The sequence below is a fragment of the Carassius carassius genome, chromosome 18, assembly GCF_963082965.1.
Source record: "Carassius carassius chromosome 18, fCarCar2.1, whole genome shotgun sequence".
In the NCBI taxonomy this organism is placed as follows: domain Eukaryota; kingdom Metazoa; phylum Chordata; class Actinopteri; order Cypriniformes; family Cyprinidae; genus Carassius; species Carassius carassius.
In genome coordinates, this window is record NC_081772.1 from 15,885,993 (window position 1) to 16,030,171 (window position 144,179).

The window sequence follows — 144,179 nt, forward strand, 5'->3', positions numbered from 1 at the left end:
CTGATTTTGCATGTCGTAAACAGATGCACACATAGTTAGCATAGTTCACATGCCAGAGTTAAGACTGGACCCTCTCTGTGTGCATGTGTATGTCAACTCGGCATGTATTCCAGGAAGAGAAGGGGTCCGCTTGGAATGTTTTGTAGGGGCAACATGGTTCCAATTGACCCCAAAACCCTCCCCCTTCTTTACTCCACTCTTCTCCTGCAGTGTTCCCCAGGCTCGATGTCCGGACAAGGGGGTTCAGTGAGTTTGTATATGAGTGTTTGTGCTGCATTAATACTCTAACCTATGGAGGGCACTGTTGGTCTGCAAAGACTTCTTTACCCATTCCCACCAAAACCTCTTTCTGCTGTCCAGTGTGTATGTGGTAGGGGAAGTTCAGGGTTCCTGAAAATACATGACTGAGCACTTAAGAATGGACTTCACCTGGCAAGTGTGCCAGAACGCATTAAAATAGGTCTTTATGCACGCACAGACACTAAATTGCATCCAAGATGGTTCCAAAATGTGATTAGCAATAATTAGATGCTGTTTTTCAATAATGTTTTGGGTGTTTTGTAATGTAACACGCACTTTAAATAAAATCCCAAAACAATATGGAGCCAAAGTTTCACCCGCAATTTTACACAGATGTGCTGTTATGATGTCATAATCGTTGAGATGGGCTGATTGATTTAGTAGACATTGATTAAGTCTGTGTTTATCAACAACAGGAAACAATCAACCCCCACTCGATAGCAGCATTCAATCCAGGTCAGTTATTCTTCAATTACGCCCACTTCCAAGACTAATGACACTATGCACACATATGCTTGCGCACACAAGGAGACCTGGCAGACGCTTCACTGGAGAGGTGTGTGTATTTTCCATGCTCATTACAATCTGTAACAGGACTCTGCGAGAAAAACTAAACTAAAATAAGAAACAAAAACAAGCAGAATCCTTGGTTCATCATCAGAGAAACAACAAGCGCACACGCATAGTCCAGGTTTTTTTTTTTCCTGTCAGGATTTGATAAAGGAATGAGCAAAGGAAATTGGAGTGCAAAAAGTTTCTTAATCTGAAGAGTATCTCCAAAGCGAGCCTGCCATTTCACTTCAAAGACAAATGTCATCTGTATCTTAAAGAGATTGGAGAATGACTGATATGTAAGTATCATTTGGAGAAGTACAGGAGATGGCAAACAAAGAGACTTAATAAATTGTGTTGTTTCTAGCCTTTAGATCCATAGAGAATGGGATTATTTTATTGGCGATTTTAGTTGGTAACTGCAGCTAAATATTTTATCTTTTGACTTGGTTTTATGTATGGTTTTAACAGGTATTTTGTGATATAATGGTTTTATCTAACTCTCTCTCTCTCTCTCTCTCTGTCTCTCTATGTATATATATATATATATATATATATATATATATATATGTATAAGAATATAAAATAAGCAGTTTTATATATTGTGCACACTACCGGTTAAAAGTTTGGGGTCAGAAAGATTTTAGGCTGCATTTACTTCATCAAAAATGTAACGAGGCGATAGGGATGAGAGACGTGCATAATCCAAAGGGCTTGAGAAGAGGGGTAATTAATTCAATACAATAAGAAATAGTCTAGGCGAGGTGCAAATGCAGTCTGAAACAGCAAGGCAAATGGTTATCCAAGATACACAGGCAGAAGATCAACAGGCAAGACTTGACTTGACTAGACTAAAGAAACTAGAACTAGAAACGTACACGAGGACAGGGAACTGGCTCCGTAAAGTAGCTAAACACACAGCATAAATGCTTAAACAATACTCGGCAGTTCAAACAGGATTTGAGTGGGTGTTATATAGTGTGTGTGAATGGTTTCAAGTGTGATTAGTGAAATGGATGCTGGGAAATGTAGTCCAGGGTGACATGTGAAAGTCTTTAGATTTTAGAGAGAGTCATTACAATGAAAGAGTGACCTGTGGTGGTAATTGGACGGAATACAATGAACCAGATTTGTGACAAAAATGTGTCAAAAAATAGTAAAGAACAGTAGTTTAATTACAATTAATTAAACAAATAATTAATTTGTAACAATTACAATCTTTCTTTTTTTTTGCTACTGTTATATATTTTAAAATGCCATTTATTTCTGGGACTGCAAAGCTGAATTTTCGGCAGCCATTACTCCAGCCTCCAGTGGCACATGATCCTTCAGAAATTATTCTAATTGGCTGATTTACTGCTCAAGAAACATTTTTTTTATTATTATTATTATTATCAATGTTGAAAAAAGTCATGCTCCTTTTTTTGGTACTGTGGTATATTTGTTTAGGATTGATCAGCATTTATTTTTAAAGAGAGATCTTTTGTAAAATTATAAAATGTCTTTACTGTCACTTTTGAACAATTTAATGCATCCTGAAAAAAAGGGTACATTTCTTACAAACTTATTTTAACTTCCTAAGCCTTTTTAATTTGTACATTAACAAAAATATAAATGTAACTAGTAACTATATTTACTGTTTGACTGGTATGTTGAATGGTCCAGTTAAATTTATACAAATTTACTGGCTATCATCTCCCTCCCAAGATAAGCATAATTCTGCTAAAATCTTTAAGATAAAAATACAACACACATAAAAGCAACATCCTGTTACATTAATCTAAAAAAGACTGGGACACACAAACTCACAAAAACACATCACAAATCTCTCTCATCTGTGCCTCATTTTGTTTCATGTGAGACTCCTTGAGCGGAAGATAAATCCCAGAGAGCAGACCTTTAACACACATTGAATGGAAGCACAGTCACAGGTTCAGGAGCAGCTGCTGGCGCACTCACAGCTCGCTGGGGGTTTAGAGTTTCTGCATGTATCAATCTAGCATGTCTTCATCTCATTTAAATCTACTTATTCCTCAAGATCCATTTCAAATAGATTGACTTGACAATCAATACAACCAGATGAGGCGACGAGACGAGACAAACCAAGATGAGAGGAAATGAGAAGAGGAGACACAAGATGAGAAGACGAACTGAGATGAGAAGGAGATGAGCTGCAGGTTAGATAAGGAGGATAAGAGTGGAGAAACAATATGAGGAGACACAAACTGAGATGAGAGCTAGTTGAGATGGAGGTGTGGTGAGAAGAAGATGAGGTGGGATATGAAGTGAGACAAGCAGAGGTGAGATGAGACGAGATCAAATTAAAGTACATGAGAAGAGACAGGTTAAGATAAGATAAAGAAAAAAGCTCTACATTTTTAAACATGTTGCAAAAGCTATTTACAGAAATTTCAAAAGGTTAGAGTTGTTTGTGTGACTGAAGTATGCCTGTCACCATATTCTTCTTATTTAACAATCCACCTGTCAATCAGAGACAGGAAACTAGTGGGAGGGATATAGCAGGGGCTAAAGTGAGATTAAACAATATGATCTGTCAACAAAGCCTCAAGTATTCAATGCTTAGCATGACAGATGTGACAAATGACAATGACATGAAAGTCAGTCTTTTTAGCCGTAGTGAAATAGTGATATATGTGTTGTGAGGGACCAAGCAGTCAAGGGCAAAGAATGCAGGATCTCCAAATGAAGAAAATCATTTATTAAATGCCAAACAAAGTTACAAAGTAAATAACTTAAAACTGAATGAAAATAAAGTCAGGTCTAGGCCTCAAACACATAAGGTCAACTGAACAGAACCGAACTTAACAAACAAAACCTCTCCCCAAACGACACACCTGGGGAACTTATATACACAAAGGACTAGTCCACTACACATACACAGGGGAAGACACATACATCACCTAACACCAGTAAAATAAATAAAGTAATTAATTTACAGAAATATGAAGCACTGGGTCATAAACAAAGTAATATACCCAAAGTAATATAAACAACAAAATATACATAGAATTATAATAAACAGACCGACATGCAATTAATCTTGGACAACCCCCCGCCCCCAGCTAAATGGCAGCATGGATCAATCCAACAGAACAAAATGGTGGCAACTAACAGCAGCCAGTCGTTTATTTGGAACGAACCTCCACTGATGTGCAGCATCCCAGCCAGCGCCAACCTCCACTCTGTTCATGTAAGCAACTTAAAATCAAAAGACATAAACATTAACAATATAACAATAACCACTAGAAAGTGTGCACCCAAACTAGTAAGTTATGGAAGAAACATATTGAAAATAAAACAAATGAAAATGACCAAATCTGTGTCCGTCATTATTATGCAATATGAGTATAATATGATCTGTAACCAAGGTACCTACAAAAAATATTGAAATATTGAAATACTCAAAATAATGTGTAAACCACTCAGAAAGAAGACTACATGTATGCATATGTGTTCTCAGTTACCATCCTTGGGTTTGGCCACGTCTTTGAGTTTCTGCATGTGACGACCATCACATGTGTCGTCTCTCTACTGTTGTTTTCTCACAGTGTAGTGTGGTCCATTTCTCCACCCTCCACACACACAAACTACCACTTTCATGGCGATATCGTGGCCTAATGGTTAGAGAGTCGGACTCCCAATCGAAAGGTTGTGAGTTTGAGTCCTGGGCCGGCAGGAATTTGTCGGTGGGGGGAGTGCATGTACAATTCTCTCTCCACCTTCAATACCACGACTTAGGTGCCCTTGAGCAAGGCACCGAACCCCCAACTGCTCCCCGGGCGCCGCAGCATAAATGGCTGCCCACTGCTCTGGGTGTGTGCTCACAGTGTGTGTGTGTGTTCACTGCTCTGTGTGTGTGCATTTCGGATGGGTTAAATGCAGAGCACAAATTCTGAGTATGGGTCACCATACTTGGCTGAATGTCACTTCACTTCACTTCATATCCTGAGCAGCTCTAGTATAGTGCTCATACAGGTTTAATGCTGGCTAGACAAGGCACACAGTTGGGTAGAAGCTAGTAAAAAATAGGGTAGAAGTATGTAAGTTGTGTCAAATACCTTTACATAAACAAGGGCATAGTTGAAGTGTCCCACACCTCTAAATCAACGCAACCCCACTCTACTGCAGAGCCAAGAACAACCTTTTACACCAGCCTGACTGGAACACACCTGACCACACACATACGTGTACACACAATCATCCAGTTCAAAAACAGATTCTTGGCCAATTGTAAATGTCTATTTGTATTACTGGAGCGGGGAATAAAGACAGGTTGGTTGATGTTGCAGTAGAGCAGAGCGTGAAAAACAGCCCTCATTTAGCTAACCAAATGTGAAGTCCTGAAATCTGATTTAACCAAAATTTCACACACAGCACAATCCATTGCATACTGCATATGTTACGATTTCGAAGAACATAAATTCATCTCCTTAGTGAAGTATTTCAGACCCAACCTACCAAAACATCAGACATAGCTTTTTTTTTCAAAGACACTCAGATTTCTCCCACAACCACACTAAAAACACAGAGAGATCTGGACGTTTCCCCAGTCAGACCTGAATAGGCACAGTGTACAACCAGACTGTTGTGGTTCACACAGGCAAGGAAGAGGAGGTCTCCTATCAGCAGCCCGGGCCTGTCACGCTCAAGACGGCTGCCTGAAATGACCACCCATAACAACACTAAATCCAGCGACCCTGAAACAGAGCATACAATTACAAAGGAAAACACCATACAATAAAGAGGGCAAAATTAGCCAGACAGCCCACAAGTAGGATATTAAAATAAAACCTTTGATAAATATTTTTCACAGCCTATAGATATAGCTGGGCAAGAATAACACTACCTGAGCTGACAAGAATAATACCAATATCAGCACTGCAGGGATGGGACACAAAAACCCAGTCAGAACTATTATTATTAGTGGTGTTTGATGAGACAAACATCTCTATTAGTATTACTTACTAGAGTTACAGGCTGAACAGTAACAGTCACTTATAGACAGACTCCTGTTCAAAATAATGTGTTCTACATAAGAAAAAAGCTTATGTTTCACGGAATGTATACCAGAGTGCTGCATATTACAAGCGCATTGCTGCACCAGGTGAGTTACCAAGCAAGTTTACTAAATCAGAAAAGTCATACATACAGTATGTAACATACATGTCAAAATGTATTTTGAGGTCATAGTATTGTGCAAAGATCTACACAATTTGCCCCATAATCAAAATCTGTGTGAAAACGAATGAAGGTTGCTACTGTTTTACTGACACTTGTGTTAATTTCAAATGGAATATCTCTGCATACACTAAAATGTACACATAGATGTGCTTTCGGGGTTATATCCTTTGAAAGTTTAGCATGTAACTCACCCTGTACCATTTGTGCTACAGACATGAAAGCTATCTCAAATATAGTGCAGGGTTTTGTGGTATGCTATTTTCTATTTTTAAGGATTAGACTTACAAATTTAAACCTGGTGGGTGATAAAACAGGCAGAAAAACAAAACAAAAACAAATGACTTAATTTAAGGCATGATTATCAGAGACTTGTACGCAACCATTATGCTCTATTGATTTTGGCCCCAAACACCCCAAACATCCTAGCAAAGAGCTAAAAAAAAAACTTTAAAAACACTTTACAGACATACAAATTATGGCTACTATTAAAACTTAAAGCCAAAAGAACCTATTCAAACATTTTATCCTGCAGTTCTTTAGAGAACCAGTCATAACGTAGTCTAGGAGTAAATATGTTTACATGCCCAGTTTTGATCAAGCTACTTTGTACTCAAACTACAGTCTTCATCTGTCTTCCCACGTATACATTAGACAATGCCAAACTGAGTATTTACAGGTTTAAATACCTTTAAATACTCTTCTTCTTCAATGGTTGTCTTCAATGAGCTAAAAGCAGCTCACGTTACTCCTCTCCTCATCAGGTTACACTGGCTACCAGTAGCCGCTCGCATTAAATTCAAGGAACTGATGCTTGCCTACAAGACGACCACTGGCACGGCACCAACATACCTAAACTCACTAGTTCAATCTTATGTGTCCTCCAGAAGTTTGCGCTCTGCAAGTGAACGATGCCTTGTGGTGCCATCCCAAAGAGATTCAAAATCACTCTCACTGACTTTTTATTGGACTGTGCCTAGCTGGTGGAATGACCTCCTAATCTCAATTCGTACAGCAGAGTCTACTCATTTTCAAAAAACATCTAAAGACTCATCTTTTTCGCCAGCACTTAACTAGCTAATACTAGTACTTGCCTTTTCTTTTCTATCATATTCATATATATAATATATATATATATATATATATATATATATATATATATATATATATATATGAAAAAAAAACACCTGGCTATGTGTTCTGTACTAGACTAACTGAGACTTGTCATGGCACGTGTATACTGTTGTTGTTCTCTTGTTGGTCTGATTGCTTCTATTGTTCTCATTTGTAAGTCACTTTGGATAAAAGCGTCTGCTAAATGACTAAATGTAAATACACTTTTTGTGCCATCTCTGTCTTTTGAATTCTGGTGCACAAAGCAGGGACCACCTCTAGACTGATTAAAATATATACATGCTGGACGAAGCTGAGCTATAATTACATTATTCAGAACTGTCAGTCCAACATCACAAAAAACAGAATGGTAAAATTTCAGTCTGACTCAAAAATAAAAAAATAAAACAATCAGATTATTTCAGTTCTGACTGTTCAGTTCAGACTGAAAAATTTACTTTTAAAGTACATGTTAATCCATTCATTGTGGCAGCGAGTTTTGCACAGACAAAAACCACTCTTAGGTATAGAGGAATGAAACTAGAGCATTAATCTATTTGTGTTTGGATGATCTGTCTGATATGTCCATATTATTTGACCCAGAACACTGGACTGGCAAAACTCAGTCAGAAATGAATGACTTTGTTGGCATTATACAACAGTCTCGAGAGATGCTTAAGGACATTAAGAGTCCAGGGAGTAGATTTGCTCTCTTGAGGATCTGCTGGGCCCTATCAGAATGCATCAAAAGCTTTGATATATGCCTGGAGCCTGTCTAGACTCTGCTAAACAAACACTAGGCTTGTGCCTCGCTTCCCTGCTGAGTTAAAGCAAGAAATCCCCATGCTCACATTGAACAGATTTGACTGTATGGAACTGGACTAGTTCTCCTCCACAGAGTTCTGGAGCTCCAGCCGAGAATAAGCTGGCCTGAAAAAGGGAACCAGTGTAGATACTGTACAGAGAGAGAGGACAATATATATATATATATATATATATATATATATATATATATATATATATATATATATATCCAGAAACTTAAATTAGAAACATAAGGGAGATGAAAAACACTGAACATGACATTCTAGGGAAAACTAAAACTACACACAGCAACACAAAAACATTCTCTCATGAGCAAACAATCATTCCTCAGTTAATGTGCAGATCACATCATGACAGAATGAGCACATATTGAAGTAATTAGCGCACGCCTACACAAATACTAACAAATAACTGAAAACATTAAAAGACAAAATCTAACATCTCAAAGCAGTCCGTAACACTCTGAAAGCACATGTTTTAAATATAATTCTGATAAACCATAGTAAGATCAAGTGGTATCTGTGGATACCATACTGTCGTTATTCCACTTTCAACATTTTAAAAACCTTCACGGATTATGTGCTCCACATGGGGGTGACTTATATACAGTTACGAATGAATCTAGAGCGTCAGGTACACACCACCTCATCTCTGCATTTGGATGCATGTTCAGGATTATTTAAGATCAGAGCTTGTTCTTTATAGTCCTTCTAAAAAATATTATAAGCCTGTCAGATGAGTCCCTGTTTCACATTGCTCTAGTCAAGCACTTGATCAACCAATAAAAGGCATTTTTGCATAAGGCCAACATCTGCATAGACTTACACATATCTCATTAAAAGATAGGTATCTGTTCAGTGGTTTTGTGCTGAACAATAAATGTTTTGCAAAAGATTCAGAGAAGGTCAGAAAAATGGTAGTGTAAAACTCAATTCTGCCTGTTCTTGCTGTAAAAAAACCGGCTATCATTATAAGTGGCCCTCAATGACAAATAAAATGTTACAAATTGTGAAATATGGGCCTTTTAAAGCACAAAACAATAGAAACCAATTCCAAACCCTGTTAAACATGCACTTTTGCACACAACCAGTGGCAGAAGGCTCTTCAAACGGAGACTTGTCCTATTCAGTCTACACACCATCTGGCTAACAGTGAGCTCTTGTAAATTTATATGGAGGTCTCAAGAGTCTGTTTGTACTCAGCACTGTAGTGCTACTGTAACCAGCTAATGGGGGTGAAAGGATGTGGTCTTGGAATACGCCATGTGTCTGTGTCCGTGTGTAGGTAAAACAACAGCTTCAATGCTCTCAACAACAGTTATTGAACATGGTTGAGCCAAATTATTTCTGCAGCCAAAAGTTCTCTCTGAATCCTTGCCTGATGGGATCTGGAAAGAAAAGGGACATACGAAACACGTTCCTCCTTTTAACAAACCTTCATGTCTAACATGTGGTTTAGACCTAATGGGTCGTAAACAGTGTTTGGGTTTCCATGCTAACGCCATTTGACTTCCAGATGAAGTAGGTTTAGTTTTGACGTTGTTACTTGCTTCAAAAAAAAATTCTTGTATCAAGAGAATATTATATCAAATTATGATGATCCACCACAAAATCATCTGCCAGAAAGGCAGATTTTAATAGTGACTCTTTACTTGTCATTTCTGAAGCTATAATTACATTTTGGATGTGTGTGACGTACATGTATATTTATATTTATAATACATTTGATAGCTACATGAAGTACTGTATATCAAAATATACTTTTTTAAATTAAATTAATCCACCACAAAAATATTATAATCCCGTCATTATTTATTTCTATATATACATAGAGAGTATGTTGTAATATTTATACATATGCATACATCATACAAATATTACTTTTACTCTCAGCACAACTCTGTATACATTGGATTGATTTTAAAAACTTGAATATACAGGTACTTGAAGTGTGCACCAAACATACACCCATAGGAATATAGAAGTATCGGATCGGGACTCGGTATCGGCAAATACTCAATATTCAATAACTCTGATCAGATTGAAGGCACAAAAAACCTGATCGGGACATCTGCAACAAAATTTTATAAAAAATTTTTAACCCAACAGTTCGGTTCCATATTTGACCAAAATTTAGGTTGAATCAACCCAGCATTTATTTATTTATCCATTTATTTTTGAGTGAGTACATATAACGAACTTTACAGCAATATTTTTTAAATTACACTGCTCCAAAAAAAAAAAAAAAATGCACGTAACTTAAATCACACATTGTATCTCAATGAATGAAATATTTACACATCTATTGATTAACACACATTCTATACTTTAAGAACAAAATTATGTGACAACAGTAAATGGAAACCAAAATCATCAACACACAGGGCTTGATTTAAAATCAGACGTAAAATCCAGATTAAAATCAGCCTAGCCTGATCCAACTTTCACATATACTCAGTGTGAACCCGGCCTCATCTCTGAAGAGAACGGAACCCCAGTGGTGGACTTGCCAATTCTGGTGTTCTCTTGCAAATGGGGGTCTTTTTCCCCAGGTCCCACTCGAGGATGTCAGGCCCTCGTGAAATCTGTTTCTGACAGTTTGGTCAGAAACATGCAAACCAGTAGCCTGCTGGAGCTAGTTTTGAGTGGTTCTCCTGTTCCTCCTCGCACAAAGGAGCAGATACTGGACCTGCTGCTGGGTTGTTGCCCTTCTATGTCCCTGTCCAGCTCTTCTCGTGTAATGGAATTTCTCTCTGTATCTCCCCCATGCTCTTGAAACTGTGGTCGGAGACACACCAAATCTCTTCGCGCAACATGTTGAGCAGTGTACAAGTTAAAGGGATAGTTCTAAGATAAATGGAGGTCTTACTGGTTTGGAACCAGATGAGGGTGAGTTATTAATGACATATTTTGATTTTTGGGTGAACTATCCCTTTAATCTCATCTCATCATCATCCCCTCTTGTCTCTCTGTCAATGCTTCTTCACTTCGCTTATGGAATGAGAAAACTGGTCAGTTAATCTTCTTGGATACAATTTGAAGAATATGTTCACAGCTTCATCCAGGTCGACTGAAGTTTTGAAGAAGTCCCTCAATTTAAATTTAAAAACATTTTCAAAACAAAAATATCAAGGAAGGAATTTTATTTCCATATTTACAGGGTATCTGCAGGAATAAAATTATAATATATATATCATACTGTCTTAACTGTTTCGATTTTATTAGGCACATTAGCTTATTGCCGATCAACCGGTTCACATTTACAGCTCTAAGTGTTTGCTGTGTAAAATCATGGCACACATTCTGCCAGAAGCGCAGCTCCTCCCTTGTGCAGACTCTCAGAACAGCAATCATCCATGAAAACAACAGCATTTTTTTTTTTTTTTACCTTTGACAGAACTTTTTCCCACGTCTGACCGGGGAAACACATGACTTCATCCGTGGGCAACATATTTCCGTGAATGCTGGCGTTTCAAACAGACGAACGATAGCAACAGCAGAACTGTCAAACAGACACCATTCAAAACAAACCCATGTGCCTCGAAGGGGGCGTGGCGCAGAGAGAGGCGTCGCGATAATTATGCGTCATAGTGTAACTATCAGCTGGGAGTTTTGAAAGCCACTATTCATTCTTTAACAACAAGAAAAGCAAAGCAAAACATACTTTAAATGACTGCATATACTCATCTGTTGATTTACAACGCACGACGTGGGAAATTTGCTTATCAAGAGGCCGATGTACTAATTAATATTTTGTCTCAGTATTATTTGATAAAAACGATGTTTTTCGTGGTTGCCTTTAATTATGCTAATTGTTTAAAATTTTGTGATATTTAAAAAGCTAGTGTAAGAGTCAAGTAAACGGGTTGTGTGTTAAAAAAATACGTTGGCATGTTTCTTGTCATAATAATGGAATAAAATACAGACATTTGAACTTGATGCAAATATAAATAAACTGACGCGAGAAAACAAACTGAACTGAACAAAGTTGAACTTCCTGCGTCTCCCGCACACGTGCGCGTGCAGTGAGATGTGTCTCTTTGGTAACGCGCACCTGCTACACCAACACGCGGCGTGTCACTGTGACAGCTGTGACGGTAGACCCTAAAACTATTATCACACTACGCAGTTACATTGTCGAACTCGGCGAATCATTGGGTTAAACTGAGATCTCAAATCTCAAAGCAAAAGCGCAAAACCCCGGAGGAGATCATGTCCACAAGAGAGGTGACAGAGAAAACAGCTGATGAGAGCGCTGATGACGAGACAGACTGGCTCTATGGAGGTGAGAAATAAACACACTGATGATTCAACTTTAAAACTGTATTAAGAGATTCAGGAAAGCAAATCAAACTTCCTCGTGGTGAGATGGGAAAGCATTACTCCAACATCTACCAAAACCAAAAGCACACGTGTTTAAGAAAGGATCTGATCCTAAGTTTATTAAATCAGAAACCGTTAATTATTCAGCTGCACGCGTTTCATAACATTTACTTTCAAATCAACCCTTACAGAGAACATATGGAAAGAATACATTGATATACATCTAACGTAACAGCATCATGTAGGAAGAACTGCTGCATTAAAAAGCTTTTGATCAAAGTTGGACAGCTCTTCAGAATATTGTTTATTTTGTTTTATTTAAAAATTTTCCGTATAAAATATGGCATAGGACATGACCAATGCCCTATCATGTCCAACAGAGATGAATCTGAGAAAAGAAAAATCTATACAATGTACTATAGAGTTGACATTTTAAATATCAGGTTTTAAAATCGTATTTACATTTTTCCATTCAAGTTCGTTTGTTTGAAATCAGTATGATTCAAATGAGGCCCTTAACCCTCTAAAGCTTGATATATACAATAACAGTAAGAACAGTTTCACATGTATTTAAAATGCCTAGTTTTATTATCAAAGCTCTGTATTTTTATTTTTTATAGTAAGCAAAAAAATGCAGTGCAATGTAATACAATGATGATTGAGAGAAATGGGCAAATACATGTTGCACAAAAACCTGATGTATTAATAATGATACACCCATTTTAACATTATTTAACTTAAAAAAGGAAAGAAAAAAAAAGTAAGTTTCAGTCCAATAACAATAGAAAAGTTACATTACATTACATTTATTTACTAAAATGGACACACACTATGACCTGAAAGTGGATTCTTTTAAAATTATAATAATATAATTATAAATAAATAAATAATTAAATTAAAAGGAAGAAACTATCTGATGACAGAAAGCTTGTGATCTTGTTGATCATTTAAATCCCTTACAAATGTGCATGTCAGATATGTGACCCTGGAGTAAAAAAAGTCTGGCTGGGGTATATTTTTAGCAATAGCCAAAAAAATTAAAAAAATTATCGATTTTTCTATTATGCCAAAAATCATTAGGATATTGAATAAAGATCATGTTCCATGAAGATAATTTGTAACTTTTCTACCGTAAATATATTTAAATATTAATTTTTTATCAGTAATATACATTGCTTAGAACTTCTTTTGTACAACTTACTTCAAAGGCGATTTTCTCAGTATTTGTAGTTTTTTTTTACACCCTCAGATTCCAGATTTTCAAATAGTTGTATCAAAGCCAAACAGTGTCCTACCCTAATAAACCATACATCAATGGAACGCTTATTTATTCAGCTTCCATATGATCTATAAATCTTAATTTTGAAAAATTGACACTTAAGACTGGTTTTGTGGTCCAGGGTCACATATGTCAAAGAGTAGGCTTTATAGTGTTAAAAACAACTAAAGCAATAACTTTAAACTTCTTTAACCGTCTGTTTCCATGTAAAAACAAATCTTGTCCTATTTTCTACTTCTTTTTCATAAACAGATGACAATTTTGAAGAAGAAGAGACAACAGAAAAGGAAGTTTTCAGGTGAGGATGCTCAAGAAAATGTATTTAGCTTGTTGATGAGTAGAACTTTTCATGTTTTAGCATATTTATCTAAAAAACATTTATCTTTTAAAGTCATTATGAATGGATGCTTATCCAAACTTTTGAAGACTACACAGTACACAACTGCATTGAAAAAGGCAGAAATGTTAGAGTACAAAATGGTGCAAAGACCTTGGGTTTAATTATTGCAGTATTTTTGTTGACATCTCAGATTTAATCAGGCAGTTGATTTATTAATCTTCTCCAAAATGTTGCTTTGCCCCTTTTTCTTTTTTTTTTTAAAGATATTTGAATAAGCTCTTCCTCATATTTGATTTCATTTGCATTTAGAAATGTACTTCATCAGCATTTACTTTAATACATGGCCCAAACACAAACACACGCACAGTTCAACTCTCTGTCGTCTTGGGATTTTCTGCTCCTGGCAATGTCAGAAATTTTCAGGTCACTTTAAATGAGTGTGCCCACTCAGAACAAGAGAGGCTGACACATTTATTTCCTGTTAGGGCAAGTAGCGTTGTACAAATGAAGCATGTACATTTAATGCCCGCTTTGTAATGACCATATGTGCACATTAGCGGTATGTGACAAATCTTTGCCGATAGACCTCTTTGCAAAAATGCTCCCAAAGTGGATCAAGCCACATGTGTCTGGTGGAACTCTTTGGACGCTAGTTAAATTCAGCATTGGATGTGCACAGGGCTAATACAGTTTAAGCTCCTCTTATGTGCTCACTGAGGTAGGAGTGAGAAGGAATATTAACCATTGTTTTATTCCTCTGCTTCCCGGCATTATGTCGAGACGTGTTAGCTGTTTCTTGAAGTTGACACAGCGTTTTTTATCGGTTGGATTGCTTCACCTTCATTAGAGTCGTGGGCAAAACTCAAACCCAAGCGAGAATTTTCCCTCACGCTGCATTGGCCTTAAATAATCCTGATGAGGCCGCAGTGATTTAGGCCTCACTTAAACTAACTAAATCCCTTTTTATGTATATTTTTTCCCAAACTGCCATTTAGCTAAATATAATCTATATCAGTCCCTAGTTTGAAGATGTAACTGAATCTTGATTATTTATGTGATCATTTAATAGACACATTATTTGTACAATCTAAATGGTTTATTATAAACACATCTCTTCTACTGCAGTGCTCTGATTGGTGATGTTGATGGAGTGAGTGGACTCAATTACAAGGTGCTTGTTTATTTTTTAAATCTATTTCGGTTGGTTGTGATTATCTAGGGCATTCATTTACCTTTACAAACAGCCATTTTGTTTTTCCCCTCACAAAGGAAAGTGAATCAGACAGTGATGATGATGTCTGTGTGACCATCGGTGACATTAAAACAGGCGGATCTCAGGGCTCGTGAGTAATTCTCACAAAAATTTTAGTTATATATGTCACTGTGTCAAGTCGTCTCGTGTCAAACAGAAATACTGATGACATCTTAAAGTATTCTGGGTCTAATAAATTGCTATAATGATAATTAATGGTCTGTTTGTGGTTTACTCTGTAGGTCATTTGGTTCTAGTTCCGTTAGTCTGAACATAAAGACCTCTGTTTCAGGTAATAGTGATACTCATTGCAGTACAATCTATTTTTAAATATGTGCTTATTATAATTACCAACATGTAATTATACTTACATTTCCACCCTATTACAAATATATATTTATCAATAATAGAAAAGAATGTAGCTCTTGTGATTAGTAGTTCAGCCTCCTGAGGTTAACGTTTTCTGAATGAAGAATTTCCTTTCACTGACTGTTAATTTGAAAATGAAATGACATCTTAATGTCCATCCCTATTTTGTACCCTGTTGTTATTGTAATAAAAATATGATAGGGAGCTATGTCGAAAGAAATGGAGAGACTGTCATGCCTACAATTGCATTGTAACACTGTAAAGTGACATTCCACTTTTAAACTTATAGAACATTTCCATTCAAAAAGTTAAAATATTTCCAGATTTTTATACTAAAAAATACATATTCTATGTCTTATATTTCTTAAATTACTATCATGCATTCCTGAAAGGAAGCTTAAATTTAAGCCTGACTGAACTGTGCTGCTGAGAATCCCTTTAGGATATTTCTCTGGGTTTGGTTTAATATGGGTGTGGGATCCAGCCTCTAAAATCTTATCTGCTGTGAGTCAGGCTCCAAGTCCAGAGGGCTGGATCTGGATGCTGAAGGCAATGTCCTGAAGGTGGATGTGGAGTCCTTTGAGGAGAAGCCATGGAGGAAGCCAGGTGCAGTTGATTGCATTAGGATGTGTGAAGTGTTTGTGTGTTATTCAGCCTCTATTTCATATATATATATATAGGAATCTATATCTAGTACAGCTAACAGCGTGTGTTGTGTATAAACGCAGGTGCAGAGCTGTCTGACTACTTTAACTATGGTTTTAATGAGGACACCTGGAAGGCTTACTGTGACAAACAGAGACGACTACGCATGAGCCTAGAGATCCTGAGCCTGGTGTCATTAAGCAAAATAATGGTACATTTAACATAAATAAAATGCCCTTATTTCTATCATGATCGTTCATGCTAAGATGTTGATAATGAGTTGTGAAAGGGCATTTACTGCTGTTTCAGACTTGAAAGCTTGGTTCCAAAATCCAGTGAGCTGCCTACATAGACAGCTGGCTTCTAAGGGAGTTTCCTTACTTTTGTGAAACCTGAGAAGTGATTTATTTAAGAGCACTCATCATGTATTCTATTTGTAATTGTACAATACTATAATACTGTGTTCATGGATCTTAGCTAGTAATACATTTCAACAAATTTATAATTAATACAGACGCTGCATCCAATATGTCCGCCATGTTTTCTCACTGATAAAGTAAATATAAGTTTCCCCACTCATAATTACAACTTTGTAGTGGTGTTCATGTGCACTCAACTCAGAAATAGAGTGTTTTTGACATGACTTGAATGCATCATGAAAAGTTTGCAAATGATTCCAACAGTTTGACATTATTATGTTGCAGAGCTAATGGCACAATTATCAGCTCTTTTTCCAGATAGCACATGTATGTCTGCAAGATGTCTGTTAAAGATCACTTCATCTGGAAAGCATCTGCTGTGTATAAACATCTGATAGACATCTTTAAGATGTCAATTTAACATACATTCTAAATCATAAACATCTTAAAGAAATTTTCTGAATGTATATTTGACATCTTATAGAAAACGTCCTATAGACGTATTGCAGATGATCAAACACACATCAGGAATAAGCAAACAAAAAGATTTAGCAAACACAAATATTTGGCAAAATGTAGTTTTTTTTTATATTTTATTTTATCATAATTTTATGTTATTTTGGTTTGTGAACCTTTCTTTTGCCTTGTCTGCCAGATTTTTTCTTTTTTCCGTTGAGCTCAGTGCATAGCATTCTGGGGCTGCATTCACCACATGCAAAAATGCCTTAGAATTTGGCTAAAACAAAATCTTAGGAGGAGGCAGCTAACTGGATTCGTAACTTTTGGAACAACTTTTACTTTGGAAGTGCCTATGGTGACTTAAAATTCTGCTCCTGTAGGTGGCTCATGAGTTTTTGGAACACTTGTGTATGTAGAATGAGTGTGTATACACTGCATGTTTAGGTTCCTGTGGCTCAGTGGCAGAGCATTGTGTTAGCAGCGCAAAAGGTTGTGGGTTCGATTTCCAGAGAACATGTTAGGTAAAAAAAAAAAAAAAGTATAGCCTGAATGCACTGTAAGTCGCTTTGGATAAAAGTGTCTTCTAAATGCATAAATGTCAATGTATACAGTACATATAAATGTGTGCTCTCTCTCCCCAGGTTCATCAGAGTTCTAGTAATGATCTGTCAGAACACTCAACCAGGTACATCAACCCTTTATCAAACACATCAGTATGAACCAATAAAACGAAACAACCAACTCATACACACACATTGCACACATTTTACTTCTTGGAACAACATAAGGGAGAGTATATGGGAACAGCATTTTACCAATTTTATTGGTATGCTTTCTCTTTAAAACACTGAAAATGGCCAAAATTTTGGCTTCGGCTTTAATCCTAAAACCATTTAAAAGCGATTTCAGGTCTTTTTAAGTGTTTTCCTAGTATAGTGAATGCAACAATCTCCTTTCAAACTCAGTCCATGCACTGATGCATTAGCTACAATCAGCTGTCTGTAAGCAGTTGATTAAATTGATCTTAAAAGGTGTACCAATGATGCAAATTATGTGATGTCAGAGAAGCCTAGTCAGCCTTTGCATACAAAGTGCATTGAGTTAAATAAACTGTATCAAGAATCTGTAATGAAGAGGACGTAGAATAACTACAGTATACTTGATGTAATTTCTGTTGCCGTTTTCTCTATTTTTGTTCTTGAATCATCTCGTGCAGTTGAATTGTTTGGCATAAGGGTAGTGTAGCACTCTTAATGGTTGCTTATTTACTGTACGTGCTAGCCATGTTACCAGTAACAGCATCATTACATGATAATGGCTTTCTGCTGTTGTCCCAAATGCTCTGTACTCATATTATGAGCCCTGTATACTAGTAAAAATTTTTTTTTTTTTTTCCAGTTGACTTCTATCAGCTCTTGTTTTCTGTTCTCCCCTGCAGAAAACATCCTGACTGTTGAAACCTATAATATTTCACTAATACTTTTCTGTGAGACACAACACAAATACACACACGCCATGGTTCAGCCCTGGTGGTCCAGACTCTCTTTGGTCCTGGGCAGGAGTTAGCGGGGGTGATTTTTAATCAGCCATTCCTTGAACCTCTCCTCAATCAGTTGAAGGTTATGACTCGCTTAGGGGGACGTGTATGAACTGGAGCATTCAAGGGTAAAGCAACAGTCCAGCATTCATTATTACACACACACACGTACAGACAGGATGCAGGAGTCAGTCACTGTACGCCCATTTAAACACAGAGCATGATGTGGCATTTTCAGAATCAAAAGGGTCTTAACAGAGATTTTCATTCGATCTTGTTCAGCCCCATTCAAATGCAATGTTTTTACACTAAAAAATGAATTCATGTGCATATGCTGGTACTGCATGCTTAATAAATGGGACTTACTTAAAGTCAGCACGATTGAATGCATGTTATTGATCTTATTGTGAACACATCTTTTATTTTTGAAAACAGTTTTGAAAACATAATTTTTAATCAATGTCATATCTGAATCTTCTGGTAGATGTCAGACTTCTCTCTGGTGATGTATGCTGGGCTTCTCCAATCATTTAGTCCTACACCCCTGCAAGCTTAAGTTTATCTGCCTCAACTGGAGTGCAATGCCCACATAATAAAATCACATCAAAAACTGATGCATAGAACCGACTCCTTTTCCTATGTTATATTTGAGGTAATCTGTCACACTCGGCTGTGCATCACAATACAAAAAAAAATAAAAATAAAATGCCACTACTTCTATTTCATCGTGAAACACAAAAGCAGACATCTGTTTTATTATGCATACAGTCATTGTTTACAATAATGTTTTGGACCCCACTGACGGTTGAAACGTTCTAAAATAATTCTTATTTTGTCTTTCACAGAAGTGCACTCAGAAATTTTTGATTGATATTGTGTCATATTGAGCTTAAACGGACACCTACTGTAGCTGCCAAGTTTTTGGTACTAATGCCACAAACTTATATTTGCAGATATATTAGCCATGATTAATTTATTCCACAAGTAAAAGCGTCACAAGGGGTTTTGCAAGAAAAAGTGAGTAATATTCAGCTGGTCATGTAATCTCATAATGACCACCTTCATAGTCGACCCTCTCTATGCACAATTAAACAACTTTTGTTAAGATATAGATATGAAGGAAGTTTTAGGCCCTGTCCCAAATGACACGCTTCATGTGCACTTGTGGTTTTGCAGATTTACAATGGGTGCCACATGCAGGCTGCCAACAGTCTCTGTTTTAATTGTCCCATTCATTACATTAGCTTTCAGAAGAGTGCTTGTGAGCGCCTCCTTTGTGGCCATTATGCACCTTGATGCGCACTTCTGCCGAGACCACACTGCAAGACCACATGAGTTTAGGGTGCCATTTGGAACAGGGCCTTAGGTTAGCAAACAGGATTATTATTTTTTTTTTTAAGTGTAAAACATTTTGATAGGGGAAGATTACTGAATGCTTCTTTAAAGGGATAGTTCACCCCCCCCCCCCCAAAAAATCATACAGTATGACCTTTTTTCTACCTTGGAACGTATAGATATTTTGCTGAATGCAATTGCATTCAATGGTGCCAAAACAGTTTAGTTACCAACATTCTCACAGTATCTTCTTATGTGTGAGTAAATGATGACAGAATTTTTATTTTGGTTTGATCATCCTTTTAAATTGATAAATCTGTCTAAAATATTTACTGCATGACATAGATTGCTGAGGTTTAAAATACAAATGAGAGCAGACTGCAGAGCCAGGGCTGGGGTGTGAATTTTTTATGTGTACCTTTTCATAAAATCATGAGAGGATATAGCACTTAAATCTTCTGTTGTGTCTGCTGAAAGTAGGTGACATCAGAAGTGTGCCAGTTTAAGGCTTTTATATTTGTATGAGTGTTTTTTGCCTTGTAGATGACTCTTACTCTGTCCCAAACTTCACCAGCAAGACAGAAACAATAAGAAAGCTGACAGTGTTACTTAGACTCTTGAATGCTTGCAGCATGCATAATGTTTAATGCAGCATTAATGCGCTCTGTTCTATCTGATTAATTTTTAGTGACTGAAATAGGTTATTGCCCAGTTCATTTGTGCATTACAGCGAGTATTTGTAGCCTTGTTTCAGGAGACTTGAAGATTTATGAATGGTGATGACTACCACACATTCGCGCAAGCGTATGACTGCTGTGTGTACATGAGCTAAAAATATGTCTAGCACATCAGAGATTTCCCAGATCAGCACGAAAATAGCATTGACTGAGATTGTCTTTTTGTGTGTGTTCCAAGTATGCTATAGCACAAAATAAAGAGAACCTTTTGTGGTTCATTAAATGGCTTGCAGTGTGCAACGCACATTTCATCCTCCTCACTCACACATATGGACTCAACATAATGATCCAACTTTGATTTATGCGTGTGGGTGTGAATGCAGGAAGTCGAGTGGTGGGATCAATGTTATCGGAGGACAAGCAGGGACCATCAGTCGAGTGGAAGGAAGAAGACGTCACAGTGCTGATGAAAATAACATCCAGGTGTGTTTTTGCATGTTTGATGGACACAGAGTGAATCGCTGTAAAGATAGAGTACTGATATCATATACTCATGTGATTTCAGGTTGTGTCCGAGCAATCCTCGGACACAGAGCTATCTTCCCCAAAGCTGTTGCCCTTCTTTCCTCCCAATATCCCACCTCCACCTTTTCCTCCTCCCTCCATCAGCACCACTCTTCCCCTCATACCACCACCTGGTAAGTGAGCTAATTGCTGTACACTCATACACACTCACTGTGTCAGCAGAAAAGGTACGGGTCTGTGCTGTGTAGTGCCGTAGTAGCATGTGAATGTTACGACATTGCAGGGTTTTCCTTCAGCTTCTTTCAAAACTCACTTTTAATAGCTGCAAAATCAAGCAGAACACGTCCGATAGTGATACAGTGCAGCATATTAACCAGATTATTCTAATAACCAGCAGGTCAATCATCATAATACTATTAATAAGATTAAATTAGAAATTTTAATGTTATTTTTCAGAATATATTATTTTTTATTTTTTTTCAAAAGTTTGTTGTCAGTAAAAAACTATCAAAAGAGACAGTAATGACATAAATTTTTTTTTACAAAATATTTATATTTTAAATAAATATATTCCTGTGTTCCTGTAGCTCATTTGGTCGAGCATTGCGCTATCAAGCGCAAGGTTAGGGGTTCGATTCCCCGGGAACACATGATATGTAAAAATTGATAGCCTGAATGCACTGTAAGTCGCTTTGGATAAAAGCGTCTGCTAAATGCATACATTTAAATTCATACATTTAAATAAATGCTTTTCTTTTAAAACTGTTAAAAAATATTTTTTTCACATCAAAGCTTCTTCTAAAGGATCATGTGACACTGAAGACTGGTGTAATAGCTGCTGAAAATTCAGCATTGTCATCACAGGAATAAATTTTATTTAAAATATATAATTACAGAAAACAGTTATTTAAATTGTAATAATATTTCACAATATTACTGTTTTTAATGTATTTTGGATCAAATAAATACAGCCTTGCTGAGCATAAGACTTATTTTGATCCGTGAAGCTGGAAGTTTCCTGACTGAAGGCCAGCACTCTTTTAAACAGTCCAAGGGAAGGTCAAAGGACATGCTGATATGTTTTCATTGGACTGCATTATACAAATAGCCAACCGTGTGGAATTTGTGGTTGCCATGACAACATTTATCCAGGATGTGATTGATTCAGACCCATATTGAGCGAGCTGCTGTCTTCTCCTGGTATGAAGAGATCCTAAATATCCTAAACCGTTATTTTTGCTAAGTGTGGTATAGCAAACAAAAATGAATCTACTTCAATTGCCTCTTGAAGTAGTTTGTTAATGTGTTTTTCACCATTAAAATATTGCATACTAGGTCTGTGATTCAGAGCGCAGTGAAATGTCCCATGATGCCCCAAAATGCTGTGTGCTTAAGGTTAAAAGTTAGAGTTCAGGTGCTAAACCAGATGAGCTGCAGCAGATGTGTGTTTTTCATTTGACAGTGACTAAATATTGAGCATGCATGTGTCTCTGTAGGAGTCTGACAACATATGTGCTTGAGCTGGTGTGTCTGTATCCAGGTGTGTGTAATTCTCTCCAGGTTTTCCTCTGCAGTACAGGCCTAACTTTCTGCTCAGATGCTGCACCTCCACATTTTTTACAGAACTTCTATATTTGAGCTCTCTTAACCCTACCCCTCTTCCGCTTCAAAGCCCCATCAAAAAATCCCCTTCTGCCAAATCCTGCCACCCCTCCACCGGCCCACTCAGACCTCTCACTGACAGACTCACACTCAGGACCCACTCATCCTTTTTAATACAGTCAAAATATCAAACTTCCTGGTCAGGCCTAGCCTTTGAAGTTCAGCCTATAATCCAGAACAGGCCTTTTTCATTTTATCATAGAAGCCCACCTCCCCATCTTTAAGTTATAGGCCTCTCTATTTTTGACTCACTCACCCTGCGGATATCACCATCCCGTTACGGCCACGCTGTTCCTTTTGTGTCATTAATGTGCTGCGTGTGACTAAAAATAGCTCAGGGCGGGAAGAATGAAAAAGTGGCATGCTAGCAGAATCGTGGCACTGAAAATGTGCTGAGGGGGAAAGATGGAGAGAGCCAATTGTTAGGAGAGGAATGGTTTGATTAAATGAAGTTGTGGAGGTGTGAGAGCTTTGTTTTTGTTATTTTTTCTTCATTCAAATCATAATTTAATGACAGATTTGACAATTTAATTTAATGACAGATTTGTTAGGAGAGGATTTGTATTTATACAATTATTATATTTAGAGGATTATATTATATTATATTACAAAAAGAGTGATCCGCTTTGATACTTTTAGAGGACATTAATGGTTGTAAACATTCATAAAGTACCTTTAAGCACCCTTTATCTAAATATCTAAAAAAAGAGAAAATACTTATAATGATACTGTCAACCCTGTCTCACACACAAACACACACACCCACCCACACACACACACACACACACAAACACACACAAAACAAATTAAAGAAATTAAAGAAACATAAACTTAGAATGCAATATACTTTTACAGATTTTTTAATGTCGATGTATACAGTTTTTTTTAAATGAAGTGTATACAGATGTATACACTTCAGATTGTACATATTCTGTATTTTTAACAAACATGAATAAACTAATTTTTAAGATTTTTCAATGTTTTTGATTAATAAGTTCACCAAGACTGCATTGATTTGACCAAAACTGTAATATTAAGAAATGTTATTACAATTTAAAGCAACTTGTCCATGTTATAATATATTTTCAAATGCAATTCTTTTTTGTGATGACAAAGCTGAATTTTCAGCAGCCAGTACTGCAGTCTTTAGTGTCACATGATCCTATAGAAACGTGTTTGAATGATGTGTATGTGTATGTGTACTTAATTGTTCTTGATAGTTTATGCATGATCTAATGTTTTTGTAAAATGGTACCATATATTTGACATTTTATTTTTGTGTAGTCTGTTTTGCCCCATTGATCAAAATACACACTGCCAAACTCATGACACAGAAACAGTGTTTGGAGCATCTATTAATGTGCACCACAAGCAGATCTGTGATCTTACTGAACTATTCTAGAGCTTGCAACAGATCTCTGACATAAATTAGCATAGCATCCACAGGCAGACCTAAAAAGTAGTTTAGAATAGTTTAGGGCATAGTTCACAAAGTACATACTTTCTTAGAGGACTGTGAAGTTTCAAGGACAGCACAGATGATTTGCGAGGCTCTGTGTGAGTGGATGCATGCGTTGGAGTTGCGCTCCATTTCTGCCTCATCTTGTGTTAGCCAGAACTGCGTGATTTCTGGGTTTCTCAAATTACTGTTTTTCTTTAAGCCTTTTTCAGTCATTTGTGTTGTCGTTGAAAACTTATCTTTTGGAGCTGGCCCCCATCAGGGGTCTGTGGAAAAACAAAAGTGGGATGGTGCCCAGATGTGCATGAATGTTTGTGAGTCTGTGGCTAAGTGTGATCAAAGCAGATAAGAGTGTCTCAGCCATGTGAGGGAGAATGTGTTTTTTGGGGTTGCTGCGAAGGCCCATTTGTTTTACACACGCGTTTAAGGGGGGCGTCACAGTTAGTGGGGCAGTAAAAGTTGCAGGCCACTGAGTTTGTTGAATCCTGTCTGGATGTGTCATAAACAGTGTTGAGTCATTGGAAGTCAGGACATCTGGACATACGCACACAGACTCAAACATGCATTTTTTATAATAAATGGAATCATATGAAGACATTTGAAAATAATTGTACTGCATGTACACTTATGATTTTAATATTCCTCATTTTTCATGCTTATAATTTTGATTTCCCCATATCATTATTCACATAAAATCTGTTTATGTCTGCCGTTTCAGGTTTCCCATTACCTCCCGGGGCCCCTCCACCTATGATACCACCATTAGATAGGTAAGTGTTCATATTCAAGTGCTATTTTTTTTCTTACTGGTTGATTGTTATGCATTATAGCAGGGTTTGTGTTTGAAATATGGATCATGTGTGTATATATGTCCAGGTTGGGGTCATATAGAAACTGGAGAGAGAGACAGAGGAGATGTAGCAGAAAGACGAAGCAAGAACATAGCAGGTCACTATACAGGCAAAAGAAGGAGAAAAAGAAAGACAGAGAAAGAAAGGGAGAGAGAAAGAGGTAGAGCTTGTGAAAGAACACCTGTGTCTCAAAATGCCTGAATATCAGTTTATATTCAAATGAAGTCAGTGGTCGAGTGTCCATCCATATATTTTATGCAAATTTTGAGATGTAGCAAAAAATGTAAGAATGGAAACACCAAAATAAGAAAAAAAAATCTAAAATGTTTGCTTATTTATTTATTTATTTATTTGTGCATACATATTTAAACGGTAATGCTGTTGAATTATGATTACTATTATTGCAATTTAAAATATATATATATATATATTTTCAAATGTAATTTATTCCTGCGATGGTAAAGCTGAATTTCCAGCAGCCATTACTCCAGTCTTCAGTGTCACACGAACCTTCAGAAATAATTCTAATATGCTGATTTGCTGCTCAAACATTTCTTCTTATTATAAATGTTGAAAGCAGCTGTGCTGTTTAATATTTTGGTGGAAATGGTGATGCTTATTTTTCAGGATTTTTTTAATAGAAAGTTCAAAAGAACAGCATTTATTTGAAATCTTTTCTAACATTGTAAATGCAGTTACTGTCCCTTTTAATCTGTTTAATGCATCCTTGCTGAATAAAAGTATTAATTTCTTTCCGAAAATACCTTTTGAATGGTAGTGTATATTTCGCAACTTGAATGGAAACATAGTTATAGTCATTTCTATTACCTGTTTCTGTCTTGAGAAAGCAAGCAGTAGGCCAAAAGAAAAGACATTTACTTTTAAATGGTGTAATGCTTAAATGTGGCAAGTGTTTGCTACTGTACCGGATTAGCATAATTAATTAATTGTGTGCTAAAACAACCCCAACAGCACATGCAAATAAATGCTACTACCAGTGGGCACAATATTTTCTTATAGCAGACTGTTATATGGTAAATTGTCACTACCAAAAGAAAATATCACATAAATCTGAGAAAAAATATATGTAAAGATAAATGTAAAAGGTTATGTAAGTTCGAAAGTTATTAGGCTCAAATATTCAGTGTCCCTCATGACAGAGATGACTGGCTCTTCTTAAAGCTATGATTGGCAGCCTTCATGGAGTTTATGGGACAGGAAATCTTGGCTGCAGCTACAAAAGCTGTATCAGACTCGTTACTTCTGTCTCAGTTCCTGCCTGCAGTATGTAGGGCAGCTCATCAAAGTTTCACCCCAGACTTAGAAGAAGAGAAATCAAGACAAATGCACTAAACTCCCATCTGCTTCAGTTAATCCACTGTGACTGTCTTTCTTCCATACACACAGAATTACTATTATTCAGTTTGATCCAGCTCTTTCAGCTTATCCCTGTGCTTGGAAGCTATCAAACGTGTGTTTAAGGTGGTTAAGTGTGCGTGAGTGTGTGTGTGTGTGTCTGTCTCTTTGTACACATACTTATTTGCTTCTCAGCTCTGTCTGACACTGTAACTTATCTTCTTAGGACTAAAATACGGTTAAAAGAATGTCCCCCATCCAGTCAAATGCCTAATAAGGCAGAGACAGACACAGACAGGGTGGCCATGTTTGTGACTCCAGACATCCAGAACTAACTCCCCATCCATCTATGCCTCATACTCTTCCTCCCTTTCTCCCCAAAAAAAACAGCCAAGTCTTGGCCTGTCTATCTCCCCCCAACTTTATTTCTAGATTCACTCCCCCTCACAGTTTGACAGGCATCATCATCTGCAGAACATTTGTGTGGTTCAGTGCCAATTGTTTTAAGGCTGCAGGGAAATCATGGGTAAATTTATATATATATATATATATATATATATATATATATATATATATATATATACATTAAATGAAAAGAAAAAAATCTGTCTTTGTTGGCATTTTTTTAAATATTTTTATCCTCTTTATCTCTGTTTATTTGTGCTATTTTTATACTTTTTTCACCATTTCTGACCCAGCTTCCTCAATTTTTTTTCTCCCGTTTCCTGGTCCTTAGGTTTGCTTTTTTTCATACTTTTTTTCTGTTGTTTAAAGAATGGTTCTTCTCACGTCTCAGTATCTCTGCCAAGTCCAAACATCCTTGAAGGAGTTTCCGTTCATCCGAACCCTGCCAACCAAGGACTGTATAATTCATGAATCACTTCCTCTCACACCATCATGCCAAAAAACTCACTTTTCTTCTTATACTCTCTCTTTTTCTGTCCTATCTGTCATGTACATGCTCATTTTTCATACATAAACATCACATGCTGGTTATATATAGTACATTTAAAGGGTCCTTATTCAAAGCCCTGAGGGACATCCCTGAAATAGTGCTCTCTGGGACATCATTTCAAAAGCACAACACCTTTCCTTCTGCTTTAAATTTATCATGCTTTGGCTCTCCAGTCAACAAGAGAATTTACAGTCCATGTCTAGGAAATCCATTTTCCACAACTTTTTAGGCAGAGACACTAATTTTATATTGAAGGCAAATTGCTTTCAACACTGTGTTTGAATAAATGTCTTGAGACTTGGCATCCACATCCAGTATAACTCATTACTTGTCAGCAATCCCTCATCACATGTTGTGGAATATCAATAATAATTGTGTTGTTGATACGGTTACTTACCAGAGCAATGTGGAACAGCCTACTGGATGGGCAGCAACTTTGCACAGCCATTACTGTGAGCCAAAATTCAACAAATTCTGCAATGATTAGCTGTCTTAATGAGCCAGTCGCTAATTAAGGCTTACCTCAGGAGTTAGATTGTAAATGCGAGATAATTTAACATTGATTATCACAAATTCCTCCTCTCATCTTCTTTTGTCTGCTCTCCTCTATATAGACATAAAGCAAGAGTGAAGGGATAAAACATACTCAACATGTATTGTAGTTGGCTGAATTTAAAAGGGTTCATAAGCAAAGAAAAGAAGAAGTGGGATAGAGCAAGGGAGAAAGACAACGAGAAAGAGAATCCAGAAAAGCGGCGTGTATTTCAGAGATATTAATAGAAACTGTGCACTCTTAACCAACACCTAAACCACAAGGAGTCCTGTTGGATGTGATTTCTTGTACACACAAACTTAACTTCTACTCCTGCAGAATGCCCCGGAAGTGGTGCAGGCATCCAGGGTTTATGGATCACCAGTGGTGTGTTTGCCAGAGCTGTATCTCCTCACATTATCACACACATAGTTGCACACTGCTGGCACGTTACCGGGCGCATGCTGCACTTTGAGTTAATGCCAGTAACATCAAACAATGAAGAAATTGAGCTCTTAAACAGAGGAACGTCTTTTGATCATTGTAAAAAGGTCTGACTACCTCTTTCTTTCCTTTTCCTTTTTGCCTATTTTGTTGGTATGCTCTATTTATTCCTCTTTTTGTTGTTAGTTAAAAAATAATGGGGTCTTGCTTTGTTCACAAGGGTCAATTTGGGCAAAGTAAATCATATTGAATATGTTACAGCACCTCCTTTTCCTGAAAGAGAAAAACTAAGGGTCAGATTAATGTGTATGTGCATACATTTGAATTTATATTAAAAAAAAAAACTCAACTCGAACTACTTTAAATATTTAAAATAAGAACCTTTCAAAATAGTAGATGATTTAACCACGCTGTCAACACTAACGTTATCTTTTTTATTACAGCAGTGGACGTTTGGGAGGCTATGATCGACGCTCAGCTACACCTTACCCCTTCCCTGCAGGTATGAACATTGAAAGTTTATGAAAGTCATGCACTACACTAGTCATCTTGGGTAAAACTTATGCCAGTTATAACCTAATAGTCTATAACCTAATCCAAATTTTTAGTGATTCAAAGGTTAGGCAATACATTTTTGACTTGAGAAATGAAATAAACTTTATTATGGAACATTTAGAATTTTCATTGGCTCCTGAATTATGTGTGTGGGAAAGGAAGTCTGTGTTTGAGGAACATTTCCTTGTGGATTTTCCAAACATCTTGTAGCGAATAGTGAGAAAATATTTAGTTTGGAACCTGAATTTGGTGTGTCTTAATTGGAGCATCCAAAGTCCTGGACTGCCAGTCCAAAAAAAAAAAAAATAAAGTGAAAAGAAGAGTTTCTGGTCACACAAACACAGCCAGACTGCCAAACACTTCACAGAACTATAAGGATGCATGGGTAGGTGTGCGGTTGGTGGAGACTACAGTTACTGTATACAAAGTGTTATCATACTCAACATCCTCTCATCATCACTACACACCCACAAACACACACACGTCCAGTTGAACTAGAGGGATGCGTTTCCAGCCACTGAGCATAGAAATGCACTGCAAGCATTTCCACTGCAGTCCAGCACACATCATTGTTGCAGGCAGAGGTTAACAAGGACATACACACACTCAGAGAAAAATGAGCATGTCAGAAAACCTGCTGTTGCCTTGTTAACCTCTGCATGTTGTAATGATTTGGGCGTGCTCAAGAGGCTAAAGCAGTTATCGTCACTGTGAGCTTTCAGTGATTGTTGTATTCATGTTTGTGAGTAAAAGAGAGGCAGAGAGAAAGCAATAGCTGTTCTAGTAAAAGCAAGCTGTTATCCTGCCATCTGTCTCAAATGTGCAGTTTAAATATTCAGCAAAAATGTGCTGCATAAAACTGCTATGGCTTTTTTAATATAGTTTTTTTAATTAAATTTTTTAATGTCACTATTGTAAATCATTGTTTGTATGTGTGTAGCTAGATAGATACATAGATTAATTATTTATTTAATTGTATAATTATTATTATATTTAATATAAATAGATATGTATTCCTATCTGCTGCTTTAATAATTTTGTTTTCTTTTTTCCAGGTGTGTATACACCTGCAGTGGGCGTGGCTTCATGGTCAGGTGTGATAGACAGCAGCAAGGCATGGGAAAACTACACCCGTCATAACAAAGAAAGGGTTAGAGAGAAAGCCAGAGAAAGAGGACACACAAAAGACCAAGAGCAGGAGAGAGAGCGTTATAGAGAAACCGATCGAGAACACAGCCCCTCCTCCCAAGAGCACAGAAGGTAGGACATTCAATTAACAGTCTCAATATAGCAAGGTTAATTGGACATTGTATTGTAGCTGTTTTTAAGATCTGTGCAATTGTTTGACTTGTGTCATTCTAAACTAGCATTACTTCCATTCCTCTGAGAAACACAAACTAGAAATTTGTAGCAACTGGTTTTTTCCAGTCCACAGTAGGGGCTGCACAGGCTAGTCAACTAGTCGAATTTAATGCTCTGCCATGACTCATTAAGCTGGGCATTGACTGGGCACTGGATAAGAAACAAGTGCAACAGGATAAGAAATCTTTGATCTCCACATATATGCTCCATTTACAAACAATTAAAATTATAAATAAATGCATACTCTGAAAGCGCTTCACAACACTTGTGTGATTATACCATCTGGATGCTGGAAATTGAATGGGAGAATGCACGTTTTAAACAGCTTATTGTACAGTAAGTTAATCGCCATTCTAATCTAATGCGCTGCTGCATTGTAACGCACACACATTGGCTACAAACAGTTGCTTGTAGACAGACAGTAGCACACAGAATCATTCAGTAGTGCAACACTGTTCTGTGATTTCTCAATAAAATAGCTTTGAAACTGAAATGTTCTAGTTCTAGATGCCTGCAGGTAGAATTATTTCACACGCAATTGCTTTCTCATTAATGCATTCATATTAAAGTAAATGTAAACGTTACTGTGCTACTTTATCTGCATCTGATTTAGAATGAGCAGAAATCTGAGAAATATAACGACACAAAGACAAAAGAATTATTAGCTGTTATAGGAGCAATAGCCATTTGAGCAGCACTGTGTCATATGTCATAGCTGTGCACAAGGTGTTCGAGTCTCAGCTCAAGGTTCAGGCTTGTTCATTAATGAATCATCAGTAACTAGTCAGACTCAACTTTCATAAATGTCAACTTTAAAAAAAAAACTGTCTTTCAACCCCTAGTCTACAGCGTGTGTAGAGCTTTTAACGCCTCAGAAATGAAGCAAAATAATCATAAAAAGGGGTTTATCAGATTCATATTACAAGCTTCATATTACAAGTCAGAAGCCATGACAGCTTTTTGTGGGAAACAGACTGAAATTATTCACTGATGATGATCAGATCTTTGAGTGATTTAGATTTGTTCATTTATTTGTGAACTGAAACACATTCTTTTAAAAGACCAAACTTAACAACAAATTAACTCTTTCAGAAGAAGTGAAGGAGTCATGTGGACCGTTTCTATGGTTTATTTTATGGTGATTTGCATCTGTTTTGTAGCTTGGCAACTTCAGTTATCTTTCATTGTAACTTAATGCAGCAAAGGGGCAGTCGTGACCTAATGGTTAGAGAATCGGGGAGTGAATAACCAGAGCTCTCTTCCTCTCTCAATACCACGAATGAAGTGAGACCCTTGATCAAGGCACCAAACCCCTAACTGCTCCCTGGGCGCTCCATCAATATGGCTGACTACTGCTCCATGTGTGTCTGCACTACTGTATGTGTGCACTTGGATGGGTTAAATGCAATGCACAAATTCCGAGTATGGGACATCAAACTTGGCCATGCGGCAATTCACCCAAAGCAAGCAACACATTCCTTAGAATTACTGTGTACCACAGAAGAAAGTCGTACAGTTTGAAAGGAATTTTTCACTTTTGGCCAATTTATATTGAGTTCTCTTTGACTTGAGGAACATTTGAGTCGTTGCTTTGGTGGCAGTATTCAGTGTGATGTCACGTGGAGAGATCTGAGATTAAAACAGGTCAGTACAACAGTGGAGAAGCACACCGGTCTGTCACACTTATGAAGTCAACATGCTCTTGCTCTTTTAGATAAGCTGTCTCTTGCTCTCACTTCACATGAACATGAGTGACCATATCTCAATATCTGTATGAGTATGTCCTCTTTAGTGCCTTAAGGGTTGCTTTTTAATCAAAAAGTGTGACAACGTGCAAAATAAAATGACTGTCAAATCTCCACATGAGTCTTCTGACTCATGCTGGGCCTGTGCGAAGCCACACACACTTTTGGCATGGTATGAAGATTAATGTTGTCAGACAGAGCTGCACATGCCAAGGCTTTGAGGGTATGTTAGCAGCTTAGCATCTGTGCCATTGCTCTGATAGAGTAGAGAACCAACTGACCAACAAATGATATACACTGACAAATATTTGACTTCTTCATCACTGTTTTATATCATATCAACACTGCACAATCCATCACGGTCTGCCACTTGCTGAGAGAACGACAACAATTCTGTTCACCATACACAAGCCGGGATGTCCCGTATTTGGGCCTAATTTATTTGTATGTGACCCGTACGTGACCTCCCTTGTCCTGTTTTTTGACTACTATGCTGATCTAACCACTGACTGATACAACAGCAGCAGTGCTGATCTCTTGAGAATGATCACCGATACTTGTCATCATCCAATCAAAGCCCTTCTCACGCAGTACGTAAATCAGAAATCATGAACTGTTCAAGGAAGGCTGCGGAATCCTCTGCTGGCTGCTCGCTCCCGCCTAACAGCAAGCGCCGCTTGTACTAAAGACAATTCTATCCGTGTTTTGACGTAAATCAAGTAAATCAGTTTTGGTGAAAACAGACAATGTGATTATTTTTCACGAGTCCAACATCCCGCCGTGCAAAAGATGTGATCAGATGCCAGTCCAGAGCCTCGTCACAAAATGGCAGCCAATACAGAGTCTTCAACCATCATGGATACCCTGTCAGTATTTCTGGCTATCATGAACGTGCTGCATGAAGCCATAAATGTGGGCCCAAGTTGTTTCAATTGCTCCACCTGTGTCTCCCTCGTTACCCTCCTCGTTTGTCTCCATATTTATTATCCTTGAGTCTGCAGTCCTGTGCTGGTCCTTTGGTATATGTTAGTAGTTCCTAGTGTTGTTAAAAGACACGGTATTTCGGTACCAAGTCGGTACTAAAAAAATGAAAATGTCACGGTATCAGGTTTCTTTAAGTACCGGTGGTACCGAGAACCCGTTCAAACCCAGTTCTTGACGCATACAGCGCTATGATTTCCGCGAAGCAGAAAACTCAGACGGAATCTCAAAATCCAGTCATGAAAATGAAACTTAGATTTTAATATGGACAGTCACGGAATTTGTCAAAGTTGGCATAAATTAATCAAATCAAATCTCCATATGGACCAGTAGCTATATGTAAATGTTAAGCCGCAAAAGTTGTTTGATATATGAATCCTGCGTGTTAGTCTCTGTGTGAATGAATGAATGGTTTGTTTACTACATAAACTGAAGCGTGTGACACTTGCCATAATTTCAGCATCTGCCAACTCAGTGAGGACATAAATACATCAACAAAATCATCAGTTCTGTTCTGAGTCACTTCACAAGTTTTTTACCGTTTCATTTGGGTAAAACCAGTGTCAATTTAAAGGTATTCACGGCAAAACGTCAAAACAACCCTCTACATTTCGAGTAAATCACTCGCATATGCGACTAAATTTTACTCTGGGTGATTAAATTATGTCTATTGTTAGCCATTCTATTGTTAGCAAATCTAAGAGTAAATTCTTAGATTTTACTCGCCAGTGTGTGTGTTCACGGCTATTATAAGATTAGCACATTTTCACTCGCTGAACACTGACTGAGGGCTTCAGAGGTTCTCTCTCCATCAAGCGATCTGTATTATTTTAGTTCATCTCAATAGACGCACAGTGCTCCTGTTTATGCCGAACTGTAAACTCTGTGTGAAGGCGCACGACTCGCCGTCGCTTTGCTGATAGCGCTGTTTCTAACACATGCAAAGAAAGAGAGAGCGAGAGTCTTACCACGCTGAATCGACGCACCAAATGTTAACTATATTCTTTGTTGTCTTCTCCTGTCAAAATAATGGAGTTTATTTAAAAATTATTCATATCTTTAGACAAGCAGAAGATATGCCGGTTTCTCCGGTAGTGGGCGGATCTAATGCACAAATGGCAATTTCATTAGCTGGCGCTGATCTAGTACTGTCCCTGTTTTGATTTCAGCAAATCATTTCGACCGAATGCAGACAACTTGATTAATATTCATGAACCCAGCAGCTCATCGATCCATAGTTAATTGTATATTGTTAGTATGGTAGTAGAATTAGTAGTAGTATTATCTTTTAATGATAATTAATATGATCTATTAATATGTTTTTTTTTTTTTTACAGAAACCCTTAATGACCAAAAATATCTTAAGCATCACCACCAGTCTTAAGTTCAGTTAAAATGACAAATATGCATTCATTAAAAGTAAATTTTTCCACAATTGTGCTACAAATATTACTATTATTTAGTAAAATGTATGTGATACTGCTACTACTGTTGAAAAAATTAATAAAACTTTATTTTTTAAAGAAATAAATCACACAGTATTTCTTCCATGTTTTAATTTTAATAGCAAATCCCCTTAATTTTCCAAAAAATTAAATGTGTTTAAATTTCATAAATTAAAAGACAAATTAAATTTGGGTGAAACTTGTTTACTGTTTTTTATAATTATATTACTTGTAGAAAAACTTTAAACTCAATTGTAAATAAGTATAAAAAATGACACTGGTTTTATTTTTAGTGATAAAAAGTTTTTTTTTTAAATTAGCATATTTTTGTGTTTTGCTTTGGTACTGAAATTGGTACCGAGAACCATGGATTTTCACTGGTATCGGTACCGAATACTGAAATTTTGGTACCGTGACAACACTAGTAGTTCCTGTTGTGTATGTCAGATTTTCTTGTTGCAATGCTGTGCCCTGTCCTGGCGAGCCTGCCTGTTTTCCCCCCTCGGGGTAGTTTGTGTTTGCTTTTGTTTCGTTTTTACTATTAATCGTCCATAAAAGCCCATCGTCCTTCAATTGAGTCCACGCTTCATCCCTCATCGGAACCATGACACTTAGGACATCTTGTGATGTAACAAGTAATGCAAATTTGAATTAAATTTAAATAAAAGTAAATGAATGAATGTAGATAATATACTACAGATTCAATAAGTTCATTTTTTGAATATACGTTGAATAGTTGTGTATTTTCAATAAATGTATTTCACAAAAGTAAATTACTCTCAAAACATCACATCTGGCAAATTGAATGATGACATTTTTAAAATATTAATTTTAAAATATTGATTTAATTTTATATATATATATATATATATATATATATATATATATATATATATATATATATATATATATAGTACAGACCAAAAGTTTGGACACACCTTCTCATTCAAAGAGTTTTCTTTATTTTCATGATTATGAAAATGGTAGATTCACACTGAAGGCATCAAAATTATGAATTAACACATGTGGAATTATATATGGAATTATATACATAACAAAAAAGTGTGAAACAACTGAAAATATGTCATATTCTAGGTTCTTCAAAGTAGCCACCTTTTGCTTTGATTACTGCTTTGCACACTCTTGGCATTCTCTTGATGAGCTTCAAGAGGTAGTCACCTGAAATGGTCTTCCAACAGTCTTGAAGGAGTTCCCCGAGAGATGCTTAGCACTTGTTGGCCCTTTTGCCTTCTGTCTGCGGTCCAGCTCACCCCTAAACCATCTCGATTGGGTTCAGGTCCGGTGACTGTGAAGGCCAGGTCATCTGGCGCAGCACCCCATCACTCTCCTTCTTGGTCAAATAGCCCTTGATGCCTTCAGTGTGACTCTACAATTTTCATAGTCATGAAAATAAAGAAGAAAATAAAGTGTCCAAACTTTTGGTCTGTACTGTATATATATATATATATATATATAAAACAAGTAACAAAGTTTTGTGTAGCCTGGCTTTTTATATTATCATTTTATTTATTTATTTATTTATTTTATTTATCATTTTATTTTGGAAATCATGATACATTTTTTTCCATGATTGTTTGATGAATAGAAAGTTAAAGAGAAAATGGTTTATTTGAAATAGAAGCATTTTGTAATATCATAAATGACTTTTTTGTCACATTTGATCCATTTAATGTGTCCTTGCAGAGTAAAAGTATTCATTTCTTTAAAAAAAAATATTTTGAACAGGAGCGCGAGTTCTGATTATCTTTATAGACAGATGACAAAGTAGAATATAGCTCTGCTCATTATTATCTACAGTAGCTTAGTACCTCAAACTAAATATCTTAGTCACAGATGGGTTCATCCAAAGATTACTTCTTTTATAGTACTTGTAATATCAAACAGGTACCTTTTATTGTTTTGCCTGATCACTCATGCTCCGATCACCCAAGGAGAATGTTAATACAAGGTGTAAACGGGGCCGAACACAAGAACAAGATCAGCACAAAGAGATCAACAACACCTGAACTGACTGTCTGCTTCATTTACTTCTTTCTTTTTTCTCACTTAGCCCTTAATCTGGCTGGTAAAGCTCTTAGCAGCTGGTTGGACATTTGGTGAACACTTGTCCCCTAGATATGATCTCATTCCTGTGGCATAGAGAGAGGACTGGCATGTCTTCAGTCCAGCTGGCACGACGGCCTACACACACACAGAAGACAGACAATCACATCATGTTTTACTCATTGTGCCTTTATACATGGGGCATATACTGTATATGGTTGTAATTCTTAATAAACAGCTTTAAAAAAAAAAAAGAAAACAGATTCACGTGTTAGCGGTTTCTGTTAGCAGCTACTAACAGTAACAAAGATATCATTTGACTAACTATGAGAAATGCAAAGAGAGGAAACGTCGGAGTTACTGAAAGACATAGTTTATCAAAAAGGTTTATAGCAGTGGAGTGTTCATTTTTTGGGGGAATGGTGCCTTTGAGTGAAACAAAAACATTTGACTGTGTGGAGCAATCGCACACACTCCACAAGTGCCTCACACTGACCACTGCCACCACAAGGTCTTTTGTCCCCTATCATCTAATTAGTGTTTCCAAGACTAATCTATTGCACAGCACCTGAGGGCCGGAGGTTTCAAATGACTGGTAATTACAGATGAAGTGATCAAGTTATTGAGTTTGTCTCTCTCTTTTTCTGTGTGAATGTGCACAGAGAAAAAGAGAGAATGTGGTAAATGTGTAATCGGAGCCATTCATTAGAATACTGTACATCATAACAGTTGTAGGTTGAGCCATTTCAGAGAGATGCAGTTTGTGTGGCCGTAACCTTGTTAATATGCAGAATAATTTTTATATATTTGAAATTAATCAGTCATTCCAATTGTGCAGTATACTGTATGTTAACCATGTTGGGGAAGCTACATTAAAACTGTTACTACTTACATTGGAATATGAAGTTCTTAATGATAAAATGATACCGGACAAGTGTAACATTTTAACATTTATCGAGTAAGTGTTTAGATAATACTGGAGCAAAAATGAATAAGGTTCCACTAGCTTTGAAGCCTGTTCATGCCTAGGTTGATAACTACATGATTTATTGATCGTTGTAAAAAAAAGAAGAAGAAAAAAACAAGTCCACACAACAGTTATAACGATAAAAAGAGAGGGACAATAGCATTGAAATCACTTTCAGAATATTTTTTAGGTGATAAACGATAAAAACTTTGACAGCCAAATAGATTCCACTCAATGTTTGAGCACTTAAAGTGGCATGCTAATATTGTTATTGTCATAGTTATCTTTTTAGGTGTGAACAAACCTTTAGTCTTACTGTTTCATCAAACAAGGTAGTTTGTCCCATCTGGAGTGTAAACAGAAGCCATTCATCTTATTAGAAGTCAGTGTATAATTGTAATGATTTTGAAACTGTCATAAGCTTAGCAACATGCTAAAGTCAAACTCTGTTGAGAACAACTTCCAATTTGCCATGGTGAATGTTACTTGTGTGACGTACAAAGTTTGACCATTCCAGCCATTGCTTTTGAGGTTCCTTTACAGTTACTGTAGGATGCTGCCCTACATATGTAGCTAACCAAATCATCTTGCTCTGTTTTATAACAGACTGATGCACTATGTTGTTCTACATGTGTGTGCAGTGAGGAGGAGCGTGTGTCTCGACACAGGGATCACCATCATTACGGAAGCGAGAGGTACCGAGAAAGCTCGAGAAGAGAAGGAGTGAGAGACAGACATCGAGAAAGAAGACACAGAGACAGGAATGAACAACATAGATCCTCACGCAGGTAACACACCGGGTCAGAAACTCACCAGGGTGCTGGACAGTAAAAGAAAAATAACAAAGATAACTAAAATGCCCCAGATGAAGGGCAGAAAATGTCCCTGCAGTGAACATTCTATTTTTTTTTTTCTATTATCTATTATCTAACATTTGGTATCTATTTTATAATATTTTGTTTTAATCCTATCTAGCTATGGGTTTAAAGGGGTAGTTCACCCAAAAAAATGAAAATTCTGTCATTAATTCACGGTTTCCGCGGGGCCATAAAAAGTCATAAAAAGTCATAAATTTAACAATAAGAATTTAAGGCCATAAAAAGTCATAAAAACGTCCGGATTTTCCATACAAGGTCATAAAAAACATTTAGCCACGTCTTAAATTGATATGCTAGTCCATTAATTTGTTCTTCCATCAAAATGCCCTAGCAGCGGCAATCATTTGGCATTCATTTGTTTCGCCTGTTGTAGTTCTGTATGAGGAATCTGGGTGGTCTTTCACAGGAACCCGCGTGAACTCCGAACATACTGTATCATACTGAGTCACTGCTTAGCTTAATTGAAATCATCCTGGCTATCACAATGGGAAAATGTACCTTTAAGGATCTATGGCTCGAAGACGGTGCGTTTAGCCCGCCGCTAACAATCGGTATCAAGCATCCAAACACAAGACGCGGAAAAGCTGAACTGAGTAGCTGGTTACTCGCGCGCTGTGTTCGTTGCGTAGAGAGAGCCGCATATCACGGACAGTCCCTCCTGCACATGAACGAACAAATACTAATCGCAGTTTTGAACAAACAAAAGGATATGAAAGAGCCCAATTCAATACCACGGTGTTCAGGTGTTCAGGGCTCACGCAGAGAAAGGCGTCTCAAAACGCTTGTACACCGAATTTGCTTCTTTTTGCTCTTATGCCGACAAATACATACAAAATATGTCAAAATATTAATCTATAAAATTGGGAACAAAAATTATTCAGCACCTTATAAAGCACCATGCATTGCTTATGTGGTTTTTTTTTCTGAATTGCTAATGCAACCTTTTCACACCACAGTCTGAACAAAATGAAGCATTGCTTGGTAATTGGTCAACAAAGTATTGATAGTTGTGTAAATATTGTCATAATAACAGTTGTCTGTAGTTTTGGTTTATTGTAATCCATTACGTACATTTCTATCAAAGTTATGACATTATCAAGACAAATGTTTTCTGACACAGTTTAACCCTAAATTCTTGTAATATTTTATAACCATTTTAGAAGCAATAGCAAATAAACTGTAATAATGTGAGAAATGTTCAAGGTGTCTGAATAAATTTTGGTTTGATTGTATATTTAATTTTTACATTAAATAGACTATCCAGTGCTATTTTACATTTAATTATTCGATTTCTGTACCTGGACACCTACAAACTTGAAAAAAAATTGAACACTGTAAATAGCAAAAATAAATAAAAATGAATGAACGTACAAATTAAACAATTTCAAACAGGGCCCACTGGTACAACCTTCAGCGGAGCCTCGCAAACCCCAGCTACGGCCCTGCCTGTGGGTGTTGAATACTGTGACCAAACACCAATAACACTTGTTATTTTGGAAAGTAATGCCATACAATAATTGTTAATTTACAATGTTACTTAACAATTGTTAAGTGTAAAAAAGAAGCGAAGACTTCAGTTTCTTAATCTTAAGAAATAATAGAATAACTCTTTAATAAATAAAACTTGTTCCTTTCAATGAAAGTCAATAATAAAAAAAGACTTTTGAAAGGAATTTTAATGACTGAAGTTATTTATCGTAATTCGTGTAGGTCATAAATTCAAATCCTAATAGTCATAAAAAGGTCTTAAAAAGTCTTAAATTTGACTGATTTAAACCCTGCAGAAACCCTGTTAATTACTCACCCTTATGTCGTTCTAAACCTGTAAGAAGTTTGTTCATCTTCGGAGCACAAATTAATATATTTTTGATTAAATCCGAGAGCTTTCTGACCCTGCATAGACAGCAAGGGAACCACCATGTTCAAGGACTGATGTCATTTGGACTATTTTAACGATGCCCTTATTATGCCGCATGGCCTGTTAACGTTTCAGTTTCATTGCTCTCTATGAAGGACCAGAAAGCTCTCAGATTTCAGCAAAAATATCTTAATGCGTGTTCCGAAGATGAACGAAGGTCTTATGGGTTTGGAATGACATGAGGTTGAGTAATTAATGAAAGAATTTAGATTTTTGGGCGAACTATTTTTTTAATTCCTCTTCTGACACCATAGTGACCTTAAGCTATGATCTGTATTCACGGTTTCAGAGTCCAGTATTGCTGAATGTGTAGCTAATAGTGCATTTTAGTGGTTAGATCGAAACTTACAGTTACACTTTAGTATAGGGACCAGTTTTCACTATTAACTATTTGCTTATTAGCATGTATATTAGCTGTTTATTAGTACTTATAAAGCACATATTATGCATGACCATATAACTACATCCTTAATCCTACCCAATACCTAAACTTAACAACAACCTTACCAACTATTAATAATCAGTAAATAGGAGTTTATTTAGGCAAAGGTCATAGTTAATTGTTAGTTAATAGTGAGAACTGGACCTTAAAATAAGGTGTGACAAAATTTTAACACCATACCAAATGCATGTACAATATGTCCACATACAAAACATGCCATTAGAGCTTCACATCAGTCACATCATGCAGAATAACACGCAAAGGTGATATTCATTGGGGGCAAAGCATCTTATATAACCATAATATATATATAGATCATGTGACGACCTTCTATCTATCACTCTCATTAGTGGAAGCAGTAGGAGGCGTCATGATAGTGATGACGCAGATAGCCACAGGAGACACAGGCACAAACGCTCTAGACACAACCGAGGAAGCCTTGAGCCCAGCGAGGAGTGCAATGTGGACCAGGAGAACCAGTCAGAGGCCACAGAATAACTCCATGACCAGCTGGTGAGCCCGTTTGTGGACCAATAGGAGGTCTTTAGTAAAAGATCATTAGTTTTATCACCAGTCAGAGCCAACTGTGAATATATTTTGATTAATAGTATGGCAGACACTTGATAAGCCTATTTATGTTACCATTTTAGCAATTTAGCATTTAATTTCTTGAAAATATTATTTAAAAAAAAATGAAAAGGTGGTCAACAAAGAACACTATTTTTATTTAAAAATGTATTTATTCATTGATTTATTATTGTTTTGATAATACAAAATTGTATTTTTGTTGTGCCAAATGTTAATTTTGTTGAAGAAAAATCATTATAAACATAATTAAGAATTGTAAATGTGTGTGAACCATGATTTAGAGTGAAGATCACCAACAGCTGTACTGGCCTTAAAAATTAATTGAAATTAATACATTATTCAGCAAAAATGCATTAAAGTCATCAAAACTGACAGTAAACATTTTTTATTCATCAAATAATCCTGAAAAATGCTTTTCTCAACAATATTATGCAGCATAATTGTTTTCAACATTTATAATAATCAGAAATATTTATTGAGCACCAAATCAGCACATTATAGAATGTTTTCTGAAGGATCACATGCCTCTGAAGTAATAATGCTGAAAATGATGCTTTCATCACAAAAATAAATTACATATTAAAGTTAAAGTTCCTTTAAACTGATCTAAAATACAATAAAACAAGAATACTGTGAAATATTATTACAAACATCCAGCCTTTGTAAACATTTTTCAAAATAAAATATATAAAGTGTGTGTATGTGTGTGTGTGTGTGTGTGTGTGTGTGTGTGTGTGTGTGTGTGTGTATGTATACATTTATATACACACACACAGTGCACAGTAAGACCATAAGAAAGTAATACAAGTCTCCTTGAAGAATGACTTTATTGATCATTGAACCAAAGATACCAATAGATACAATATACTGCACAAGCCAAAGCATGAGATGCCAAAGCACGCATCTTACCCCACAATGATATCTAGACACACACACACCCATACAAACTCACACACACAGTACGTCTTTCACACACCACTCTTTCCTTTTTTGTTCCCAAAGTAAACAAAAAAGTCAGCAAGGCCACCAAAATATCATGTTATAATTATAAGCATTATAAGTTATCTTCCATTTTTAAAATAGTTTATTAACATTGCTTTTCTTTTTTTTATTACTCACTTTAGTTTATTTTCATATGCGACAGCATCTGAAACGTACCAACACAGAACTACCTGGCAAATGTGTCTCCATGCCGGTGGATGGAGAGAACGAACCACTGTCAGAATGAACAAAACGAAGCCGAAATCAGAAAGCCGTAGAAACATAAACCAAAAGTAATATTAGTCACTAGTACAAGTGCTTGAATCTTTTCCATTATTTTTTCAGACATCGATGTTTATAGTAAAGAATGTGCGTGAACTTCGATGCTTTTTCTAACATGTAAAACTAATGGAATTGGCGATGTGTGTCCCCCACCCAAACCCTACACATCTGAGTATCCCTTTCACCTCTCGTTTGAAGAAAACCCCTTATGTGCAGCATCTCAACGTCCTCTACCAAGAACATTAGAGTCACACAATCTGACTACATATAACACAGTGCCCATAATGTTTATACATTTCCAACTCAGTTTTTGACTGACACGCTCCTCATAGCGTCCTGAAATTGTGTTTTTAGACCCTCCAAAGTCCTTTAATATAGATTACAATCTCCACCTTCCATCTATAATGACACAATGTTCCTCTCATGCACAAATATCAACTTTGTCAACCTTGCCGACTGACAAAAGGGCAATTGTGAAAGTGCCTCCTGGTCTCAGAGTGTGATAAACGTGCTTCTTGGTGGGCGGAGTCAAGTCGTTTGCTCCACCTTCAAGTTTAGAGTCTGAGCTCCTAGTACCCTTGAATGAGGTCCATGTGTCATTTCCTGCTCCTGGGGGGCAGTCTGTATCATAAGCCTTGCCTTTCAAGGATGTCTCGGGTTCTAAAATCCACCATTTTATTTGTCATTATAAGGTCTGTGGTGTAAGCTCCACCCCCTAGTGCAGGTCAATGTGATAAGCCCCTCCCTCATGCAGAGTAGTCCTATAGCAGGCTGCCAGGCCAAGAAACGATGGTGAGAGTTATCCGACCCCTCAACTCCTTGAGCAGGCGGACCAGAGCCGTGTGTGTCATTCCCCAAGTGCTCTTCCCGTTCACCTCCAGCAGGATGTCTCCACAGCTAATTTGAAAAAAAAGAAATGGATGAAGCTTTAGTATGTTTGGCAGTTTATTTATAAGTGCTCTACAAAAAGCATGGTTTCTGACAATAGTAGACATATATATATCCAAGCGCCTGTACCGTATCCTGCCATCGTTGTAGGCCGGTGTGCCCTCTACAATAGAGCGGATGAAGAAAGACTGGTTACAGTTGATTTCTTCTTGTCCACCCACAATACTGAAACCCAGACTGCCAGACGTGCTCCTGCGGAGGACAATGTCTTTACAGCAGTATAGATGTCTGGAATGGACAGAAAATTCAAGGTTAATTTTATTGTCATTCAGAATCAGCAGACATGCATAAATCAACAAATTATTCACCAAGGACACTAGGGATAGTTCACCTAGACATGAAACGATGCACTTTTATTGCACCTTTTATGGAATGGTAACTGATTGAAAGTGACTGATTGTTGTTATCTTGTTCTATTGAAACAAAATGAGGGTAAATGATATAATTTCTGGCAACATTTTACATTAAGGTGTAATTCGTTAACATTAGCTAAAGAATTGGGTACTACTGTATGTACAATAATTTTACATCATATAATAATCTTGATTAATGTTAATTTCTGCAAATAAAGTATTAATATGTTTCAAAAATTTCAAGTTGTATAAATTAGCTAATAATATATATTATTATTATTATTATAGAAAAAAGGGACAGTGATAGTTAATTTCTGATATACAGTATAAATAAATATAAAGTTTTAAACTGGGCTGTTGTTATTATTAAAAGGTATTTTGATTATTTTTAATTTCTGCAAATATATAAATACATTTTATTAAATTCCACATACTGAGTATAGGTATACATTTTTGTTTAAATTATATTGTATAAAATATGATTGTATAAAAAATTATTATTTTAAAAGAAAAAAAAAATGGAAAAACAAGAACAATGTGATTGAGACGTTTGTGTTTTTGTGTTCACGGAAACATGGCTCAGCAACAGCGTTCCAGGCGGCGCTATTCAGCTCAATCAGCTGACGTGCTATCGAGCAGACAGAGCCCTGTTTGTTTTTACATCAATGACGCATGGTGTCGCGATGCTGTTGTGATCTGCAAACACTGCTCACCCCTGGTGGAGTTTATGATTATTAAGTGCCAGCCGTTCTATCTGCCGAGGGAATATACTGCCATACTGCTCATTTCGGTTTACATTCCCCCGAACAACATCAACAGCAAATGGAACGACGCACTGAATTAACTGTACCAGCACATCAGTGAGCAGCAGAAAGCACACCCTGATGCTTTTCGTAAACAGTTAAACCATAACACCGAAGAGCGCCAGTATGTTTTCCTCTGAGGTGCTCGTGCATCGCATTTGTGCTGCCGTGGTACACCATATCGGTTTTGCAAAGGGAACAAAGGGCCATTTTATTTGGCCTCTGTTTAAAGTATTCCCATACTTTTGATAACAGTGGTCTCTGTCTCCATTCCCAGTATGCCATTAAGCGAGATGTAAACAGTGTGACGCGTCGACGCATTTCACGCACGTTGACATATTTTTGTAGTCGACGTAATCGATGACAGCTGAGAAGATCATTGGTGTCTCTCTCCCCTCCCTCCAGGACATTTATGGAACCCGTCTCACTCGAAAAGCCCTCTGCATCGCAGGTGATCCCACCCACCCGTCACACAGCTTCTTCAGTCTGCTGCCATCACGGAGGAGACTGCGCAGTCTCCAGTCCAGGACCAGCAGACTGAAGGACAGCTTCATCCATCAGGCTGTCAGGAAGCTGAACTCGCTCCCGAACTTAATTTTATTATGTCTTTTTTACATACCCTTATTGTATAGTTGTTTCTTATATTTTATTTTTGAGCTAGATTTTTAGGCTCTACTGTTAATGTTATCTGTAATCACGGGGGTCTGAGAGTAACGCAATTTTCCATTCTCTGTATGTATGTACTGTTCATACATACATGTGGAAGAATTGACAATAAAGCAGACTTGACTTGACTTGAGACACTGAAGGCAATGGGAGAGAAGAGAGGATATTGAGAGAGCAGCCGTGTTACCCAGAGTGCTGTGTAAAGTATAATTTGCCTAGATTAATAAAATGTTGTTTATTATTACCTGATGCCTAATGCAGTAGCTAATGTTAACAAATGTAGCCCGATTTTACAGAATTATCATTTCTGGGTCAACTATCCATTTAAGGGAGAAATATAGAAGTGCATTTCAGGAGCTGAAGTGAAGAGAGAAATTCACAATAAATAAAGGATTTAGAAGGAGCTTTCGGATATCTTGGGGAAATAAATGAGTTGCAGATGGCGAGCATTACTGGAAGAATCGATTTGTGCTTAAAGAATTACAGTCTCTGCAAAAATGCTACTGTTATAGATATTTAAAATATCGAAGGCCAGATAACAACCGTGTCTAAGAGCTAACAGCATGAAAGCTCAGAGCTCAAATTTTTAAGTGGACTTCTGTGAAATGCGATGAAGTAGAAATGGAGACCAGACAAATGTGTAAAGGAAAGAAAGATGCAGAACTAAGAAAAGTTCAGGGAATGGAAGAGAAAGGTCTATTTAAAGCCATCACACTTTTCTAAGACAAGCGTCTAAACCTGTTACAGCAGAGAATGTGAGAAGGGCTTCCCTCAACCCTGCTCTGTTCTCCTGTAAATGGAATGTTCATTTCTCTACCATAAGCTGTCTCCAAAGGCGTTTCAGAGAATTTGGCAGTACATCCAACCAGCCTCACAACCACTACTGTACGTGTAACCACACCAGCCCAGGACCTCCCAGCGGATCAACATTCCACAGGCCACAATCAACAACCTGATCAACTCTATGTGAAGGAGATGTGTTGCACTGCGTGAGGCAAATGGTGGTCACACAAGATACTGTCTGGTTTTTAGACCCCCCAATACAGTAAAACTGCACATTTTAGAGTGGCCTTTTATTGTGGCCAACCTAAGGCACACCTGTGCAATAAATATGCTGCTTAATCAGCATCTTGATATGCCACACCTGTGAGGTGGATGAATTATCTTGGCAAAGGAGACGTGCTCACTAGCACAGATTTAGACATATTTGTGAACAATATTTGAGAAAAATAAGCCTTTTGTGTACATAGAAAAAGTCTTAGATCTTTGAGTTCAGCTCATGAAAAATGGGGGCAAAGACAAAAGTGTTGTGATTATAATTTTGTTCATTGTATATTTGTGTGACTTCTGCTCAATGTACCTGGGCAGCTGGAGCCAGGACACCCAGAGGGGGGAGTAGTCATCATTAGAGGGGGGTAGTTTGATGTCTCCGGGTGAAGTGGGCGAGAGAGAGCAGGGGGAATGCAGGGGTTGCATGCAGTCCAGGGAGCTCTCATTTGGGGGTCTCATTTCTAGTACCCGCAGGACCACCGGGGATAAGGTGTTCTTCAGGTTAGCCACAGCCTCACTCCGAGTCACACCCGTCAGGTCAACCCCATTCACGTTTAGAAGGATGTCACCTAGAAGACGGGATAGTCACATTACTGTGGGGATCATAGGACCGTAACAGATCTGTTGTTGCATGGCAGAGTTGTGTGGATAGGAGGCAATTCTTTGATGAGAAGATACAATTTAAATGTATTTTTCCTTAATTTTTTATAAAATAATGTGCATACAAGAATCCTGCATGTAAATTGGGTCATTTTAATTGCATATTGTTTTATACATTTAATACAGGGTCCTTAAAAAGCCTTAAATTTAGTTGTATCAAATTCAAGGCCATAAAAAGGCTTAAATGGTAAAAAAAAGGCTTAATTGTAATTTCAGTAGGTCTTAAATTTGGGTATGGAAAGACCAGAATTGCAATATGGCTTAATGTGACCTTTAAACTTAAAAAGACTCTGATTTAATTGATTTAATATAACCACTGCACATTTAAAAGTCAGCTGCTATGCTGCTTTGTTTATAGTTTAAGCTATTTATTCATTCATTCATTTTTTATTATTAATACTTTTCTTCAACAAGGGATGCCTTAAATTGATAAAAAGTGACAGAGAAATTTATTATGTTGCAAAATATTTTCAAATAAATTATATATTTTTTAATTTCCATTCATTAAAGAATTCTCATGTATCACAGTTTCCACAAAAAATAAGCAGAGCAACAGTTTTCAACATTGATAATAATGAGAAATGTCCCTCGAGTATCAAATCGGCATAATGAGAACGATTTCATAAGGATCACGTGACACTGAAGAGACTGGAGTATTGACTGCTGAAAGTTGCCTTCACAGGAATGAAATTACATTTTAAAATATATTAAAAATAGAATTGTGTTCGATCAAATAAATACAGCCTGGGCAAATTCAAATATTAAAAACATGTTTAAAAAATCTTACAGACCCCAAACTTTAGTATATATAAGTTTTATATATATATATATATATATATATATATTTAATAAAATACATTCCGTTTATTTGTAATAAATTAAAACCTAGTATTGACATTTATAACGCTATAAAATACATAATACCTGTTAAAGCATGAAATGCATAGTTGTGTTATGCACAAAATGGAACTAGTTGTAGTTTGTTACCAGCTTACCCACTTTACAGGATGCAAAACCTATTTTCATCCAAATATCAGACCCTCCTGAAGGCTCTGGTTCAGTTCAAACACTGAGCTTACCACACCTTTGTACAGCATATAAAGACTCAAAGCTTTGATCTTGCATGTATGTCTGTATTTGATAAATACTTTAAACCAATGCCTCCATACACCAGCCTGTGGATGATCACACTTTCACATGCCTACATACACGTCACATATGACAGAAATAAACCTGAAAAACATTCATACGCTCAGTCAGAGGCTGACAATTGTCAATGTGTATAACAGATTTAGCAGTATGGCAGGTGTATGAGTGGGAGTGTGTCAATTTGTAGTGCTGTATGCATGTATTTGCAGAGCTGATGACGGTCATACATATGCAGTAGCGGGTGTGTCTTTGTTTGTGTGTGTACTTGCATTCAAAAGGAGGAAAGATCAGAGGGGCACCTTGGAAACAGGTGTGTGCGCTTTGTCAGATGTGTCTGAATATGTTAAACACACTTTGTGAAGCTGTACCTTTGCAGATCGAGCCTTCTTGTCCCACCACTCCATTGGGGTCGACGTTGGTGACGTAGACGGGCAGATCCCATCCTCTGCTGCTCATCCCACCTGCAACCGTCATGCCGAGAGAATCATGCGGTTCCTTCAGCAAAGACACTGTCTTCTCGTAACATGCAGGCTTTTGGCATGAATCCTTGAAATGGAGGGACAGGAAATGAGAAAGATTAAGTAACTAAAGTTTTCATGCAAATTATTGAGATTATGACATTTCTTAAAGGGGTGGTTTACCGTTTTTTTTTTTTTTCTAGACTTGATTGTGTTTATGGGGTGCAGTCTAAAATGTGCTCATGCTTCGTTTTTTAAAAAACGCATAATTTTTCACACAATTTTCCCTTATTCCACATCAATCTGTCCCTTCTCAGACAAACGCCTCAATTTATTTAATGTTATTATGAAGCCCCTCCCTCAGAAATACGTGATGGGCTGAGATTGGTCAGGTGTTAAAAAAGTTAAAAAAGTGAAATTGCAATCAACCACCCCTTTTAATCTATGATCTGGATTCACACTTTTCTGATGCCACAAATAATAATAATGTCTGTGTGTGCTTGTGTGTTTGTAATAAATGTTGAGCTTGCAGGACGCTGTGTTATTGCTGAGCACGGCCATATTTGACCTTGGATCCTCTCCAAGAACAACAAACACAGTCGCTAAGTTCTAACTTAATAAAAAGCCTTATTAAAGTTCAATAAAAGGGCTGTTTATATTTGGTCTGAGCCTTCGGCTACAGAAAATCAGATCTGGAGTTAGTGTATTGGGCTTATTGCTGGAGAGACTGTGTGTGTGTGTGTGTGTGTGTGTGTTTGTGTGTTAGACCGTATCTAATTCAGAGGAGTGAAAGCAGAGGAGAGGAGTTTCTGACTATATGCTGCCAGAATGTTCCCACCTCTCCAAGTGTGTAAAAGGGAATTAACAAGAGTTACTGAAAGGACAAAAAGTGATCGATTGAAAGAAAGAGTGAGTGGAAGAGAAATAATGTCATGGTTTGGTTTGTTATGGTGTGGTTTTATAGGGGTTTTTGGGCCATTCGAAAACAAAAGGAAATTACAACAGAGAGGACCCTTGCACAACCTCATTACTAGCCGCATTTCCACTGTCGGGTAAGTGCGAGCCAGTGCTTCAAATGGGCCAGGCGGGGCTAATAGCCTCGGACCTGTAGCAGTTAGGCCAAAATAGCGCAGGGTTTCCACAGTCGAGTCTGAAGCTCTGCTGCGCTTCACTAAAACCCCCCTTTACACGCCTCTCAGGAACAACGTCATGCAACCCTGTCATTTCACCAACAAAGAGAAGCTATCAGAAAACTAAGAAATAAGTCACTGGAACTAGTACGATCACAAAATGAACACAATAAAAGCGCCCGTTTGTTTGCATGCTTTGTTAAATATTCAAATTCAAAAGCATCGATTTTACTATAGAATAAGTGATACATTGAGCATAATGAATTAATTTATCAGGACTTGATGAAACTAAATTAATCACACAGAAATACATTTATTTCTATTTTATTTATTTATTTTTACCGCTTATGGAAATAGCCTGCTTGTTCAGTCGAGTCTGTTTCTGTTTATTTGTAGCCACAGTAGCCTATACGTCACATTTAGAATGAATGATAATATCTTTATTTTTATAAAGGCTCTCGAACAATAAACATTATTATATTTTTGTGATAGGCTACATGGAGCTAAAATTCGAGATGAGACTTATGACAGATACTAAATAAATACATGATTGTGATAGAGAATAAAAAGCTGACGTCTGATTTCTCCAAGTGGTTGCATTTATCATGTTTACTTTGGTAACGTTACTGTTTAGCATGCATAGTCTTTTACATCACTTATAAAGATTTCTGCCTTGTTTAGTGATTATAAACCACATCGGATCAAGTTATTTCAAACACTCGCTGCTGACTGAAAGTGAGTTTTGAGCTCAACTTATTTAAAAAAGTATTTAATGCTGGTGTTATAGCTGTTATCTTTCTGAAATGATCCGCGGCTGACGCTCTCCAGACGCGGAGAAACTCCGCCTTTGTTCATAACCAATCCACTAAGCCAAGCTGGCCCGCTTTGACCCAAGGTTATCGTCGGGCCAAAAAACCCGGCCGTCGGCCCCGAGGAAGCCCCGACGAGGCACGATCAAGCACCGGAAGTGACAGTGGAAACACGACTGGCCATGGCACGCACTAGCACACCCGCTTTTAGCCCGACAGTGGAAACGCAGCTATCGTGTGTCAAGGTCAATAAGTCTTTTAAAATAATTTGGGCTTTTCTTGTCAAGGCAAGGTTAGTTCAGGCTAAAAAATGTAGATAAAATAATGTTAAAGTTTAAACTTTTTTAAAAAAGACTTTGCAAATAGGAATCCTATTGAAATGACTGGATTTTATCTATGAAAATTTACAGAACAACTGTAATTGTGACTGAACCTTTATTTGTCATTGACAATTAAAGCAGCAAAGACCAACAAACCCTCACAAACTGGTCTGAGAAGTTTTTTATGCAAGGCAGGGGAGAGAGAAATGACTAACAATGAATGTGACACTTATTAGAACAAGGGAAGTTGTCAGTGCAGATATTAAGCAGCAGAAAATCCAGGTTAGAAGAAATCTATCCTGCCATGGCTGGGTTTCTGTTCACTCCTGCTGGTTTTTTTTTGTTAATAGGTTTGAAGACGGCTGTCTCAAAGGAGTGTGTGTGTGTGTGTGTGTGTGCGTGTGTGTGAGCTGGCTGATTGAATGATGTTTGATGTAGAAGTAATAGGCTTTCAGATCTTCTTCGCCAATAAGAGAATGTTTAGTAAAGTGGTGCAGAGGGATGGGAAATAAAGAGTGCGTGCAGGTTATGCTCGTGAAACCCACTAGTAAAGTGTGCTCAATATCCACAGGTGAGTAGGGCGGTGGTCCTTCCATGTTCCACGGCGCCTCCTGTAGGATGTCCGGACTAGGGATGTGAGTCTGGCGGGACACAATGAAGTGGACGCGGTCCTCACTTGCCTACAGAACACACGGAAGATAGCATTAGTGTCCAATTTTATGTGACTTTTAGGGATTAAAGGCCTTGTTAAAGGACAATAACTATAACCATAATTATAGAACAGGGATATCCACACAACAATTGCCACTCCTCTTGATTGGACAAAAAATCTGTATAGCGCTAGATGTGTTATCAATATTTATATAAATAGTAAAAGAATGTTAAAACCGAAATCTGAATGGGAATGAACTTCTGCTTTCTAAAGACTGCTCAGAAATTATGTGATTATCATGATTATATTATTCTATTCACAGGCATAATTTAAATGTTTCTTTTCAGGTTCCTGCATTAAAAATGACTATGATTGAGCACTGAAAATTTATATATATATATATATATATATATATATATATATATATATATATATAACACTGGCGTTAGGGATAATGAACGAATGAATGAATGAATCTACTGCAAAAACCTTTCGAAATCCACAGGAGAGCAGACAGAGGCCAACAACTTCCCTGAGGAGCGAGCAGTTCAAAAACTGAATTTCAATTTTAAAATAGTTTGTTTATACCCTAGAGAGTGTGTGCGTAATGTCTCATTACTCTCCGGACATCTAGCAAGCACAATTACCAGATGTTGTGAAGACAGCCAATGCCCTACAGCTTCAGCTCAGTGTGAATGTGTGATTATATCTCAGAAGTGTGTACTTATTAAAGAAAACCTAATATATATGGAGATTTGGGATCCATCCTGTAGTCTGTGTGTATGTGTGAGCTGAAGGAGGGCACAGGCTCTAGTTTTTCCTTCTCTGATTTATTTTTCACCCATTCTGTTATTAGTGGTCTTAGGTAGTTATCGCCCTAATTGGACTAATTTAATCAGGTTCCTGCCAGCAGTTAATCTATGTCAGAAACTCCTGCTGTGAGCGGCCATCTTGTCTCCTTAGAGAACAATCTGAGCCAGACAGGAAGCAGCGAGCTGAATAACAACATTCGGAAAGACCCATCACACTGAAATTCATATCAAAATCACACACACCCTATACACTCTTACACACTCTTATATTGTTGACACACCTCTCACAATCAAATAAACTTCCACAAATCTTATGTAAGCTCTACATTTTATGCAATACTACTCAAGGAACACACCCAATTTTATTTGCAGCCATAATAGTTGGTTTTTGGGACTCAGGACTAAGTCTAATCCTGGGTTAAAGTCTAATCATTACCATTAATGAATGATTCACTGAATGAGATGCCACAGGTTAGGATTAGTAGGCATTGTAAACATTAATTCTTTGAAATGCTGAAAAGGCTTCATAATAAAAGTGCTAAATTTTTTTAGCATGACTTCAAATAATATTAGGCTTTATAAATGTCAAGCACTGAAGCACTGCATCAAAAATACATTTCTTGGCTGTTGCTTTTTGACACACAAGGAGTTTGTTTTGTTTTTTTAATTGTTGGTTCTCTGTTGTTTTGTTTTGTTTTTGAACAGGCTTTCCGTAAATTTAGAATCATTTAATGTAGAAATCATGTGTGAACAAAACCTGAAATAAGTTTTGGGAGTTTGGCAAAGTTGTAGGATTGCTGGAAAACCTTCATATTGATGCTGTGAATGAACACAGACATGAAATGAATGTATAATTCTGCTGTGGAAAAAAAATGTTGGTGAAGTTGTACAGACAAAAGTAATTAAAGAATAATGCGCCTCTTCTTAGAGGATGAAGAAAGACCAAAACTGATTCTCTCACCATCGCACATCTCTTTAAAGGCCATATAAAAAGGGGGTTTAACTGAATTTTGGTTATGCAATTTAAGGTTTCTGCATGAACATCGGTATTGTCAGTTGGAATGCATTTTGCATCAAAGCAAACAAAATCCATGTTGTCAGTGGGCTGGATTTAGCTTTTTAGCATGAACAGACTGCAGTTAATTTTCATTCATTTATGCGCACTTTTACCAGGGATTGACTTTGAATTGCATTTGTTTTGAATATTTACACTTTTGATTTGTGCCATTGTCACTGTTTCGTCTGATGGTTATGCACAAGCTTAAATACTCATCACATTATTTTTGACCTCTCCCATAATGCTGTTCACCTGAATAAGCAGCGCAGCATGCTCAGGAGCGCCATATCTCAGGTCGTGGCCATTGATGGCCAGAACACGGTCGTCTACTCTCAGCCTCCCGTCAAGGGCGGCCAGCCCTCCCTCCAGCAGGTGGAAGATAAAAACGCCATGCTCATCAGGCCTGCGCACCAGCTTGATGCCTAGCTGTTCATCTGGAGCCCTCTTAACGAGGACCACATGCAGGCTGTCGTCTCGGATGGTAGGGGTGTGGGTGGGGAAGGCCTCGGTGGGAGAGTGATGATGGGAACGGTAACGGTGGTGCTGCTCTCGCAGTACGGTCAACCGCAGCAGTGTGCAGGGCTGCTTCAGAGCCGTCACAGCGTAACAGTGAGGCACATTACTGATATCTATACCATTCACCTGAAGGGAGGACAGCATGAGATTATACAACAAAATCAAGAGAAATGTTTATGTTTGCAATATTGTTGTAATAGCTCATACAGTAAAGAATGATTCTAGAAATACCAGTGTCATGGGTTAAATTAGGTAACTGTTGTCTCCCACTTTAAATGCTTGAGCTCTTTAAAGTAGAAGGGATTCTGATTGGCTGTCAGTGTTTTTGTTTAACAGTTGGAAAGAAAATAATTCTGAAAGCGATTCCAATAATATAGTTCCTCTGTGCCTTTATCATTATAGTTGTGGTGTAAACTCTGGTATTCATTTAAATGTAGAATGATTTTAAAAACAATATCATTATTATTATAGACAGAGGTGCTGCAAATGTGTGTCTATTTAAATATTTAAATATTTGATTAATTAGTACTCTCAGCTTTCTCATTTTTAGGGATGCACAGTGTACCTGTATCATTTCAGTTAATCTTATTTTTATATACATTGGCTATTTAAGTGCTAATGCTCATTTACTTTATTTTTACATTTGGATTTGTTTTACCATTGTTTTCCAATTAAAGTTATTATTCAAAAAAAAATCAACAACAGTTAAACAGGTTTTATACTGTACATGTTGTGATGTACAGGTTTTAGTGTTTATTATGAATCTATTAATATATTGCCATTTATTGGTTAGTAGCTAAAACATTAAAATAATAATTAAAACATTAAAAAGCAAGCCATTCCACAGATTTCCTCTAAAATTAAAATAAATTAATCATTAAATCTGATTCTCTCTGGCTACATGCAGAATCCTCACATACTTTCCCTCTGAACAACAGATGGTGAAGCCCATGACAACATTTGATATCAAAACCAGGATGAATCACTCCTACTGTACAATGACGTAACATCAGATCTAGTGCACATACAGTACGCACCTTGAGGATCATATCTCCAGGTAGCAGTCTTCCATCCCGAGCGATGACGCCCTCTCTGTAGATGTCCTGAATGAGGATGCGAACCAAAGGCGTCTCATTGCCCCCAACTGTGCTAATAGCCAGTGGTTCACAAGGATCTACCCTGGTGATCTTTATACTGGTGATTTCACCATCAGGGATTAAATGATGCAGCTGGGGCAATGCAAATACTGAGAGAGAGGAAAAGAGATCATCTGTAATCAGTGATGTCACAGGCTAACCTGTTATCTAGATAAACATGGTCTAACAAATATACACCCATATCAATTGTACTACAATTGTATACAATTGTACAATGTACTATTCATTGCTGGCAAATTGAACATCTGTGTACCCAACAGACAGGTGTTATGGAGATTTATTCCAACATTTGTTACTTCTGTGTTTTGTTGTAATTTTCAAATCTTTATAGTTTCTTTCAGTAAGTTTGTAACTATTTATATATATATATATATATATATATACACACATTTTTTTTTTTTTTTTTTTTACAAAATTCATGTGACAATTACTTTTTATTTTCCCTAATCTTTCATAAATCTGAATTCAGTTAAACTTTTCGGTTCTCACTCTGTACAGCCAATCCAATCTAGTTCAAACTGGTTTTTAAAGTTGCTGCCACATCACTTCTTGTGGGAGCAGGGCCATCCTTAACGGGGTCCAACTGATGCGGTCGCACCGGGCCCCGCACTTAAGGGGGCATCACGGCAAATGGACAGCGGGATTCCGCATCATTTTTTATACTTTTTTTTTTTTTGTACAGCTTAGCATTCCCTTTTTCTTCTCCAACCTACACATGAACTCAAACATTATCATCACTTTCTGTCCAGAGCATCTGTCCATATCAAAGCAGAGCCAAACATGACTTCAAAAATAAAATCATTTCAGCGATCCATCAGAGGAAGCAAGGGGGGCCAAGCCTTCCCAAAAATGTTCCCAAAGATTAATGTAATCATGTTAACAATTATATCAATCATTTATCCACTTATTTGTTTAACTCTGATATACTATCATTCAAAAATCTGTGGACAGTAAAATTATATTTTTTATTTTACTTTTTTAAATAAGCAAAGATGCATTAAATTGATTAAAAGTGACAGTAAATACATTTATTACAAAATATTTATATTTAAAATAAACTTAATTATTTTGAACTTTCTATTCTTCAAATAACACAAATTATCACCACAAAAATATGAAGCAGTGCAACATTGATAATACTGGATTACTGGATTTTTGATCAAATAAATGCAGCTTTGATGAGCATAAAAGACTCATTTTTAAAAACATAAAATAATCTTACGACTTAAAAATTCTTTCAAATTTCTTTCATTTTTCTTTTAAATTATCACTACATGAGGAAGAGAAAGATCACTGAAGAACCAGTGTTAAAGGAAGCTGACAGTAAGGCTCCACTTACCACTGAACTGACCATCTATGGACATACTGTAAATTTATTCATAATATGCGTGATTCGTACTTTACCTGTGCCTGAACAGACTCTAAACTACAGCTGGATTCTGTAACAATCTCTGTGATTTGTCTTTCCTTATCTTTATCAATCCATTCTTTCTCCATTACACACACCCTCTCTTGTATCCTCATGTTCTCCACAATCTGCCGTTTCTCACTTTCAAAGTCAATATTTTCCTCTCATCTCCTCTGATTGCTTGCAGGGAGAGAGAAAGTGAAGCTCATTACTACTGCAGCCAGGCTGTTACATAACAAACACGGATGCTTATCAGTATTTTCCTTACTCATTTTCAATCTCCCAAGCACTCTTTTTCTCTTTTGTTTTCATTCAGAAAGCAACCATCTCCCTCACCGTTCCTCTGTCCAGTTCCTCTGTCCCGACACACCGTTTCATTTCCTTTCTGTCTCCCATTGACAAGTCTCCTCGGGCTCCATCTGTATTATTAAAGGACCATATGCTACTGCGGGGCTGAGCGGACCCAAACCAGACTGTCACCTTCTGACACTCCCTTTCTCCTTTTACTATCCATTGATATTGGTTTATCATGGTACTGAATGATATTAATGGGAAAATTCATGTTTTATGAGGTGCTATGCAATAATGCTTCATAACAGCACAGTCACACTACACAGTTAGCAAATCTTTCATATTTATAAACATGCTAATTTTATAACACAGTGCATCTAAAAACCTATTTGGTTTGTTGTTCTTAACTGGTTTAATTTTGTCTAGCTGCTTACACAGTTGGGTAATCTTCTGGTCTAGCTGGCCAACTTGACCAACTGGAAATGCCCAAATACAATACTTGCAAACTCACCTTCAGGTGGTATGTTGGCGTTTCTGAGGTTGTCTAGCTCCTCTGTGGTCTCATTGGCCACGGCTGTCCCACTCTTGGTCCTCCTCAGGACACTGAAGGCTCGATTCAGGCGGCGAAAAGAGCGACTACGCACTGATGTTCTGTCAAAGTTGCGATCTGTAAATGAATGTGAGAAGGAACCGAGTAAGAAAGGAGGAGAATGAGACGTTGCAACTAAACATGCCTGGACTTGTCCCTCACACATTATGCTGTCCACTTCCAGCCTATCAGAATTTAATTGTCACACAGTAGCCAATCAGATTGTCTCTCTTTTTTGAGCATCATAATATATTGCACCTGCAGGTCAAGCATACACCTGCTGGTGCTGTATTGTGGACACTGCAGTAAGATTATAACTTCTACAGGTCAGACCTCAATCAGCACAGAAAGTGCAGGACACATTTTTCTGTCACATGTCTGTGTAACTTAAAGGCAGGGTAGGTAAAAAAATGTATAAACAACTTTTTTTTCCAAATTTGTTTAAACTTTATTTATATATCAATACATAATTAAAATGTAAGTACTCTGAAAAAGAAAGTATAAAAATCGAGTGACTGTAGACCTCTCATGACTGTTTTAAAGACAGCTCATTATTTCCATTCACTCCACCCCCTCCCTTCTGGGCTCCTTCCAAAGCCTCTACTACGGCTCGCTAAATAATGTTATGTTAGCTATATTACGCAGCTACGTGTGCTAATGACACATGCTTCATGAAAAAAATATGTATGATCAAAATACAAACAGAAAGATTTACCTGTCCAGCAGAAATAAAGCCATCAAGGAGTCACTTTTCAGCCCCTTGAGTTCCCTCAGTTCTCGCCATCCCTGGAAAGCCACGCCGATATTAACTCGCGATTTATTTCTTTGTTTATCCAAAGACTTTTTGTTCATTGCCTTTTCTTGTACTGTTACTGTCTTCCTTTTTTTGCCTGGTTTGCATTCACTAACTGCATAGGCTGGTACTGTGAATTTTGCTTGCTGTTTCTCTGCCATTGTTTTGGTATTCCTAGGATCCGTGCCTGTTGAATCAAACGTGCTGTTTTCTCAAATCAAACGTGCACGCGCAAGTGGGCAGGTCATGTGTGGCAAAAGGGTGGTTGCCATGGTTGCGAGAGAGTGACAGTCGCCTAAGCCAATCCTATGTTTCGTCCCGAAATGGAAATAATGAGCTGTGTTTAATACAGATTAAACGGTCTAGAGTCACTCGATTTTTATACTCTTTTTATCAGAGTACTTGCATTTTAATTATGCATTGATATATATAGAAAGTTTAAACAAATTTGGAAGAAAGTTGTTTATACATGTATTACCTACCCTGCCTTTAAGTCATCACAGATGAAAGTTTCAGACAAAAATAAAACTGCATTATATACAAGCATTTAATGTTTCGATATATCCAAGATTTTTAACACCCTACTGGTGATCAGTGGAGAAAATATATAAAACTTACAGAGTTTTTGACAAACTAATTATCTGTTAAGTTAGTTAATGTTCCTGAAGGAAGTTATTATAATTGTGGAATTATTAGAAGTTGAGAGTCTGTGTCAACACTTGCTGAGTCTGTAAAGGTTAAAACACTTTTTCTGTCTCATTCCTCAATTCTTTCAGTCTTTTTGTCCTGATGGACAAAATTCTGACAGAAGCATTGGCTGGATTGGAAGCAGACAGCTTGTTCAACTGTCACACTGTTTCCAGTCCCGAAGCCAGACATGCTGGCGCAGCAGCATTTATTGTCCCCATTCTCCAGGATTCACGTTTCAAGGGTACTGAAATGGCTAGCCTGCAGTCCAGATCTTTCACCCATAGAAAACATTTGGCGCTTCATAAAGAGGAAGATGCGACAAAGACCTACCTGTAAGACAGTTGAGCAACTAAAAGCCGGTATTAGACAAGAATGGGACAACATTCCTATTCCTAAACTTGAGCAACTTGTCTCCTCAGTCCCCAGACGTTTGCAGACTGTTATAAAAAGAAGAGGGGATGCCACACAGTGGTAAACATGGCCTTGTCCCAACTTTTTTCAGATGTGTTGATGCCATGAAATTTAAAATCAACTTATTTTTCCTTAAGATGATACATTTTCTCAGTTTAAATATTTGATATGTCATCTATGTTGTATTCTGAATAAAATATTGAAATTTGAAACTTCCACATTATTGCATTCTGTTTTTATTCACAATTTGTTCAGTGTCCCAACTTTTTTGGAATCGGGTTTGTATATATATATATTAAACATAATATTTAGATAAATACACACGCACAATGTGTGCACTCACACTCACTCTTCCTTGAACCGCTGCGTGCTGCCAGGCTGGTGGTGCTTCCGGATTGGCTGTTATCTTCCACACTGGGCTCATAGGCGGGGTTAACCAGGCCGGGCTCGTCCGATAGGAGGGCGATAGCAGAGGAGGGGCATCCATCCCTGGGCAGTGCTGCCACAGTGAGCTCTGAGGTGCTGTCTGTGCAGTCTTCCTCCTGAGAGCGCCGCTTTCTCTCTGCGGAGAGCCCATAGTGTGACGCTCCTTTACACCTGTGAAAACACACACACACAAAACCACGTCTAGGTCAGCAAGATACATTACCTTTCAATGAACGTTGTCATCATCTATGTGCTAATTAGGAAAGCAAAGTCACACAGAGGAGACTGAATAATTACATTGTTACAAGAGGGTGTATTTGGACTTGTGTACTTGATCTTTGTGAGTTTACATTCTTGTGTAGCTGATAAATTATGCTGCATTGTCACAGAGGAGACTAACAAACAAAGAGATTTCACCCCAGGAAGCATGGGAAACAAACACAAAGACTAGAATATAAAACACCTCACCTTTGAAATGAGATTCCTTACCTTATAAAACTAATCATGTGCTAAAGCCATCTCTTTATAACCTTACTTTACTCATACACACTGACAGTCAGACACTAGTGTAGATTACACATGAACACATCCAGGAATAGACCTGCAGCTGTACTTGAGAGCATTCCTCAAATGTCATTATGTTCACACACACACAGACAATGAGTAAACCCAAGTAAACCCTCATAGAAGGTCACAGGTTTTCCTCCATTCTGAATTTGAGCGTTACACTGTTCTGTCTAGTGATAAGCAATTTGCCCGTCCATACTGAATGAAAACATAGAAACTTCTGTACAATGTGACCCAATCACATCCAGACAGAAGATATTTTATGTTTTATTTTGGACCAACAAGGTTTCAGTGTGGGGGCGGGGCTACCCAGAGGTAGACAGACAGATAGATAATAGGGGCCGACTTCACAGTTGCACACTTGATGTAATTTGGTTATTTCATCAATACTAAACAGTTAGGTTAAAGTTATGGTCCTATATTAACTAGAAAACAATAAAATCATCTCAAACAATTGTAAAGTGAATGATGGCACCATTATGGTGGTTGCTGGAGCAGAGCTCTCTCTCTGAGGGCTGGCTGTGAGGGATAAATCAATGGGCGGACACATGCAGCCAAAAATATGTGTACAGCACCAGAACAGATGCCATGCCTTGGGGACCTGGTTTAAAATAAAGCATTTTGTCTTAGTATTCATGCCTGTCTTCACTCTCATAGATGCCACAAGAGAGAGAGAAAGAAAGAAAAGGTATGTGTGGCAAAGAGCTTGACACTGGCCGTATATCTCACTTACTACTGACCACTGATTGGAGTGCCTCAGAGGTGTGCAAACTTAATAAACACCCTAAAAGAGCAACAGCTGCTTTCAGTCAGCTTCTGTCACAGTACTGATGAAAGATCTCAAATCCTGCCTCACGCTGGTCGATTAACAATGTGTCAGGATAAAAATTGTGGCTTAGGAGTTTGTTGTGATGACAACTACTACTCTAATATATATCATATCCCTGATATTGACAGACAGACCAATAGATAGACTGATAGAAAGATGGATGGATGAAAAAGTCATTTACAGCTATCTGGTAAGAACTGTATAGTCAATGAAAGGCACTCTTTGCCTCTTCTGTTGCCATCAAAAGCAATTGGTGTGATTACCTGAAAGGAAACATCATCTCCTAATATAACAAAAAGAGGCTCAATGGAGGTCATCCAGTTGGGACAGTTCACTTCAGGATCTTTTCCCCATGACTTTCCAACAATACAACAGATATTTACTTGAGTATCAAAATGATTTAAAATATTAAGTTTTGTTTTCTGAAGAAAAAATAACATTGATAAAAATAACATTATTTTGTTTATTTGGTGTAATGCAATGTGTTTATGCAGTTTAAGGTTAAAAAAACATTATTTTCCATATAATGTACATTATTGTTGCTCCTCTATGCCCCGTCTTTCTGAAACGCACAGATTTTTACAAAGCTCATCGCTCTGAAAAGTGAGGTCTACGCTGATTGGCCAGCTATCCAGTGCATTGTGATTGCCTGAAGATGAACACCGAGTCGAGCCAGATAATGAACAACAGACTGACTCATTCTCGAGTCAAGAACCGTTTCTGTCAGACGCGTCCGATTCGAGAACCGAGGAGCTGATGATACTGCGCATGTGTTGCGTGAAGCAGAATGATACACAGAGCATCTAAACCAAACTGTTTTTTTTTTTGGTGATTGATTCTGAACTGAATCTGTGCTAATGTTATGTGCGCGGGTAAACCGAAGGCTTGAATTAAGATCAATCATCGCAAATGACGTCATTACGTCGAGCGCAAAAGAACTGGTGAACCGAGCGCAAAAGAACTGGTGAACCGTTTTCTTCAACCGGTTTATTGAATCAAACTGTCCGAAAGAAGTACTGGTGATCCGAAAACCGATGCAACCGGTTCATGATTCGAGAACGAGTCAATCTTTCGTTCATTATCTGGCTCGGCTCGGTGTTCATCTTCAGTTCTCTCTTCACAGCAATTCAGTCGGTGTACTGTTTGAGTAAATGAATTACTCGGGGATATTGGTTTATTTTAACTCAGAGGGAGTGTCAGCCACGTTAAAAAAGTTAACAGCTTAAGTCATTTGTGGAATAACGCTTATTGGAGACGCGAAACATTTAAAACGATTCAGTTCGATTTGGTGAACTGGTTCAAGGAGATCCGGTTACATCGAATGATTCGTTCGCGAACCAGATATCACTAAACTGCAGTGTTTTGAACTCTCTCACAACAGACCCGGAAGAGAAGACAATGCTGAATAAAGTCGTAGTTTTTGCTATTTTGGACCAAAATATATTTTCGATGCTTCAAAAAATTCTAACTGCCCCTTTGATGTCACATGGACTACTTTGATGATGTTTTTCTTACCTTTCTGGACATGGACAGTATACTATGCACACAGTTTCAATGGAGGGACTGAGAGCTCTCGGACTAAATCTAAAATATCTTGAGCTGTGTTCCGAAGATGAACGGAGGTCTTAGGGGTTTGTAACGACATGAGAGTTATTAATGACATAATTTTGATTATTGGGTGAACTAACCCTTTAACATACTGTGATGTTGTCTCACAGCATTATGTGACAAAATAAAACTTACGCCTTCTTTCTTTGCGTGAACATTTGGGCAGTGTTTAAGCAAATCTTCCCACATCGTGACGTAGATGTAGGGGCGTGTTAGAATGACCTGTTTTATGTAACAGTGATTTGGGACTTTAATCTTTAAAACTTTACAGATTACAGAAGAGCTTTTAACACTCCAAATAGAAAGGAAAAATTTAAATAGCTTCATATGATGCCTATAAAAAAAATACTGATTTAGAAAATCTTTTTTTATAGTGTTGACCAAACAGTCCTCAGTTAACTCTGAACATTGTAGAAAATGATATTTGTGTTAATATAGGAACAATTTTAATATTATTAATGTTAGTTAAGATTGCACAGTGCTGTGTAGTGTGTTTGTGTGCAGAGAGAAAGAGAGTCTGCGACACAGTGGTTTTGTCTGTTACTTTGTTAATGGGCTTAGGCAGATGTTAATTAAAACAGGCTTTCCTGCTAGAGATAAAGTAGCAGTCTGAAGTCATAACCCGTGTCTTTGTCCTGACAGACTCAGCCATAAACCATGTAGCCACAATCACAGCAATCCAGAGGTTATCGTTTAATCCAACCATCCCGTTATATGAATGATGGCATGTGTCAGTCATCTTGTAACCAATTTTCTCTTTCATTTTCATTCTCTCACACACACATATATGCAGCCATATGGATGGGCAGCAGGATACAGAGCAACAGAGAGTGATTAACAACTCTTATGCACTTTTCCATCGCTCTCTCCCCATGCTCCAGTCTTTCTGTCATTTGTTCGCTTCCCTCCATCTCTCAATCTTCCCTGGACCCCGACCTTAAACAACTTCATCTCACGCATCCTTTTCGCTTCGCTGTCACCCATCCTGCATTCTTTCAGTTTAAATGGGCCTTAAGTTTTCTTGAAGAGACAATCTGAAAATGATCATTATTTTTATACTCTTTTAGTTGAACTTGATCTATAACTAAAACTAAAACTGAAATAAAAATACGAGATAGACATAATTAGAAATTATAACATAAAACAAAAACATGATTAAAAAAATTATCGTAAAACGACAAAATTACTAAAATTTTATCTAAATTGAAATTAAAATAGAACATCTATAAATAAGAACTAATTTAAAATATTGATTGAAAAATATAATAGTATCTCAATGCTACTAAAACAAGACTGTTTCAGTAACATTTTTCATTGGGGATTGTTTAAGTTTAATTTAGTTGGGGGTAAGTTTAGGATTTAGTTTTAATATACTAGTTTGTAGTTTTACTATACTAGTTAGTTTTAGTTATGAATTTAGTTTACCTGAATTATTATTATTATTGTATTTATTTATTCAGAGAGAGAGAGAGAGAGAGAGAGAGAGATGCATTCAGCAGACAGATAAAAATACATAAATAAAATCAAACCTCTATCTTTGCTCTTCATTTTCATTTTTTCCTATTTTTGATTGTGATTGTGGAGATTTAGGCCACAACCCGGAGAGACCTCATAATGGCCTGACAAAAAGAGGGAGAATTATGTGCTCCTCTCCTCTTAATAATAATGAAATTAATGTCTAGGATATTTCGCTGGCTACTTAAAGCTGGGACACACTAAATCAAGTACACTAAGTCTTCCAGTACACTACAGACACCAGTATACAAACTGGTCTGAATCTAAGTCATCAAAACCTGATCAACATTTCAATCCTCTTTTGAGTGAATGGATTATCCTGAACCTGCCCGAATAATACAGCTCTAAGACTGGGATGTACTAGTCTTAGACACATATACAAACATATTTCCATCAGAGCGAGATGCCAGACTCAATTCCTGAAACAGACCTACAAAGACTGTGTGTGTGTTTGTGAGAACACATCATGTGCCAGTCATATTTTCAGTCTAGTACTGCAGATCTAGATGTTTTTTGAATGATTCTCATGGTGAAGGTTAGATTTTTGTTATCTATCACATAAACACACATGCTAACATTTTTTAAATATATACTCGACTGCAAATTTTGCAATGCAATGTATTGCAACATTTTCTAGCAGGAATTTTCATGATTCAAATTCATAATGTTTATTGACATGAAACTGATCTTCATTTCTGATCTATTTACTTTCTTTTTTCATGCAGCATGAATGATGTTTTCCTTATTCTATTCTATTCTATTCTATACTTTTTATTTTTGTCACATTTTTATAGTATGAACCATCATATACTGTTTCTTGACATGGTTAATTGACAAAACAAAATTTCTGATCTATTTACTTTCTTTTTATCTGTTCCTATTTTATGTATGTTTGTATATTACATACTGTAGATATACAGACATAGATAAATAAAAGATAACAGTTGGGTTGTTCTTAGAGTGGCTGAGAGTCATTAAAACCTACAAAAATACTAGTACACTATTGACTACTATTAATAATCATTTTAATGCAATGTTATCTATATGTTACACTCTGGATGTATTTAAAAGGCACGTTGCATCAGATACCCTTATAAATTCCTCCTCTGCATTCCTACTCAAGTGTTTTCATCTTAAGAGGAGCAGAGGTATCATAAATATGTGAAATATTTCATCCCTTCCCCCTGGAATCTCCACTGCTAGCCTGCTAATCCAGACCCAAGCATCAGGATAATCAGTAATCACAGCTCAGTGTACGACTGACACACAGAGAGGAGAGGACAGAAATGTCATCATCATAGCTCACTGCTGAACCACTGAGAAAGAGAGAGAGGTACTAAATCACGCCATCATTGCACGCAATCAGCACTCTTATAAGTGGCTACACCAGTGTACACAAACACACACACACTCGCTTACACAAACACTGCAGCAGTTAAAGAGCTGGAGACTGTAGTTGTCCGACAGACAACATTGCAATGCAATACTACACCAGCACAGAATGCAATTTCTGACAAAACTGCAGCACATTCAGTTCCGATTGACATCTGAAATCTCAGAGCACTGCAGGATATTGTGTCTGAGTCCCTGCAACCAGCTCAGTATATTCTTGAACTACCTGGGGACCAGTACAAGAATAACAAATAATTATTTAAATGTAGATTTATATTATAAAAAAATTATATTATATTATATTATATTATATTATATCATATTAATTTATATTAATTTATATAAATTACATTTAAAACTTTTAAAATGTATAATTTATTTAATATTTTGTACATTTGTTAATTTATATAAATTGCATAGAAATATAAATTACATGAAATTAATCTGAATTAAATATTTAAGTTAATTTATATAAAGTAAATACAAGGATTTTATTTCAGACAAACAAGCTAAATAAAGTGTTTGAAGAAGCTGCAATACGTCAAAAATAGAAATGCAGAAAATCAACATTGATTTGTGAGTTACTAACAGCTGAGTGATCATAATGTATGAAACTATGTCTAGTTTATAGCAATTAAGACTCCTGATATAGAGTGATATACTGTAGATGTCTTGCCATTTCTTCAGTTTTAACAGTTGTAAAGAGAAACGCATCATTGGAAAGTTGTGCTTGGCCTGTCTGATCTCTTTAATTGCTCTGACGTTTGACTTGGGAGACATGCGCACACATATAAATGCACTTTAATCAGTCTTTGTGAAGTTTATCAAAGGAAGTGACTTCCTCCTTATCTGTACTTAATCTGCTGATGGGTTTGAAGATCAGAGCTTCAGTGCAGCAGGAGGAAGGATTAAGGAAAGTAATAATCTTGGGGAGAAAAAGACTGGAAGGAGGAGGGAGGAGGAGACACAGATCCTTTTTTTTCTTTGGGACTTTAGGATTTGTGACGGATTCACGTCCAGCAATTCATTGTCTGGAGGATTACACACTCATGAAAGCTCTGAGAGAACTATTAAGACCGGAGAAGAGGAGAGACAGATAAATGGCCAAATAAAACTCATTGGGGAACATTTTTAAAATCCATTTACATTTCTCATAATTTCACAGCCTGGTTTTTTACCCCCCTTATCCTTTAGTGAACTCTCTAGCTGTGCTACTAGCAACACCAAATGGAGCTTGGAATTGGTTAGGAAAACAGATTGCCCCAGATAAATAAACAATTAATTAAATGAATATATATAGTTAACTAAGTACCTGAAAAATCCACATACATAGGAAACTGGTCGTTCTTACTCCAGATTAATTTAGAGTCTATATAGTGTTTAAGTTGTATTTATTATTTTTAGCTTGTTTAGTTTTAGTTATTTTAGTGCTTAAAATAAAAATGTTTAGATTCTTTTTTTCATGGTTTTAGTTCTAGTTTTAGTTAACAAGAATAACCTTGGTCCTTAATGCATCTGAAGTTGCATTGGAATTAAAAAAAAAAAAGTATATATATATATATATATATATATATATATATATATATACACTTTGTCCCAAAAATAAAACTTTACATTTATCTCTTTTGAACAGCGACACACATTGACAGCATTAACCACACTGGCAGCATGCAAGGACAATTATGCAGACCTCCATTTTCCTTTACCATCTCTCTCACACCTTCTTTCTATACCTTCTTCCTCCCCTCCCACTACTCTGTTTCCCTACTTCTCTGTGATGAGAACAGCAGGATGAAGACAGCAGCAGATTTATGTTCATCCCTCTACAACCTTCCCCACCCCCAGCTGAGCGACCGCATTGACTTTATTTCTCACATTCTCCCCCTCTCAGTGTAGAACCGGGACAGTGATCTGCTTCAGTTCTCTAATGTGTGCAGGAGATAGTGCTGGAGTGTGTGTTATCTTTGCTTTGAGCACTTAACATTAAGACCTGTGCACAATCTGAAGCTGTAGATACAACTGACCCGCTCACATGGCACACAGAAAGCACCCCCTTTCCATGCCATCCATTTTGCATTTGCGTGTTGTTCTGCATGGATTCAGAAGGACAGAACTGACATCCCAACGGTGTATTTTAAGTGTTTTTAAGTCGCCATGTTCCCCAGTGAACATGTGTGTGCTTGTGTACTGAAGCTTTAAAATATCCATCTGTCCTAAGAGCAAAAAATCATCTTTAGATGAGCTCATTGTTGGTTCGCGTGTATATGTGTAATCTTCTGTTTATTCACACTTTAGCTTCACTTGAGCAGCTCTGCTTGGCCTAGTTTTCCAGATACCTTCACATATGCGGCCCTCTCCAAGTGTGCCACTGTGATGACAAGATCCTGCATTGCCTTTTACACTAGTACGCAAAGGCCCATTGAAACCATTCTAAAGATTTCATTGGTTATGTCTATCACAGTGCTGAATGCCTACACAATTTGGAAACAAATACAATGTTCTAAACCTTAGTAAAACATTTGTAGCACATATGATAGATATGTGATAGATAGCATAAGTGTTTGTCGCGATCATATTCATATCCATGATTATTCTGAGCTGAATCTGAGTTGAATCTGGGAAGTATGAATTACACCTGACAGGGGAGGGAATGATTGAATTGACCAATGAATCGGCAGTGGGGGAGGTTTTGCGCTACTGGTTTTGGAACCAAAAATCTTGCATATTAAACATTAAATGTGGATGATGAAAAAGTTTGTATTAAGTTTTATACGTTTTTTTTTTTTAAGTTCTGCTGCAGTGTACTGCTAGTGTGATTGAGACTGTAAACTGAAAGACATATTCTGATTGGCTTTGTTTTGTGATTGACTGTGACATGCCACGTCCCAGTTCGGGCTCAATATGAACTGGTTTAGAAATGAGTTTCATCCAAAATCACATACTGGGTAGCTACTGCATTCGATGAGAAACTTACTTCACAACCAATAAAAAGTGTTCTACACTTTCAAAAAAGAAAAAGGTACAAAGCTGTAATTGGGGCAGTACCCTAAGGTACAAAATCTAAAAGGTACATCTTTGTACCTAATTTAGCCCTAAATGGTACATAGTACATATTTGTACTTAGTACTTTACTTTTTTTGTATCTTTATTTCTGTGACTATATGTTATATAAAGTGAACAGTCCAATCAAGTCACTCTTTCCATGGGTATTTTCATTTCTTTTTCTTATCTACCCACCAATATGTCGCTCAAAACTCATTTGACAAACGAAATACACATCAAAATGCTTGGTGATCACTAACTCCCAAGTTCAGTTGCAATTTTACTTGATTTATTAAAATATGTATTAGGATTTGTGTTTTGGCTGTCTATATATTGTGTGATGAGTATTTCTTTCTATTTCTGCTTGCACGCTGTCAGGATAGAAACACACACCCTCCACTTCCTGTGCCTTTCCTACACTCTGTTACTGTCTCCCAGCAGTGACTGAGCACCCAGCCCAGGTGTAGATCCGGCCCTGAGTTCAGGTGCTGAGCAGGGAGTAGGACTCTGCCAACTCTCTGTCTCGAATGCGGCTAAAGTGTTGAATTAGCAACAACATTTTTACACTTCCTGCTCCTCATCATCATTAACCTGACGAGGAAGGCAAGGGATGCAGAACAACTGCAGGACAGACACTTAGGCAAGAGCGTAAGACAGTCTGTTGAACTCTTGCTCTCTGGGGAAAGCACTCAGAAGCAGTATTTGACTCTGCAGAGGAGAACGAGGCAGTCACATGTAGGTCATCCTTTTCATTTGTCTGAAGACTGCTTTGATTTTGCAGCCTCGCACCAGTTAAAGGTGCATGAGCATGGAAAAGCTGAAATTAAATCTTAATGAGTAATTACAAGGAAGGAAAGCTGACAGGAAGTAATTATTTGGAGATAACCATTTATCTTTGAAATCTCTTATTAATACTCGGGATAAATCAAGACTTTGCCTCTATCTTTTGTAAGATGTGCCATAATTAAAAATGATAAATGTCTGACAGGGATTGTAACAGGTGCTTTTTTAGGGGGTATGTAGATGCCCATTTGACCATCAAGCTTTTTTGGAAAATATAATGCTAAGAGAGAGATCGGAGATCTTTCATTGTATGATAATGAGCATTACATTCGCAAGGTTAAGTAAACTACTGGAAGTAAAACTTGCATAAAAAATATAACTTAACTTAATTACCTGTGCAAAAAATAAAATAAAATAAATTGTATACAAATGAACCATAACTGTATTTCAGCTGTATTGGAAATTAATATATGATGACATTTTGTGTGTGTGTGTGTGTGTGTGTGTGTGTGTGTATATATATATACAGTACAGACCAAAAGATTGGACACACCTTCTCATTCAAAGAGTTTTCTTTATTTTCATGACTATGAAAATTGCAGAGTCACACTGAAGGCATCAAGGGCTATTTGACCAAGAAGGAGAGTGATGGGGTGCTGCGCCAGATGACCTGGCCTCCACAGTCACCGGACCTGAACCCAATCGAGATGGTTTAGGGGGGAGCTGGACCCCAGACAGAAGGCAAAAGGGCCAACAAGTGCTAAGCATCTCTCGGGGAACTCCTTCAAGACTGTTGGAAGACCATTTCAGGTGACTACCTCTTGAAGCTCATCAAGAGAATGCCAAGAGTGTGCAAAGCAGTAATCAAAGCAAAAGGTGGCTACTTTGAAGAACCTAGAATATGACATATTTTCAGTTGTTCCACACTTTTTTGTTACGTATATAATTCCATATATAATTCCACATGTGTTAATTCCTAGTTTTGATGCCTTCAGTGTGAATCTACAATTTTCATAGTCATGAAAATAAAGAAAACTCTTTGAATGAGAAGGTGTGTCCAAACTTTTGGTCTGTACTGTATATATATATTATTGAATTATATTAAATCATGTAAAAAATTGTAACAGCACAACAGTTTTCAACATTGATAATAAGAAAGGTTTCTTGAGCACTAAATTAGCATATTACAATGAAATCTGAAGTATCATGTTTATAAAATATAAAAAAATATATAATACACTATAAAAAAGTTTTTTTTAATTGTAATAATATTTCACAACATTACTGCTTTAACTATATTTTGATCAAATAACTGCAGACAAAAATATTTAAAAAAAATTCACTGGTAGTGTATGTTTCTACATACATTCTGTCTGTTTAGTGATGGTTCATATAATACATATCTGTTTAACGTCAACATCAGTGAACACGGTTCATACATTTCTTCTCTTTTCTCTGTGTAGTTTACTGTTTGTGTGACGTGCCCTGGCACAGATAAGTAGATGGGTTATGCGGTCACTGAGTGAGCCAGCGAATGCCGCAGGACAAACCCGCTCACGTTCAGCGGTCATCCACTCACTACGCCTGAAAATAAGGTCACCACGGCAACATGTGGCCCCACAGCTACGGCCTGTTTTCTCACTACACGCACGTCACCCAGATGACGACATGCTGCTGTCCATGCATGACCACCAGGGCCATCCACTGCATGCAGACATATACAAATGCACATACACCAAATCAATCACCCTTCCCCACATCCATAACTGATCTATTCCTACTAAAAGAAAAAATATATAAACCAAGCAGAAGGACATAAATCAAAACCATATTGTTCTAGAGTCTCATACTGACAGGATCAGCCTTCCAGCTGCTCTCATTCACATTCATATGAGTCAGAGCAGCCAAGCCATTTTCAAACACAGCTGTATCGTGCAGATATCTGATTCACAAGAACTGATTCCAGCCCAAATGTGCCACTTTAATGTATGAAAGCTCTAGACATGTTAGCACAGCCCTCAAGAAGTGTGATGTCCTACCTCTAAAGTGCATCTTTTCACTTGAACACTTTCTTTTGAGGTAACCTTACATTGCATCAGTGTTAATGTCACAAGGTGACGATCTTTAGGGGCGGAACCAAAATTTGGGAAGTTTGGTTCCGCCCGGAAGCGTTCCGCCCGGACCGGAAAAACAGAACACCGGAACTTCCGGTGGCGCCGTAAGAAGGAAAATCAGGGAATTCGATGCACCTGTGCCTAGTTAGGGACAGCGGTTGGTGATTGGAGGATACGCTGGACAAGGCAGTACTTAAGGCCAAGTTATTTCCCAGTCTGGGAAGCTCTTTTTGGTGTGTGTGAAGCACTGGGTTGTGCCCGTCTTGGTACGCTGCTGGTAGCTGTCTAACTCTCTCTCTCCCTCAGGCTGGAATTGTATGATTGTGAAGACATCGCGAACCTTAAAGGTTGAGAAGTGAACAGATTATACGGCGAACTGAGACGACGTGAAAAAGGGGATTGGAAGTGGCATTGATGTGAGTACTAAGAGCCAGTCGAAAGTGCCCTGTATATTGACCTGGCGTTGTGTAGATCTCTCCAGGAGGAGGAGGGCGGCCCTACCCCTAATATAGTGTGGTGGGAGAGCCGAAGGAATACTTATTGAAGTAGTCACAACGACGACATCACTAGCTAGGCCGCATATTCCATCGCCAGATCCGAACCAAGCGAAGTGAAGGAAGACGGGTGTCCTTTCCGTACACTGAGTGTGGTGGGTGAGTCTTCGTGCTGTGAAAACCTATAATTTTGACGTGGTGCTGTATATTGCTGTGGGCTGCTGTGTATTGCCGTGTGTCCTGTCAGATAAACCCCCGCCTTCACGCACTTCGGCGTGGGAGGACAAGGAGATTGCTGGTCCTAGCCTAGTTCAGTACAGTATATGTTGTGAGCGTGCTTCAGATCTCCGGAGATAGCACGGTACGCTGTGTCCAGCCCAGAGGTGAAAGCCATCCAAAGCAGAGTAACTGTGTTTTGTGTCCAAGTTGATACCTGTGGAGAGGAAAGGAAAGAGAGTGAGTAACACAAGGAGAAACAGAGGAAACCGGTACTTACAGTGCGCTGTGTTCAGCCCAGAGGTGAGAGCCATTCAAAGCAAACTAACGGTGCTATTGTGCCCAAGTTGATATCTGTGGAGAGAAAAGGAGAGAGAGGGAATAACACGAGGAGGAATAGAGCGAACCCTGTACTTACAGTACGCTGTGTCCAGCCCAGAGGTGAGAGCCATTTAAAGCAAACTAACTGTGCTATTGTGCCCAAGTTGATACCTGTGGAGAGAAAAGGAGAGAGAGGTGAATAACACGAGGAGGAATAGAGCGAACCCTGTACTTACAGTACGCTGTGTCCAGCCCAGAGGTGAGAGCCATTCAAAGCAAACTAACTGTGCTATTGTGCCCAAGTTGATACTTGTGGAGAGAAAAGGAGAGAGAGAGTGAATAACACGAGGAGGAATAGAGCGAACCCTGTACTTACAGTACGCTGTGTCCAGCCCAGAGGTGAGAGCCATTCAAAGCAAACTAACTGTGCTATTGTGCCCAAGTTGATACCTGTGGAGAGAAAAGGAGAGAGAGTGGGTAACACGAGGAGAGACTGAGGAAACCTGTATTTACGCCGCTGCCTGTGGAGAAAGAGAAAGCGAGTGAGCACCCAAGGAACGAACTGTGTGAACCAGTACTTACTGTGAGCTGTAATCAGCGAAGAGGTGAGAGCAGAACCAAGCTGAACTAACTGTGCCTGTGTGTCCCAGCCGTTGCCTGTGGAGAAAGAGAAAGCGAGTGAGCACCCAAGGAACGAACTGTGTGAACCAGTACTTACTGTGAGCTGTAATCAGCGAAGAGGTGAGAGCAAAACCAAGCTGAATTAACTGTGCCTGTGTGTCCCAGCCGTTGCCTGTGGAGAAAGAGAAAGAGCCCGTTGCCTGTGGAGGAAGAGAAAGAGAGTGAGCACCTCGAGAACGAACTGTGTGAACCAGTACTTACCGTGAGCTGTATTCAGCGAAGAGGAGGAAGAAGGAGGGCGCTACGGATACCTAAGACTCAGGCCGGGGCCCGAGTCCCACGCCCCGGATCCCCGTGGCCCCCTTGCTCCCTGACCTCTTCCCGGCCATAGCCCATCTGGAGGGCCGAGTCAGAGTTTAGTTTTAATTGCCCTTTCCCTATTCCCCAAGCTATTTTTAGATATTTAAATAAAGATTGTTTTATCACTTACTTGTTCTCGTGTTGTTTGGCCATTGGGTCGGGTTTGGGGACCTCCTCGAGGTGGAAGTTGAGAAGGGGTGTGGCTTAGTTAAAGCATAGCCAGCCCCTGGGTGTGACAGATTTGGCGTAGTCGGCAGGGTTTCCACCTCGAGTTGAGTAACCAAGGTCGTCCAATGACCGACAACGCGGGGCTTTCAGCCCAACCCCGTGCCATGCCCGTTTTTATGGGGAGCCCCTGGATTCAAAAATATGGGGGGACAGAATCCGAGGTACGATTGTCTGAATGGAAGGCTCAACTAGAGTACTTGGCCGACCTACAGGGCCTTAGTGCAGCCCAGCGGCTTCAATTTGTGTTAAACTCCCTGGATGGAGAAGCGCGGCGAGAGGTGCATGCCGCCCCCGAAGCCGTTAGAGCTAACGCCCAAACCGTGTTCCAGTTCCTCACTGAACAGTATGGTGACCACACCCCCGTAGCTGTCCTTCGCTCCCAGTTCTTCAATTGTAAGCAGGGCCCCCGCCAACCGATTAGAGCTTTCGCCCTGAGGTTGCGAGAGCAATTCGCCCGACTACAGACCCGTCGGGACCACGGGTTGGGAGATGGAGAGACTCTATTGCGGGACCAGTTTCTTCTGGGGTTGAAGGAGGGTCCGGTGAGACAGAGCCTACGTATCCAGTTTCGAAGGGACCCGGGTCTTACGTTCGAAGATCTGAAGAAAGAGGCACTGGCCCTGGAAGGTGATGAGACTGAGGTGAGTGGTTCCCCAGTGTGTGCGGTTGTCAGTGAAGTAGCACCAGCACAACCCGGAGGCCCTGACTGGAAGCAAGCACTGAAGGCTGAACTTTTGAAAGATGTCCGCGATCAGATGTCTGAACTGTCTAAAGCCCTCGTAGGAGAATTGCGCCAAGGACGGGCGCGGGAGGAACCACGGCCGGCGCCCCGAGACCGAGTGTACTCAGAGGGAGGCCGAGAGCCGTTCAGGCGCCCGAACCACTTTAACCGGCCCCGTTTCGAATGGGACGAGCAAGGGCGACCCATCTGTAACCGCTGTGGCAAACCAGGTCACTATAGCCGTCAGTGTGGGCCCCGCAGGGCGTCAGAAGGGGGTTTTTAGGTCGGCCGGCCACTGTGGGTCGTGTGGCCGGGACCCCTCGAGAAGACCCTGGAAGAGGATATGGCTCTAGGAGCCAGATGATTGGGCGTAGCCCCGTGGCGAAGGTGAGAGTGTGCGGCAAGGAGATTCAATGCCTGGTAGACACAGGCTCCCAAGTGACGTTGTTTGCTGAGAGTTTATCCGAAGAAGTGTTTGGGAAACAAGGGGCACCAGGGGCGGAGGCCCCCTGGCTTACTCTGAAGGGCGCAAACGGCCTCGACATCCCATATATTGGCTACCGATTGACGGACCTAGAGGTTCACGGAGTGATGGTCCCCCAGAAAGGTGTGATTATCGTGCAAGACCATTGTCTGGGTGCACATCGAGCCCTGTTGGGCATGAATGTCCTCGCTGATTGCTGGGAAGAGCTATTTCGGGCTAGGCCCGTATCGAAGATACCACCTGCAGAGAGGCCCAAGTGGGAGTGTGTGGTAGCTGACTGTCGAAGGGTGCAAATGAGCCAAGTCCGCAGGGAACAGGAAGAGGTAGGAAGAGTGATGTGTCGTTTTGCTTTGTCTGTCCCCGCAAAAAGTGAGGCTGTTGTGTGGGCGCGAGTACCGCCCCGAAGAGCGGGCCCAGAAGAGTGGGTGCTGGTGGAGCCCCATGTGGATTGTCCACAAGTGGAAGTGGCACGAGGATTATCGACGGTCCGGCGGGGGAGAGTCCCCGTGAGGATACGGAATGTACATCCATACGCGGTGCAACTACATCGGCACCAACGATTAGCCCGTCTGACAACGGTTACATCCCACCAAGTAAGGGAAGAGAGGGATATTAGTTTTCGTCAGGTGTGCCCCACTGTCATCGAGGTGGCCCTGACACAAGTAGACACCCCATGGGGTGGTATGGAGAGGAGTGTGCCGAGCCACCTGGCGGGTGAGTCGTTACAAGGGGAGGATTTAGAGCAAGCACAGACACAGAAGTTACAGGCCCTCCTTCGGAGATGGCAGCATGTGTTCGCCACCCACGACGAAGACTACGGATGCACCCAGGTGGTACGACATCATATACCTACCGGGGATGCAGGGCCCAGCCGGGAGAGGTATCGCCCAATTCCGCCCACTTTGTATACCGAGGTACGTACACTCCTGCAAGGCATGCTGAAGCAAGGAGTTGTTAGGGAAAGCAGCAGCCCGTGGGCGGCCCCCATAGTGCTGGTGCAAAAGAAGACGGGGGCTTGGAGATTCTGCGTGGACTACCGTAAGCTGAACCTCGTGACTAAGAAAGACGCTTTCCCTTTGCCACGGATCGAAGATTCGCTTGCCAGCCTCACGCAGTCGGCATGGTACTCTACCCTAGATTTGGCCAGTGGCTACTGGCAGGTGCAGGTGGCCGAAGCAGACCGGGAGAAGACTGCCTTTACAACCCCGTTTGGACTATTTGAATGGGACCGGATGCCTTTCGGGCTCTGTAACGCTCCGGCCACCTTCCAGCGGCTGATGCAGCGGTGCTTGGGAGGTCAGTTAATGGAGTCAGTATTAGTTTACCTGGATGATGTGATTGTCTACTCCCCAGATTTTGATTCACACCTGAGGCACCTCGAGGAAGTCTTTCGGGCCATGGAGAAGTACGGATTGAAGCTACAGCCCAATAAGTGTCACTTACTACGGAGAGAAGTCAACTTTCTGGGCCACGTGGTCAGTGCGGCTGGAGTGTCCGTCGATCCTGGAAAGGTATCGGCCGTGAAGGACTGGAAGGCCCCGAGGACAGTGAGGTCGTAACCGGGGCCGGGGGTCGCCCAACGTAGACTGGGATGCAAATTATGCCAGCAATCTCGGGCTGGGAGCGGTGTTGGCTCAACGGCAGGACGGAGTTGAGAGGGTCATCGCGTACGCCAGCCGGAGCCTCCACCCAGCCGAGAGGAACGATGCGAACTATAGTTCTTTCAAATTGGAGCTGCTGGCGTTGAAGTGGGCCCTAAGTGAGAAATTTAAAGACTACCTCTGGGGTGCCAAGGTGACGATCATTACAGACAATAACCCATTAGTACACTTACAGACGGCGAAGCTGGGAGCCGTGGAGCAGCGGTGGGTGGCCCAACTGGCCAACTTTGACTATCAACTACAGTACCGACCAGGGCGTGAACACACGAACGCGGACGTCCTCTCAAGGCTGCCCGAAGCGGAAAGCCCCGGAGGGGCCAGCCCGGAGGAGGGCTATATGGTAGGAGCAGTAGAGGCACCAGGCAGCAGACAAGAGGCCGTGCCTGAGAACTGGGGATGGGATCCCCGTCGGTGGAGGGAGAGACAGGCCAGGGATCAAGATGTGCGGCTGGTAAGAGAATGGCTGGAACAGGGCCGACGGCTGACGCCAGCGGAGAGGTTAGCCCAGACGGATACTGGGAGGAGGCTGCTGGGGCAATGGGACAGGCTGGAGCTGAGAGATGGCGTTTTGTGCAGAAGGGTCAGTGACCCGAAGTTGGGCGAAGAAGTACGCCAGATCGTGGTACCCGCAGATGAGGTAACGGCTTTAGTTTCGGCGTACCACAACCAGTTGGGGCATCAGGGACAGGAGAGGACCGTGTCCCTGCTTAGGAGATTCTTCTTTTGGCCCGGGCTAGAGGCATCGGTGCACGCCCTAATTCAAGCTTGCCCGAGATGCATATTGTTTAAGTCCAGACGGGAGGTCCGAGCGCCAATGGTACCCATCCATGCGAAGGCCCCCCTTCATATCATGGCTATGGACTTCTTGACACTGGGCCGACCACGAGATCGCTACCAGAACATCTTGGTAATAACGGATTTGTTCACAAAGTACGCTTGGGCTATCCCCACCCTCGACCAGACTGCAACCACCACCGCTACAGTTTTATGGCGGGCCGTCTTCCAGACGTTCGGATGCCCGGAGTTTCTGCACTCCGATCAAGGAGCCAACTTTGAGTCCAGGGTAATTAGAGAACTATGCCAGTTGTACGGTTGCACGAAAACTCACACCACTTCGTATCATCCTCAGGGGAACGGCGGCTGTGAGAGATTCAATCAGACCCTATTGGGGCTGCTGGGGACCTTGGACCAACAACGGCAGGACGATTGGGTGAGTGCCTTGCCAAACCTCCTACAGGCCTATAACAACAGTATACATGGTACTACGGGTTACGCTCCCACTTACCTGATGTTTGGCAGACACATACGAATGCCTACTGACCTGGTCCTAGGAGTGATAGCCGACCAAGAGGAAGCAAGTGTAACGGAGTGGGTGGGGCGCCATCACCAGCGCTTGCATTTCGCCTACGAGCAGGTGTCGAAAAGGATACAGACGGCAGGAGAGAAAAGTAAGCGGTTGTATGATCGGACTGCTAGAGAAGCCCCTCTACTGCCAGGAGAGAGGGTGTTGGTGAGAGATAATCGGCGGCAGGGGAAGGGGAAACTGAGTGACCGTTGGGAGGCCACCCCTTATGTAGTCTGCCGGCAGCAGAGGCCGGGGCAGCCGGTCTATACCATCCGGCCAGAAGGGAAGTCAGGCCCCGACCGTGTGGTGCACCGGAACATGATTCGCCCATGCCCTAACTACCCTGAAGCCGTGGAAGAAGTCCCCACGGAACCTGTACCAGCGGCCCCCTGGATTGAAGGTTGGGCTGTGGTACCAGGGAGACCCGTGGTGGCACCACCCCCGATCGCCCCGAGAGAACCAGAAGCAGCCCCTGAACAAGCTGAGCCCGATTCACCAGTGAGACGATCCCAGCGAGAGAACCGAGGCCGACCCCCTGCCCGCTATGGGGAGTGGACAGCCCGAGGACGTTCTAGGGACTAGAACGGATTGGCGGGGGAGGATGTCACAAGGTGACGATCTTTAGGGGCGGAACCAAAATTTGGGAAGTTTGGTTCCGCCCGGAAGCGTTCCGCCCGGACCGGAAAAACAGAACACCGGAACTTCCGGTGGCGCCGTAAGAAGGAAAATCAGGGAATTCGATGCACCTGTGCCTAGTTAGGGACAGCGGTTGGTGATTGGAGGATACGCTGGACAAGGCAGTACTTAAGGCCAAGTTATTTCCCAGTCTGGGAAGCTCTTTTTGGTGTGTGTGAAGCACTGGGTTGTGCCCGTCTTGGTACGCTGCTGGTAGCTGTCTAACTCTCTCTCTCCCTCAGGCTGGAATTGTATGATTGTGAAGACATCGCGAACCTTAAAGGTTGAGAAGTGAACAGATTATACGGCGAACTGAGACGACGTGAAAAAGGGGATTGGAAGTGGCATTGATGTGAGTACTAAGAGCCAGTCGAAAGTGCCCTGTATATTGACCTGGCGTTGTGTAGATCTCTCCAGGAGGAGGAGGGCGGCCCTACCCCTAATATAGTGTGGTGGGAGAGCCGAAGGAATACTTATTGAAGTAGTCACAACGACGACATCACTAGCTAGGCCGCATATTCCATCGCCAGATCCGAACCAAGCGAAGTGAAGGAAGACGGGTGTCCTTTCCGTACACTGAGTGTGGTGGGTGAGTCTTCGTGCTGTGAAAACCTATAATTTTGACGTGGTGCTGTATATTGCTGTGGGCTGCTGTGTATTGCCGTGTGTCCTGTCAGATAAACCCCCGCCTTCACGCACTTCGGCGTGGGAGGACAAGGAGATTGCTGGTCCTAGCCTAGTTCAGTACAGTATATGTTGTGAGCGTGCTTCAGATCTCCGGAGATAGCACGGTACGCTGTGTCCAGCCCAGAGGTGAAAGCCATCCAAAGCAGAGTAACTGTGTTTTGTGTCCAAGTTGATACCTGTGGAGAGGAAAGGAAAGAGAGTGAGTAACACAAGGAGAAACAGAGGAAACCGGTACTTACAGTGCGCTGTGTTCAGCCCAGAGGTGAGAGCCATTCAAAGCAAACTAACGGTGCTATTGTGCCCAAGTTGATATCTGTGGAGAGAAAAGGAGAGAGAGGGAATAACACGAGGAGGAATAGAGCGAACCCTGTACTTACAGTACGCTGTGTCCAGCCCAGAGGTGAGAGCCATTTAAAGCAAACTAACTGTGCTATTGTGCCCAAGTTGATACCTGTGGAGAGAAAAGGAGAGAGAGGTGAATAACACGAGGAGGAATAGAGCGAACCCTGTACTTACAGTACGCTGTGTCCAGCCCAGAGGTGAGAGCCATTCAAAGCAAACTAACTGTGCTATTGTGCCCAAGTTGATACTTGTGGAGAGAAAAGGAGAGAGAGAGTGAATAACACGAGGAGGAATAGAGCGAACCCTGTACTTACAGTACGCTGTGTCCAGCCCAGAGGTGAGAGCCATTCAAAGCAAACTAACTGTGCTATTGTGCCCAAGTTGATACCTGTGGAGAGAAAAGGAGAGAGAGTGGGTAACACGAGGAGAGACTGAGGAAACCTGTATTTACGCCGCTGCCTGTGGAGAAAGAGAAAGCGAGTGAGCACCCAAGGAACGAACTGTGTGAACCAGTACTTACTGTGAGCTGTAATCAGCGAAGAGGTGAGAGCAGAACCAAGCTGAACTAACTGTGCCTGTGTGTCCCAGCCGTTGCCTGTGGAGAAAGAGAAAGCGAGTGAGCACCCAAGGAACGAACTGTGTGAACCAGTACTTACTGTGAGCTGTAATCAGCGAAGAGGTGAGAGCAAAACCAAGCTGAATTAACTGTGCCTGTGTGTCCCAGCCGTTGCCTGTGGAGAAAGAGAAAGAGCCCGTTGCCTGTGGAGGAAGAGAAAGAGAGTGAGCACCTCGAGAACGAACTGTGTGAACCAGTACTTACCGTGAGCTGTATTCAGCGAAGAGGAGGAAGAAGGAGGGCGCTACGGATACCTAAGACTCAGGCCGGGGCCCGAGTCCCACGCCCCGGATCCCCGTGGCCCCCTTGCTCCCTGACCTCTTCCCGGCCATAGCCCATCTGGAGGGCCGAGTCAGAGTTTAGTTTTAATTGCCCTTTCCCTATTCCCCAAGCTATTTTTAGATATTTAAATAAAGATTGTTTTATCACTTACTTGTTCTCGTGTTGTTTGGCCATTGGGTCGGGTTTGGGGACCTCCTCGAGGTGGAAGTTGAGAAGGGGTGTGGCTTAGTTAAAGCATAGCCAGCCCCTGGGTGTGACATTAACAGAAGCTCCTCACACCTATCTGAGCAGTTAAAAAGTCATGGACAGATGTGCTTTAGATGTGGACAGACAAGATTATGTCATTAGTATTCATAGGCTTTAAAGCGAAACATTTATATGTACATTTATATGTACTTTTTTACATTTAGATTGGCATAAAATGTACAATATCAAGATATTGACAGCATTTTCTTCTGATGACATCAATGCTCAAGCACAATCCGATAGCAGGACTCTATGGAAAACTATGGGAAACTATGGAAAAACTTTGTCAGAAATATGTGTGGAACATATTTCATTCCAATTGAAAATTAACAAAACAAAATTAAATCAATTTTTTATAAATACTATAATAAACAGTTTATCCATTACATGAATTCATCATTCCATGAACCTCAAACGATTCATACACATTTGCATATCATGAAATTTGTTCATACATGAAAGTGTTTATTTTACAGAGCAAATGTTGGATGGACACATAGTTCAATAATGCTTTGTTATATGTCTAGAAGAATTATGTGTGAGTGGTTTTTCTCAAATACCACCTGATACAGCATGTGCAGACACATCCAACATCACACAAACATGAAAAGGCAAATCTCGGCATACCTTTACACAAGATGCACCTACACATCATAAAAGCGTTGGGAAGCAAAAGTGTTTGGGATGAATAGAGCTGGACATCAGATAGGAAGAGAGGTTGAGTGTGTTAAAATACATTCATCTTTGCCTGTAATATACAAAGACTATTATAGTGATCCATTGGCAAACTAATTTAATAAAACAAGTGTAAATAATGACTATGATTAAGACTGTGACAATGGTACTATTGAAACATCCTGACCAGTCTGAAACATTGGTCCAACCAGTGGCATGCGACTGAGGAATGGCTACTTGCTTGCCCACTATTGTTTTCGCAATACCATTTGGTGACACTAGTGGTGCAGAAATCACACAGATTACCTATAAACTGCTCACAGAATTAGTAATGCTGTTTATCAGGTATTGTCCCCCTAAGAACAAACACACGCATCAAGCATCCGCATAAAAACATTTGCAACAGTGCACAGAGAAGATTAATGTTTCATCAAAAGTCTAATTAAGCATCTCAAAGCATAAGAGAGAAAGGAAATGTGTAGTCAAAGGAAGATGGGAAGCCTCAGCCGAGATCAAACATTCAGGATTTCAGCTCTGAAAGACACTGGAATTACACCTGGAATTAACATTAATTTCACAAGTAGTCAGTTCTGTATACAAGTGTAAATACTGTCCAAAACAGTGTTGATCCGAACATTCAGACGACATATGGAGCAAACAAGGGTTTTCTTTGCTGGTTAAGTGCAGTTTTTAAAGAAAATAAGTGTCTCATTGAAAAATTTGGAATGCAAAACATATGGAAAGTTGCTGTTTAATAGCACAGATTATGTGAAACAATTCCAAAATACAGTATAAATACAAGTTTATTTTAGAGCAGATTGGTTACATGAGATGTTACTACACCATGATTTGTCTCGCCCGAGCACTTGTGACTGGATCACCTGAGACAGATGTTAATATAAGATACTAGCATGTTTGTAATTGATCCTATCCTATCAGGGTCAGTCTGATAGGATATGCCATCATTCAAATGAATGTCCACCACAGCACTACAGAGATCTCTGTGAGAAGTTCAACATCCAATAACAAAGAAAGACAGAAGGGAAAAGATACCAATATGTAAAAAATTTAAGAAAAGCATTCTGGGCAAAGCAAATCACAATTAGCTGAAATACAAGAAAGAAGGCCAGTGTGTGTGAGAGAGATGAGAATAGTAGCTTTCTGTCATTATATTTGATGAAAACGAATGACCTTGCTCTCATCAACCAGCCATACAAAAATGGACTACACAACGCCTCTCTCTCTGTCTCTTTTTCAATGTATGCACGCAAGATGGCATGTCTACCCATGACACTCACATACACAGGGACATAAATCATAAAACACGGCTTATATGGTGACCCACATACACAGAGACGAAAAACAGAAAGACCTCATCCTAAGAGATCCAAGCCAAACAAACGCATGGACAGATGGTGCAGGAAATTACCATATCTGTCTCCTCACTATTCATCTCTCTGAAGACACCTCACTGTCCTGTTCCAATCCAATCCTCTTTTTCTTTATTTTCCATGCTATACACCACAGTTCAACATGTTTGTGTTGTGTATAGTCTAGATTCCAAGAGCAGAGGGGATTTGTAATGCAGTCTATTGTACTATGCTCAGCCTTTCACATGCACTTACACGGCACAATTGTGTTTCTGCCAAAGACCCGGGATCAATATAACCAGCTTTCACCCAGACACACTCGCAGCACTCTCATGCTGAATGCAGAAGTGTCTTTTTGACAGTGCAGTGCACAATGAAGAAGCTCTTACGCTGTTTAACGCTGACCCAACAGAGAAGTTCAACTTGAATGTTTTATGTTCCGTGCTGGGACGTTCTGTTGTCAGATATGCAGAGGGTGTTTGAGTACCTGTGTTATGTTTTTCTGAATGGTGTGCATAGCAACTGTGCAAAGATAACATTCATTTTATGTCTTAGAAATAAATAATATATGACGATAAAAACATACTCAAAATGTCAAATCCAAATTCCCCTGACTATTTGTGTGAAAACACACCTGCGCACACACATATTAGGTCATCTCAGCCATGCTGCAGTGTCCCTCACTGCTTGGTAGCATCAAAACAAAACATGCTTCATCACAAAATGCAACCATAATCACCTCTACACTGTCCCCTGCCATACAACTGCAATAAATAAACACAACATGATGCATTTTTTCTTTTTTTAAATTAAATATTAGACATCACAGTAGAATCTAGAATCTATAAACTTCAAATGACAATAACACACACATATGCATGCAATGCACAAACACATACAAGTATGCAAGCAATTGTTTAGGTAAAAAAAAAACGGGATCAGTTGGGATTTATACAGGTCGTTGAGAATGATGTATGGACACACACACAAACACACACCTATACACACAATCAGATGCACACATTGCAGTGCTGGATGGGATGGGGCACAGTGCGACTTGTCCTGTTTAAGTCTAGAAGATGAGATGGTACTTATGGGCACAACTCACATCAAGTACACGTACACAGGACATTGGCGAGAGCCAATGTGTGTGTTACTCACAGTTCTGAGTAGAGGATGTGCAGGTTGCCCACATTGTCAGTGTAGTTTGCTGGACTGAGCCAGGGCAGAACCAACAGCAGCAGAGCTTTCATGACCCTCTCTCTCCAGGGTCTCTTGTCTTGAGACTCTCTTTCTTTTGCTTTCTTTCTAGGCTGAATGCAGTCTTTCCTATCCGGCTTCCTCCCTGGCCCTCGCTTCTACACCTCTACTACAGTTCTGACCCCCCCTCCCGCCTTTCTCTCATTAAAAAAGCTACTCTTCCTTTTCCTTTTCTTCTGGTTTCTCCGTCTTTCCACTTTTCTTTTTTTCCTCACCTCCCTCAGTCTTTTAGCCCGGTCATCTCAGCAGTAGAGAGATCAGCAGCAGTGGACGGAGAGGTAAAGACTGGGAGTGCTGCCAGTGGAGGAGAACAGAGAGTGCAGGGTGAAGAAAGACTTGAGAAGAGTCAGGAGCGGCATCTGGAATGGGCACAGGTGCATGGAAGCCGAGATGGAGAAGAAAAGAGAAAGGTGAGGTAGAAGGAGAAGAGGAGGCAGAGAGCAGTGTTTGCTGGCACACCAGTCGGGAGCGATGGTTGCGTTGCAGTCTAATCTGTCCTGGGCATCATCCAAGAGTAAGAGGATTTACGCTCACGAGCCCACATGCTGCTGTGAATGTGTGAGAGAGAGAGAGTGAGAGAGAGTATGTGTGAGTGTGGCAACACAGTGTCTGACTTATACTGCAGCATGCTCTACAGAGAGAGAGAGAGAACTGGGGCGAACCAACTGACACAGAAGAGAGGGGGAGTTGCAGGCTTGGGTGGTCCATCTATCATTGTCTATATGCCTCAATGGTAGAGCATATGGCAAAGACCACCCCCCTCTGCAATGCAATGGTTCGTTCAGCTATGAAGGGATGTGTGTGTGTGTGTGTGTGTGTGTGTGTGTGTGTGTGTGTGAGTGTGTGTGTGTGTTTGTGGGTACGTGTGTGTTGAAGGTAGATGTGAAGGATGGATGGATGAATGGAAGAGACAGACAGACATGGAATTTCTTCTGTCTCTTCAGCTGTGTGAATCTAGCAATATATTTTTCAATCATTCTCCAAACAGACAATAACTCACAAGGTCATGTAATCAGACTATGGTTATAGGTTCATAGATCTCCAAACTTTACAACAGTTTCTATAACCATATGATTTGGTGACAGTATAACATGTGCTATTATCAATATTGCATGTTCATAAGAGCCTAAAGTGGTACATTCCCTCTCTGATCTGATCCAGGATTCCAGGAAAGTCTGTAAACCGCCAAATACATGCAGACTCAAGCACATGCTTACACACTGAGAAACAAAGTGCATCTAGACATGCTTGACTGCAAACACAAAAACAAAAGAAGTGACACAGACCAACATACAATACAAGATACAAACCTCTCTACATTTAATACAAAAAACCAAAGCACATGCAAACTAACTAAAACACAACAAAGCAGCAATCGAAACTGACTCAATACATCAGATCTTCTCACTACAATGTTATGAGTCACCAGTGTGAAGGAACCTTCACGGTTTAACATCCCATGATTACAAATGCTGGGACACAAACACAATCTGTAGCAGCTGATGCTGACAAATGCATCTCAGCTATTGAGCTTACGTGCATGGAATCTAGAGGAACTTTGTACTTTGTACAAACGTTCTCATAAAAAAAAATGCTTGAAGTGAATGGAAGGCCATTCTTACATAGAAAGAGTCACTGGCTGGTCCTCACAAGTTCTTGTTCTGCTTAAGTCCCATCACATTTTCAATGTTTTCCAACTTTACAGTCCTGGAACAGCTAAAACCACAGGAGACCATACCACTTTGGAGAAAGCAACGAGAGGAAGAGAAAGACAACGAAAGATGAACTGATAGCCTAAGTGCCCAAAAGATGTAAAAAGATGTGGGAGGGGAGAGGAGCAATAGTATGGAAAGAAGCAAGTGTGGGTTTTTGGTTGACTGGAGAAAAGGGCAAGTTGATTATGTTTCCATAAGGGGAATTTTAAATGAGAGGGAAACTTTCCATTAACGCCAGTAACAAAATGCAATTAATTTCAACAGAGGCCCTCAGGCCTGCGGAGCAGTAATGATTCAGAAACAGTCCAAAGGAACGACAGAGTCTCTACAATCCTGAAAATGGAGAGAGTGAGTAAGAGTTCCAATAAAAAGCATTAGTAAGCATAATGTCCCCAAAGGCTTTGAGGTGGAAGATCAGTTTAACAGAGGTCACTATGGGGTTGCTACCTCTGAGGATTGGAGAACAAAATAAACCTCTAACAAAATAAACAAACAGATGCATGCATGCTGACGGAGGTATGCTCGACACATGTCTTCTATTGAGGCGAATCACTGACAAGAGTCTTTTATAAATGACAATGAATGAAGAGCTGCTCATGAATGCCAATGAGAAGATGAACTGTGAATTCAATGCATCAGTCACATTCAGCAATTTAAAACGGGCTTGCACATTACAATAACTTAAACTGTGTGTGCTTTGCCAAACCTTCAAATATAGACATCTGAATATGAGTCCTTACTGAAAACATCCTTCAAACCTGACTGAATATCAGGAACAACATCCTTTTTGACCAATAAGATTGAAGATTTTAGGTTTTAGTTTTGTGTTAGGATTAGGGATTGCCTCATATTTATCACCCCACCACTATTTTTTTTTATTTTTTTGTAAGCATTAAGATGTGGTTACATTTACCATGGACTGACATCATTTCACTGGGGAAATCCAGTCATTTCAATGAAAATTTGTGTGATGCAATTTCCCTAGATAAAGGGAATACATTTCTCTGGAAATTTGCAGCAGTGAAAATAGGTAAGCACAATTATAAAACGTATCAGCTTGACTCATGAATATTAATAAAGCAACATTACCTAATTAATATTCAGTAGGCCTAATGTCCTAATTGATTTGCTGAGAAGTAAACAGGCATTTGCCATAGGAAAATGGCGGCTTAGTGTTTGCATCAATGCATCTGTTGGCATCAGGTAAAGTAAAAAAAAACAATGATATTCCTTAAAAATAGTCGTAATGTTTGTTATGCCCCTGGTAGTATTCAAGTGATGATGAAATAAACATTGCTCCAGGACCAACAAAACTAGCAGATCCATGTTCTACTTGGATATATCACATTGGGTCTCAGACTGTCATCTTCCAAGCCTGTCTACCACCATGCTAAATTTCATTAAGAAGCTCAAATCTTGTTAAGATCACTACTATCATATAAAAAACAGCAGTGAGGGTGTTTTCCTTACCGGCTCCTGATGTGTCCTTCCATTTCTCCCCGCGGCATCACTTCAGTGCAGTGTTCAGTAAAGGGGCAGGACACCATCAGTTTATCCAGCAGCTTGTGCACCAGCAGGCTGGACTTCCGGCAGGTCTGCAGCATCAGTGGAGTGCGGTCCACTGGGCAGAAGTCGCTCTCCAGCAGGAAGTTTGTCAGACACTCCTGGCAATAGGTATGTCCACAGGGGGTGTCTACGGGCAGGATCAATGGCTGAAGGCAGATGTGGCACATAAGGTCATCATCCACCTCCTCTTTGTAAGTATATTCATGATTCTCCTCCTGTTGGTGTCGTTGTCCACAGACATGGCACAGGTCAGGGGGAGGGGAGGTGGGACTGACACCTGTTGCACCACAACCAGGCATTGCCACAGCGCCTGCCTCTTCCTGATCACTCATTGTGAAATGGTAGAAATGGTGTTGAAGTTTGAAGCGTTACTCAATCTTTGTGTGGTTGGAGGGCTTTGTTGTGTCAGGTTGCGTTTTGAGCCACCACCTGTACGGGAGGGGTACATAAAAAGAAAGAAAGAAAGGAACCATCATTTATAGCAAATAGGTGTGGCCACATAATAATCTTGTTAGCTGTGTTTGCTGGAAAAGCAGGTCGCACACACCCAAAGACACAATTTAGCAAAACGAGGGCAGCAAAAATTAGTTTTTAATTTCTGTCTGTTCTGCTCTTACTTTATTTTTAATTCCCTGAGCTGGTAGTAGGATAAATATCACACTTATCCAAAACTAATTTTATATTCCACTTGCAACAGAAATATCAATGCTGCACCTGAGATTCTTAAAAATCCCAGTAGGAGAAAAAGAAAAGTGTAATTTTATAACTGCCAGTTATAAATCCATACAGTGGAAGTTTTTATCAAGGTCACACAGAGACAGCTATTTTCTAGCATTACTCTGAAAGCAATTATACCTGGCTTCATGTGAGCCTGTCATTTACTAGTGAAAAGAATTGAGTTTGTGTGTGTTTCTTTGTAGCTAAATTTACATAAACTCCTAGCTTAGATTTAACTAAGCTTCAAGCTTAAACAAATAAATGTAGTTCGCCCTTAAGTGAATATTTTGTAATTATTTACTCACTTTCTAGTCATTCTGAATTTGTAATTTTATTATTAACAGTATTATTTTATTTGAAATAAAAAAGTTAACTAATGTTTTGATATTTTTAATGGTATATTAAATGGTATAGTCTCTATAAACTGTCATTTTATAGTAAATTAATAAATGTTCCACAGTAAAAACAACAGCATACCAGTTTGGAATGACATGTGGGTGAGTAAATAAAGACAAATGTTTAAATTTCACTTGTAAAAGAAATCCTGTGGTCGGGATGTTTTTTCTTAAGACTGAGTGCATAACCACACCTGTTGTAGTACAGACAACTTATTCACACGTGAGAGTTTGCATGGTTACGATGGGAGTGTAAAATTATTACAGCCATAAAATTTTGTCTGGAGTATCTCACTAAGTACACTCTCTGCACTGAACACATGTACACACCCTCATATTCTCCCAGTATCTTTCTGTGCATTTCTCAGATTTTGTGAAGTCATCCACTGTTGATTTAAAGAGGAAACCCTTGAACAACAGGGCACTGCAGGTGAATGCATGAGAATAGCTTTATTGTCTTCCTCCCTGTAATCTGATCTGAACTTAACCAGAACTATATAAGAGGACACACACACACTCCCACCCATAAAGGAGTGGGCCCAAGGACATAGTTATACCTGGCAATCCTGCGTTCCCTGTAAATTATCCTCTCTTTAATGATCCTTCAGAGTGACTATATGGCTTGAGTATGTGACTGAGTTGCATTACACACACAAACACACAAAAATAATTGCTTTTACCCTGCGGCTCTTATTCAATTACGATTTTCCATTTTCTTTTGTCTTCCCGCATGCAAAGGCACTTCTGGTGAAAAAGTCATTGTCCTAAACAAACAGTATGACAGGACTTTCTTTCCTTAAACTCTGTCTCTCTAATATAGGATATAATATTGTTTCTTAAGTGACCTTTAGCCCAAAGGAAAGTGGTGGTTAGTTTACTAAGCATAAAGAGTGCTAATGGCATTAAAGTGCACAATCAACTAGAAAGCTTACACGCGTAAACAGCACATTTTGATCTTAGATCCAGTGGGATCAATGTTTAGTGACTGAAAATGCTGAAAATATCCTTAATAAATGGCTTGATAAAAGGAATATACAGACTTACACAGAACATAGTGTGTATTAATGGTTATATCCTGGTGTAATATTGTGCCTAATCAGCCTTGTCTTGTACGTGTGTGTGTCAGCACTTTATATCACTCAGCACAGACAAAACTTTATCCATCAAACAAAGTGCACAACAATGCACCACTGGAATTAATGCAAACGCAAACAGAAATATATAGTGGGGTCTAAAAGTCTGAGACCACTAGTGAAAATGCTTATAGATGCCACCCACCGTCCCTTGCCCCCAAAAAACATCTTAGCCTTGCAATGCCACCTGTGCTTCTGTTCGAACAGAATAGACAGACATGCTTGATGAAGGCAGCACTGTAAGAAAAGAGGCAGCTAGGTGGATCTCTTACTCTCAGTCCTGCTGTTGATCTGTTTTTGACTTCACCATGCTTTGTTCAGACATGTTGTAGAAGAACATTCCACAGCATATCTGAATCTTTGCATGCTATGATTTCAACTTGAACGAAGAGTTAAACATAACTCTAACAACTAAATACTGATTTGTGTGATTTGGCTGTTACAACAATAAATATGAAAAATAGAAATTAGATCTATAGACATTATAAAATCTATCTATATCTATACACACACACATGCGTGCACGCACACAATATTATGTAATAATTTTGTTGAACAGGGTTGAATGGTTGAGTTATAAGTCCTAACAAGGAGCCTTGGGGTTCCCTTTTGATTAAACATTCAACTGTTGTGTCATATAGCTAATAAATATTGCAATAAATCCATACAGTGATTAATGTACATATAATGACTTTTCAGTGGAAATTATAGATATTAATGAGCATAGCCACACACAAAAAATAACACTCACAGAGAGATGACAGAAGTGGGTGTTCTGAGTGAGTGAGTGAGTGCATGAGGAAAATAATTACAACTAATGCAAATATATCTCAAAAGAGACATTTTGGACAACACAATCCATATGAGAAATGAGGCTACATGTTTCTGGTATGTAGGAGAGGAACATCAGAACTTCATGCTAGCATAGCTTGGGGAGAGTTACATAAGTGTTCATATGTTAATCTACATAGCTCACCCCCACCTTTTAGTTTTCTGCGTCTTTCTGTACGAACCTCTCTCCTTCCATCTTCCTCTTCAACCCACTTTTATTCCAACATGTTTTCATTCTATTTCTTTAGACTCTTGTCTCAATCATATAATATGTCCCTCTCTATGCCATCTTATTGTTCCACTGATGTCACAAGTGTTTCAAAAATACTGTTTTAAAGCTTAAAATATTTGAATTAAATTAAAAATAGTTAATTATATGATCATGTAATGTTATAATGTACTACCATCTAACAAATGACTAGTATTTGTTTTATAGATGACATTTAATGTCTTATCACTGATAAAACCTAGCAGTTAAGGCATATACAGTAAAACTCAATAAAGAAGATAACAGAAAACATAGCAAAAGTGAGGCCGTAATTGGCCAAAATTGACATTTCTACACACACACACACACACACACACACACACACACACGCACACGCATACTGGCAGGTGACATGCTCTTGGTTTTCCTGGCTAAACAGCTGGTGGTCTGAACCACTAATACAAGAGGATAATGATGACGATGATCAATCTAAGCTAAAGGTGTTTACACTACAAATATATGTACATCAACATATGTGCCATACTTACACACATGCCTCTATGTGTATAAATACACACAAGTTGTCATGGGCTTTGTGACTTCAAAGGGTTCATGTTGCTTAATACACAAAGAAAGTTTCTCCACAGCTGTACTGAGTCAACAAGTACATGATTATCAAACAAAATCAACATCAGGTGAAAGTTAGTGACAAAATGTACTGAGTAAATATACTCAGACCCGTGTATTTCTCCCGCTTACCTGAACAGGTAATCCAACCGCTCCGGCAGAGGGAAAATGAGAAGGGGAGAGTGAGTGAGAAAAAGTAAAAGAGAAAATAAGAGGACTTTGTCCCTGTGGCCACAGGTTAAAAATTTCCCTGATGTCCGGTAAGCTTTGTAAATAGTCCTGGTGGTCTTCAAGTGAGTATTTCAATCCAGGGCCCCCTGGCCATCCTTTCATGTACAGGGACGCCAACTCCTGACGTACACATGCACGCACCTGATACAGGAAGTGAGAGAGAAGAGGCAGAGCTAAAATGGTAGGCAGTTAAACATGAGAACTGCCCTAACCTGCTCTGGTAGGGCCAGTAACTGGTTTTCATATACACACACACACACACACACACGGTGTAACTGAAAGGAAGATAGCAGTCTCTTAACATTAAACCATAGAAATAAAGAAAAAAGAAAAAATATGGCCAAAACTAGAATCTATAACAGCACACAAATAATTTTTTTTAAAGGAAGTAAATGTATATGTGCACCCACACCAACCCAAATGTAAATATGCTGGTGGTGTGTGGCAAGCTGTGACATGCCACTGGCAAATCCTTGTACATAACCCTGAACAAAGTGCTTTAAGAACCCCAAACAATTCACTAAAGCTGTTCCCTTTCGAGAGTACTCTCGTACTGCGTAAGCTAGCTTACGCTATGGGAAAAGGTCCCCTTTTACTCGAGAATATGAAGCCAAAAATTATCCTTAATTTTTAAATAATGTAAAACGCAGTGCTGCAGCACAGCAGACCCAAGCGAAGCGGCTCGCGCGCTTATTGGCTGTGCTGCGGCAACTGCAGCAACCTATGGTGAGGCGGCGGAGAGGAACAAACCAATGGGGGCGCTTCGCGCCTATTGGACGTCAGAGCGTGCCAAAATAGGCGTGGTTGGAACTATATAAGCCACCGCTTCACCATAGGGATCAGATTTCATCTCCTTCAGCGATCTCACCTGCACTTCGCTGTCTTCTCCGGAGAAGCCTCTACACGCCGTCGAAAAGCCTCTCAGCGGGATAGCACTGCAACGCAGATCTGAGGACGCCGGCTCGTGCTTCATCTCGACGCCGCCTTCAGCACTCGCTTCCTGCTGCGCCATCCGGCGTGACTATATCCTTTACAAAGCTAGTGTGTTTGCCGCTGCATCACACTTTTTTCTCCAGAATTCGAGGCGTTGTTTCAAATGCCTCGGGCCTGCGCTTCCTGCCGAGGCCATCTGCCCAGCGAGGACCGCCACATCATCTGTGTCTCCTGCCTGGGCCGCGAGCATGCTGAGAGCGCACTCTCCAAGGGCGGCTGCCCTGAGTGCGACAACATGGCTATATCGACCCTGCGGGCTCGATTAGCTCAAACCAGCCACGATGCTCCACCCGCTCCGCCTCTTCTCTCTCAAGTGCCGCGTAAGAAACGCCGCGATCAGAGAATGCCTGAGCACACTGCTACACGCGAGCTCACGCCGGAACACTCCCCGCGTGCCTCGCCCACTCTCTCTCCTTCGCCTGTCCTCTTCGTGGACGAGCAGCGCCAGTCCCTGCTCACCAGGGCCCCCTTCTCCTTCGGAGCGCCTGAGGCGGAAGAGGACAGACATGACAGCCTTTCTCTCGCCGCGTCCAGTAGTGAGGAATGGTCGGGCTCCATTGCGGACCCCCCCCCCCTCTACAGCACTCAGCTGCACCGGACAACGCGCTGATATCGACGCGGAGCTTACTCGCGTGCTTACAAGGGCTGTCAGCGACCTTCAGCTCGACTGGTCTCCTCCAGACGAGCCCGCTAAAAGCAGGCTGGACGAATGGTTCTTGCAGGGGCGCCCTTCGGCCCCTCCGCAAAGAAACGCCCCCTTCTTCCCGGAAGTTCACGATGAACTCACGAAGTCGTGGAAAGCCCCATTCTCCGCACGCTTGAAGACTTCTGTCTCGTCAGCGCTCTCCTCTGTCGACGGCGCCCGAGACCACGGTTACGAGAGCCTCCCCCCTCTCGAGGAGGCTATTGCTGCACACCTCTGCCCGCCCTCAGCCGCAGGATGGCGGTCGAAGCCTGTGCATCCATCCAAGCCGTGCCGCACCACCTCAGCTCTCGCTGGCCGAGCTTACACCTCTGCTGGTCAAGCTGCTTCGGCTCTACACACCATGGCTGTGCTGCAGGTTTTTCAGGCCAGACTTCTCCGTAACCTGGACGAGTCTGCCCCAGATACCTATGACTTTAAAGATCTCCGCAGCGCTACTGATCTAGCCCTGCGTGCGACAAAGACCAGAGCACAAGCGATCAGCCGAAGCATGGCAAGCCTCGCTGTTTTAGAGCGACACCTCTGGCTCACGCTCACGGAGATGAAAGACGCCGACAAATCCGCCTTTCTTGACTCTCCTATCTCGCCTTCCGGCCTCTTTGGCCAGTCGGTTAAGGGTTTCGCTGAACGCTTCACTGAGGCTCAGAAAACGTCACAGGCAATGAGACACTTCCTGCCGAAACGCTCTAGCTCTGCTGCGGGACGCCGTAGAAATGCGCCGCCCCCTCAGACCTCGAAGCCATCGCAGCCAGACTTACAGTCTCGCCCAGAGACCAAAACCCAGCACCGCTCTCGCTCTACGAGCCGCAAACCGCCAGAGAGACGGGGACCTCGGCCCAGGATTGTGCTGAACCCCGAGCCTCCGAAGCCCTCCTGACCTTCGGGCTGAAAAGACCGTGGTTAAGTCCCGCTGCGGCCGGACCACCACACAAGAAACCTCACATGCTTCCTCCAATCCCCTCACTAAAGGCGGTTGGAGATGTCTATACTGCAGTAAACGAGCCTGTTACAATGCACGCACGCCTGCACACAAACGCCGTTTTCACGGCGACCTCAATAAAGCACAAAAAGAGCTTTTTCTATGTAGGCAGTGTGCCCACTACACAGTACGCACCCCTACATGTATACACACTCCCCCAAGTGTCACAAAGACACACTCGGGTCTCCTTTCATGCCCACCTTCCCGCTCGCGCCGGAGGTGCTCTAAATGTAGCGCGCGTGCCCACTTCTCAGTGCGCAACCCTACAAATAAGCGCTGTCACCACAGTGTCACAAGCACAGCATACTCGAGCTACTGGTCCCCTCATAACAGGCGGCCAGTGCCCGAAGCACATTCAACCCATAGCCGCACGAGCCGCTGCATGGCAGGCCATCCCCGGCATATCAAATTGGGTTTTGAATATAATAAAACGAGGTTACTCGCTCCAGTTCGCTCGCAGACCGCCGCGCTTTCGCGCCGTGGTCGAAACGAAAGTGAAAAGCGAAATGACACACGTCCTTCGCGCCGAACTGATAAACCTTCTTGCAAAAGGGGCGATAGAAACTGTCCCCCCTGCGCAGCGCGAGTCAGGCTTTTACAGCCGCTACTTCCTCGTACCAAAAAAGGATGGCGGTCTCAGACCCATCCTAGATCTCAGACGTTTGAACAAAGCGCTTATGACGCGATCGTTCAAAATGTTAACTACCAAACAAATACTCGCGCAAATTCGCCCGAGGGATTGGTTTTTCTCAGTGGATCTGAAAGACGCTTACTTTCACATTCAAATAGCACCCCATCGAGTATTGAACTACCTCAACGACTGGCTAGTTTTAGCCCATTCCGAGGAACTACTGACGACACACAGATCCTGGATCCTCAGCCATTTAGAATGCCTGGGTCTCACGATCAACACTGTCAAGAGCGCTCTGTCTCCCAGCCAGAGGATTTCCTTTTTGGGGATAGACATAGACTCTGTGACATGTACAGCGCGTCTGACGTCACAGCGCGCTCTCACTATTCAGCATCTAGCCGTGTCGTTCAAAGCCGGGTCTCTTTACCCGCTCAAACGATTTCAGGAAATGCTAGGTCTGATGGCATCAGCCTCTGCGGTTCTCAAACTGGGCCTGCTGCGCATGCGCCCACTACAGCGCTGGCTGAGAGACCGTGTTCCAGCGCGCGCCTGGATTTCCGGCCGCGCGCGCATCAGGGTGACCCACGGCTGCATCACAGCTCTGGCCCCTTGGAAAATAGCCAACTGGTATCAGTTAGGTGTAAGCACGGGCGCTGTCTCGAAATGGAAAGTAGTCTCGACAGATGCATCCAACCTCGGTTGGGGCGCCCTGTACGAGGGCAGGTCTGCCTCCAGCCTCTGGTCGAGCCCGGAGCGACTGTTACACATAAACTGTCTGGAGATGATAGCGGTCGAACTATCCCTGAAAGCTTTCCTCCCATTTTTAAAGGGCCACAATGTTCTGGTCAGATCAGACAGCATGTCAGTGGTGGCCTACATAAATCGCCAGGGTGGTGTCAGGTCAGAAACCTTGCACACCCTGACCGAACGTCTTCTGACATGGGCACATTACAATCTGCGCTCGCTAAAGGCAGCGCATGTACCTGGCATCCTGAACCGGGGCCCGGACATGCTTTCCAGGGCGAATGTTCCCCCTGGGGAGTGGTCTCTTCACCCACAAACGGTTCAGTTGATGTCGAGCATCTTCGGCAGGGCAGAGGTCGACCTCTTCGCCTCAGAAGACAACGCTCATTGCCCAATATATTTTTCAAAGAGCAGGGACGCGCTGGCCCTCGATTGGCCCAGACGCCCGCTTTATGCCTTCCCACCGGTCGCGATGCTACCGCAGGTCATCGATCGGGTCAGGAAGAGCAGATGTGCTATGCTGCTAGTAGCCCCACTCTGGACGACCCAACCTTGGTTCTCCGAGCTGATGCAGCTGTCCAGTACAGCCCCATGGCCAATACCGCTGCGGAAAGATCTCCTCACGCAGCTGAAGGGCGCGCTCTGGCATCCCCACCCCGAACTTTGGGCCCTTCATGTATGGCCCCTCAACGGGTACCCGGGAACCTCCCTGAGGGAGTGTTAAAGACCATTACGGAAGCCAGAGCGCCCTCAACCAGGCGCCTGTACGCGCAGAAATGGTCAGTGTTCTCCACCTGGTGCGGGACACGGAACCTAGACCCTCACTTATGTGACGTGACGGAGATACTCTCCTTCCTACAGGAGCGTTTAGATGCGGGCAGATCCCCGTCTACGCTCAAAGTGTATGTGGCAGCCATTGCAGCTTCTCATGCTCCGGTGGCCGGCCTATCACTGGGAAAAAACGAACTGGTCATTCGTTTCCTTAAGGGAGCTCGTCGGATGAACCCTCCCCGACCCCCTTCAATCCCTTCCTGGGACCTGTCTACGGTCCTAGAGGCCTTAAAGGGCCCCCCTTTTGAACTGCTTCAGTCTGTCGATATGAAGCTTCTTTCGTTCAAAACCGCTTTTCTACTGGCTCTGGCCTCAGTCAAGCGAGTGGGGGATTTACATGCGCTATCTGTAAGCGCTGACTGTCTCGAGTTTGGGCCTAATGACTCCAGAGTCATTCTCAGACCAAGACACGGCTATGTCCCCAAGGTGCTCTCAACACCGTTCAGAGCGCAGGTCATCTCGCTGTCAGCCCTTTCCTCGCAAAGCGACGAAAGCAACGCGAGCTTCATCTGCCCCGTCAGGGCTCTCAAAACCTATATTGCGCGCTCCGCCTTATTCAGGAGGTCGGACCAGCTCTTCATATGCTTTGGTGGGCGCACCCGAGGTCTCGCCACCACGAAGCAAAGCCTATCGCGATGGATAGTAGACACTATCTCGCTGGCTTACAAATCTAAAGGCCTTCACTGCCCGTTCGGCATCAGAGCCCATTCCACCCGAGGTATGGCCTCGTCATGGGCGTGGTCCTGCGGGATACCACTGGATGATATCTGTGCGGCGGCAGGCTGGGCCTCTCCGTCCACATTTATTAGATTCTATAATCTGCAAGTCCCTGCCCTGCAGGCCAGGGTACTTTCTATATAGACGTGCTAAGCCTTATCACGTCCCCCTTTTTTCATTCCCTATATAAAGCTCACTAAGGTCGGCTGTTGGGACTGGGATTTCTCCTGCTATAAAGCCCCGGGCTCTCGCCTTGGGCTGTGACAGGTCGAAGTTCCCGAGCACGCACGGCGTTTTACATTGTGTTCCCATAGCGTAAGCTAGCTTACGCAGTACGAGAGTACTCTCGAAAGGGAACGTACTCGGTTACTAGCGTAACCTCGGTTCCCTGAGATGAGGGAACGAGTACTGCGTAACCTGCCGTGCTATGTGCTCGGACCGGGTGATCGCTTCAGTCGATTTAAAACCTGATCCCTATGGTGAAGCGGTGGCTTATATAGTTCCAGCCACGCCTATTTTGGCGCGCTCTGACGTCCAATAGGCGCGAAGCGCCCCCATTGGTTCGTTCCTCTCCGCCGCCTCACCATAGGTTGCTGCAGTTGCCGCAGCACAGCCAATAAGCGCGCGAGCCGCTTCGCTTGGGTCTGCTGTGCTGCAGCACTGCGTTTTACATTATTTAAAAATTAAGGATAATTTTTGGCTTCATATTCTAGAGAAAAGGGGACCTTTTCCCATAGCGTAAGCTAGCTTACGCAGTACTCGTTCCCTCATCTCAGGGAACCGAGGTTACGCTAGTAACCGAGTCACTTTTTCTCTATCCAGAGGCCCACACCCATCCAATGACACCAGACAGAGAAGAACTTCACACACTACATCTGATGATTTGGTAAGGATATTTGTGTGGTTGGGGGGTCACCTGCACAAAACCAACTATTTGTCTATGCTTCCTGTAGATTTAAATTTCTCTAAAAATTGTCATAATGTTTGTATAAGCTTGTGTGATTAAGAAAGATTGTATAGAGATCGGGGGAATTTTAACAGATGATGTTTGGTTTTCTTGATCATTTCAATAGTTGCGAATTGAAAAAAATAATAATATTTTGCAGCCAGAAGATTTGATGATAAATTGAAGATTTATTTAAATTTTATTCAAACTAAGAAATATTTAGTTTTCAAGGACAGTTAAAATTAAGTGTGTGTGTGTGGGTGTGTATTTACCTGCACAGCACTTACTAGTTGGCCTCTGTTACACTCCTCTAAACGTCACTCTCATCCGGGTCACGGCACCAGTGCAATCCCTGTGGTTCTACTCCCCTCACTCTACTCCCCTCACTCAAGTGGGATTTAAACCAGCTGGCCAATATTTAACATGAATAACAGATGGAAACCACTATTGCTGTTAGCTACCATACATTTTCAATTGCCTTTTTTGCTGGATACTTCCTATCAAAATTCTCAACTGCAGAGTTTTTTTTTCTTCTGTTTGAAATGAAGTCATTTGAAGTGAAATGTACTACATGTTAAGATCTGTACCTAGGCCCTAATTCACAAGGTTTTCACAATGAGTATCAGCAGGCATAACAGTAGGCTAAATACACTGAAGTAGAGGTCTTCACGGGTCCAAAACTTCGTGCCCGAACCCGAAAGAGACCCACAATGTACTACACAGAACCGACCCGGACCCGTCTATTATTTCAAAAACTAGACCCGGACCCGGACCGACTGGACCAGATTGTCACATATTCCACTTTAAATTGCTGTTACAAGTCAATAAACCTGTTGCGAAAAATACAACTTTTTGTCTTACCTAATTTAAGGAGCCGTAGTCTCTCTTCCTTGTAGGCTACCTGACTGCCAGTGATGCATTACAATTCTCCGACAAGAAAGTTATCCATGTTATTCCTCTCGTTATTCCAATTATATCCATTATTACCATGCGTGCACTTGCATTATCTCTGAGTCTGCGCGCTCTGCTTTTAATGGCAGAGAGAGACAGATCGCTTTTTTTTTTTTGGCTCACACTTTTCTTTTCCTAATTTTACAAGTTGCAAGTTACAAAAAACACAAACAGTGTCTGATCACGGCCGAGTGTTCTCCTAGTCCGATGACTCCGATAGCACGGGTATTACACACAATGTTAAACAGACCCGGGACCCGAAGTAATAGATTCCGACCCGACCTAGACCCGGCTGATCATTTAAAATATAAACCCGAACCCGTACGGGTTCGACGGGTCTCGGGTGCACTGTGAAGACCTCTACACTGAAGTGTAATTCTCAGAAAATATAAGTATCAAATATCAACATCAATTATTGCTGTTGAGCAGTAGCAAACTCACTGCGGGCACTGGTTGCTAAATAAATAAACATGTTTCCCCTTCATTCTCATTTCTCTTAAATTTCAATTGCTTTCAACTTATTTTTAAATACATTTTTTAATTAAAATTGTATATGTTTTTCAATCTTTTTTCAGCAAATAAATCTTTTCTTTTGACATCTTTCAATCATTGCTATGCATGAAGTCATGAAGAGATGAAGAGATGCTCTTAATAACTTTATCATTGGTGATGGGAGGGCTGATTTCTCTAACTAGGTGTATATATTCAGACATGTTGTAGAAATGAATCAGAAAGCACAAGTGAGAGGGTGCTTTTGCATCTACATGCCCGCCCAGGATTAAATGGGTAATTTGTGTTTGTGTGTCATGGTGTGAATATTTAGACAATAACTGGTCTCTGAATCATGAGAGAGATCACAAGTTCAAATTCTGAATATTTACTAGAAGTGTTTCACTTCATAGCCTAATAAGCCAATTGTCTTATACACTTGGTCCATTAGGCAATGTGTTTTTAGAGCTGTCAGTTGCTTTAGATATAAACCATTGCTTTTAATGGTAACAGGTATTTTCAGCTTCTCAATTGAGCACATTTTACTATTATGACATATATGGAGAGCCGCTGGGCATGTCGGCTGAGTGGGTTAGTTATGAGACGGCGCTTTGACAGACACGTAGGCTGACAGGGTGGCTCTGTTTTTGAGAGGATGGACCAGATAATGAGACTGCCCTCTCAGATGGCCACCTGTTCTGAGCGCAACCCCATCAGAGAAAATCCCAAACAGACTGCCGTTTCCAGAGGAACTGAGTGTGTGACAGACAGACTTGCAAATTGGGAGCGTTGCCCTGTCGAAAACTTCAGCCGGAGGGAAAGTTAACCGTTGGCTCCATAGGGTGCAATATTCACCATAAGGCTGAATGTCTTTGCTGAGGTTGTTCTAATTGTGTGTTTTGTGCTGCTGGAGGCAAAAGAGGGACATGTTTTACTCTGCTGAGACACTTTGTGTGTGATCATGTTTAATATGCTTGTGTGTTCTACCTTTTTTATTTATATTATTAGTGTGTGGTATTTGTGCTTTATGTTGACTATATGGCAGGGTTGAATCACTTTTTATTAATTTGTGAATGTATTCATTCATTGTATGCTCATTGCAGTAACACATTGATTCTTGTCTATTTGGAAACACTCCACTGAATCTGAGAACCAATCAAACACAGTCATCATTTAAGGTGGTCCCTGGTCCCATCAGCCATTATTTCCTGCCGTCAATTATATGGTTACCTTTAATTACAGACTGCAAACTCAACATCACAGGTAAAATATTATTTCTTTTGAGGATTTTAGAATTGTAGAAATCAATATTGGAACTATTCACATGAACATTGTGATTATTTGGTGATATTTTTACTTAGTCTTATTTTTTGTTGTTGTTTGTTTATGACTGTTATTTTTTGCATTATTGTTATTTATATTTTGTATTAATTTTTACAAAATTTTAAGTTACATTTTTTTTGCATAACCATTTTACATTTACATATTTAGCTGATGCTTTTATCCAAAGCGACTTACAATTGCCATATATGTCAGATGTCGCACACCTCTGGAGCAACTACGGGTTAAATGTCTTGCTCAAGGACACACTGGCGTTTCACAGTGGATTCGAACCCGGGTCTCTCACACCACAGGTATGCGTCTTATCCCCTGCGCTAATAAACCTAATAAATAATCGTAAGCCAAGCATTTATTTAGTTAATTAAATATTTCCCTAATAGAAAATTAAAATAAGCTATATATTTGTTTGTTCATTCATTCATTCATTCCATGAATTTATATGTATTTATTTAAACAGAATTGATTGTTGAATTAAGCAATTTATTTATTTAAACAAAGGTTTGAGTTATTTGCATAATGTAATTAATATTAAAAAGCTAGTGTTACGATCGGAGGGTTTTAATGGGTAATCCAAATCAGAAATCAACAAGCCGGGGTCAAAACCATAAATCCATCCAACAAAGAAACAAACAGGGAAGGAACAGGAACGGGAACAGGAACAGGAACTCGGAAGACGAGGAACTCGGAAGGCGAGGAAACTGGGTGATGGAAAGAAAGGACTCCATGCAGACATACAGAAAAGGACTGGTTAATATAGGCAGGATAATGACTAACAAGTGATGACACCTGAGTGCAATTAACAGGAGTGCAATTACTGTGATGAAGGGACAAGGCTTTGTGGGAATTGTAGTGGCTACGGTGAGGTGCCTATGGGGAAATGAGACCACTAGTGGACACCCAGGGAAACAGAGACCAGACAGCGTAACAGCTAGTCTTCAAGTATCCCATTCATCTGGAAAACAATATACAGTATTTCTATCTATCTATGTTTTCCACTTTTGCTTTATTCTCTTACTCTACAGTTCTATAAATCCATCTCTCCTCCTTTACAGTGCCAACAGCCTCCATCTCCCTCTATTTCTTGATTTGTGTCTTTAATCATCCTTTCATACTCAGAATTGTGTATGAGTCACATCAGTATTTGGCTTTAGTTTGGTCTGAGCAGAGCGGGACTGGGGGCTGTTGAGGTTCACTATGCACATCCTACCCAGGGGAGAGGGGTCACCCCAAAAAAAGAAAAACAAAAAATAAATAGTCTAGTATGGAAAGCTATTGATTAGTCTCCTATTTAGAAAATCTCAACCTTTACTTTCTCTCTCTCTAGCTGATGAGTTATTGAATATACCATCATTAGCTCTTCATATTCATTTCTTCTGAAAAATGAAGATTGATTCTTTTCTCTTGTTGTTTCTTCTGCTCTGTCTCTTTAGCTGTTCTGTTTACAGTCTCTCTCTCTCGCTCTGTCTTTGTCTCTAAGGGTTTGGAGTGCCACTGTGACTCAAGACTCTGACTACCAGCAACAAAAATATCATCTTAGTAGATGTGAAACACAAGACTTTAAAGCAGACTCAGTCCTCATTTACAGAGACACCCTCTAGGACCTGTTCTAGTGTTTCCTTTTATATTCTCACTGTTTCCCAGCTGTGGGGTGCAATGAAACAATGCAATGTCTTCCTCTCTGATAAAATACCTTATATAATATAAATATACATTACAATATATACCTTATATAATATATCATATTAAACACACACAGGGTATATTTGCCATATGGGCTATTTAAGACTCCATATCATTAGCATTATAATTTATTAATAAAATCCTGCTTCAAATATGATCAGCTGGGGATTTGAATAGTTGAATTTAACATACTCAACACTGGCAACATTGCCAACGGCTGTGTGATTGATGTCACTGGAAATTGCCTGGCTTTCGCTGAAAATAAATAACATTTTGGTCTATTTGTCATTCTGAATTGCTGTTTTTGTGAGCAACTTCACTGTTTATTGCTAATAGCCCTACGTCTCGTCACTCGTCTCACTTCAAAATGATAATTTTCATAAGACTTGCTTGAGGGGTCATAGATTAAATCAAATGTGATGATGTCTGGATTGACAAACATATATGTAAAAAATTATTCTATGCTTCATCACCAAAATGCACTAGGTTAGATGTTGTGCATTTTCTGTGAATGTGTTCCTCTTTGTGAATGCACACGCGGACGCGTGTGTGTGTGTGTGTTCATGTGTTAGTTTCAGTTTGAGTGATTGAAGCCCACACACCATTACTCTAAGAGGTGAGAGCAAAGAGCCATGAACCTCCGGTCTGACTCATATGCCACTTCTCATTAAACCTCCAGACACACACACATTTTCAAACACAGAGAGCCATGGATTTCTAACACATTAGTGCTGCAGCAAAGCCATCATTTCATAGTTCTAGTCAAAGACATATGAAAAAACAGGTCATGTGGGTCAAGGGCAAAATGTCAGTGTTGAAGAAGAAAAAGATAGTATCAGTCTTTATCCTTCAAAAAGAGGCAGAGAGAGTCAGAGGAGAGAATATCTCCTCACGTCTTTGAATAATTATCTTAGTCAAGACTAGTTCGAATAAATAACCTTCAATATGCTTAGCAGTCCACAGTGCTTTTATATGTGTATATACTTTTTTCCTGGGCAAAATATATTTGAAACATATTTTTTTATATATTTTGGAAAGGTTTGGGTATATTTTCCAGATTGAAAAATAATTTTATTAAATAATACTTTTATTGTATGAACATTCACATTCCTATCTATTTATATATAGAATAGATAGATAGATAGATAGATAGATAGATAGATAGATAGATAGATAGATAGATAGATAGATAGATAGATAGATAGATAGATAGATAGATAGATAGATTCAATAAATATATATAAACTGTTGGGAGTATTTCAGACTTCTAAATGAGAGTGGAGGCTTAATATCATTATATATTGGTGCCTAGAGCAGCAAGAGACTATAAAAAGCATGGATAAATGTTCACAGACTAATAGAATAATTATAGCTTCTTCACAATTTAGTAATAACTCTGTGCATGCTGACTGGATGTTTGGGAGTGTGGGTGAGAGAGATATGTGTGAGAGCACATGCCTGCATACATCTTACATGTGAGTCTGAGGCTTTTGATGTGAGTTGGAGGATGTCAGCTCTGTGATGATGGGAGGGGGACCGGAAGACTTCACTGCCCTGATTACATCAGTTATCACCTCCGCACAACAGCAAACGTGTGTGAAATTCACTTATCAGCGTGCCCCCACATGTGACAGGGTTACTGCGAATGGAAAGGAAAAAAATGGTCTTTTCCATTGACAAGATTCCATCATACATACATGTTTACAGGTACACGAACCAGCACCATTTTGGTGGAAAAGTGGTAAAAGGGAAAAATATTGATTTGATGAGTTCCCATTAATACCTGTTCCATTCCAATAAGGCACTTCTGCTGCTGTATTACTGAATGAATTACTTTGCACCTTCTGATGGATTGCGGTGTGCTGTGTTCCACTGGGCTTTTCATAAACAGCTCTGACTCTCCTATTCTCTCCCTCTGATTTCTGAACTTTTAATATGTCTGGAAGCTGATTGGTAAAGGTGGAAGTGGCTATGGTCTGTGATTGGCTGTGCCTGAGGCATGCCAAGTGGCATGATGTTCATTGTTTATCTGTATATATTTAAAAATACATAAAAGTGTAATTCATACATGAAATGACTCAATGAATGTAAATGTTGATATGTTGGAGAGGTATAAAGTCAAACATTATGGTATATGAATTAAATCTTCATTATAAGAATACAATTCTTGAAGAAAAAAGTAAATAATTTGGAATAATCCTTTATTATTGTTTCTTAGAAATATTTTTGATCATTGCTCATAAATATAAAAAAGTTGATATTTTTATTGCATGCAAAGTTAGTTTATGTTGTAAAGTGCCATATGGTGAAACTGCACAAAATGTAACTAGTGGGGGAAGTTGTGGCCTAATGGTTAGAGAGTCAGACTCGCAATTGAAGGGTTGTGAGTTTGAGTCTCAGGCCGGCAGGAATTGTATATATATATATATATATATATATATATATATATATATATATATATATATATAAATGCTATTTAATATTTAAAATAAATGTAAATTGAAAAAATAGATTTTTTTAAAAATAATTATTTAAAAAAATGTACCATATTTTTATTTTATTTATTGTGGTCGGGGACACTCGGAAACAGTTGTGTAGATGGCTGTATTCATCTGGAAACTTCCCAGGACAAAGATTATGGCAGGACTTTGGGTTATGCTGAGTTAACGGGCTTATTATGATTAAATGATTAAAGCGAGACCCATTTGACAATTCAAGCAAAGCATAACCTACTCTATAACCTAGTCAGAGCAGAGTAGTTTCCAAATCTCTGGATCTCATCAGAAGAACTGTCTCAAACTTACACACAAGCTCACATTTTTGGGCTAAATGACTCACCACCATGTACTGTTCGTTGACCTTCTTCTTAAAGTCTTCTTCTTGCATATTCATATGCACAGTGACATCAGCATTGCAGCTATGAAATATGTATGCCTTATGAAGCAGAGAGCGCAATGGCTGCCCTTTCACATGCAGATTCACTGGGGAAAGAGGCGAGGGAGTGTTTCTTGACATGTTTGGAGATTTTTCGTAAGGCTTTTTTGTCAGAATCTTGTGGGAAAGTAGTTCCAGACTTGGTAATAGAAAAAGTGGAGGGAGACAAAGAAGGAGGGTGGGCAGCTAAGGGCTACGCCAGCTAACACTTTGGAAAGCCAATTAAGTTCCAGACTCACACTGGGACTTGCCGAAAGACTGAAACTGAACTAGATATGTACCCAGACTGATTTAGAGCCTGATATGCATCAGATTTTAAGCCCAAACTCTGTCAAACCCATTCAGACTGATGAGTGACTAACTCTTTAACTCTCTCTTCTACACATCCTTATTTTTCTCTGCTTCAGGCTTAAGTTAGTCTTAAGACAGTCCTATTCTAATAATTGGGCCACTCATTATGTGGTGTAATTTATTTATTTAAAAATTCATAAAATAAATTAACCAGTCTTAACATAAAAAGGAATTTACTGAAAATAACCCTTTTCTTACACGTTTACTATTTCAACTTGAAAACTTGACTGTAATAGTCCAAACCTCAAAAGATCTCTGGGATAAAGCTGTGGACAGGCACAAGTCAGGAGATGGATACAAAAATATTCAAAGGCTTTATTAATGCTTAGAAACACATTGAAGTCTATTATTGGGAAGTGGAAGGTATTTGGTACAAAACAGACTTCCTTGAATCAGAACGTCGCTCTAAACTGGATGAAAGAATCAGGAAGAAACTGGTCAGAGAGGCGACCAAGAGGCCTAAAGCAAATCTGAAGCAGCTGCAGGAATTTATGACAAAGAGTGACAACAATATCACAGATTCTTCACAAATATGGCTCGTTTCTTGCCACTCCTAAAGAAAGACCATATGCAGTGACAACTAAACTTTGCCAAACACACCTAGAAAATTCTGATGCAGATGAGAACTGAATTATTTGGCCTCAACACCAAACGATATATCTGGCGGAAATCCTATACAGTTCACCATCCAAATAACATCATTCCTACAGTAAAGCTTGGAGGTGCTAATATCCTGTTCTAGGGGTGTTTCTCTGCAGCAGGGACTGGAGCATTTATCAGGACAGAAGGAAAAATACCATCAAATTATTGAGGAAAATCTGCTGGCCTCTGCCAGAAAGTCATCAATGGGAAGAAGGTTTACCTTCCAACAAGACAATGACCCAAAGCACACAGTGGCTGAAGGAAAAAAATCTGAATGTCCTTGCATGGACTAGTCAGAGCCCAGACTTAACCACTTCAGCTGTTATTTTGATTTTTTGAGAATTAGGCATATGCAATATTGGACCCACCGGTGGGTCCCCAGAGTTGATGTGGTTAAACCCCACTGAAAATCTGTGGAATGACTTGAAGTCCACAAACACTCACTATCAAATTTAACTGAATTTAAGCAGTTCTGCAAAGAAGAGTGGGCAAACGCACACATATTCAACCATCCAGATTTTAATAATGCAACTTAATCGATATTCATAAATATTCAAGACACTTTTTCTGCCCTTTCTTGCAGGGACTTTTAGTCTGTCTTATATTATTAGAAAAAAGAGAGCAGCTGGTGCAATGATGGTGGGAACAGTCATGTTCATTTTTATCATTTTCTGTCAATATAACGGGACAAAGTTTCCTGCTGTTTACAGTTGTTTACTTGATAAACATACAACTTGAGACACAATCAAAAGGAAATTCTTGATATTTCTCTGGATGATCCATAAATCATGTCTACAAAAAAACATTTCACACAGCAAATTTAAACATTAAACAAATCATGCAAAATGAAAAACTGTTGCTTTTGATATTAAAAAGCACTCTCATTCAAAATGCTGCACAAAGTTACAATTGTTTACACTGATGTACACACAGTTTTTGAAATGGATTTGACTAAACTCTAAATACAAACAAAAATGTACAAATGTGAAATGCTAAATCCAAGTCTCTGAGAAATCAGAATAGGAAATCAAAAGAAATCAATGTAATAAAGTGTAATTAAGCTTGTAATAACTTTAATAATAACGACAGTAGCTAGAGAAAGAGAGAGAGGGGCAAAAGAGTTCAATGGAAAAGTGTTGATATAACGAAACTGTCATTCGAGCAGAAATGTCATGAATGATGTCTCAAATCCCCTTGTACAGATACTGGCGCACATAAACACAAAGTCAAAGACTCACACTGACTTTAAAGACGTCAAACATTCACTTCTGCGGTTATGACTCAGTGTCATACTCACTTTCTCACACAATAACTACCTTTATTGGGTTTATGAGCATTTTTATATACGTACTCTAGGCTACAGCACTGAAAAACCTTTTTCCTTTAAATTTTTTGTTTAACTTTACAAATTTTTGACTACACACCATTTCCTGCTTGTACTGAGGTGTTAGAAAAGCAGAAGAGCAATATTAACAACAGTTCAACTGCTCTGAACTCTCTATGGGGTGCAATGTTAAATATTCTTTATTCTTTTCTTGTTCTGGTGTGTTGATCTTTTCCCCTGACAGCTATACTTGGCTAATACCTGCTTTTGCACTGCTAGCAGCAGCCTACAGAGACAATCAAAGCTCAGTCCGCAGCCAAGCGCAACCACATAATAGAACAGACAGCAGGAGAAAGAGAAAACAACAGACAAGAATGCAGGAGCAGAGTTAGATAGCAGGACTACCTCTTTGTTTCACTGCATTCTGTCAGAATTCAAGATAAGAATAATCTCCACAGTGTTTTAATGGGCCTTGTATTTTACACTCAAATAAAATATGGAAGAGAATAAATAAAAAATGTAAACAAACTGTATTATTATAAGCACAACTTTGTTCCCTATGGGATAATTCAACTTGATAGCTTCGATTTCCTAGTATACAGATATTTGAAATCATTTGTACCATTAGCTGTTGGGTTTCTAAACAAACTATAGGTACATGTGTATTTATGTTTTTATTTACCTATTACCTTATGGTTTTATGTGTTTTGTGCGAATGTGTATGTGTTGGCTACTTGTTGTGAACCAAATTGCCCCTTGGGGACATTAAAGATATTTCAACAATTCAACAAAGGCACTTTACTGTCTAATGATTAATAAAATGTTTAAAGAAAAAAAATAGCAGTGATAACATTAGCACTGCAGTTCATAGATTATCAAAACAGATGGCAACAACAAAGAAATTACTGTGCTATGCAGTGCTAGCATTTATTCTGCAGGTGGATGATTAACAATAGAGCTGATACAGTAAATTACCATACAGTTTTACTCACCCCTTATGCTAAACATGTTCTACATCTTCCTGGGTGCAATGGGGTAAGATTATATTATTTACTACTGAAAACATTTATTTTTTTAATACATTTATAATGTTTCAATATATACAATGAAACATTATAAGGACAATTCCAAGCATCATTCTCTTACACTATTGCAAGTATTGGAAGCTGTAATTTCCATATTGAATGAAACTCACGCACAACAACTATTTGACATGATGTTGTGTAATTCAACAGCTGTATAAGGTCAAGTGTCACTGGGTGCTGTTGTGTCAAACTCAGTCTATAATACATAGTGTGCAGATGCCACTGCGTTTATAATCTAATGCATGGAGATTAATCCTCCATGTTAGAGCAAGGGCCGGGGGGTATTGATTTGACTGAGTGTGAATAGCAGATGTGGTGGGTCGTGGACAGCAGCTATTTTTACAGTGACACTGTTACATAATAAACAGTTGGTCAATAAGTTGATTGAGAGAGTAGTGACGTCAAAAACCATGTGGCCTTTCTAGCACTTAGGCCCAAGACACAAATAAATGAAACAGTTTTACAAGAGATTAACAGTGTGACAACTAAACTAAGAATTTGGTCGAAGTGCATACTGGTTTTGGACTACATACAGAAAGAAAAAAAAAAGTACAATTCTAATTTTCTTGTTGCATATATTTGTCTTGTTTCCCAATTAAACTATCAACCAAACAATCTTTCGCAAAATTATGCAAGGTATATCAGACATGAATGTAATTTTAAGATATTTATGCAGAGTACATTCTGAATTAACACATAAATAAAACGTAGTTATTCTTAAATACTTCAAATAATAAATTAGCATTAACAATAACTGTTTTTAATAATTAATTTGTGCACATTTTTTTAGATCAGATTTTCACTCAAAAAGTGCTAAAATAATTTGTAATGGAACATTTTGTAATAAATTCAAAATAAATAATTTTTTCATTCAAATAAAAAGAAAAATTAAGACTTTTGGACCTCACTATATGTATAATATATACTGTAAGCAGAATGTCATAGGACACTTTTGATATCCATAGAACCATTTATGACTGTTCTCGCCTTGAAACTACATAACTCACAAGAGCAATTAGACTGCAGGAGAACTTAAATCATCTGTTGAGCAAATTCAATTCATTTCCCTTTGTCGTTTTCACAGCGTTACTGATTAAAACCATTCCTCATTAGCCACATGCTAAATGAGCTTTAATTAAAGACGACAAAGGGGTAACTGCTTTCTCTGAACACAACACAGAGCAGCTTGCACTCCTCAGCACCTCTCTCTTTATGCATCTCTCTCTCTTTCTGCATCTTTCTCTCTTTGAGCTATTTTTTCATACAAAGACTTAAGGAATCTGGTATACAAAAGCAAAGACTGAATACACACAGGCAGGTGAATACAAGAGAGGGAAAGTTTTCTTACTCAGGATGAAATTGAATGTGGCATGGGTTCAATATGCTTATTGACATGGCAAATAAAACACTTTCTGAATTCCAATTTCAACTTGTGCCTATAACAAGAGAAAGAGGGAAAGGTGGGGAGAATCAGAGAGAGAGAGGGGGGAAGGAAGGAGTGAGTGAAATCGTGAGTAGGGATCTCTTTGCAGAGTTATTCCCCGCTGATGTGTGATGAATGACTCTATGACAGATGTGAAATAGGCTCCGTTAAAATGCTCCATTTCAGCAGTGGAATGTGGCAACAGTCTAAAGATCACCTGCGATATCAACACATCTCCCCTGCACTGTTAAACTCAACGCATTAGGAGAACAGCAACAAACATGGTTATGAAATTACAATTTTATTGCAACTTTACTGATTTATGAAAGGAAACTATGATTGGGAGTTTTCACAGCTTTCATTATAATCCCAATATTCAGCACCATTTAGCCGAACTTGGTTCTCAGCTGTGTGAAATCATTGGTTGATTTCTCCAAACACTATAATACTGTCTGTTTGTTTAACAATCCTGCCATAGCGACATTAAATCAACCAGATATTTATTTCATATTTTACATCTTGGATGTATTATATATAAAATAATAAAAAAAATAAAAAAATAAAAACTGTAGAGCTTGATGTAATATTACGACTGTTTCGGTGTCTGTGGAAGTTTTATGTACGCAGTCTTGTGTGACCGCGGTTTTTTCATTCGTTTTTTATTGTATTTATTTATTTATTTATTTTTTTTGGTGTGACTGCTGGTTTAGCGGGGTCTCCATCAGGCCCCTGGACTGTGGGGCCCTATGCAATTGTGTGGGTTGTGTGGTACCCGAACACGCTACTGCCCAACCCGGAACTGTGTAGCCTCCATTGCTTCCGTTCATATCATATGCCATGTTGCCATGGTTTCATTTCTGATTTCATGCAGGAGCAGTGAGGGGCATGTCAAAAATTTATCTGACCTTCCTATTGCCAAACGGTAGAAGCTAATCACCTATCGTTACCCCCTTTGCAATGCACGTCAAAGGCAAAGATAAAATTCGGCCTGATTCCAAAAAAAAAATTTAAAGGTGTAGCACGAGTCAGATTTCAGCTCAAAATTGGAAGAAAATCTCACAGTGTATCCTGGACCTTACACATTCAAATATACTGCATTGACAAAAACGCGAGAGCAAATGAGATTTGAGTGAGGATTCTTCCTCTCCGCCGCCTTCTCCTTATATGCATGCTGGTTATGTACCCTGCACTGCACTTCTCTTAACAAATGTGCAAGGACAAGATTTTACATACATTTTACAAAACGTTTTATATATATATTTTTATAGCAGGACAATAGGCCTAATTAAAACAAGTAATTTAGTTAACTTTAAGTAAATCTACTTTCAAAAAGGTTGTTGCCAGAAAAACTGATAACCATGAATCTAGTGATGAATCTAAACTTGTTTGGAGTGACTCATTGAACATATAATTAGGAACTTCCATCAGTGTGCTGTAATTCAGACAATCATATTCTGTAACAAACACATGCAGACACACACTTGCTCATTCATAATGAATACGAAGCATATCCTTTGTGAGTTGTACATGAATGGCCTTTTCAGTGAGCAATTTGGAGAGCGTAAGCACTAAGCACTATGGAATGCTGGGTAATTACCAGCATTACCAAGAGACGTGCAGTTTGGGATGAGCCAGTTGCCATCAGATTCAGAAACACACAAACACTCACCCACCCTTCTGTGGACATTGACAGCAACATGTCAGCCAGAATATCATAGATTACAGTTTCCTCATTTAGAAACACTGCTTCACCCAGAAGCCCACAGTAATACCATTATGGACCGCAGAGGTCCAGAAAGTGATTTTGGATTAGGGCATTTGCATAACCAACAAGATAAACGAATGCACAAGTAGCAAGAAAAACATTAGCTGTATATTGCGATCAGACTGCAGACAGGACATGTTCTGTGTTTAAGTGCCTGACTCGAAGGAATTCAAATTTTGTTTGTGTGCTTATGATTATAGGTTAGTGTTTTGAGTCCAAGCTGTTGATAAGGTGTGTGTGTGTGTGTGTGTGTGTGTGTGTGTGTGTGTGTGTGTGTGTGTATGTGTGTGTGTGTGTTCACATGAACAAGGGTACTGTTGACCACACTGAGCAAGCATCAACATGAGTTGTCCAACGACCATTGACTGCTAATTTTTACCTTGCATGACTGCATTACTTGAAGGTGTGTATGCTTTTCAGTCAAAATAATTTTTATACAAATTTATATACAAAGACAGCTAAAAGAGCCATTGGTAGTTTATTTTCCCCAGGTATAAAGTTTTTGATTCTGTGGAGCTATCAAAACATTTATCTGTTTGTTTGAATGCCATGACATAGCAACAGTTGTTTAGCCAATGAGCATGAGTTTGGGGGTGGGCTATGTGTTTCTACCAATCAAAGATGAGGGTACTGTCCTGGAAACCTTTTTAGAAACAGTAAGTGAGTTTGACTTTGACTGTGGCTTCCCTTACGAAAAAGAAGTTTATTCAAGTGTGCTGTTAGTATACTTCTTTTAAAATAAAAAATAGGAAAGTATACTTTCAGTCTACTTTTTTATGTTCTTCTCAAAAATGTGCTTTATGTACTTCTCACAAATATACTTTAAATGACATATAAGTATACCTGACTTTTTTATACTTGATTTAGAAAAGGTCTAAATATATTTGAGCTGTATACTTGTGCTCTGGGAATCCATGTTTTCATTGTTATACAGTAGGGGGCGCTATTACACATCTTCTGTACAGAATTTCCAAAACACAAGTGAAAAAGAAACCAAAACAACAGATACTTCCACATGTAATCTAACAGGATCAGACATAAAAGAACATCAAAACTGTGTGACGATATGGAATAAAATGTCGACCCATAAAGAGGTAATGACTGTTATGCTTTCGGGTGTTGATTGATTCCATCAACGTTTTGAGTACAACCTTGAATTCAGTCTTTTCAGCTTTTTGTTAAAAATGTTGTTTATTTCTTCTTCTTTTTTTTTTTTACATTTATGAAACTTACCCAGATTTAAGTGTTTATAAAAAAGAATTCATGAAGCTAGAATAAAAATGTTTTGTTTACGAGCAGATACACTGTTCTTACTTTTGATGTTTGTATATTCAGATATTCATGAAACAAAATATATACAAATCAATACCTAAATACACATAGTAGTATACTTAAAGTATGATTTAAAGTTCACTTAAAGTAAACTTACAAGTATACTTGCAGTATAAAACTATTAAACAAGTTGTTTACTGAGACTATACTTCAGAGTGTATTAAAAATGTGTAGCATTTGGACCAATCATTTTCATTAGATTTGTGCCAGTATTTCTGTGAATGACTCCAGTCCCCCTTGTGCCATGGCAACCAATCTGATAACACTAGTTTAATTGCCCAAAGGAATGCGGGCAGAGCAACACTCACTTCATTTCCCCTTAGGAAAGACACTGTCATGATACAAGAAGCAGAAGCAATAATGCAAGTAAACTCTTTATTAAGAGTAGAACAAAACACAGAAGTACTTGAGCTCGGGTGGGCTGGTGGTGCAGGGACTAGATGGTCTGACAAAGAGAGGAGAGTGCGATCAGTTCTTATAGGTGAGTGGATTGGCAGCAGCTGGTGTGATGAATGAGATCAGCTGGCGTGCTGATCAGTGGAACGAGCGGCCACGCCCACTCACATACACAGAACAACAAATACACGGGACACGAAGAAACCAGTGAATTCATGAACCGTGACAGACACATGATGGACTCTTCTCTAATAAGTTCGTAAAAAAACCTCTCTTTGAATGAACACACATATCCTTCAGATCATTGTGTATATTAATGCTGTTCTTGTAAATTGTCTGTTGAGTTTGACTTGTAAATTGTCTGTTGAATTTATCTGTTTTATGCATGCATATGATAGATAACTAGTTAATATCACCTCACTTATACCATGTTTGGTCTCTATCAAATAGTCTTCTGATGATCTAAAAGAGTGTGTATATTATATGTTGATACCCATGCAAGATTTTATTGTTCTAAGAATCTTTTCTAGTTTTTATTTCAATTTCTGATCCAGTTACATTTGAAAACTGCCTTGCTCTCAGACAAAGGGTCGTAAAACCCTTCAGTATTTCCAACCTCCCACTTGGAATTTCAGTCTTTCTCATTGGATAAGCCCACCCTAAGAGGCGTGAACTCTCTCAGGCTTAAAAAGGCTCATGCACAGTTCCTTCCATTGTTTCTTGTTCTTCTTCTTCTGCTAAGTCTTCTGTGTCCGTGTGTAGAGCCTGAGTTGGTGCAGGCATGCCCAGTGGGCCCCAACACTGTTCTATTAGATCCGGTGGATAAGGATGGAAAAAAAATGAGGATGTTAACTAGAACACTTCTAAGGACACCCTAAGTTCATGCCAGGCCTTCGGCCTTGACTTTCCATTCATCAAGATCCTCTGGCTTAGAATGGTTCCTTCTCATCACCTAACTTCAGCCAACCTACCGGAGCCCCAAAGTGCAGCAGTACTCTCTTTCAAACAGGCGAGACGTACAAGTATCAAACTTAGTCTTATTAATTGATACATTAAGTATCATTTGCACCATTTACACCTGTTTCCCTTAAGGCTGTAGATCAAATTGTACCATAGCTTCATGTTTTTATTTATCTTCTCTTTACTGCTTAAGCTTTAACCATATTTCCTATGCCCACTGTATGCATGTGTGTGTGTGTGTGTATGTACACTATGTCTATGTTAGACTAGTTTAAGTGTTTATGTATTCAATGAAGTCTTACTTGTATCACACTTGAAGTTGAAGTTGCTCATAACTGGAGTCCCTAATCATGCAGATTTTGGCTACAAGATCTGAGTAATATTGTACAGTAAGAAAGTTATTTTCCTTAACCAGGAAATAAACGTTCTTAGAATTGACAGACAGTTGACACTGAGATGTCAAGTAAATACTTTCAGCGGATCTTCTAAATATTTATAATTAATTATAACTAGTTATGTTATAGTTATAGTAGTTAATCATAACTAATTATTCATATTCCCCATTTGAGCTGATTCACTACAAATGCTACAAATATTTAATTAGTAAACTCTCAGTATAACTATAAGTTCAATTTTAATATAGTTGCAGTAAAACCTAAAACATACAGTATGTAATCTATTTGTGTACTCAAAGTTTACTCCCGTTTTACTAAAAGTAAACATAAAAGTATACTTTTATATACCTGTACTAGAAAGTGGGCCAATTTATTTCCAAGGAGTATTGAAATACTACACTTACAAGTAGTGCATTTTTGTATACTTATTACATAAAAGTATACTTAAAATATACTTGAACTTTACTTAAGTATACTTAATAAAATAAACTTGTTTGATAAGGGTTGCCTTGCCGATCTGCGAGATTTGTCACTTGCAGTTAGTTGAGGAGTTTAAAATGGAGATAAGTTGGACACTTTATGTTTTCTTTAGTGACGCTCACACAGTGTTTGCTTACTTTATTGCAGATTAAGTGGATTAGATGCAATATTGGTCAATTAAACTAAAGTTTACAGACGTTTAGCATCAGAAATATTTTCATTGCATACTTTTTGTTCGGCTTAATTCAGCATCTGTATGTACAAGAATAAAAGTTTGATAGAAGTCTGTATTATTAAATACCAATTATAAATAAAATGTGTTTTTTCAGTTTTTAGTCTGATAAACATGACATACAGTAATAAAACATTAAAATTACATACAACAACAGAGTTTTTACTGTTAAAAAACATGGATTTGTGAGCAATAGAAGAACTGACGATGTCATAATGAACATAAAAAGCATATCACTGTTGTTGTCATTAAGCTTTGCTGATTAAGCGACCCAGCTGCTTTCAAATGGCTGTCACGGTAATGTGGCGTCAAAGCTGTCTCAAAAATTTCTAACTAACATACACAGCTTCGAGTCAGACACTGATTGGTCTGCGCAGCATCACATGAAGTTGAACACACCTAGTAACTTTTTTCCCCTAAATTTGTAAAATGGAATTGAATTCTGCCAATCATTACACCAATTTTTAGTCACTTGGTGTTCATGGCTCAGGTGATTAGTTAGAAAACTCCCATGCCCACAACTAATCAAAAATGACAGCCATTCAGATACCCAGCTATTATAGACCTCATTGAGAGAGACACATGTAAGGCCTGTTCAGTTTAAAATCCTCTGCAAGGAACTTTTTGAAATGAAACCATTGCTCCAGAACATGATTGGAGACAAGGCAGCCTCATTAGATCCTGCAGCCTTTTTGGTACATGATCAACGGCTTTTGATGGTTGCCGAGACACTTGTGTCCGACTCACCCTTTAGCGCAAAAAAAGGCTCTTAACCTTCATCGAGAGGAACAATCGTCAAACTAGCATTCTGTTATTTAACCCCGAGCAACACCACACAGGGGACAATGTGCTGATTAAATACATTATTCATGATGCACTCAAGCAAGATGTACAGATGGCAAGGAAGTGAGAGAGAGAGAGAGCAAGAGAGGGAATCAAGGTCAGTGAATGTCCAGTGCCCGTTGCTTTGAGGCTCATTGTTTACAGTCTCGTTAAATCAACCTCTGCAGTCTGCAATGACTGGGTGAAGTGTGAGCCCTTCTAATAGACAATGAGAACAGGTGTTGAGCAGGTATTCATCTGAGACAAGTATGAATGTAGACAGCTATCTGACTAAGGGGAAGTATTACATCAACAACAGTCATTGCACAGGTGCGATCCTGATGAGTAATGCTTGGAGACTTTTTTGATTAGTTGGCTGATGCATTCACATGCAGTAGGCCTACACAAACTCAACATACAGGCACTATGAGCTAATCCAACAAATTTTAGAGATTTTAATTTCCCCCTATTTAGCCCACAGGAAGAGAGTAAGAGAGATTGTTTCATCTCAGACACAAATTGTTTCATCTCAATGTAAAACTTACACATGGGCTCCCCAGCTCTATTCCTGGAGGACATAGCTTATGCATATGCAGATGAAATTTAGCTCTTTAACTAATTCTGGGGTAATACTTTATTGTCCATTGTCCCTGTCAAATAAAGAATTAATAAAAAAAAAAATAGCTAGCTAGTCAAGGTGTTCAGAATTACTTATTAGAAGGGTTGGCTACATTGGGATTGTTAATAATCTCTGTAGGACACAGAGCCTCCAGGACTGGAGCTGAAAAGTCCTTGTGTCTTATTACAAAGCTAACTACAGGAAATAAGTATGTATCTTCAGTTCAAATTCTTAATATATTTATCTTAATTGGAGAAATCTGTTCATGTCTTTATCACCAGCAGGGTGGACTATTGTAATGGGCTCCTCACCGGCATTCCCAAAAAGACAATTAGACAGCTGCTGCTCATCCAGAATGCTGCAGAACGCCAGGATTCTGACTAGAACCAGAAAACCTGAGCATATCACTCCAGTCCTCAGGTCCTTACACTGGCTTCCAGTTACATTTAGGATTGATTTTAAAGTACTTTTACTCTATAAATCATTCAATGACCTGGGACCGAAATATATTGCAGATATGCTCACTGAATATAAACCTAACAAACCACTCAGATCACTAGGATCAAGCCAGTTAGAAATACCAAGGGTTCACACAAAACAAGGGGAGTCCTCCTTTAGTTAATATGCCGCCCGCAGTTGGAATCAGCTTCCAGAAGAGATCAGATGTGCTAAAACACTAGTCACATTTAAATCTAGACTTAAAACTCATCTGTTTAGCTGTGCATTTATTGAATGAGCACTGTGCAATGACCGAACTGATTGCACTATATTTTACGTATTCACTGTATTTTATGTAAAATCATTTTCTATTTTTAACTGTTTTAAATTCATTTTAAATATGAAATTTTTTTTATAATTTCCAAAGTTTTAAAAATGCTTGTTTTTATTTTGTATTATTTTTCTTCATGACTATCTTACTTTCTTTTATGTTAAGCACTTTTATAAATAAACTTGCCTCGCCTTGCCTTGCCTTAATATATCCTAATATATTTATGAAGGACTTACAGGACAGCCTGGGTCTGTGTACAACAATAAAGAAAGCCTTTTTCGCTGATGACTATTCAAGCAGAATAATAAGAATATCATGCAGCTTTGACTTTCCCCTAAACCAGGCACAGATATAGATCATGAGAGCTTATAGGGCTCAGCACATATGTAAATGTGTGTGTGAAACTGATCAAAGAAAGTTTTGATGTAATGACTGTGACTGTTCTTTAGACCTGTTACGTAAGCATGTCTCTGAGGAAATCAAGGTATGTGAAGAATCTATATGGCTTCTTTAAGTATTCTGGCCCTTTAACTCTTCATATGTCTGCTCTGTTACAGCGAAGTGCTGGTTAGTTCTATTATTTATTTTCCTTAAGATGTTGGTGCTGCATAAATTATGCTATGTTTGTTTTGATGTTTATAGTAGGCTCTTTTATCTCCGTCAGATGAATGACTCAAAGAGAGGGAGGGAGAGAAGGAGTAAGTGAGTCCCTGGGAGAGAGGGGATGTTTTTCCTTCCCTCCTTTCTCTGCCCCTCACATTTTTCTTTGGTTCCCTGTTTTACTCCTTTCTTTGCTCACACTGAGGTCTGTTTCACAACACATGTCAGAGCAGTACATATTTATTTCCCAATACATATTAACTTACAGGTCACACTGTTCACATAAACAACGCAGTTCTGCTTATGAGAAAAGTATGTCCGAGATGAGTCTATTTTTTATGTGTATTTCATACTATAATCAACATCAAAATACAGTGAAATGCACTATAAACATATTGATCTACACAATATTTAGCAATATTGGCCTTTCTGAAGAAACATAAAATAATAGAAAATGATATTACTCACTGATTCTTTGGAAACAAATGTCAGTCAGGCTTGATGCGTTTTCCACACAGTAACAGACACATAAACAGCACTTTGTGTTCATTAAATCTGAATCCGGAGTTTATAGCTACAGCTTGAGGTAATTTACATTTGGTCTTTTCCATGTAAATTAAATTTCATCAAGTTATATTTCAGATATTTCATTACGGCAATATTAATTTCTCGCTAGATATTACATAAAAAGTGGAAAACGTTGTTCAGAAACATACATTTACACACAAACAGACCACCGACCGCAACTTTCAGACGCCATCTTTATTTTTTGGCTTAACTGTCACAGAATGGAACGCACAGGATTGTGGGATATCAAAGGCAGTAAAGGATACATCTATGCTGCCTTCAAAACCGGCCAGATGAAGCCATCTCAGGAGACAGGAAATGAAGCTGACATTGATTTCGGACGTGCCTTGAATGTTAGTCGTAGATGGCAAGATATGTTTCAAGGATGTAACTGGTGGTGATGTGATGAAACACAGGCAAAGTGGAGGGATACCTGTGGTCCTCGTAGCACCTGTTAGCAGTTTGGCTAGCTGTTGCAAGGTGGACATAGGCCACACTTCTCAGTGAGTTTAGGAGCTTACATTAGCTTTATACCTTACAAATTGTTTCCCCATTTTTAGTGATCATTTAACTCCTCAATCAATGGTTCTCAAATAGTTCACCCAAAAAAGAAAATTTGTTGAAAATGTATCCACCAAAAGACCATCCAAGATGGTTTTTCATCAGAACAAATTTGACATAACATCAGTTGCTAATCAGGGGATTTTCTACAGTGAATAGGTGCCGCCAGAAAGAAAAAAATAAAATAAATAAATAAATAAATAAAAAATAAATAATCCACACTACCATCTTGTGAAGGAAAAAGCTGTGTGTTTGAATGAAACAAGGTGTTTTAACTTTTTAAAAGTTAGTTGTTGTTTTTTTACATTTTTAATATGGTATTTGTGCTAGTGCTGTTTAATTGTGCATGACTTCTGGCACAGGGAATTGTGTTAATGGCTCATAGCTATTTCAAACACTAGGTATATTTTTATAATACCATGTTGATGTGCTGGTGCACTGCTTGGCACTGGACTGTATGTATGTGAGGCTTGTATGTATGTGTCCTCTCGTCTTGGCCTGTTTCTTTCCAAGATTTGTTATTCTCTAATGTTTACCTGCTTCTTGCTTTCTTTTACCTGATTTTATCTCTCAGTCCTCACCAGCTCCCTCTTTTTCAGTGTGTGTCCCATGTGAGGTGTGGTAAATGTAGTGTAAATGTCAAGGACTGATGGATACTGAAGAGACATTGAAAGGAACAGTGAGGGGGAGCAAGTGACATTTTGGATGTGTCCCACGAGAGAACTCTGACGAACAGGAACATGTTCACTCAGCAACATTACGCGTCAAAAACACACAACAAGTTTCTTCTTTTCAGCAACAGTTGAAATAAGGTAAAGGAAGGTAGGGAAGAAGTAATATATGAAAAAGAAACAAAGTTAAGTAAGAGAATAAGGCTAATAGATATAGAGGAAACTTGTCAGGAATATAGGTAGAAAAAAGAATAACAGAATAAACGGAGAAATGGTGACTTATCTGATGGCTGACTTTTTTCCCTCCACCTGAGACTTACAATTTTGTTTCAGTGTATAGATTCAGTGCTTTTCAGTTACTTTTCATTGGATTTTAGCATGATATTGATGACGATTTGATTATTAATTTGAGTTCTAAATGAAAGTTTAGGTGGTGATGTTTGGAATCCTGCTCATCACAACATAAGGGCATTTAAGCATATGCTTACCTTCTCTGAATTGTTGAAACAATTCAACTTCTCCCCTTTTCTATTCTCTTCTATTAAAATGTCATTAGTAAATAGTAGGTATACAGTTGCTTCTCATGCTCTAGCCTTGCATACATGGACATTTTAATTGTTTCTGAAAATGTGAATCTGTGAATGGTAGATTAGAATACTGACTCCAAGATAAGTTTTGTTTGGACAAAAATATTAATTTGTTATGCATCAAACCTCTCACCAACCAAGATGGAGATCAGTGATGTAATACACCATCTGGATGTACTGGTGTGTTAATTACATACTTCTCAAAAAAAAAAAAAAATGTTTGGAAGCACAATTCAAAAGACCATTCATTAAAAGGGCACAGTGTGTTTGTTTGTGTTTGTGTGTATCAAACTAACTGCATAAAAAAGATCCCTTCATGTATTCCCTGGTAATCATAACTATGATTTTGGCATTGCTATAGTGCTATATGTCTTCTTTCTGAGCTAAAGAATTTGTTTGTACTCATTTATTCATTCGTTTATTTTACTTCAAAATGATTGCTATTGTACTTAGAGATCTTGCATAGTGCAAAAGTTACAAAATTACAAAAATTCACAGTTACAATGTCTATTAAATGGATTGCTATCAAATTGGTTTATGTATGTAGAAGATATTATTAATGTATAGTATTTTGAGGTTAATGAGATGTGTAAGTTATGTTTATAAGTGTGCACACACAGATACACACTTAAAAGATGTGACTTGTGTGCAAGAAGGCCTTGGTTTGACTTGAGGGATTCCCGTTGATGCATGAAGGCTCTTCAAAGCTGTCAGAGAACAGGGTCAGTCTCTATATGTGGCCTTCGACACTGACCTCCACCTCATGAGCCGCTCAGAGATGTGTGTTTGGAAAAGTCAAAAAAGGTGTTCCTGTCTCAAATCATATGTCTCAAAGAATTTGATGTGAAATGTGTGAATTTCTACTGGAATATATGACTTTTGATTGGAGACTTTATTGTGAGACATTGTTGAGATCTCTGAAACTTCATATGAGACCCACAGGGCTTAAGGAAAGATCTTCATTGCTCTATATTAAGTCTCATTGGGTTTGATAAACTAAACAAATTTTTCCTATTGGTTAGTTGTTGTCTTTGTTCAAGAACCAGAGCTCTTAATTAACTTTTCATTCCAGATGTCCCCTCTTTTCCTTCGAATCTCCAAAGCTACAGTACATCAAAGACTCGCATATTTCAGAATTAATATTTTTGACTTCAGAATATATTAATTTAGCGCAAATGTTGAGGAGCAATAATTTGAACCCAGAACATCATGCATTAATCATAAATCTAAATCTCTTTTATCTAGTAATATAATAGAAACAACAAGACCGCGTATGTGACACTGAGAGAGACTCTTATCAGATTTTTTAATAAAACACAACCACAAAACAGGAAACCTATTAAGGGAGGTCTGGTAGGTCTGCTAAAAGCTTTTTCCCATCTAGTGAACAAACATCTCTCTCTGTCCCATGTGGGGTCTGTTCTAACCTCTTATTGGCTGAATCATCTCCTGGCTTCTTGCAATCTCCTTCCAAAAATGCCATATCCAGAAATTAAACCATCAGCTCTCGTCCTTATGACGCACTCGCCAGTGCCTCATGAGTATCTAGTCAGGTTCATATCTATGTCAAATTTCTAACTGTGTGATGATGCTCTGGAATGAGAATGTTGTAGTGAGGTTTGTCTATCTATCTATCTATCTATCTATCTATCTATCTATCTATCTATCTATCTATCTATCTATCTATCTATCTATCTATCTATCTATCTATCTATCTATCTATCTATCTATCTATCTATCTATGTCTGTCTGTCTGTCTGTCAATTATTATTATTATTTATTTATTTATTTATTTATTTTTATCTGTAAATTATCAATGACAATAAAAAGTCACATTTATGGTTCGTTCCTTCTCTTAATTTTTGTGACATTTCTGCAATACTGTAATATGTTAACATATTAACTATTTTTCTAACTAATTATCTTTAAATAATTAAATATTTATTAATGTTCTGAGTTAGTTACTGTATGAGTTGATTGAGAGTCTGATTTATTTTTCTATTTCTCCCTCAATGCAAAGAAAAACATCAGGGAATTGCAATGAAACCTTTGTTGTTTTTTCTAGCTTATAGTTTTCTTATGACACTCATTGATGAGAGAGGTAAATGATTATGCCATGGCTACTGGTTTTGAATAGCAAATTTCGAGGTCGCTGAACAGATGGTGGTTTATTTAGCGCCGGGAAGACATGGCACATTTGACATTTGCCCCCTTACTATTTAATCAAGAATCTTGATCTATGCACGCACAGCTAACTTTTTAATCTGATAGGAGTGAATCCAGACAGCTCATAAAAAGAGCCGCCTTCTTAATATGCTAAACCACCTACTTTGGGCTCTCAGCTTCCTCTCCCTGATTATCTGCACTCCCATTGAGAGATCTTCAAGCATTCTCCTGCTGATCAAGGGCTTATTGTGTGCCTTGATGTTGCAACCTTTCATATAAAGGCTATGTAACAGTGCAGAATTGTGTGTGTCTGTGTGTTTGCGTTTAAGTGCGTTTTTAGCAAAACTTACTTTGAAAATTGAGAACTGTGATGTCAAAGATGCAGATTAGATATGGATAATGAGGAAAAAGTTGCAACAGATTTATTCTTAGCATATTTTGCACCTGTGTTGTTTTCAGTACACTTTTTGACATACTTTAACATTCTAGAAGTTTGAGGGAATTGCAATTGAGAAGAAGGGAATGTGAGTGGGCTCGTATCATATAGTTAATGTTGTTGAAACTGATCTTTGTGTGTATAAGCCCATATATTGTGAGCTAATCTTTTGCAATCCCATGACACCAAATTAATTTTCACAAAATATAAATCTTGCAGTGTGCATCTGAAAATGTGATGTTCCATTAGCACACTGGCATATGTGCATCCACGTTCCACGCATTGCATTTCAGCTCCAAAGAACAGACGTAACGCATTTTGTGAAAATGTGGCAATGCTTTACTTTACAGAACAATTGTAGTATAATGGAATAATGAAAGTGAGATCATGGAATCTATTTAGTTTTTTTCAACCATCTAAACTCCCCTTTATATTGAAGTTCGCTTATTTGAGTTTATTAGTAGACATTCGTTAGATTTGAGTTCATTAAATGATCTCCATTGCATCTCCTTACAGATAAACACGTATGACAGTGTTGAAATGAAAGTTATCAGTGAATTAATCTACATAAGATTTCAATTTTGAAACCGGCAGATGCACATGAATACATGCAGTAGCACAGCCAGACACACGCACACACACACACACACACACACACACATTAATACCCAGAGAGCATATACATCCAGACCGCCAGCCGTAATGAGTCATCTAACCTGGCCATTGTTGCTCACTTTTACCTCTGTCTTGTTGCTAAGCAATGGTTTTTTTTTAAATCCAGGGATTTGGATCAAGACTCCCCCGTTGGCATTCACACATTCCCCTTGGTGTAGAGGATTTGGAAAGAAAAGTCACAGATACACAGAAATCAAAATGCAAATAGAGATGAATTATGAATAATATACAATTTTATCATTTGAAAAGGCATTTTTCATATATTTTTCTAGACTAAATGAAATGTTAATTTGCATATCTAGCATTCTTGTAAGTCCTCAAATGTATTTTTTCTGAGTGTCTCAAGATATTTCTTCATACATTAGCTTATTTATATAGATAAACTGTATAAGTTTTTACACAAATATACACAACACTGTTCAAAAGTTCGGGGTCAGCAAGACTTTGTTTTAGCAAGAACACATTGAATTGATCAAAAGAGACAGTACAGACATTTTGAAATAGTTAAAATATATGTATTATTAGTAAAAACAGTTTAAAAATGAAAATGATAAAAACACAACAAAATTCAAAAAAGCTTAAAAATGTAAATAAAAACAGAGAATAAAATACAGTTAAATTCAAAGTATTAATAAAACTTTCAATGGTACTAAAACTATATTCAGCCCTGGAGGGAATAAGAAACAATTTAAACAAAAATATCCAATCTTTTATGTGGTAGTGTGTATAGTATGTATAAAACTTTTTATATATGTATGTACACTGAAAAAAAAAAAAAAAAAGTCTGTACTTGGTACGTTTGCATGCACACGTTGAACAGTGTAGAGACAACATGCTGAGACATCAGGCCAGTCAACCACAGTGTGCTGCAAAGTCAGGGTCAGAGTTCAGAGGCTTTCCCACATCGCCGGCAGTGTGTGTGTTTCTGCTTACTGTCACCTCGTCAACATGCTCATGACCTCTGACCTTCATTACCTTGTGTCTCATTCACGTCATTAACTTTGGTGGCAGGATCAGCAGATGCAAAGTTACAAACAGAATGCACAGCTACAAAGGTTAAACTCGATCTAAGAGAAGGATATAGATTAATTTAGATTCCTAATGAATTGTCTTTACTCTTTTTTTTTTTTTTACATCCCCCTGAGATGAACATTTCAGGAACTCACTGTATTTTTCAGTTTCGTGTACACTTTCTGCAGTACATTTTATTCAGTTTATATGATTTGAAGAAATCCTTGACACTCTTAAACTTTTGTCTTGCAGGGTTTTATAACTCCATTATTGATGTAGATTAAATAAACACATGGCGCAAGAGGATTCGTTACTCAGAATCTGTTCTCCTCTTAGAGTAGCTCATCGTTCTGGATTCTATTATTGCTAATTAGCCACTAATCACAAGTGGCAAGGCTGAGTGATTTCAGAGCTCGTCATCCTCTTCATAAGTGTTTACGTCCTGCCCCCTCTCCTTCAGGGCCATTCTAAAGACCCTAGAGTGTGCCGCAGTTTTACTTGATTCACTACTAAATGGTTGTGAGCAAAGGTTTGGTGCCAAGGCTTTAGCTTTTATGTGTCTGCATGAGTCATTCTAATTGGTGAAATCAGCCATTTCTGAGGTTAGGCGGGGGGCATTTAAGTTCATGGTGATTTCAAAAAATCGCTGTGACTAAGGCAACTAACATAGACCACTCCATGAAATGCATTCAGTTCTCTGCAAAGTTCTCTTCTCTTTTTTTTTTTTCAGGATTCTTTGATGACCAGAAAATTCAGTGTTCCCAGATAAATATTATGTAGCACATTTATTCACTGATAATAAGAAGAGATACTTTATGAACACCAAATCACCATATATAAATGATTTCTGAAGGATCATGCATCATTTTTAATTTGTATAATATTTTATTATATGACTGTTTTTAATGTGTTTAAATAAATAAATAAAGCAAGCATGCCTCGGTGAATATGAGAAACTTCTTTCAAAAACATTCAAAAAATAAATATGTAAAATCTATTTATTTTTGGACCGTAGTGAGACTTTTAAGCTTAAAAAAATGTAAGTATAATGAAAGTATTCCATCTCGGCTGTTCTTGGGACATCCACGGGAAGTAGCATTGCCTGATTTGTAAATAAATGTATGTTTTACGTGTGGGATCTAATTAAATAGAAATGGGTGGCCAGTACAAGAAAAGTGAGTGAATAATGACAATTTTAATGACATTAATTTTGTGAGAAAATATAGTATTTATTTGAACTCTTGTAGTGTCCTACATTTTCATTCCTATAATGTATGTTTTATCTACAAGTCCTCCACCTTCGCTCTCTGTGTCCATTTTGCTGTCAACTTCAGTCAATTTCAGTGTAATATCAAAGGGGTGTGGATCTATAAGGGTTGTCAGTGGAGGATGCTCAGAGATGTGATTACTCCACTATTATACGTTTCCCCACAGGCTATCAATGGCTGCTTCTCAGAGCGATTTTCTTTTGTCTTCTTCAAAGAGCTGGAGAGGTGGGTGCAGGATGGAAGAACAGGAGACATAGAAGATTGTGTGTATTGTCGCACCTTTGAATGGCATCATCTGGTACTTATTCTTCTCTTGTCAGCAAGCCAAGCCTTTTATAACAAAGAATTGACCATATGTGCGAGTGTAGCCTTTTGTTTTGAATATCAAATCAACTAAATCAAAAGTTTGCATTGTTTACCTTTTTTATTAACTATGTGTCTGGCTTTTATGCATACCAGTGTTTAAAATGCTAAATGTTTTACTCATATCATTCCCTGTCTACAGTGGAATTTAACATCTGACCAGTGCTCTTCATTAATAACTAGAGAGCCTGAAAGAGGGTTTAATGTGGAGGTGATGACTCAGGCGCACATGATGAATAACATGTTTCTTGAGCAGAAGCCTCAGTTTTGGGTAGTTCATTGCATGAAACATCATGACTCAAGTCTTGTGTTGATAATACACATACACAATTCTTAACTGCGGATACTATAGTAATCTTGTTTACATGGCTAATGTTGTTCATGTCAAACAGCTAGGTTTACACCAGTACTTTTAATGAAACTGAAATCAGATTTGGTCAATTCATTCCAACTGATGTTGCTAAGAGGTTTTTTATTCCAAATAGGCAACTAGTCTGATTAAAAATGGATTATTAGCATCCACATAAGCAATACTCTCTTCTAATTCAAGATTCATAACTGGGAAAATCTGCACTTTGTAACAAAAGGGCTTTCCTGTAGTTAGCTTTCACAGTGAAACTAGAGAGGCATTTGTTTGTAGTTAGAGTTAGATGAGTTAGCTGTAGTTGGCTTAGACATTGAAGGGAGCTTTCCAGGGATAATAATCCTGAATAAAATATCAATATTCTTTTCCATAGCCTTTTGTTAAGTGCTTGAAGATTTTACTAATATCAGACCAGATTGTTCAGAGCTGCCCTGATTGGGCCTTGGAAACTTGATGAAATATGTGAGCCCATTTACTTCAAAACCTATATTATACTTATAAATTTAGCCTCGTTAAGCTGTCAAATACATGCAAGGTGGTTTATGTAAAGACTTAATGTTTGTGTGTGTGAGATCCATGCATGAATCATTTTCTGTCTTCTTTACCAACAGTCTGGGTCTGTTTTCTCTGAAAGGCCCCACTGCCAGGCTTGAAGCCAGAGCATTTCCTGTTGCTCTCTGCTGACAGCAGTGATGAGTCTCTAGGGAACATCATGTCATCAGTCCCCATGCAACACATTCATGGCCAGGACTGTACACAAGAGGATGTGGAGCATGTTTTTTTCCCTGGAGGGGTTCAAAAGTGAAAAGATCAGATTACATGTTGCCAAATCCTTAGCATTTATTTAGAAAATAAGACATTGTGCAGACAATTACAGATCTCTTCTGTCATCAAGGGAATGGCACTGATCAATGATTGAAATGTCAGATTAAAATGGCATTTGTCTTGTGCTGCATGAGAATATCAAATACTCTGTGTGTGTGAGAGAGAGAAAAGGGAGAGTGTTTCAAAGTGTGTGAAATGTCTACAAGTTTAAATCATCTGACATAATAGCTCTGTCCTAAAGCCAAGTGATCTTTTTTGGCATCTACTGCTATATTTATAACTGTCACAGAACTACATGGAACACTGTTCATAGATGGTGACTACACAAAACACACGTCAAGTGCACGGCTCAGACTTGCAATTCATTTTGATAACAGCATGCTAACAGTACAACATCAAGCATAAAAATACACATATTTGGGAAAATAGTTAGCATGAAAATACCAGTGCATTCTGGGATGGCCTTCTCGTATTTTGTATTATTATTATTATTTATTTATAATTCTTTTGGTAATGCTGTAATAGCTTTTTTAATATATTAAACTAAACTAGGGTTAGTTTATCATAATAAATCTAGTTTCACCATTGACTAGTTTCTCCATCTTAAATTAATGTATAAATTAAAATATAAATATGTAACTTGCATATTTCTTTTAAATTTCTATATTGTAGATATTAAAGTAGGCCGTAACCTTGCTGTAACTGTCCTTTTTGTTTTGAGGTGTCAAGTAACGAAGTACAAATACTTCGTTACATTACTTAAGTATAAATTTTGGGTATCTATACTTTATTTGAGTAATTATTTTTCAGGCGACTTTTTACTTCTACTCCTTACATTTTCACGCAAGTATCTGTACTTTCTACTCCTTACATTTTAAAAATAGGTTCGTTACTGCTATTTCCTTTCAGCTTGTTTTCATTCCGGCTTGTCATCATTCCAAAAAAAAAAACTATCCAATGTATACAACTGCAAGTCATTTAATATTTTTATTATAAAGCAAATGCAAATATTTGATGTTTACTCTGTGAATAGTAATGTCCACCTTCTTTAATTTGATTGACCATCTCAATCATTTTGACATTGGCACACAAGGTTTTTTTTTGTTTTTTTTTTGAGAGAGAGAACATCAAATATGGGGAAGCCGTGGCCTAATGGTTAGAAAGTTTGACTCCTAACCCTACGTTTGTGGGTTCGAGTCTCGGGACGGCAATACCATGACTGAGGTGCCCTTGAGCAAGGAAGTGTGACGCTAACAATGGAGGACAGGAGCCAGATGCAAGTAAAGATAGTTTATTGGACGAAGGCGTGAGCAGAGGGGACCGCAACTTCGGATTCCATACGGGGAAAAATAGGTGGCTGGTAACCTACACTACACTCAAAAGGAGATAGGCCCGTAGCTGATACTGGTAAGGTATTGTGGGCGTACTCCACCATAGACAATTGTTGACTCCAGGAGGAAGGATTCTTGGAGACCAAACATCGCAACACCCTTTCCAAATCTTGGTTGGCTCTCTCGGTTTGACCATTGCTCTGGGGGTGAAACCCTGAGGACAGACTTACAGTCGCTCCCAGTAGTCTACAGAATTCTCGCCAAAATTTAGCCACAAATTGGGGTCCCCTGTCGGAAACCACGTCTATCGGGAGGCCATGTAAACGAAAGACGTGGTCTACGACGGTCTACGCTGTCTCCTTGGCTGAGGGTAATTTGGGCAAGGGAATAAAGTGGGCCGCCTTCGAGAACCGGTCCACCACGGTTAAAACTACCGTGTTGCCCTGGGAGGGCGGGAGGGCGGTAATAAAATCTAGAGCGATGTGGGACCAGGGTCTCGAAGGGACCGGCAGCGGTTGGAGTAACCCATCAGGGGGCAGATTGGAAGTCTTACCAGTGGCACAAACCGAGCAAGCCAAAACAAAACTGTGAATGTCGCGAGCCATAAGTGGCCACCAGAATCGTTGCTTGACTAAAAATCTAGTACGTTAACCCCTGGATGGCAAGCTACATTTGAGCAATGTCCCCACTGGATGACGTTGGACCTTAATCCCTCCGGCACAAATAAACGGTTCGGTGGGCACCCGGGCGGAGGCGTTACCCCTTCTAAGGCCGTTCTGACCTTCGATTCGATCTCCCATGTGAGAGTGGAGACCACTAATGTCTCAGGAAAAATACACTCAGGAGTGGACGGGCGTTCGGAATGGTCAAAAATACGCGACAAAGAATCGGGTTTGATATTTTTGGAACCCGGGCGGTACGAGATGGTAAAGTCAAAACGTCCGAAAAAAAGTGCCCACCGAGCCTGCCTGGAGTTCAACCTCTTGGCGGTGCTAATGTACTCTAAATTCTTGTGGTCACTCCATACTATAAAAGGAACCCCCGATCCCTCTAACCAGTGTCGCCATTCCTCCAATGCCATCTTAACTGCCAACAATTCTCGGTTACCAATATCGTAATTTCGTTCTGCCGGAGATAAACAATATGAAAAATACGCGCAAGGGTGGAACTTGTCGTCTAAGGGAGAACGTTGAGATAACACCGCTCCTACCCCCACCTCTGATGCGTCGACCTCCACCACGAACTGACGTGTAGGTTCAGGGGTAATCAGAATAGGGGCTGAAATGAAACGGCTCTTCAGTTTGGCAAACACAGCCTCAGCTGTGTCTGACCACCTGAACGCAGTCTTGGCGGAGGTCAAGGCGGTCAGAGGTGCGGCTAGTTGGCTGAAGTTGCGAATGAAACGCCGGTAGAAGTTAGCGAACCCCAGAAACCTCCGTACGGCCTTACGGGAATCTGGGCTTGGCCATTCTACCACAGCCTTAACTTTCTCGGGATCCATGCGTATTCCCTCAGTCGACACGATATACCCCAAAAATGGAATTGACTGTGCATGAAATTTGCATTTCTCCGCCTTGACAAAAGCCCATTCTCTAGCAACCTCTGAAGCACTCGTTGGACGTGCTGCACATGTTCCTGGAGAGAAGAAGAAAAAATCAATATGTCATCCAGGTAGACATAAATGAACTGATCGATCATATTTTGCAGCACGTCGTTGACGAGTGCCTGGAAGACCGCTGGGGAGTTGGAGAGCCCGAAGGGCATAACCAAATATTCAAAGTGCCCTCTGGGGGTGTTAAAAGCGGTCTTCCATTCATCCCCCTCCCTGATCCGAACCAAATGATATGCATTGCGTAAGTCCAGTTTTGTGAAAATTGACGCTCCCTGCAACCTCTCGAAGGCCGAAGACATCAACGGCAAAGGATAAGTATTCTTTACCGTGATGTTGTTCAGTCCCCGGTAATCAATGCAAGGTCGCAGTGATCCGTCCTTCTTTCCCACAAAAAAGAACCCCGCCCCCGCAGGAGAAGAGGAAGGGCGGATGAATTTAGAAGCTAGAGAATCAGAAATATATTTCTCCATAGCCTCCCTCTCTGGAACAGAAAGTGAATAGAGTTTGCCCTTAGGCGGAGACTTACCTGATAGTAAATCTATGGCACAGTCGTAAGGACGATGCGGAGGAAGAGAAGCAGCCCGAGACTTACTGAACACTTCCTTCAGATGGAGGTACTCAGCGGGCACGTTAGACAAATCCACCGCCTCCTCCTGCAACACAGACACAGACACAGACGGACAGGCAGACACTAGACAAGACTCATGACACTTTTTACACCAAGACAAAACGGAGTTAGAGAGCCAGTCAATGCTAGGGTTGTGGAGGAGGAGCCAAGGGTGTCCGAGGACAATGGGTGCCAGGGGAGAGTCAAGGATGTGAAAAGAGATGGTCTCGGAGTGATTGCCAGAGGTGATGAGTGTGATGTCTTCAGTAATGTATGATATGGTGGGAAGTTGCTGACCAGTGAGGGCGTGAACCGTGATGTGGTGCGGAAGGGGTCTGAGGTAATGTGGAGCTTGTGGGCTAATGTGCTGTCCATGAAGTTACCTTCTGCCCCAGAGTCGAGTAGTGCCTGACAGTGATGTGTCTGTGCTGACCACCGCAGCCATACCGGGAGGAGCGTAGAAGATGATGGTAATGATGATGATGATGAGGTCTTCTCGGCGAAGATCCCACCCGATAGTAGCCTCATACGTACTACCGGGCCTGGCCTTTTACCGGACAGGCATGGGCTTGATGTCCTGCTCCCCCACAGTAAAGGCATAGGCCCAGGGACCTCCGCCTCTCCTTCTCCTCCCGGGAAAGCCAAGCTCGCCCTACCTGCATGGGCTCGTGATCGTAGATGGGGCTGGCCACGTCCCCACCGCTGAACCGCACGTCTGCCGGTCCCCTGGATGGGGTGTTGAGTAGCCCCCTCCTCTCCATCCGTGACAGACGTGCTTCGACCCAAAGGGCCAGCTCAATAAGTCCATTGAGTGACGGGGAAAGGTCCAGGGCGTAGATCTCCCTCTGGACGCAGTCAGCCAGCCCATGCAGGAACATGTCCCACTGCGCCTCCTCGTTCCAATGGCACTCCACCGCCAGGGTCCGGAACTCGATGGAATAGTCCGAGACGGATCTCTCGTGCTGGCGTAACTCCGCCAGCTTCCTGTCCGCCTCTCGTCCTGCGGCGGCCCGATCAAAGACCCGTCTCATCTCGGGGGAGAGCGCCTGGAACGAGGCGCAGCATGGGTCCTGGTTCTCCCACACCGCTGTTCCCCACAATGCCGCCCTCCCAGAAAGCAGGGTCAGAACAAAGGCCACCTTGGCCCTCTCACTGGCAAAAGTTCTAGGCTGGAGGGCAAAGTGCATATCACAACGGTTAAGGAAAGCTCTACAATAGTCGGGCTCACCCGAGTACGCCTCCGGAATCGGGAGGCGTGGTTCCGGCTGGGAGGCCCCCTCAGATGGTGCTGGTGGAACAGGCGGTGTGAGTGGCGCAGTGGGAGCTCGTAATAGCTGGAACTGTTGGGTGAGCTCGGACACCTGCATCACTAAAGCCTGAACCGCGCGACCAGTGTTGTTAAGAGTCCTCTCCTGGGAGTCCATCCTCCGAACACTGGCGCTGAGGAAATCTTCGAGGGAGGAAGGTTGATTACTCGCTGCCTCCATGTTGGTCAGATCGTTCTGTGACGCTAACAATGCAGGAAAGGAGGCAGATGCAAGTAAAGATAGTTTATTGACAGGAGGTGTGATGGATGAATGCTGGCGAGTGACGCAAGAACCACGATGGCAGCACAGACAGGTGAGTAGGTGATTTGAGTGCGTTGGTATCGATGACGGTGGTGGTAGATCGGTGATCGGCGGTGATAATCCGTGAGTGACTGTGATAATCCAATGGAGACCGAAACAGGAAACAAGGCAAGGACAGGAACACAGGAGCACGAACAGACATCAACACGAGGACCTCAAACAACGATCTGACAAACAGGAGACGAAAGACAGGGCGTTAAATAGGCGGTTGGGATGAGATGCACCTGCCGCTGATCAGGCGATCAGTGGCAACACCCACATGAACCAATCAACATGACATAACATGGCTACAGCTGGAGACGGTGCATACACGAACCGTGACAGGAAGGACCCTGAGGAAAACCTGGTCATAGATCCCAATATGATTCAATATGAATATGTACTATTTCCACAACTTTAGGGCTGAAACTGCAACTCAGGGTGAATTTGGCCTGTATACTGTTCATACACAAATAAAATAACATACATTAGTTCACCTTTGTGTACAGAGAGAAAACTATGACACAATTTCGGTGACCTACTGCCTCCGTCATTATGAGAAAAGGAGCTTGGAATCTCCCCTCTGGCATTCACTGTGTAAAATGCTCTAATCAAAGTGTTGCAATGGGATTTGACCTCAGGGATAACTCATATACACCACACTAAAATGTAACTGATCTTTGAATGTTCTCTAATGACCTGTATGTGCATCATGCCTCATTAACTTTTTGTCTTGCATACATATAATGTTGCTTTTTCCACAGTCAGCTCAACCCTGTATCGTTAAACGACTCTTTGGGGTTATATTCATGCCCTGTTTTCTATGTTAATGCAGCTAGGATAAGTGATGACAGGCAGTCAGCATTACAACTAATACAAGACAGACACAAACAGCAATTTCACTTGTTGCCATGGGATCTAGCTTCCTGTTTCAGTCCAGTGGGTTGTGCGGCATTCAGGATTTGAACTACGCTAAGCATAGCAAGGGTTCTTGTGGGTGTTAGTTGTCTTATTTGGATAATGATGGCCTTAATTAGCTACACGCTGAATGCAAGTCACAGGCAGTCATCAGGAGACTGCTAATTACAATCATGTAGTCTAGACACACTATGCTGGAAACAGTACATAAACATGCACAATATGCACGGGTGTATATAGGCACTTTTGGGCTTGTGGAGTTTTCCACCAAAATTACAATTTTGTAATGTTTAATAGGATACCTGTATTTGATGGAAATCATTTTTCAAATTTTACTAATAAAATGGCAGCTTCCGCTGTCTTGCTAAAATACTTTGTTATTTATTATTTGTCAATTAAATTACTGTAAGAATTAAAAAAAAAATTGTATTATCATGGTTTTATAGTTTCCATATTCGAATTTATTTTGATGTTAAAGGTGTACAAAGGTTATAAAACAAGAAAACCTATACAGAAGTTTTGATGTGATCTTCATATATAAAAAAATACAAAGTATATAAATCTCTTTTTAATCAACCCCTGGGAAATAAAGTCAAAGTTAAAAAAAAAAACATTTTTATATTACTGGAATTAATAACTTTGCTGGATTATGAGTGTGGGCAACAATCTTTATCACCATTGTCATACTGAGATTTGAAATGGGGTACAGAATGATTTTTTTTTTGTCTCAGTGCATGTGTGGGTGTGTGTCGATGCACTTCAGCATTGACCTCAGAGGGGTTTATTTGTGCTGGCCAGCAGGACGCTGAGACAAGAATGGAATGTCATGAGGCAATACACAACTATACGCAATAAATTATTTTAGAGAGAATTTTTGAAGCACTTACATTCTGAAATGCAGCAAACAGGCTTATTATAAATGCACTGATAGTTTTCTAACCTCTTTAAGGGCGCAGTGTTCCTCTCAGTTAGACTCTTTGGCACAGCAAGGATGTGTAAAAAGGGTCAGTCACTCCAGACAGCCAACAGGATTTATGTCCTCTGTCTGGCTGTGAGAGCTCACATGCAAACAATCCAGTGGAAAGATAACAGGATACAATGCACACAGAGCACACAGTTGATGCGTGTGAGATTAAAGAGTGACTAAGTGACCTGCACTGTAAAGATGCTCTGAATAAGAACAGAAATCAATCCAGCCTGTCTGTATACAGTCATTTCAGACAGATGTATTGTAATATTTGATAGGTGAAGTGTGCTATAACATCTAAATAGCTGAAATGTTGCAGTTCTGGAACATTTGTCAGCTCTAGTCAAGCATCACTATCAATTGTTTGGTGAAAAACAGCTGCTTATCTCCCAATAGTCCAGGTGGAAACTGTTTCTAGACAACCCCTGAATTCAAACATGCACCGCTTATCATGACTCCACTCTTGAACAACTCTGGCACTATACTTATTCTACTGTCATACCAAAGTTGCTTTCCCACCAAACATTGTATACCCTAACTGAACTGACTGTTGTAACAATAATTAGGATTTTTTGGGGGGTGGGGTGTTATAAATAGAACATACTGGAAAGACTGGCATTACTTGTATCTTGAGGCTGATTCACAACAAGTTTTAGATTTAGGTACATAAAATCTACAAAAACAAAAACAAAACATATAATCAATAAATAAACACCCATATTCAATTCTGGTTGATGCAGATAACTGATTATTATTTTATCTGACAAACGGCAGAAATTACATTCCTATACTATTTTTATTTAAATAATAATAATAATAATATCAATAATATATAATAAAATTGATCATTTTAAATGCTATAGCTAAATGTAAGCATCTCAATGTACAGTATAAAAATGGATATTTAATTAGAAATTAGCTTAAGATAACATTTAACTCTAATTATTAGTGTTTTTTAAGATTAACTTACTGTAATTGTATTTATTTTATTATTATTATTATTATTATTTTTTTTTTTGAAGATTGTAAATAATTAAAAGAGTACTGGAGTATGTTTTACATATCTTTCTACTTCATATTTAATTTAATGTGTTACCTTGCCATTGTATTATTTTGTTTAATTATTTGTGAAATTCACTAGCATTTTCAATGTGGTAGATAATGGCAATTAAAAAATTAAAATGTAGAAATATGAGAAATGCATGTTCATCATAAATTACAGGCAATATCTGATATAATACCTATGCATGTGTGATTTTATAAGTGTTTATTTATTTAAACAAGATGCGAATAGTAAATTAATCTTTAGTTTAAGTAGAGTCTGAAATGTAATACTTAGATTTTATTTTTTTGTGTGTTCAAATTGCTGCATACATTTTTGTATGTTTTGCCCATACCAGCATTGCAGGCTGTTGCAATGCATTGTGGGAGTTATAAATGCTGAAGAACACAAATGGCTCCTATTTACCCCTCAGGGACACTCTTTCTGGACAACTTCCTCCAGTTCATCCTGATTTAGAGCTGAGATGTTCTGACAGTGCAAGCATTGTAGGATGAAGATTTTATGTCTCTTTTCAAAGATGTTATATATTAAAAATTTGAAGTCTCGGATATGTTTTAATGGCCCTGTGTTGAGAAAGTGTGTTTGATTCAGGGCAGATGGAGCAGTAGTTTACATGATTTATTTAGATTCTATAAAAGACCTTTAAAATGTAATAGAGAAGAATGGGAAGGACTAGAATAGAGAGGAAGAGATATTGTTGGCACTCGGGGTAAGTCTATTAAGCTCTGTTTAAGAGATATGGAGTCATTTAGTGATGTCAGTCCAGTCAAATGAAGATGTGTTGTAAGCCTTAACCATTAGTTGTCACTTATGGTAGTTCATTGTGATATAAAAATATTGACATATTTGCATATATCTTAGTAATATAACAGTAAATTCGTAAAAAAAAAAAAGTAAAATGTCAGCTTAATACACTAATAAATAGTTGGTTTAGGATTTACTATGAAACCATTTTCACAAATAATTACAAAGAAATGAAAGGTACTTTCTGAAGTTTTTTTCTTTTCTTTTCTTTATATATATATATATGTATATATATATATATATATATATTTTTTTTTTTGCTAATTACAACTGCTAATTTTTTTTTTTCAGTGTAAAAAGTATATTTTCCAGAGAGGCAGATTATGTTTTTCTCAGTATACACAGGACTTTATACATAATAATATATAGCTGCTTATATATTTTATATTTGAGAATTTTATTGATTTTTAACTGGAAATTAATTAATTTTGAACTGAAACAAAAAACTGAGATGCAACTGAAATAGCAACAAATCATGAGCTTGCAATGGATTATAAAAAAAAATTATATTGTATTATATACATGCGAATGCGAAATATATATATGGTGTGTGTATGTATGTATATATATATATATATATATATATATATATATATATAAAATAAAGCTTAGACTTTTTCTGGTAAGAGTTGTTCTGGTATGTATGTGTACAGAAATTGACTCTAAAATATGCCTAGCTGAGAAATATTCACAGAAGTAAAGATCTAGCCTGCATGTACTTGTTTAGACTGGAAACTGTTTGTGTGTCATGGAGACGTCAGTGGAGAATAACGCCCTTTCCTGTACTCTATGAAATTAGTCTAATTGTTTATTTCTCATATCCACTTATGGAAGAAAGCAGCGCAAGAAGAGATCCCTCTCTCACATTCTTCTCCTTGCTCTCTCTCTCTTAGAGTGCACTGTACATAGTCTGAATCTGACAGCCTGATGTCTGGTCAATAATTGATCCTATCTGAGTGTTCCTCATGCCCTGGAGAGAAAGAAACCTCTGGCCATCTCTCTACTCTATCTATATCGCTCCTATCCGCATCCCTCTTTTTTTTTACATTTCTCTCAATTCTTCTCTTCAGTATCTCTTTTTCTTCTTTGTCTCATTAACCCCCCCCCCCCCCCCCCCCCCCCACACACACACACAAAAACCCTGTCTCTTGGTGAAGTGTAAGAAAGTGCGTCACTGATGGCAGTTTATTCCCAGCATTCCCTCAAGCCTCCAGTAACTCCTCAGCTGTGCTTTCATTAATGATCCATTCTTGACAAACTGTCAACAAGCACTCAAACATGCATGCACACACACAAGAAGACAATGCTTTCATGTTCTGCCATGCCCACATACAGGGGCGTAGTTTATGGGGGGTGGGGGGGGGGGGGGGTAACCCCCCCAATATTCAAATCCATCAGTTACAACCCCCCCAATATTTCAACATGAAAATCACAGTAGATCAAATGAAAAATATAATATGAAAAAATAGAATTAATTTATTTTGTAAAAATAATTTTGCTCCTAATCAAATATGAGTATGTCATAATAAATCAGACAAAAAATACTCCCCCTCCATTGAACCGATTGGTAACGCCCAACCAATGAGTCGCACTTTCACCAAAATAAGCGAGTGGTGGTTTGAATGGGAGAGCACACGGTTAATGTTAACGCCAAAAATGAAGAGAAGCGCTGCACAGCGGACTATATTTAACTGCTGGTCAGAGAGGGATGCAAAAAATTAAATAAATAAAGCATGTACTGAGAATGAGGTATGAGAATATTGTGTAATAGTTAGTTCACACCACTCCATTGCAATGTATTTAGCTATAACTAACTATAAGTTACCAAAGCAGCTGCCTGTTTTGCTAATATATTTTTCAATAGTGTCTATAATTATCAACGACAAAAGTATTCCCATCGGTGTTTATTTTCTTACTAAATTAATCTGACTTTTGAACGAATTGGATGAATGAACGATAGAAGTGGCTAACTCATTAAAACAGTGAAACACCGCCGCCTACTGGCGGTTTCAATACTTAATTTCTTTCTTTTGATAATCTCTACTATGTTAGAATTTGATGAATGATGATTATACACAAATTTCATAACGTTATGAAGTTTATAATCTCTTAACATGTTTTTATAACAGATTCGATGTAAATATAGCTGCAGGGTAGAAAAGTCAGCAGAGGGAGAGGAGGAGCAGGTGATCAGGTAAAGAAGATGCCATTGATTAATCAATAAAATAGGAAACAGTATAGAAAAACAGCAGTTTTGTAAAATTAGGCTATACATTAATGACTTTAATGTTTTAAAGATGTGTTTCCCTTTAAAAAAAAATTAAAATGCATTAAGGTGGAATGTAAAAATCTTAAAATAAATGTCTAAATGTTGTCTCTTTCATATTTGTATATGTTGAATTTGTAATCAGTTAAAGCATGTTGCCAGATAGATAGATAGATAGATAGATAGATAGATAGATAGATAGATAGATAGATAGATAGATAGATAGATAGATAGATAGATAGATAGATAGATAGATAGATAGATAGATAGATAAAGAAATTATTCAATAAAATTTTTTTGAAAAAAAAAAATAACGGGCAGCATACAACGTTCAACCCCCCCAATGTTCAAACCAAATCTACGCCCTTGCCCACATAATCATACATAAACACACTCATGTACTTGAAGCCCATCTCCAGCTTGAGAACATGACCAAGTGCATGGTTATTTACATAGGTGCTAAAATCTGTTCACTCATTTTAGTATTAGCACTAACACACGCACGTGCATACGATTATGAAGCTCTCACACACATTTGAGTATTCATTACATTTATTAAACATGAACTGACAAAAAAAATTGTAATGATAACAGAAAAAAGTAATGTAAATACTACAGCAAAATAAGTTGATTACAATTTTCACCATATGCAAACCAAAACAATTACATTTACAAGAACAAATCATGACATTTTACTGTAAAATACTGTGAAATTGCTTTTCGATGCAAGTCTGTAATATATACATAGCATTTTAATGTATATGCATGCATACCTTAATACTGTTACATCAGAAGAGAAGCTCTGTGACAGATTACATAATGCATGTTAAATGGTCTTTCTAAAGGAGGTTGCAGGTTTGATTTTTTTCTAATTGTTGTGCAATCGCATGAAAAACAAGTACACAAAGGAGAGATTGTGGTTTATGGTAATAAATGTCCATGTGCGTAACTTTATAAATCATAATCCATAAACAAAGGATTTTCTCAATCCTTTAGACATGACCTCATCAGAGGAAGTGGAAAGAGCACTGTTTACATATATTACTAGGATCACAATATGAGACAATATGCTCTTAATTTCTTTCAGTATAATACTTAAACATCATGATCCTAACCTTTATTTCCATAACAAAATCTCAGCTTGCCAGAAAGGGATTCATCTATTTTCTGAATCATTAAATACTGTTGTCAGGGACATGACTTAACATATGGATATATAGAGCAGCAAAAGAGAGAGAAAAAAATAAAATTGGTTTTGAGAAACGTTTTAAAAGCTGAACTTCTTGTAACTTGACACATTATTTTAAATACAGTATGTGGTGCTAATGTGTGAGGCTCTAAAAAAACAGACAGATGCAGCAAAACAATGAAAGATGTCTGTCTAGTGCATGTTTACATAGAGGCATGATTGAAAACCAGTGCAGTGAAACAATAAAATCTCTTTCTGTCTGCACCGGCCGTAGAGGGAGGTTGTGTAACCATGGCGATCTCTCCTTGAGTTCTCAAGCTACCATCAGTCACTTGCAATCAATGAGCTGTGACATAATCTTAAGTGTGTGTGTTTGCTTGTGTGAAAGACAATAGTGCTGGTTCTCTCTGACATACATTTTAGCACTTTTTAGCCTGTAAGTTTCTATATTACAACAACATTTTTTTTTCAAGTTTTCTTGAACACAAACGTAAACAGATATTCTCCTTCCTAAAGTGAGCTCTAGTCTGCATGATGTAACGCGCCTCTTCGTACAGATCCATAACCGCAGCCCACTGTCAAATGAATAAATAAATAAACACCATGCTCTTAAAACAAAGCATAAATATTCATTCATTGATGCAGCTTACATAAGACTCTCTAAGCCACCCGACACTGATAGATGCATGTGTTTGGGCACGTGTATGTCATGATGAGAGACGTTTGACATCTTTGAGGTTCTCTCTCTCTCTCTCTCTCTCTCTCTTTCTCTCTCTCAAGTGAGTCATAGAGAGACATTCTGACGCAGGGCTCATGAAGGGATGGCAGGTGGCCTTAAGCGCTCTCTCTCTCTCATCAGTCCAGATGTCCTCCTGTTCACCGTTTTGTCAATTCTTTCTGTCTCTATCTGTCCATTCTTTGCGTCTGTGTCTCTATTTGTCTGTAGTCTCGTTCATCTTAATGCTCATCTTAATGCAATATTTCTTAATGCTCACAGGTCAGTTACTCTAAAAGCTTCGGTGCACTTGACTGTGACATTTAATAGAGCTTGTGGATGGACAATTTTCTGACATGATCATCATTTACTGGCTATAATTCTGAAGAGTTTCTTGTCCTTTTTTTTTTTTTTTTTTTTTACTGTACTCCATTTATTTGTCCAAAAGGTTTTATTCAGGTTTAGTGAACCTGTAATCAGATATAACATAAAATGCAATTCATCATAAGGGCAATATCTTCTTCTCCTTGTGCTTTTTCAAGGACAGGACATGTGAAAGCATTTTATTAATGAAAAAAGAAAATGAAAACCAAAAGTTTAAGGCAGTTTAACTTTAATAGTATTTTCTTTAATCTTTCCCGCTTTTTAAATGGACTCGTTCTGAGCCAAATTGAAAAGGTCTCGACTGAGAGTTTCATTTTTAATAACATTTTAGATTAAACAGTTCCTGAACAATAAAAGCTTCGAGAACAAACAAAGACATCCTGAACTTTTGAAACTGAGAAATGTATTGTAGAGTGCTGTTTGAAATAGCAGACAAATTCTAAATGATGCTTTTGCTCCTCAGTGCATGACACTGGTGAAAGGTCATTACAGTATTTTATTCTTGTTTGGATATAGAGGTGTATGGTCTCTTCAAGCCAGCAGAAAGAGGTGAGGCAGAAAGCTTATCACAGGAAGCACTAAATCATCTCGCGGACAGAAACGGCTCTGCTGGATTTACAGAGAGTCAAATATTTACACAAGTTATGCTCTGACTCTCTGTCTCCGTTTAATTCATTACCTTTTTTAAACTTTTTTTTTTTTTTTCATGAGCTGAAATGTTTTAGATCCTTCCTGTGTGAGACACAGGGGAAGCATTATAAACTGTTTTATTACATATTTGAGAGGAAGCCAAACTATTTATCCAAGATTCCAGAGATATTCGAGGGGATGTCCAAGCTGAAAAATGGATGACAATTTTAGGAGAGTTTTCATAAAAAAAAAGATCATCTTTTTTTGTCACCACTTCTTGATCCTCTTCTCCTCCCCTCATTCATTAGCCTGTTTGTCTATGGAAGGTGTAAACATGATGCATATACATGCAAATGACAATTTGAGCCGTGTCTCTTGTGAAGGTGCAGGATCGAGTCTAGTGATGTATGCCAATATTTTTCCCACTCAGTTTTGTCAGTATCTACGCAATAAAGAAAAACAGACTTTATGGAGGTAAAGGGAGGGCATGAAAGAGATTCCAGAGAGAAGGAAAAAATAAGAAACAAAGGTAATGGTGAGGAGAAAAAGTGCAAGAGAGATGGAGAAACTATCAGGCGCCTCAGGCAGAAGAGCTCATGTCAGCAGCAGATACAGTCGATTCTAAAAATGTTCTTCATTCACATGGAAGAGCTTGGAAGAGCACTTTCTATTCCATAATACCATAAATAACTCCTGTATAGCCCTCCAGTCAATGTAACCAGGAGGAAATGGACATCATACTTTTATTAATTTACTTTTATTTATGTGTGTGTGTGTGTGTGTGTGTTTGTGTGTGTGTGTGTGTGTGTGTGTGTGTGTACCGGTGTGTACCGGTATATATATATATATATATATATATATATACTTTATTGTCACTTTTGATCAATTTAATGCATCATTGCTTAATAAAAGTAATAATTATTTCTTGTATTATATTGTATTGTATTCCTGAACACAATTCTGTCTACGTTTAGAGGAACAAATAAACAATGTTGACTTATTCTGTGATATAAAGAGACACTTTCTCCTCCCAAAACATGCACACACTGCCTGCTATGAAATATGCTTTTATAATTCACAAAGAAAACCACAGAAAGTAGAGTGCATCTCCTTTTTTGCTATTTATGATATTTAAGATACTGTTTTGTTTTGTGGATGACTGTATGCAGTAAAAATAATTCACAAATGTAATTTGTGAGCCTAATGTAGAAAATGAGGCAGGTAATGTCGCAGCCTGCTCCCTTGTCTAACAATTCACGTTTGGCAGGCCAGAATCTGCTTCTATGAATAATGAAACAATGTGTTTGCATGTGTTTACAGTGCTGGAGATGGTGAATGAACAAGTATGGAAAAAGTCTAGTTATTCTGTGAACTCTGAAGCAGTGTTATAGCATTGAGACTAACAAAACTCCTTTTGCCAATAAGGACCTGTACAAAATTCTTTCTTCTTTCTTCTCTCCTTCGTTTTTCTCCTCCTTCATTACTCTCTGTCTCAGTTCCAGTTAATGTTTATCAATTCCCAATGCTAAAGACCCTCATGCTTTTTTGTTAAACTAATATTTGTCATTCTACCACGTGTATCCACCCCCACACACATCTGGAGGCTTATTATACAGACTCAAACCTCCTCTGTTGCGCTGCATGTTGTTCTAATAGTTACACAAAGATCTCTTGAAGTAAACGGTTGACAGCTATTAGTCCTGTGGGAGACGCAGATTGTGTATCCTAAAAGGACAGGTTAAAAGCACTAAGTCCGTTCATTCACTTACTCACTCAGTGTAATGTAATGCAATTTCTATAATCTTTTTTTTTTTTTTT

At 39.2% G+C, this 144,179-nt stretch overlaps 2 protein-coding genes across 6 annotated transcripts; one reads left to right on the top strand and one right to left on the bottom strand.

Moving 5' to 3' along the window:
* Positions 1-11,979: 11,979 nt before the first annotated feature.
* On the top strand, positions 11,980-41,340 carry LOC132092538 (pre-mRNA 3'-end-processing factor FIP1-like). Of its 3 annotated transcripts, none has more exons than XM_059498814.1 (16): positions 11,980-12,273; positions 13,843-13,888; positions 15,056-15,101; positions 15,200-15,273; positions 15,425-15,474; positions 16,065-16,157; positions 16,280-16,407; positions 17,716-17,759; positions 21,007-21,106; positions 21,189-21,321; positions 24,988-25,039; positions 25,146-25,280; positions 28,851-28,909; positions 30,018-30,222; positions 38,168-38,314; positions 41,115-41,340. In XM_059498814.1, exons 1-16 carry the CDS (start codon positions 12,201-12,203, stop codon positions 41,260-41,262), a joined length of 1,533 nt encoding a protein of 510 aa, XP_059354797.1. In that variant the 5' UTR covers positions 11,980-12,200; the 3' UTR covers positions 41,263-41,340. The 3 variants fall into 3 exon arrangements, with proteins under 3 accessions (XP_059354797.1, XP_059354798.1, XP_059354799.1); XM_059498815.1 differs by having other exon boundaries at positions 15,056-15,080; XM_059498816.1 differs by lacking the exon at positions 25,146-25,280.
* Positions 41,341-42,160: 820 nt separating this feature from the next.
* Positions 42,161-119,343, bottom strand: LOC132092535 (E3 ubiquitin-protein ligase LNX-like). Of its 3 annotated transcripts, XM_059498811.1 has the most exons (12): positions 119,243-119,343; positions 91,542-91,781; positions 87,403-87,927; positions 59,681-59,934; positions 57,366-57,521; positions 55,036-55,244; positions 53,735-54,124; positions 51,507-51,641; positions 48,613-48,790; positions 46,746-47,004; positions 43,633-43,791; positions 42,161-43,512 (listed from the first exon to the last, which is right to left on the bottom strand). In XM_059498811.1, exons 3-12 carry the CDS (start codon positions 87,828-87,830, stop codon positions 43,377-43,379), a joined length of 2,304 nt encoding a protein of 767 aa, XP_059354794.1. In that variant the 5' UTR covers positions 87,831-87,927; positions 91,542-91,781; positions 119,243-119,343; the 3' UTR covers positions 42,161-43,376. The 3 variants fall into 3 exon arrangements, with proteins under 3 accessions (XP_059354794.1, XP_059354796.1, XP_059354795.1); XM_059498813.1 differs by lacking the exons at positions 87,403-87,927; positions 91,542-91,781; positions 119,243-119,343 and adding an exon at positions 84,119-84,824 and having other exon boundaries at positions 59,687-59,934; XM_059498812.1 differs by lacking the exons at positions 87,403-87,927; positions 91,542-91,781; positions 119,243-119,343 and adding an exon at positions 84,119-84,824.
* Between the last annotated feature and the right edge of the window lie 24,836 nt (positions 119,344-144,179).

Bases quoted from the DNA above. Each gene is read 5' to 3' on its own strand.
- LOC132092538 (XM_059498814.1), top strand. From the start codon at position 12,201: ATGTCCACAAGAGAGGTGACAGAGAAAACAGCTGATGAGAGCGCTGAT. The intron at 25,281-28,850 runs GTAGAGCTTGTG...TTTTTATTACAG, and splicing joins AGAAAGGGAGAGAGAAAGAG to CAGTGGACGTTTGGGAGGCT. The intron at 30,223-38,167 runs GTAGGACATTCA...ATGTGTGTGCAG, and splicing joins TCCTCCCAAGAGCACAGAAG to TGAGGAGGAGCGTGTGTCTC.
- LOC132092535 (XM_059498811.1), bottom strand. From the start codon at position 87,830: ATGAGTGATCAGGAAGAGGCAGGCGCTGTGGCAATGCCTGGTTGTGGT. The intron at 48,791-51,506 runs GTGGGTTTCACG...CTCCATTTCAAG, and splicing joins ATATTGAGCACACTTTACTA to GATTCATGCCAAAAGCCTGC. The intron at 47,005-48,612 runs GTACAGCTTCAC...CCCGTCTTCTAG, and splicing joins AGAAGGCTCGATCTGCAAAG to GTGACATCCTTCTAAACGTG.